The sequence below is a fragment of the Pelecanus crispus genome, chromosome 7 (genome assembly GCF_030463565.1).
Source record: "Pelecanus crispus isolate bPelCri1 chromosome 7, bPelCri1.pri, whole genome shotgun sequence".
NCBI classification, from domain to species: Eukaryota; Metazoa; Chordata; class Aves; order Pelecaniformes; family Pelecanidae; genus Pelecanus; species Pelecanus crispus.
In genome coordinates, this window is record NC_134649.1 from 10499038 (window position 1) to 10643216 (window position 144179).

Below are 144179 nucleotides of genomic sequence, written 5' to 3' on the forward strand. Positions count from 1 at the left end.
TGTCCTCTCTATTCAAATACAGTGAGGAATTGTTTCCCAAAAGACAAAATCAGTTCCTTATTTTTCCTCCTTTCCAGGAAAGCTACTTGATAACTATTGTTCACTACTCAGTGTTAAATCATTGTTCTTCTACAGGATTAGAATTTAAAGGAGTTGGGTTATGTTGCATGTTTCTTGTCATCCTGTGATCCAGGTTAAAACCATTTCCTTAACAACAGGTTTCCTTCAGGGAACTAACATATTGAAAACTTAATTGTTGGGAAAATAATGTCAAATTATTTTCTTTTTGTGAACACTTAAAATATAAATTAGCCACAATTGTATTACCAGGGACAGAGTGTTTCGGGGCTCCTGCAGACACTGCACAGAGCAGAGATTTCATCTTCACCTTTTCTCCCAGTACGTACATCATTCTCATGGGGCAGATGCTTGTCTTCATAGTCTATGTTTTATCTAGAAGTCACAGGACCACTAAACATGAGACCATATCAGTGCAATATTTTAAACCTATTTTATAATTTTCACCTTTCTTTTGCAAGTTTAGTGACAGACCAATAAAATCAGGACCTTCAAGCCACAGAACACAGAGAGCGGCAGGTGTCTAAGCACTCTCTTGTTGACCATTTCCATGACCAGACAGGGCCAGGTGTAAAATTCAGGTTTCTGTTTACATTTTCCTGAAAAGTATGGGATTTTTAGTTTGTAAGAACATTCCAAAGAGGCCTCACGATTTCAGTAAACTAACATTAACTGTTTCAGAAACCATTTTTCTGTTATGGAACATTTCTTTTTTAATTACAAACTCCCTATGTATCTTATCACACAAATTCATCAAGAGAAAGTAGGTTTCTGCAGCAAGATTGTTATTTGTCAGTGTAAGCAGAACTGAGGACTGACAGGTGGGGACTGACAGATTGATCTGTGTGATTGATGAAAAACAGCGAAGTGTGCCTAGGGACATGGCACAAAGGTGGCTGTCTGCTTGCACAATTGATGGTAGATGCAACTCAAGCAGTGTTTTGCAGGGGGGAGTCACCACAATAGTAGAATCGACTGTGAACCATTTACTTTGCAGCAAATGAAAGGTGTAGTTGAGGCAATTTGGAATCCATGGCATAGTTCTCATTTCCCGGATGCTCTATGGAAAAAGCAACAATTTTCTGGGTCCTTGATCAGATTGGATCACAAAGTTGCAGTCTAGCCCATAAAGGGGAGAGTATTTAAGAACTGGTAGGTTAAAGGGACCATGCCACTTCATGGTGCACAATACAAGGACTTGGCATTCAAAAGCAGCTCCTATTATGTTTTGCTCCCGCAGCAGAAGTGGCCTATGAAATTCATACTAGCTTAATGTTTAAAATATCTGCTAAAATTATGAGAAACATGCTTGCCATCTCAGCCTCCAGCAGGAAATCCTGCACTTGATTAGCACGGATTCTGGCTGGCTCCCCTCACCTCCCCCCAAGTAGGTTTAACATGCCTGAACCCCATCAATCCTAGGGCCAGAGAGCGATGCGTAAAAGCAAATGACACAAACTCCTTAAATGGTCTTGCCTTCTCTGGGTAGCTGGGAGCCTGCTGGAAATAGTTTCGCCAATACTGCATCCCATTGCTTTTGTTTATCTATCCTTGCTGACATTTTCTTCAATTAGGAAACAATAGCTCCGTTCCAATGTACTGAGCAGAATTACTGAAACTGAGTCACGTGACACCATGAGAGTGTGTTTTCAATTATTCACTCTGTCTTTTTTTGCCAGGCCTATGAAGAGGAACAGCCTTCTGCAGGAGTCAGGTTTGTCTGCCTCGCTGTTGTAAGTTCCTCCTTTTGAATTTTTATTTTACAGTTAGGGATTTTTACATTTTTTAACAGTAAATTCAACTCTCCAGGAGTTTCTTACTCCTTATTAGAAAACTTCCAAATCTCTAGCTCTTCCTACTGCCTGGAAATCCTAGACATCTGCAGTAGTTCAGTGTTAATAGTACTGCTCAGTAATGAATCTGACAAAGATGACAAGATCTAGATTAAAATGGGATGCAAGATATCATGCTGTTAGCACTTGGTAATGTAAAACTCATCTTGTTCTTGCTAGTAAAGAAAAGTTCTCTCTTTCCTACTGTCTGGTTAACTGCAGAGCATTTGTATTCAATCTGGGAGCTACACCAAATTATTTGCATCTTGTAAATGCTCGGTTTAATATCCAACCAAAAATTTGAACCAAATGGGCACAGCTCAAATCATGTATTTTGTTTGCAGAAGACAGACTGAGTTAGGGCTTTTTAGACTTAAAGCTGGAAAAATAAAGCTTGGGGGAAAAAAAAAAAAGAAACAGAGCAGGAACATTTGGTTTGCATTACAAACCACAGACAACTTCCATCAGGCGTGCTGGAGGTATAAGAATGGCAAGAGAAAATGACAAGCAGTGAGTGCACTGGAGGAAAAGATGAATGGTTTGGAGAATTGACTTTGAAGTAATTGTCCATGCCACCAATACCTTGAATTAAATTTGGTGGAAGATGGCAATGAATCATAAAGCTTCTCTGGCACTTGAGATATTGTTTTCTGTGTAAAATAACATTTCTGGAAATTTTTATTGGAAAACTTATAGACTATAGACTATATGCTTTTTTGGTACCTCCTATATTTCTGTCACTTATGCAACCCTGAATCAGCAGCTCTGGAAAGGATGTTGCCTTAGTTGAGACTTGGGCTGTGATCTAATACTTAGAGCAAGTATTTAACTGGAAGTCTTCAGGTCTACTGGGTTTATTTTCACCTCAGCCACTGGCTTGCTTTGAGACACTAGGTAAGTCATTCAGGGTTAAACTTGGTCTTTGAGCCGATAGAGCTTTGGTGGGGCTGGGGGAGGAGGAAATAGCTGTTGCAGAGGGACAAAAGAGATGTTCTCTCCGCATAAGGTATAAAAGTCCTCAGGAACATTGCAGGGGGGTGGGATGGCAGAATACACTTAAAACAATGTTTCTGTTGCTGTTTCAACAGGTGCTTCTGTGAGTTCCCTGCATCCCAGATGCTTAGCATGGTCAGAGGCACCTCTTGGAGCATTTAGTACTCATGGCAGTGCTCCCTCTTAAGCTCAGCAGCTTCAGGCAGAAGGAGAAAGGGCTCCTGCATCTCTCCATCCTTCACTGTAGCATGCCAGTCTCCAGAGAGCTGTATTTTGACCATTAAGCTATCAAGTCCTCTGCTTACCCATGTGCTTAATAGCTCTTTTTTAATTCTTTCTCTTTGGGGATTAAGAGTGCAGTTAATGTTTGTACAACATTGAAATCCTTGAATGAAAAGTGCTATTTCTTCTAATTTTCCCCCATAGGCAAGACTGTTTAGGTCTGAATGTGCAACTCGGGCTCATTTCTGACATTCTTATTGCTAGTGTCTAATAGCAATTGCCAGAATCACAGAAGGAGCAACAATCCCTGTTGCAGACTTTCAAATGATGTGCATTCCACACACCTTCAGCAAGTTAGCTCTGTTGCTTCCTACCCAGGTGCTGAGGGGAGGTACTTGCACAAGTTCCCCTCATCCTAGCCATCCTATTGCTTTTTCAGCTCCACATTCTGGTCTAATGGGCCAGACTGCATTGTTACCTACCTTCAGACATGCAGAAAAAGCAACAGCAGGCTTTACAAGATTAATTTCCTAATACACTGGGAATGCTAACAGGGATTTCCCAAATGAAAAATTGCAATTAGGGACATACATATTATGGTAGGCTAAAGCTTTAGGCTTACTGAAACACTAAAAATTGTCTTTTTTAAACCAACCAAACAAAATCTCCAAACCTTGAAAGTCTTTATGTATTAGTAGGGATAAGTGTCAGTCAGCTTTTAACTACTGTAATCAACAAAAAAGCATACAAAGAATTGCAAGCTTGTGATGCTGAATTACACCATCAACAACTACTTATTTCATTTCTCAAAATTATTGTTCTAATATAATTCATAGCAGTTTTCATCTCTGTACTTAAAATAAATTACCACATAGGGGTTCTAAAAAGTAGCTTCTCTCAATAGTGCAGGAAGGGAGATTAATCCTAGAGAAATAAGTCCCCATGTCAACCACAAAGTCTATGTGTTAAAGCTGAGCTCCATCTATGTCATACCTTTCCCCATCCCCTCTGGCCTCTGTGTCCTTACACATAGACTTAGATGTCCTTTTATTCAGCGTGTGTTTAGGGAGCGTGGCTGTGCGCTTGGGCAGTCCTCCATCCACACTGTGGCTGCATTCAGCCATGGTTACAAATCTTGCTATTCAGAAGAAGAGAGGCCACTCTGAAAAAAGAAAGAAGTAGAACATCCTGTGTACTGAAGGGAATGAAGAATATGCTAGTTCAGTTTGACCCTGAAAGCTTCCCTCATGCAAGTGTGGGCGAGGCTGGGAGCCCAATGACTTCAGTTCCAATGTTCCTATCCAGTGGGGTCAGACTCTCCCATAGCATCAGAGAGGATCCCAAAGACACACACGAGAGGGGCAGAAAACACACCAGCACTGTGGACCTTGACATGTTCTCTGGATACTTTCAAACTCAAAATTTGCCCCGGTATAGTGTCCTGCTGGGAAATCTGACAAATTCCAATACTCGCGGCTTGAGTTTCTGAAGTGTTAGGGATTTTGTTTTGGAGAAGAGACACCAGGGAGCAGAGCAATATTAAGACTGGTATGATGGAAAATAAGTTATGATGGAAAGCTGTAGGAGAATTACCTATCAAAAAATGCCAGAAAGGACTGCAAAAATAAACATCCTTCTCCCTGGGAGATGAAGGGACCTCTTTGCTGCTCCTGAAAAACCTATGTGCAATTTTTTTTTTCTTTTACAAATCCAAACAAATTCAGAATCATGCTGGATTGTGTGTTTCTCCAGCAATGCCATATAGCTCCTTTAGACAGGTGCTGAATGGCATAGTGTTCATCATCTGGTTTTGGGTTTTTTTGTTATTTGTATGAAAGGGAGAAAAAAAAAAAGAAAAATAATCCTGCAGATTTATTATAAGGCTGGCTTGGATTTGTTATATGAATCTGGCTTGGTCAGAACTTGCAAGCCTGTGTTTATTGTTGTGGCTGTAAGGAGCCTTTAGCAAATCTGCCTTCTATTTCTGCATCACCAGTGGTAATTCAGGTACAAAGTGCATACATACCTAGCTAATTCTGCATAGAAGCAAGGAAAAAAAAACCCAAACAAACACAACCACCTAGTTTAGAGCACAATGTACAAACTTCTTCTCTCAATAGTATACTTGAGAAGTGCTTTTCAAATTACACTGATTTTCAATTTTGTGTATAACACCTATAGCATCTTTGATTTATGCAAATCCTTTAGTTTCAATAGGTATTTTCTCTAGAATGGCAGCATAGAATATCAGTTAGGTACTGTGAAAAGAATAGAAAAGTTTGTGTAATAAATATGATAATAAAAATTAAGTGAGAAAGTCAAAGTAATTAATGTAGACTTCCTCTTGTTGAATTTTCAGCACTGACACATAGGTACCAAAATATTTCTAGAAAACTTTTTCCGAGAGAAAAAGGAAACAGTTTAACAAAGCTCCCCTTTGTTATTGTAACATGCTCGTTACTTTACTCATTTTACAAAAGCTCCAACTTTTGCCACATTTTGATTGTATAGCATTTCATCCATATTCTCTTAATTTTGTATGCTGAATCACACACTGAAACAAACCATTTCTGTAATGGGACACTTTTTGATCGATGTATTGGAGCTGTATTCCTTTATAGAGTTCAATCCCTAATCAGATATTCACATCTTAAGTGCTTCACTGGATCTCTGTTACTGTTAAATGCATGGTCTTAAGTGAGTTCTGGTCGGCAAAGGTAGGAGTTTTATAGCAGCCTGACATTCCTTACTCTCTCATGGCTAAGATCTACTTTTGCTAAACCACTTACAAATCAGATGTGCCAGGCAGAGAACTTAACCTTGACAATTTGATTAATCTTCTTTGAATTATAGTGGTTTCATGAATCAAACCTGAGAAGGAGCTTCCGCTTTCCAAATAATGTTAGGAGGATAGAATAATGCTTTTAAAGTATCTTCCTTTTCAATTTGGGATTTCAGCGTGCAAATTCAGCAGAAGCCCAAAAGAAGCAGCACAATAGAAGCATCAAAAACATTTATTAAAAGCACTCCATTGTGCTTGGGGAGCATGGGAAGAGAATGAAAAGGTGAAGGAGAATTTAGTAGAGCACTGCACAGAAACAGAATTAGCAAGTCATGAGATATCACGTGGCTGTTAGCAGACTGAAAGGCTCTGTTGATTCGATTTATTCATTAGGGCTTTTCAGTAGTGTAGGTTATTAAGTGGGAGAAAGTGGGGTATATTACAACTTACTTTTTGTATTTCCTTTCCTTGAGGATATTTAGCACCAGAGAAGCGGAGAAAGTTATTGAAAGTATCATGCCACATAAGTGGGAGAATGATAGGAGAAAGAGCAGCACCACCAGTGCTCTGAAGATGGATCGAAAGAGCAATGCTGGGAACAGGAAGTCAAGAAAGTTTCGCTCCATTTCAAGATCACTTATACTTTGCAATGCCAAAAACAGTGATGATGGGTCAAGTCCTGATGAGAAATGCCCTGATCCCTTTGAGATCTCCACCAGTTGGGGTCAAGAGGATTTTGACTGCTGTCCTAGAACACAACTGCCATGCACATCAGAGACAGAAGACAGCCCACCTGATCCTCCTTGTGTGATCACCAGCATGGTCCAGTCCAAAGCTGCAGCAAATGAGAACTGCAACAACATGAGAAGAAAGTTACTCAGCAAGGTAGGCAACTCAGTGCAGTATATTGCAGTAGTTCCTAAATGGATTAATTCATATTTCTCAGGAACACAGGATTCTACTTGGCTTTTTCAGAGCCTTTGAGCCTGCAGTGTTCCTGCCCTGTATAAACAGCATAAAAATGTATTAGCTTCCCTGCTGTGCTGTTGCTCTCTGCTGATTGATGTTCTGCTGAAATCAGTGACTGCTAGGCCACTCTCAGTCTATTCAGACTAGCACAGCTGGTGCTTTCTACCTGCAATACAGTATTCAGCTCAAAATATAAAACTGCCACTATAGTAAAGTGCATTTGTAAAGTGTGATACCATGAGATCTCACAAGCTATGCAAGTATGAATTATATAAATACTACAAAAGACACAGGAGATTCAGCACACAGATGTTCTTTCTCTCTGTTTCAGGAAGGAGGTAGTGATAGCTCTAAAACCACCAGAGATGTACCTTTTTCCTAGAGATGTAAAACTCTTAACAGCCTCATATTACAACATTATTCTTTAATCAAGAAGTAACTATGGTAATGCTAATGATGACAACAATTTTTCAGTCTGAGCAATATATTTTAGATGCCTTTAGAAAGTTCCTTTTCAGTGACATATCCTAATTTTTCCACTTTCTACCTGTTGGTGCGATGTGTAAAAGGGACCTCACTGCAAGTATAACATGTCTTTTAATACAGTTTGTGTCCTCCTGGCACCTCCTTTATTATATGCCTTTTACCTGTGCAAATAGTGGCTTGTGTGAAAGAACCGATTTCTTCACCTAAAATATTTCTTTCTTATATATTCTATTTTATTTTACATACCTTCAATAGAAAATGGCTAAAACTAGATCTCTACATCTAAACACACAGTGGCAGAGTGGTACTGAAAATCAGAATCTCCCCTTACTCCTTGAGTTTCTTGCTAATGATCACAGCATGCAGCCCAATATTGCAAAGACTGCAGCAGGACAGAGTTCTGGATGTGAGGTGTTTCAGCCCCTGGCAAAGTCCCAGCATGAGGACAAAACCAAGCCAACTTTCTATTACATTCTGACAGAAAACATAAATAGGTGACACTGAACCAAGTCCCAAAATATACTCAGTCACCTGCAAAACCATACCACCACCTCCCTTTTGGAAACAGTCCATATGCACTCTGCTGATTTCCTTCTGTGAGTGAAGGAGCTGGCCTCTATGGACTCCCCCTTCTTCTTTTTCAACAAAGCTGAAGCACTTTCTTAGGTGTGTGTCGGCTGCCACAGTCTACTTGCTTTCATACCTCCAAAATGTTTAGGGCTCTGATAATTGTTGTGATCCATACCCATATAAAACTACTCAGTGTCTTATTGCAGACTGTAAGTTCAGATCATTTGCTTTTATAGCTGGCAAGCAGCTCACATAGGGATCTGGGGAACAGAGTAAGTCTCATAATTAATGCTGTTGCACAGATGAAATATAACTGCTAAGGGTATAAATCCACTCTTAGGCTGGAATGTTATTGTCACTGAACAGGATGGGTCATGAGCCTGGATGGATGGTGACATAAATCAGTCAGCAACCCAGTCCCTTACAGCAGCGTTCGGGTTGCTTAGTGCCATTGTAGACAACGGGTAAATTAAATTCCCTCTACAGAGCTCTTATAGCAATATGAACCTCTTCAGATGCTACTTGCTAATCTTCCATACCTTTTGGAGTCATGGATCAGTGAGTGATTCTAAAAGTCTTATCTCGGCATGCTAAATAGGATGAACTTTGGTAACAGCAATACAGACCTTATCCTGTACTACTGTTGCTGAGGCTTTGCTCTGTATTATGAAAGCAGTGTTCTCTATCTGCCATATGACACAAGCTTGTCAGAACAATCTTCCTGTACCATGTGTCCTAGAGAGCTTAAGCTTAAACCCTATCTCTTTAAGAAGGGACTCAACAAGCATTTTCCACATCCCAGCATAACACTCAGTCTCTTCATCTCCATGTGACACTTCAGAAATTCATGACGTGTGACTCAGAGCTGAAGGATCCTTTTCTTTGTTCAAGAAAATTGATTCCATTCTTTCTGTGGTGTTGCTGAGGATATTCCGCTATTATTCTGCTTTCCAGCGCCTGCAGCCCTAAACATGACTCTGAAGGTGCTAATAACTCCCACAGAACTGAACAACTTAATTTTTGCTGTCACACTGGAAGGAGAGAAGAATGTTTAAAAGTCCTGCATGATTTAACGCTCCCTGTGCATTTCTTCTCCAGAGCTAACGGGGAACCTGGAACATCAGTATTCCAAATACTAGTTCCTCTCTTCTGTTCAAAAACTTAAGTATCTCTCTGAGCCATACTCTGCTGATTGCATGGGATTCACTATTGCATAAACCATGAGCAAATCAAAACAGTGTTTCAGGATTTCTGCATATGTATTTGAGGCACATTTTCCTGATTCCAAAATCTTTAGGATCCCAAAAAGACCTACGTCCCATTACTAACAGTCGGAGAAACTAGGTGCTACTTACAACAAGAAAATGAGAGGTTAAGAGGAAGATTTTTGAAGAGAGGGCATCTATGCATCAGGACATCAATTCCTGTCACTTCAGTCTTCAATAGGAAATGTTGCTGTAGCCATTGAGGGAAGCACTACAGCATGAGCACAACTTACATTGGACTCCAGAGAATCCCCACAGAAACATTTTGTTCTTATCACACTACCTGTAGAAAAGACTCTGAGCTGGAACTCAGATCTTACTATACACCAGAGAATTTCAGAAGGCTGAAATTCTGATGATACCAGGTTTTGTTCATTCTTCTTTTCAATAAAATATGCACAGGTTTTCGTGCCAATAGTGCTACACTGATTGGGGTGGGACTGCAAATTGATGTCACTGTACAAGGGACCACAACCTTGTATCTTGGGTAAATTTGGCTCTTGTATTGCAAAGGTTGGCCCACAGATGCAACAAACTGTCTTGTACCTGTGCAGATATTTTCATTTTTAATCGAAGCATCCATAGTCTGCATTTACACCACTAGTGCACCAAAAGGGAAGAGGATGGACATTATTTAACTGTGATGCTGCCTATCACTTTTACTGTCATGATATGCGGACAGTACCAGATGATAGGGGTTTCAGTTCATAGCTGCATCTTCTAGGCAACTTCTTTCCAACAGTATGGCACACTCACCATGTAAAGCTGCAGGGACTGACCTTTCATCTGTACAGAAGTTATAACAGGTGGAAGGAAATAAGGCTGAGACAAGACTTAAATAGGAGCCCATCAACAACTACTCAGTAGTTCATTACATTCAGGGCAAAAACCTGTCAGTGCTATGTCCATGTGAACTCTGCAGTTACCTCAGACATTTTGATGACCAGATGATCATTCACATCTGCCAAGACATGGCCACTATATATCACATAGGGCCCTGTGTAACAATCCTTAGCGCTTACATCCTTCTTTGACCTCAGCCTACCCTACTGCCACAGATATCTCACTTCCCTGATGAAGTCCTATTTCCAGTCATTTTTTGCCACAGAAAAGCTGCTGCCATGACACACAGAGAATGGAAGAAAACAGGAGGTAATCTGCAAAAAGGGAAATGGAGAGGAAAGAGAGAGTGTGGAATTACAATGAGAGGAAAAGAGGAACAGTTAACCATGGAATAATTCAAAGCAAGTGAAGTGAGGGGACGAGAAAGCAACAGTCAGGAGCAGTGAAGGAATGATTATCACAGCAAAGCACGTCACCTAACTACTCCCCACTTCCTATCAAATGGCACATTCTTCCTTCTTCTCTGTGTCCTCAGCTCATTTTGTGCATTGCAACAAGAGCTTCATCTACATGTTGCTCAGCAGAAAGGCAAGTAGAGATGTTCCCACTGAGGAGTATCACTTCATAAACTTCCCGTCCATCTCTCTCCTTCTGCCTGGCTGATTGTACAGGAAAGCAGTAGAAGCAAATAATACATCACCATGCATACCCAGGCAAAGAAAAGCTGTACCAAAATCTAACAGCACATAACAGCTTATGCTTTGTGAGATAGTACCTGGGAAAGGATGTCTCAGTCTGATCCATTAATCTCTACCTCCTCTTCAAAGTATCTCCTTTCATTATATATTCTAAATAGCAAAGATTATCTTCCCCTTTCTAATGTACTGTCAGCAACGATGAGAGCAGATGAACAGTCTTTTGATTCATTTGGATTCTGTATTCCAACATTCACGCATATTGACCATTGCTCATTGCATCTAGAGCACCCAGGATTACTTGGGTGTCATCTGTTCAGCCAGCTCCTGGACCACTTACCCTCCAAGAGGATCCGCACTTAGTGTGGTATGGACAGAGCTGGAAAGCCACCTTGTCAGTATAAACAAGCAGATCTCCTTTATAGTTTGCTTCTCACAAAATCAGCAATTTTCAGGTGGCCTGAAAGGAAAAGAAAACAAAAAAATTACAAGCAGTGTCTGATACCTTGTGCACTGACACAGCAAACACTGTGGAAGATGGCCTTGCCTGCTCATGTCTTTACTAAGTCTGAAACTATGTCAGTTGTAGGGAGAATGGCAAGACTAGATAATATCAGCTCTTATTCTTCAAAGAACAGCAGTATCTGATGGGTTTGACAGCTGCTTCAAGCAGCATTCCATTACCTCTTCCCTGCACCACCAACACCCTGGGAATCACTGAGAGTTGCCAGCCAGAGGGGCTGGTAGTACGTTTAAAATAGCACCCAGAAAAAAACTGTAAGAGGGAAGGGCTGAGTCTTTATGCAGACATTGGATCCAAGCTGATCTGACCGCATGACTCCACTCAGTTCTAGAAACTTTTCTATACTTGTTTCCTTTGGTTCCTGACCCTCTGCTTGAGGGAGGAAAAAGCAAAAGGTCATTTTTCTCCCTTGGTCATCACCAAAATATATTTTTATTAACTCGCCTTTATGCAAACATCAGTTAGCTGGCCCTTTGGTACCAGGACAAGTGTTACAGCAACAGACTGTAATGTCTCAAACATGAGCCTATGGGCAAGATGGAAAAAAAAGCCAGGATAGGGGACTGCATTTATTTAAACATTTATGTGTTCTCCTTCCTTTTCCTACTTGTTCTCTCTTTCTGTCTTCCTGGCCTTCTTGCTTTTGTGACATCAGGGCTATGTTATCCCCAGAGCAAGTTGGGAAAGAGGCTGTTATATTAAGACAGTGTGTGCTGCAAAATGTGGGCCAGGGCAAAGGCTCCCAGAAAAACATACCAAAGGCCAGATGATGGGTGGAAAGGTCTGTCTGTAACATCTGATGTGCTGAATCGTCTATCTAGGGCAGAACCTGAATCCCATGCCCTGCCTCTTGTATCATCCAAAAGCTTTCTAGCTTCTGCCATTTCATTAATTGCAAAGGGAATATGCTGCTTGGAAAATGAATTACATCTACTATAAATATTTTGAAAAGACCAAGGCATCAGCTAGAGTATGTCAGAATTGGTGGAATCACGTCAGTTTATGCCAGAGAGACTCTGGCCCTTTCTTTGTTAGAACTGATGCAGAAAAAAAAACTTATTGAAGAAAATCCCCAAAGACTGTATTCTCTTAATCTTCCACTTGGAAACTGCAGCCATTTCAGAGTCAGGAAGCCAGAAAAACTAAATATTTAAATTCATTATTGTGCTATTGTTAGATTTTTTTTTTTTAACCTTTTTTAAAACAACAGTCAATCAGCTCATTGTCATATGCTTGGTTAACTGAGTCAAAGACCTTGCTTGAACTAGCCTTGTGTAACACTTCATTTCAGACAATCTAACTACTGTGTCTTATGTTAAGAGTGCACAAAAGTTTTTCAGTTTTCCACAGATGCCATGGTTACCCTTATTTCTAAACAACATCTGGAATTAGATGTTTTGAGACAGGACTCTGGGCTAGAAACGCCTAATGAGAGCATGAAGGAAAAAGAAATCTGTTAAATGGCAGATAGAAAAACATCCTCAGAAGCTTTGCATTTTGCATGACAAAAAAAGGGGAGCAGGAGGTGACAGTTGGTCTGGATGTGCAAATTACTTTTCTGGAACTAAACACATGAAAAATTAACCTAATCTCACCTGTGACAAAAATGCATTCAAGAAGGTTCTTGAACTCCACCTTTGATTTTTATCTTTCAGCCAAGCAGATTCAGTTTAAGACAAATTTTGCTTATAATGCACTCCCATACACTTAATTAATTTTGTTTTCACAGCGATGAGTGGATATTATAATGCAGATACAAGTTTCCCCAGAGTCTTGAAGTGCTTGGTGGCAAAGCCCCTTATAAGCAGAGACATTTTATTCACTGGCAGTAAATATACGTTTAAATATATGTTCTAATAACGAGTAGGCAAGGTTGACCTAGAATCCACCTGCCCACACACCAAACCTGACAACTTTATTTTAGCAGATTTTCAGCATTCACTACATTCAGAGCTATAAATCACCTTTCAAAATGAGCAGGACACTTTAAAAAGGAGTAGGATGCAAAATAAATACTGTCTTTTCTCTTGGAACCATCAGCAGTTCTTCTATGCATAAAATAATAAGTGAGCCAGGAAATAAAAGATATTAAAGAACAAAACCCAAAGTGAATTGACTGCTGACACATGAATTGATCAAATGTTTAAGTTTTCTAAAGTACAGCTTTTATTAATTTTCTGTCATGTTGAAATTCCTTGGATGTCAATATAGTGATCTATATCCAGGACCCAAAAAAGTGCAGATGTTGACAACATACAGATATTTGCCACACGTCCCTATAGCCCAATAAAAACTTTGTTTTTTTTTTTTAAGAAATTCACATAAATGAATTGCAGAAACAATTGACACACAGGCGTTATTTGAAATGTAGCCCAACTTGGTAAGATGACTATGGTAAGATTTAAACAAAAATTGTTCCCAAGATTTTTCTGCAGTGTACAATGGATTTAACCTCTACTTTCCTTCTGACTAAGTGCATTCAACTTACTGCTCTTGGAAAGAATATTCATATCCATTTTTATTTGGTGTCATTTCACATGTATGTCCCAATACAACTCAGAATTTCCAGCCTGGCATGTGTCCCATTGTACAAAACACGTCTCCCCAAAGGACCTACATGGTGCTGCAATAAAAACCCTCAGAGTCAAACCCCTGCACTCTGATGTCCTGTGAAACTGATGAGAGCCAAATGACTTTTGGACAATTAATTATGAAGATTTTTATAAACACCATGAATGCAGCAGCTGTACACTGCAAACAAGTTATAGGAAGGGCATGAAGCATGACTGTACTCTTAACAGAGATGAGTTGGGGACAGTCTGAAAAGGCCCACCATTAAGTTAAAATCAAGAACAAAATGAAGCGTGGAGAACAGCTATGCAAAGTTCTGTGTGTGTGCCTGACCCGTACCTGTGAGAGGATATATAGATATTTCAAGGCAGCAGTACACAAGAGTAAGGATTCCTAAGAAGAGAAGTTGGCAAGTCCAAACTCGAATTCTGACTGCAGAAAAAAAGCAAAACAACTTTTTTTAAACACTGACTCTATAATACAATTATTCTTTCACAACAGGCCCAATCCATGATCAGCTGAGGTCTCAAAATACCTAGCCAACCAGCAGAATAATTTCCTACCTTTAATACCTATCTTACATTTCTCATGTTTTAGAACAAGCATGCTACCCTGTTGGAAACCCTGTGAGCTTCATGTATGCAGAATCTGACCTGTAATTTCTCACAGATACCTAAAACAAAGCACCAATGCAAATAAACAGAAAAGGTAGCTCACATTTTTTGCTACTTAAGATCTGAAATTTTAAGACATCAGAATTCTAATCTTTATTTTGCTACCATGCTGAAGACTTCAGAGCACTGCCATAAGATAAAAAAGCATATAATGTAGTCCTTATTTCAAGTATGTATTTCCCAAGGTATTTACCTTGGGTGAAAAGTAAATATAGAAGCTCCAAAACTAATATTAGAGTTCAAACACACTGGTTTAAAATAAAATTCTGTCCATGCTTATACACTTACCTGTTAGTCACTAGAGGCACTCTTCATGAACAAAAGAGGCTTCGTAAAATTCAGACACTCCTCATTAATGGCAGACAATCTGGAATGCAAGCAAACCCACAGTTAACAAGTCAGTCAATACAAGTATAGCCCTTAGGCATTACCTACTGAATTCAGCCTGCAGTGAGCCTAGGGCTCAAAGTTAAATGCTTAATTCATTCACAGCCTTAGATTCTCTCTGGCAGGTCTCAGAATGGGAGCCAGGCTTCAAGAGTCAGCCTGGAAGATAATGACCTTTATTGACAGTGCTGTAAATTTGAAGTTTGTGTTTGCTCTAAGTCAGGTATGATGTGATCCCTATTGATTTGTGGTGAAAGGGCATAATGATTCTAACCCTCAGGGCTGGATGAACTCTGCTGAGGGCAGAAATGAAGCCCTACTGATGGTGAAGAAGGTGGTTACACAGATTACTGGAAATAGTTCATGCCACTCTGACCAGGGGACACAGGGGCGATACAGACAGTTGACCACTGCTATATTTTGTGGCCTGTCCTAACATATGAAATTTGCCTCCCCTTCAGAAATCTATACCTCAGTCATACAAATCTCTCGGGATCAAGCCTGGATCCAGGATACACTGAGAGCCCTCTTCACTATGTGGAGTATGGAGAGGCTGGCGAGGGCAGAGGAGGTGGGTTCAGCTGGGAGCAGAACAAGTGAATACTTGAATTAGGAGATTTACTAAGCAAATGGAAAAGAAATTGTGTACTAACTTTTTTCCAGCTTTCCCTGTCTGTTCAGAATTTTTAAGTGCTCACGCATTTGTGCTGCAGGAGCATATTTGCTAGACAAATGTGTTGTCCTTCATGTGCTTAGTCAATCCATTCTTTGCTTTACTTACTCATATGACTTAAGACACTCTCTTTCTGTGTGGCCATATGTTAATGATTCATACTGTGTTAAAAATGTGCTTACAATTAGTCCTCCAGATGCAACACACAGACGACGGCAACCTCAACCAGTCTGGAGTGGACAAAGAATCTTCCGCTGTTGCAGTCCTCTCTGCTCCCCCGCCCCCACTTAAGTCAGCAGCAGGGGTGGAGCTTCTAGTGTTTTGTATACGCTGATTTTCCATTCAGACTTCTGTTTTCCAGCGTATTTCCTTTTCTGGCACATGTTTATTTTCCTCCCTGTCTTTTCTTATAACAGTTAGCATAGGCAAAACTTACCCAGTTACTATGAAAAGTCTATTACCTGTTCTCTTCCCCTCTGTGCAAAGGGGCACTCTATTCTAATACTTCCCTCTTGTAGCCAGAAGCCACTGAAGTCCTAAGGAAAACAACCTCTTTTAAACACTGAATCTGTAATACAATTGTTCTTTCACAACTGCACAGTTTTAGAGGCCTGTTCCTGTTCTACTTGGAGGCAATCTGGTTCTAAGAACAAGAACATTTTCTGCTTTTCTTAAAAAGGCTCAAGATAACTGTAAATAACTTTTAACACCCTTGGTACCTTTTCTTTCATGCAAACTTTCATCTTCTGAATCAGGACAGCTGCATCTGCAGGCTGTGTACAACCACAGGGAACAGCAGCTCAGGAATCAAGCTCTCTAGGAGTCCAAACTCTGCATCTCTCTGGAAAGGGTTCACAGGCAACCACGTGCCAGCTGGAGGTGCAGCAAACAGGTACAGTACATGTGAAGTCAGCAAGCTTATTAGAGAGCCATTTGAATCGATTTTGCATGACCAGCTTTCTGTGACAAGCTATGCCTTCAAGCTCAGTTTCAGAGAAAGGCAGTGATGTTTGGGAATCATTTCTTACAGTGCTTCCAGTTGGAGACACAGGTCAAGATTCTAGAAAAATAAAACCATGACCATTCAGGGATCTGATGCTTCTCAATTACACTGAGAAATAAAACCTGGAAGAATGAAAAATTGTACATAACATTAAGTTTTCAAATGGTGTTTTCCGAGTTGCCCTATTAAAGGGCAATGTCAGATGTCACCAGCCTAGCAAGGCCCCTGGAAACCAGTATGAGCCAAAGTTCCTGAAAGGGAGTAAAGCGTATAGCCTCTGCTCAACTTGCAAATGCAAGATGGTGAGAGAGGAGGAATATTTTGCCTGACTTCAGCTATTCTATGCTGTCATCTTAGCCTGGATGTAAGTTCTATGTGGAAAGGCAGCCATTGATCACCAGGACTGAGCAGAAGAGAGCAACAACAGGAAAAAATCCTAGCAGGGGATGGGGTGTATCACACATTAAGATATCTCATGGCAGGTCTGTTCAAGGCAAAGGGAGGACTGCAGCCAACTCCTCAGTTAGTGAGACATGTAGCATAATAGCGCCATACTGTTCTTTGTAAAACAATATACAAGCATGTTCCTTTTTTTCTTTTTTTAAGGGATGGTTGTCTGAACCCAGGGGATGAACTGTTAACACTAAATAGACAATCACTTAAAGATCTGTCCAGCAAGGAGGCTGAATCTCTCATTCACCCAACCACACGGCTGGTGAACATCATGATGGCTAGCAAAGTAAGCATGAAGGTTGTGGTCCCCTCCCACAACCGTGGGGTGATTTGACATTTACTTGAGCAAGAAGGGGAATTTGTGCATCAGACATTTGAAGAACATGGTTTTGCTCTTCCTGACAAAACCCCAAACCTCTTGTGGTCAGACTCTGGTGACTTTCAGCATAGCTTTTGCCCAGATAAACAGAGGCTATGGAGAGGCCAAGGCCCTGGGAAATTCTAGCAAGGGCTGTACAACCCCTCCTTTTAGAAATACATAGCTTGCCAATGTTAATTTTCCATTTGGAAGTTGAGCAAAGGCAGAGGTGGATTTAAGGGAAGATCCATGAGTCCAAAAGTCAGAGCACAGGCCCTGTACTGAAGTAGTTTTGTGGATCTAGGATCTATAGCTAGGAAATTCCCATGGTGAATGTTACTGTAGTCTGCTACACAGAGGGGGGAATTGGAGGCAGCATTAACAGATCAGCAGCCACGGATTGTCACCAAATCTTTCAGCGGAAAACCCTTCTGATCTTTCTTTCACAGAGTCCATTTCATTGGATTAGACACATTTAATTTCAGGCTTCTTGTCCTCTCATCCCCACCCCAAACTAGATGGCACTGAAGGCTTTTCACTTGCAAATTCTGGAGGAAGCTTGAGGATGATGACTGGACAGAGTTAGTCCCCTACCACACATTTACCACTTCAAAGACAATAGAGCTCAGCCAGAGATTTGTTGCAGGCTTCAGATCTTGATATTTATGGAAAAAAGGCACTTTCTGCTTGCTATCTGCAAATGGGTCACACAGAAAGCTCTGATATAATCCTAGACTGAGAAAACACCCCTGACTGAGGCTGCTGTCAGGTCTGAGTGTGCCTCTTTCTAAGACGGCAGTGAACTGTCTCACCCAGATGTCTGCTGGATTCTGCCAAGATTTTTGTTTATTTTCTCTCCTTTAAATGCCTAAGTGTCCAGAGATGAACTATATTCAACTTTTGTAGCATAGTACCACCCAAGAGGCAGCCAGGTGAACTGTGCATTTAAAGACAAGCCTGCACCAAATTAATTAGGGTTAATAGCAAAGACTTTTCAAGCTAGCTAGCTTGGTAAGAGAAACACTGCAAAATAATTTTCAAAATGCCTTTTTAATGATCTCTGCGTTTCTTATTCTGAAGGGTTCCCTAGGGGAATGGGACTGGACAGCCCTAGCAGGATTTTGCTACTTGGCAATGCCTCCACCTGCTGTCGAAGAGGAAAATTACCATTCGTTAGTTCTTGAGGTCTTTCCAAACACCACCACTAGTCGGGCTAGCTTCCAGAAGAAAGTGTTTGCCTTGGTTGGCTCTAGACAGATTAGAACATACAGATTCTGCTCTGATGCTGCTCTTGTGGCCTTAGCCCCTGCAGAATATCGCTGAGCAAACCCCTTTTATATTTGGAGGTTTACTATGTTGCAGTCAGTTTCCATATACTGTCTGTATTTATTAATGTTCTTCCTTTAACTGTGATTCCTTCAGGATCAATGGCATTCCCCATGTCACAATAGAAGCAGGACTTTCAGGAACCGTACACATCCAGAAATTATTCCTTACATCAACTGTTATTGAGATGTGATCATTTATTTATTTTCAAACTGTTCTAAAAACATGCATTTAGAAACCTGAATGTTTTATCTACAAATTTTTATATGCTAGAATTAGTAGCCATAGTTTCAAAAGCAACCAAGAGTTTCCAAGTAGAAGGGGCTGAATTATTGAAAAACACTAAAGCCTCATCCTCAACGGTTTTTAAACACCCAGATCATATTTTGACTAAAAAACATCCCACTGAAATCAGCAGAAGTTAGACACCCATCCACCATTGCAAAGCTGGGCCTAAGAATTTTCCTTTAGAAAATAATGCCTTTCTAAGGTGACGGAGAGCGAGTACCCAAAAGCACCAGTTATCTCTAGAAATTAGGCAAGCATGGATAGAGTTTACCCACACATCAAAATATTAGTATGTCTGAACCAGCTGGGGGTGTCCAATTAATTTTCTGTCCATTTTGATTAAAGACCAGAATCTATTTCTGTCTTATTACTTTGGCAAGTTACAATAATTTCTATAGCAAAGTTTTGAGCTGCATTCTCTTTTATCATCCTATTTATTTTAAATAATTAATTTTGCTTCATATTTTTTTGATTCAGGCTGACATTTGTGCAAGCCAAATTAGGAGAAATTTCATTTTTAAGTTTAGAATTTCTTGCATAGCAATAGTTTTTTTCTTTTTTTTTTTCCTTTTCTTTTTAGGAAACACCAACCTGTAAGGAAAGGCCTTTGGAAATACAAAATGGTTTTCTGCACAGTAAAGCTCCATGTCAACGGACTCGCAGTAACTCAACCAGTAAGTTGTAAAGAAGTAATCTTTTCTCTTGTGATATTCAGGGAGTGCACAGCACAGTGCTTCATCCTGTGATGGTACTGCAGTGTTGAAGGAAACTGCTTCTGTTGTCCAAATTAGTCTGGGATCCTTAGCTAAGAATTGCTGAATGCATAAAAGCATGAGCTTTTATATTCACAATATCCTACAGTCAGAGGCTCTGTGCCTAAGTATTCCATTTAATGTTTTTTAAGTTGTATTCTAAATAGGCCAATGCTCTTTTTGTAGGGAATGTTTGCTTTTTACTATATTTAATGGCTATCCCCACAGCGAGGACTGAAAAGATCACTCCTTTCACAGAGAGATTTACAAGAGGAAAAACATTTCTAAGTAACAGTTACCTGATAAATGAATGTGCAGAAATGTCCAACACTTGAGAAATAACCCAGCCTCTCTCCCGACAACCGACAGGTGTGAACACGTACTGGGCAGGGGAGATGGACTGCGCAGCGCCCAGGAAAGCCGTACCCTTCAGAGACCGGCAGCCCCACACTCTCCACACCAGCCGCAAATCTCTTTCCCAACAGCTGGACTGCTCTGGAGGGAGAATGCCCGTAAGTGCTACAGGAAATCACCTGAAAAACAGACAAAACTCTCTCCAGTAAGACTCTCTCAATGACCTTGGCAGTCATTTTCCCGCCAAAACCTACCTTCCTTGAAGGCCCTGTCAGGGAAGATGGTGCACGCTGCTTCCTCCACTTTTTAACCCCATCCCTCCTCTGCGAGGAGTAGGAGAGCGGGAAAGGCTCTGTGCCAGTAAAACCCCATTTCTTCAGCAGCTTCTCCCTCCCGTTGCCCCAGCAGGTTTTACAGTGTGTGTAAATCCCCGTGTGGTTCCACCACCTTGGTAGCCACCCGGAGCCACCTCAGAGCTCACCGCTGAAGAGGCCCTTCCTGGGCGTCTCCCCGCCGCTGGCCGTGGAGATGCTCTGTGCACGTGGCCGATAAAACCCCGGCCTGAGCTTTGGGCCCCGCCGCCGCGAGCCTCCCGAGTCACCTCCGTTGGCCCAGCCATGGCCACAAGCAGGTATGGACTCGCCTCGTGGCTGGTAGTCACCGCCCCCAGCTGCGCTGGCTGCGTGAGGCATCCCGCTTTCTGCCCCGCAGTGAATCAGACATATTTAAACAACCCTGTTAATGTAGGTTAGAGACCGACAGTCTCTTGCTATCCAGATGGATGCCAAGTGATTCACCACAGGCTGGGAAGTGGAGGTTGGGCAGGGCAGAGAGGGTGTGGGTATTTATGGCCGCAGGTCCCCAGGCTCAAGCCTGGAGTGGGGAGATGGAGGTGGAGCTCCTCACCCGCAGCTGCCACCTCCCGCCCTGCCTGAGGCCTGGCTGGGGCACTGGCCACTGCTCCCCTGCCTTTTCCTGGCCAGTCCCTCGCCCTGGGGGCACCACAGCCTGACCGAGGGCTTTAATGGGGGCAAGGAGGTGGCAAACTGGAGCACAAACACCAACCAAACAACACCCGTGCAGACAGACAGACCCTCAGGGATTTGCTGGGCTTCCTCCTGCCTGAAGGTCCTATGTCGCAGATGCTGCCCATCGGCAGAGGCTCTTCGGTGGCATCCTGGTTTTGGGTATCATTACCCACCACACACAGAAATACAAAATACACCCCCTCACACAGAAGCAAAAGAAATTTGAAAACTTCCAATTTCAGGTTCAGAAGACCCACAGCAATCACCCTGATCTGGCAGAGGTATACTTTCCAGAGAGTACGTTTTTGGTATTGCACAGACATTTCCCTCTTAATCACGTTCCCAATCCCACGTTGAATAAATAATCTTGTTTTCATGTCAAAATTTAGACTTATTTTCTCACACATGCGGAAGCTGAAATTATGGCTGATGTTCCACACGCTTCAACACCTGTTTCACTTTGCTGCGTTAAAAAAAGGTGTTGAATTCTCTTGGACTTGTAATGAGTGCAATTAACTCTGGCCCTGCTGAACTTCATGCATAGGTAGCTTTAGGTAGTGACTTTTGTCAGTGCTTAAATTAGTTTGTAATACCCAATTCCATGTTCAAATAGGAGGTTTTAATTAAATATTTCATTAAAGGTTCATTAAATTGGGTCAAATCTCAGGGACTGGAGTTCAGAAATCCACTATCTGTGGAATGGAGGGAGGAAAAGCACTGAGAAATTTCTTACCTTGATTATCAAGCAAAAAGGGTGTGCTTCACATCTTTCAGCAGTAGAAAGAAGCCTACGTGGTAGCTTAATGGAGACAGCACAGGGTAGTTCACAGTCTGAAGAACTTTTGTGAGCACTAATTCATATTTTGGGGGAAATGCTGAAAACAGGTTCTATATGTGGCAAGATAAAGTTATTTAGTGGCAAGATGAGGGAAGGAGTTAGAATTTCTTGTTTCTTAGTTCAGTTAGAGGTAAATACGATAATACTTGTTTAGGACCCCTAATGGCCACAAATGGGATTTTAGCATGGAGAGTCAAGTGAGAGCAAATACGTCTTCGCACCACTTCAAGGGCCAACATTCTAGTTTCTCTCTAGTTTAGTCACTGTGGGACAATTTCTGTTAGCAGTGATTGTCTGAATAGCAAGTGGCTTCTGAAAATTAGAGAGAATTGATTTTTTCCCCCAATATTTAGTATCATCAGTTATAAGGAGGAAAATTTGAAATAAACAAGTTGTGCTAATGTATGTCCAAGAATTTCTGGTTCTGCATTAAAATGATTTTTTTTTAATGTTCACAGGCAATTTCGAAGCCATCTAGATCACTAAGTACAGCACAGCTAGTGCACACATCCTGTGCCTCACAGGCTTCCGTAATCTCAAACATCGTACTGATGAAAGGACAAGGGAAGGTGAGACTGGCTCTGTTGATTTACCATAGAGTTTGACCTCCTTTCACAAATGCAAGCTGCAAAGTGCAGCGAAGTGACTTCAGGTATTAAGGTTGCTACTTCTGGGCTTCCAATTCATATCCAGGCTTTGCCAGGAGTGATTAGTTATCATCACTTGCTTCTTAACCTTCTGAAGTATCTCTTTGCTGAAGCACAGTCTTCAGGTTCTAATAGCATTACCAACACTGACATTCACTGCTACCCTTTTTGGCATATGGAGGTAGGCTTGAAATCATAGACTCTGTGTCATGCGCAAGTTGCACTAGCACAGCAACCTTAGAGCTTCCGTCAAGTCAGAGTTGAGCCATAAAGACAATTCTATTGAGAAGGAAAACAAGAGCTACCAGGAACACACAGGACCTCAATAGAAAACAATAAACATTTGCAAAAAACACGATAAAGTCTGGAGAAAGAGAGAAGACAGCTGTATCTACAAAAGTAATGTCATTAAAGAAGCTTAAAAAGAGAATGCAGAAGCTATGAACTTAAACACATAGCTTTTGAATGTGTTGAATAAAGTTCTAGATTTGTTCATTAATAACTTTTAAGTTAAAGTATTTAATATTTTATTTATAACTTTAAGCTGTGAGATGACTCTTGGAAATAATTACATGAAGTATCATCATTATCATCATCATTTACAAAATAATCATTTTTTGCCTGTATTTTGGGAGCCTATGAAGATGTCATCAGCACAGTACTTTCACTTTTCATTTCACAGAATCATAGAATCGTTTAGGTTGGAAAAGACCTTTAAGATCATCAAGTTCAACCATTAACCTAACACTACCAAGTCCACCACTAAACAAGGGTAGAGTAATAATTAATTTCATGTTTTCCGGCTTGGGGGCTGGATTATTTTTTAATGAAAGTAAAAGTAAGAATCACTAAGTTTGAAAAGGACCTCGAAGATCATCAGTCTAACCATTAACCCAACATTACCATCCCTACTAAACCATGTCTTTTTATTGAACACCTCCAGGGATGGTGACTCCACCACCTCTCTGGGCAGCCTGTTCCAATGCTTGACCACTCCTTCCGTGAAGAAATTTTTCCTAATATCCAATCTAAACCTTCCCTGATGCAACTTGAGGCCATTTCCTCTCATCCTATCACTAGCATTTGAGGGATGTTAAATGGCTTCAGAGGGGTGAATTAGTCTTGTAACATCCTTCTAAAGGTAGCAGGTAGTGTTTGACTTTTATATAAGGGGCGAAGGGCAAAGAATAAGTAGATGAGAAGTGTCTACCTAGAAAGGTCTGTTGGTGTTGCTTAAACTTACTACGCATTAACTCTGTTTGGTAAAGGGTAAGAGAGAGATTTCTCCATGAGATCTCTGTCTGTGTGTCTGAAATTAGCAGTAATGTCAAGATCTTCTATGGTGTTTTTTATCAATCTCATTTATGGGAGACGAAATTAAGGAGAGGAACAGATAAATTAATCTCTCAAGGTTGCTTATTGGTTCAAGTGCAAAAAAAGGAATTTAGACACCTTCCTGTGTGTTTGTAATAGTGAATTAATTGATTGCAACAAACAAAAAGCAAATCATGAGGGTATTCCACTTAAATTTTCATTTGCTTTTACTACTGGCACGTGGTTGACTATTTTTTCATGTCTTATACTACTTCGTTGACTAGTACTGCCCATGTAGGTAATGCAGAAGAAACTGCAAATTAGCTATTATGAGAACTGAACACATGGTTCTTCTTCTATAAATTAGGGTTTGGGCTTCAGTATTGTTGGAGGGAAAGACAGCATTTATGGACCAATAGGCATCTATGTCAAAACCATCTTTCCTGGTGGAGCTGCTGCTGCTGATGGAAGGCTACAAGAAGGTGGGAAATCCCTCTTCTCTCCCTTTTCCCACTCCAGATTCCCAAAGAATGATACCTAAAGGCAGATTAAAGTGAAGCGGAAATGAGCCATAAGTGACTTTTACACCTGCATCCATTACTGCATTTGCAAGACTCCTTTTGAGTACATGTATGTATCATGTAACTTATTGCACAATACAGTAATAGTAACATAATACAATTCTTCTCTCTAAAAACAGGTGATGAAATCCTGGAACTGAATGGAGAATCCATGCATGGATTAACACATTATGATGCATTACAAAAATTCAAGGTTACGTACTCTCCTTCCAGAACAATTTCTGTCTTTACACACAACGTGCATGTGATCTCAACCCATTCATTCATTATCTTTTCTTTCTAGCAGGCCAAAAAGGGTCTTCTGACACTTACAGTCAGGACAAGCTTCAGCACACCTCATTCTGCTTCCAGCTGTCTGTCACCCCACTTGTGTCAGTCACTGAGCTCTAGTACATGCATAACCAAAGAAAACAGCTCTTTCAGTTCAGAAAGTGCAGCATTCTCATTAAACGCTACAAAGCCCAATGACAGGGTCATAATGGAAGTTACCCTAAACAAAGGTAAGTACTAAAATTAACTGAGCACTGGGAAACAAGGCACTGATTTGCAAAACACTGTTCATTTACTCTCTGAATGTCTTTCCTCACTAACCTGATTCTTTTCCCAAACTAGGTTTAATGCACTAAATTAGATCTTGGTGCCTGCCAGTGCTAACAACTATCTATCAACAGCAGGATTTTGAACACCATCTGTCCTCAAGAGCCAATCATTCATTTTTTTTCACTCAAGCATCAGAGTCACATTCATATACTTCATGTGAAAAAGTAAACCTTTTGGCAACAACTACCAATTATTAAGCAAATTATGCAACTCTTACCCATAATTATGCAAGCAGTTAATTTCATTCTTGAAAAGGCTTAAAAAAAATAGAATACCTATCTATATCTTCTTATAGTTCTTTCACCTCCTCTCCAACTGTCATCATCTTCTATTTATAAACAACCACTGGCAGAATTAAATAAACTTTTAAATATGGGAACATCAAAGCAATGAACAAAGCAAAGTCTCTATGAGTTAACAGTATGACTTACCAAACATACAGTATGGGATCTCACATCAGAGTGATTGTCCAGAGCAAATACGGTAAATTCACAAAATTCTTAAGCTGTATTATATAAAGCAGAAAGGGAATTGAGATGATATAGCAAACAATAGCCACATATCCTTAATTTTTGGGTTGGGTTTTCTTTTCCTCCTTAACTTTTGCTCCTGTCTCCTTGTAAAGTCATTTGAATTCTCCTGTAATGACAGATATATTGCAAAATGAACCTGCATTATATTGTGTCTGTGACACACCAGTAACGAATTGCAAACGAGATCTTGGAACCCCACAAGCAATATTGGTGTGCACTCACTTTAATCATGAGAGGAAAAAGAAGTAGAAAACAAAAAAGAAAGAAGCAGTAGGAGCAGCAGTTAATACTTCAGTTCTGGTTTGTATAGGAAAAAAAAACAATTAAATTGAAGACAGTTTTTAAAAAAAGTCTCTCTAATGGTTTGTTTTGACTGCTGCTTATGTTTGTTTTATTATTATTAATTCTTTCAGAGCCAGGTGTTGGCCTTGGAATTGGGTTATGTAGCATTCCTTACTTCCAGTGTATTTCGGGGATTTTTATTCACACCCTCTCACCAGGCTCAGTGGCACATATGGATGGGAGACTCAGGTAGGATGAAGAAGAGTGTCTGTCTTATGCCACAAGTTTTTCATTGCTCTGCTTTATGGGTTTATTTTTGACCTGTTTGGGCAGGAAGTCTAGTGCTTTCTGGGAGTTTTGGGTTTAAAGCATACGCACTATTCTGAAGGTTTGAGCATGCGTATTTAGGATGTGTGGGATTTCCAGATATATAGCAACCCAGTGAAATTATTGTCTGTTGTCCAGGCTGGGCTAGCTTTGGGGGTCTTAGGCAAGCATATAGCATGCTTCCTGGAGGAGATTTCCAAATGAGAAAATATCTGGGGGGAAAAAAAAAAAACAAACCCAAAACATATGGCATATTCTGGCTTGTTTGAGCACTAGTTTTTCCTGACACAAGCTCCTCAAATTCTATCCCTTCTTGCCCCAAAGAAATACAGATTTGCTGAAATAAGCTTTAGTGGGAGTGTAGAAATCCACTTTGTAAGATTTATGACAAATTAGTAGTGTTGAACATATTTAGAATTGAACAGAACACAGCATTTTTAGTGAAGGCCTTTTGATTTAACTTTAGGTGCTCTGTAACCCTCCTCTCTACATGCCTAAGACTTTAGCTGAAAGAACTGTGGTCTTACACTATTTGAAAGTTTGTATGATATGAGTCAGTGCTTTCAGCCAGCCTCTTAACGTGTGTGGGTATTTGCAGCAGAGCAGAGAAGGGCAGTCTCAGTTTCCATGTGGACCAAATTTTGATTTAATCTAGCAAGATTCACTCTAGCGGTCAGCAGGATTACAATAGTTTCTCACTAGAATTTTTCTGTTAACAACTTATTCATACGCAGCAGAAACACATCTTTTCTGACCTTAAATAACACTAGCAGACCATAAAGATGTGAAAAGTGAAGTGTTAACTTGAAAGGAAGGAAGGAAGATGTAGGTGGAAGCAGCAGCTGAGCTGCATACAGGAGAAAGATCACAAAGTGTGCATAGCTGAACATGAAGAAAGCTCAAAGGTTGCATGCAACAAGGCAGTTAGATCAAAAAAACCTTGATGTCCAACTCATTCCCATTCCATTTTCTGTAACAGGAACAGAGAGACATAATGATTTAATCTGTGATCAGACTAGAGGTCAACCACATGAATTTGCTTTTTGTATACTTTTTGGATGAGACAAGGTTGGGAGAAAAAGAAAATCTGTTTTGTTTACATCCTCTCTCTTTTTTTAATATCTCTGTAGGTGTGGAGATGAAATTATTGAAATTAACGAAGCTTCAGTACAAAATACAACTCTTAATGAAGTTTATGCTGTGCTAAGCCATTGTGATCCTGGTGCAGTGCAGATTATTATTAGCAGACACCCTGAACCACAGGTAGCACACACTGTATTCTTTCTGACTTTCAATAAAGCACATATTGAGAACTAAGACTAAGTGAGGGAGCAGGTGCTAATCTAAAAGAGGTGGGAAAATGTTGATAACAAAGATGCTGATCCCTCTATAAGCGCTGCTGCACACAAACAAACCTGACATATGCACTATCTTAAATATAACCATGTAAGATTTGAAGATCAGTGGAAACAGTCTTGCATGAGTTTCTGTGCTGTGAATAAGGGAATTACAGAAATAACACTTAAGGAATAAACCAAAATATATTTCTTATTTGAGAAAGAATTCCCAATAATAAGAAAATAGTTTGAAAGAGGGAATATACCCCCCCCCAAAAGAAAACATGTTTATACACCCATCTTTCAGTAATTAAAATTTAGTTCTTGTCCAGCCAATATTTATAATTAAATTAATATTAAAGTAAAATATTTTATTCTTGCAAGATTTTTCTACAAAATGCTTCCTAACACTAAATACCATATAAATGATTATCAAGTTTATATTTTTGCATAAACGATCATAAAAATGTAGTATTAAATTATCTTATACTGGTAAATCCAGAACTCCACTTCTAGTGAAATATACAAAAGAACACTTACTTTCGAAAGATCCCATTTTATCTAAAAAACCCAATATAAACAGCACATCCATAGACATACTTCACCTATACTGGAATATATATGAGTATAATGGTGTGCAATTAGTTAGCTTTAAAATTAATTGATGTGTGATATAACTAGGCCTATTATTTCTATTAGAGGACTTGCAGGACTTGGAAATCTTTGTGAACGGAATAAATGTTTAAATGTTACTCACCCCACAACAATCTCATGAGAGGATAATACCATGATATTTCCTAGGTGTCTGAGCAACAGCTAAAAGATGCTGTTGCACAAGCTGTGGAAAACAACAGATTTGGAAAGGAGAGACACCAATGGAGTACTGAAGGTAAGGGAATAAGTGCATTCATTGAGACACAGTAATTTTGACTTAAAAGATATATAGGATGAGTACATGCTGTATTAGACTCCTTGCTAACAGTCAAGTAACCCAGAGCAGAAAGGAAGAGGAGGAAACCTCACAGGACAGTGTTCCTAACATGTCTCCTAAGATATGTTACCAGAGTGATGACAAAAGACCACATCTGGCTGATCGCCAGCAAAAATCTTTTGTACAAACTTCCTCTCGCTCTTGTTCATCCTTTCCAATTCATGATCTCCACTTAAAGCTTTTCAAACAACTGTCAGTAGGTGACAGGACTTATGATAGCAAGGAACTACACAATGCAGCTGATGTCCTGGGGGCAAACAGCTTGTTAATCCCCTTGTGAGGAAAGGCACATGCAGTCATGGTTAGAGCTATTTGCCCAGTTCAGCTATGACATCCTCCCACAGTAACACATTGCAATGGTACTCCTTTTAGTGTCCTCATTTCTTCTAAAGGACCAAAGGTAACAGAATCATCATCAGTAAACTGTACTGCTGATATATATATATGTGAAAAATACTATTTTGCTGTCCAAGAATGTAACTGTTGACTCTTCAGTCTACAAGCCTTTAATGCATAAATCATACCTTTGCATCAACCAATGATGGTATTTCACTGCAAATTTAATCAGCTGAATCTTAGAAGTGAGCACTTTGCATGTATCTGAATAGACATTTTGAACATGTTCCTGATACAGGTGTTAAAAAACTAGAAACGAGCTGGCATGGAAGACACCCATGTGAAAAACATATTGAAAGGAATGCTGCTCATTGCAACCGCAGGACACAGAAGCTAATGACCCGCTCCAGCAGTGACAGCAGCTACAATCCTAGATCCTCATGTAGTAATGGTGCTGCATACCAACTGACTGACTTGAAAGCAAGAGTCCATAGCATTGATGCACCAATTACCAGACAGCCTGGCCTGCTGTACTCATTGTCTGGTAATAATTCAGAGAGAAATCCCCCTCTGACTTGTAGTGAGGGAGGTCGACCGTCGCAAAACACTAAGAAATCATCAGAGATCCTTGTTAGAAAACCTAAATCATCAAAGCCCAAACCTCCACCAAGGAAATATTTTAAGCAGGACTGTACATGTAGTGACCAGTGTACCGCAGACAGAAGAGAAAAGCTTGTATCGGAAGTGGCTGTATCACCTTCTGCAAGTGTTCAGGTAAAGCAAAATTTGCAGAATTTTTATTGTGTTTGCATATTTGTGAAGTAGGGGAAGGAGGAAGGCAAAGTGACTTTGTATGATGGCAGGAAGAAAGGCAGGGAAGAAAGAGAAAGTGTGCATAAATATGTGAAGACTGGGGAAGGGAATGAGGCTCTTCTGTTTTGAAATTAATGTATGTACCTTAGTGAAGCCAGCTTAGGTCAAAACGTGATGTTCAAACTAAGGTCAGAAGGCAGAGAAGTGCCTGAAGGAAATTTTCTTCCATACCAAGGAATCTGACTTAAAATTGCAGGGCAAGCAGCAGCAAGAATGAATTTGAGTCCCTCACCATCATTCCTTGTGAACATGTGCCACTGGGGTATCAGAGACTCTCTGGTTCCAGTGCGACTGGAACAGCGATATGCTCTGGACTGGGACTGGAGGAGTTTGCACAGCCTCGGGTGTTAGCTTGGTATGGTTGACCAATCTTGAGACTCACAGAGTCAAATAATTTATGAAGTAGAGAAGCTGTGAAACTGTTTGTTTGTTTCAGTAGTGGATTTCTATTGGAAGAAAGCACTAACATTAGGTACAGCACGTAGTCTTCGGCTCATATACATTTCTGGAGACCAAGAGATACTAAATAAACTCAGTTAAATTGCGAGGCACACATATTTGTTGATGAGCTACAGTATTTGAAAACTAAGCGTATTTTTATATGGTACTAAATTTCAGTTCTCTCTCTTACCTAAGACAGAACAGAAACACAGCGTTTCACATTTGCATGAGTGTGAGGGAATGCAAGATCTGCATGTTGAAACAAAGTTGTGGTTTGTTTAAAAATGAAACCTCCTTTCCCTGGGTTTAATAATATACCAGCAGAAATGAGCAGATCTCAATGCAATGCAAACAAAAACCCCCACAGTTCCCAAGCTGCAGAGACCAAAATAAAATGATACAGCTCAGATTGAAGTCCATGTATAATGTTAATATCCAAGAAAGTTTCAGTTCAGCACCTAATGTAATGTCACTATTTTACCATCCCCTCAGATGAGAGCAGTAGAAACATATTCATCAACAGCTACTAGAAAGTCCCTTTCAGAAGTAAAATTCAGGGAAATAAGTACTTGTTGAACTTACCACTGCATGCAACTTATTAGTCTTCAGTATTCAGTTATTCTAAATGATAAGGAGAAAAAAAAACCTCTTAAGATCAATGAAGTCTATGAAAAGTCAAGCTCTGTTAATGAAGACAACTTCCTCTAGTAAGACAGGCTGTATATCTTAGGGCAATAGCTCCCAGGAGAGAGGGTTTCTTGTCAGAATGTATTTTGGATCATTAAAAGAAGGTTTTATTACTGCCTTTTTTTTTTTTAATTAACCTTTATTCCCCAAACATTTTGTATTAGTCAGTTTGAGGCCTGCATACCACAGTTTTATGTGGGGGTTCTGCAGACTGTAAGGTTGGTTTTTCATAACCAAGAATGCTTAATTGGTATTTTCAACTGTGCTTTAAACTGCATCAGTAAAGAGTAAGACCAAACTGTCTGTTCGTAGCGCTTCCAAATTGGCAACTTGCTGAACGTCTGATGTCCACATCTAACAGCAACAGAACAAGAGCACAACTTTCAAGAAGGACCCTAGCGAGCAGGGGATGGAGAAAGGTTTTCCTAGAATAAGAAAGTTGCATAACAAACACCACCCTATGACAGAAAAGCTAAGAAATTGTTCAATTACTGATATTTTCAGAACAATCTCTTTAGTTTCTAGACCTTCACTCTCAGTCCTTGTATTGCGTTTGCATGGCAAGGTTTTGGGAGCAGGGCAGGGCTACAGGGGCGGCTTCTGTGAGAAGCTGCTAGAAGCTTCCCCCATGTCTGACAGAGCCAATGCCAGCCGGCTCCAAGATGGACCTGCCACTGGCCAAGGCCAAGCCCATCAGCGACAGTGCCTCTGGGATAATGTATTTAAGAAGGGAGGGGGGGGGGGGGGGGAAGAAAAAAACCCAGCACAACTGCAGCTGGAGACAGGAGTGAGGATATGTGAGAGGAACAACTCTGCAGACACCAAGGTCAGTGAAGAAGGAGGGGGAGGAGGTGCTCCAGGAACCAGAGCAGAGATTCCCCTGCAGCCTGTTGTGAAGACCATGGCGAGGCAGGCTGTGTCCCTGCAGCCCATGGAGGTCCATGGTGGAGCAGGGGGATGTGCCCGAAGGAGGCTGTGACCCCGTGGGAAGCCTGCGCTGGAGCCGGCTCCTGGCAGGACCTGTGGACCCATGGAGAGAGGAGCCCACGCTGGAGCAGGTTTGCTGGCAGGGCTGGGGACCCCGTGGGGGACCCACGCTGGAGCAGGCTGCTCCTGAAGGACTGCAGCCCATGGAAGGGACCCACGCTGGAGCGGTTTGTGAAGAACTGTAGCCCATGGGAAGGACCCACGTTGGAGAATTTTGTGGAGGACTGTCTCCTGTGGGAGGGACCCCACACTGGAGCAGTGAAAGAGTCTGAGGAATCCTCCCCTGAGGAGGAAGGAGCAGCAGAGACAACGCGTGATGCACTGACCCCAACCCCCATTCCCTGTACCCCTGTGCCGCTCAGAGGGAGGAGGTAGAGAAAATTGGGAGTGAAGTTGAGCCCGGGAAGAAGGGAGGGGTGGGGGGAAGGTGTTTTAAGATTTAGTTTTTATTTTTCATTATCCTACTCTGATTTGACCAGTAATAAATTAAACTGATTTTCCCCAAGTCAAGTCTGTTTTGCCCGTGACAGTAATTGCTGAGTGATCTCTCTCTGTACTTATCTTGACCCACGAGCTTTTCATTGTAATTTTCTCTCCCCTGTCTAGTTGAGGATGGAAGTGATAAAGCAGCTTTGGTGGGCACCTGGCATCCAGCCAGGGTCAACCCACCACAGTTCTGCTTGGTTTTGGCTGCTGTTAGTAATCCTGGAGTTTAACTACATGGCAGAGAGCACTTCCAGTGTCACAGCAGAGCAGATGGTAACTTGGTATCATTGGTTACAAAGGAATCAAGTAATTCCAGAGCATGTATTAATGATGTTGAGAGTGCCATTTACTGCAACCTCAAACTAATCCTCTCACCCTGTGTTTCCAGCCAAGAACAAGAAAGGGAGAGCTCTGAAACAACAGTAATGATTTAGCTTGTCTGGCTTGTGCTTTAGGGCAAAAAGCTTCAATAGAAAAGAGTTTAATATGAAGTTAGAGGAAATTTGCTTGACTGGTTTGCAAAAGTCTACTGAATGGTTGATTTTACAAAAATTGAAAATTATAGTAGGCAGTCTTTTAGTTTATTACTAAATTTTTGAGATAACTGCTTTTTTTCACAGTCTGTTTACAAGTGTAACCATAAAATATCATGCCAGCACTCTTGAAATATAGAATAAATTGTTATGAGGATTACATCCCAAGCAGAAGTGAAAGCTTGATTTCTATTCAATATTTATTTTCAGATTAAAACCAAATGAAAATATAGGGTTTTTTCAGATTCATATATAGTGTGGTTTGTATAATTACATTCTGACACATTTCTATTTCCTGTTTGTTCAGCAGGAAGTTGGAGAACCAATGCTAGAGGGACATCAAACTGATGTAACCCACAGTGTCTTTACCACTTCTCCTACGGCATATGATACTGAACACATAACTGCTGCTCCAGCAGGCAGAGATCAAGAAAGAAAAGCAAACTTAGGTATGTTTCATTCCATGAACTTTTTTTTTGCAGCTGAACCTAGCATTTAGTTTGGATTCCTAAATGGGTGTCAAACTGACTTCACCTTTTCTTTAAATATAGACTTCAACCCATATCTGTAAATTTTGGGGTGAACAGATGAAATTTCAAATTATTGATTAATGTTTGAAAAAAAGGGAAACTATATCAAAAGAAGCATAACATGATCTATTGTAAAAAAAGTGTTAATGGACAGGTACACTATTGTTGTATTTCTTCAGATGAAACTGCTTATTTATATTGAAAATTTGATGTTAAAGGTTAGTTTTAGCATTTCTAAAGTACGTTTTTATGCATAGTTTCAAGGCTCAAGTGTTGCAATGGTACAAACCACCGATAATTTAGTATCTTGTTGTGCTAGTTAGAATTAAGGAAACTTAGTGTTAAGGGAACTAGACAATCTCAAGACATCTGTTACAACCTAAACTGCTATGTAATTCTGTAACTTCCGGCCCAGATAATTAAAAAAAATAATGGTGCCTTAAAAAAAAAAAAAACATTTACACTGAAGCAGATAACAGTAATTGTGCACCTGCACAAACAAAAGTTTGCTGCCATTCAGCTCCACCATGTCTAACATTAAAATGCTTAATCAGTCTGTGATGTAAACAATATTCCCACATTAGAATTGAGTTTTTACTTACTAGAAAAACACCACTGGAAATGCCTGCATAAATTTTAGGAAGCATAAACATTAATCAAAAGATCTTCACAGGAGATTCTTTTTAGAGCATGATATACCTACAAAGGTAGGAAAGAAAAATGATTTTTTTAAAGAATTTACTGTAACACCAGCTTTTTCACTAGGCTGCAAACCACATTGCAGTTTTAGCCTTCTATTTTAACTGTTATAGCCTATATCATGACTTTAGCACCCCAGGATTTCAGGTTACCTTTAGAAGTTGCAGGCTCTTTAGAAAAGGGATCTTGTATACAAGCATGGGATAGCCTTGTTTTTCAGTTAATTTCAGTGTCAGGAAAGGGAACTTGTAGAACAAGAGTTTTGAATTTTTAAAACGTTTAAACTTTTTAGAAACTTTAAAAAATACCTGTTGGATGCTTGAATGAAATTCAAATTTAATGATTTAATAGCAATGCATAGATAAGGGATGGAGGAGGAGAAGTAGAAGGAGGCTTGTTTATAATAAATGTTTCTCTAATACAGGGAATCCACTTTCATCAATACAAAGGCCTGTACTTAAAAGACAAGCACGGGTAGATTACAGTCTTGATACAACAACAGAAGACCCTTGGGTTAAAATTTCTGACTGCATAAAAAGCTTATTTAATCCTACCATGAGTGAAGACAATGTCCACTTAGATTTGCAACCTGGCATCAACACAAACAAAGAGAATCAAAACCAAAGCAGCTCAGAGACAGTTCTGAAGAAATCAGAATCAGAAACAGTCGGTTCAAAAGTGCTAAAATCAGATGACAATGACAGCGTGAAAAAGGGTCCTCCTGTTGCACCTAAGCCAGCCTGGTTTCGCCAAAGTCTGAAAGGATTGAGGAAAGCTAATTCAGATCTAAAAACACAGGCAGATCAAAGTCCTCCTGACTTAGAGAGTAATTCCAGCAAAGAACTGCAATCCAGCTTATCCCGTGTGTCTCCTAGGGGATCATCAATAAAACAAAGAATAAGCTCATTTGAATCCTTGAGTGCTCCGCAGTCACCTGAAAAAATACACCGAAGGTTTAGCCTGAAACCATCAGTCCAGAAAGAACACTCTCCCACTGCAACAGGGTCAGAAGTGGCTCCAGCTCATTTAAACCAAGCCTTTCTCCAACATTGTGAAACTAGCCAACAACAGTCAAAGTCACCTGTGGTCATGGGTACAAAGAGCCTAGACAGATCTTCCACTCCCAGGGAGGTCCTTGCGGCTAGCTCAGAGAAAAGCAACAATGCTAGCACTGCAGATTCCTCGCATCTCTTAACTACAGAACCCATTGCAACTTCTCATCTTGTATCAGTAGCAAAAGCACACAGCCTTAGATCACGAAGCTTCCCACTTACTGCTACCCAGTCTTGTGAGATGACGAAGCTGTATGATGAAAAGTGTAGCAAAATCTATTCCATCAGTAGCCAGGTGTCATCTGCTTTAATGAAATCTTTGCTTTGCCTTCCTCAGTCTCCAGTCTCCTCTGGAAACAGTGCATGGGAAACGTTGGACACACTGTCTCAGTCCTCTGTGGAAGAGGATGGGACTTCTCTCTCACCCGCAAGTGAGAATCATCACCTGGATGCTGGGTTTTCACTAAAGTAAGATACCATATTTAAAAATCAGATTTGCAGATCAGCATTGGTGAGCATCTGTGCTGATCCACTGACAGATTAACATTCTAAGGTAGTAGCACACAATAGCAAAGCACAGATTAAGTTAAGAACTTTTTAGAGCACAAAGGTTGAATGACTCATGACTGTTACACACTTGTTTTTAATTTGTACTATATAAGCATATGTATATTTCAAACTTCCTCCTACTTAAGGAGGAATATTTGTAGCATCTGCATGATAAAGGAGATTTAAATCTGTTTTTTGCCTGGGGCCAAGAGATTATTCCTATTCTTTTATGTGATGGATCCTACTGGTTTCGGCTGGGATAGAGTTAATTTTCTTCCTAGCAGCAGGCATAGTGCTGTGTTTTGGATTTAGTAGGAGAAGAATGTTGATAACACGCTGATGTTTTTAGTTGTTGCTGAGTACTGCTTATGCTAGTCAAGGACTTTTTCAGCTTCCCATGCTCTGCCAGGCGCACAAGAAACTGGGAGGGGGCACAGCCAGAATAGTTGATCCAAACTGACCAAAGGGCTATTCCATACCATATGATGTCATGCTCAGTATATAAACTGGGGGGGGTGGCCGGGGAGCAGTGATCGCTGCTCGGGAACTGTCTGGGTATCGGTCGGCGGGTGGTGAGCAATTGCATTGTGCATCACTTGCTTCGTGTATCATTATTATTATTATCATTATTATACTGTTACTATTAGCATTACTATTTTACTTTATTTCAATTATTAAACTGTTCTTATCTCAACCCAGGAGTGTTTCTCACTCTTACTCCTCCAATTCTCTCCCCCATCCCATCGGGGTAGGGGGAGTGAGCGAGCGGCTGCGTGGTGCTTAGTTGCTGGCTGGGGCTAAACCACGACATTCTGTTAGGCTAACATGATTAGTTTACGTTTGTATGTATTTATAATATTTATTTATAGGAGCTACCACCCCAATTACATGCTAATAAGATCAAAAGATGACTGCTCCAAAATTGTCTGTACTATGCTTTTGTGGGTATGTTCTTTAATAACTCAGTGTTTCTTTTTTACTCTGCTCACAATGGGACAGCCTCTCTGAGTTGAGAGAATATACTGTGAGCCTAGCAGACAATGAGAAAGAGGAAGAGAAACAGGAACACGGCTCACCTCAAGCATCCGGTGTGTCAGGGCAGTCTGTCATCTCTCTGCTTTCCCCTGAAGAGTTAGAAAAGCTTATAGAGGAAGTCAAATCGCTAGACGAAGCAACCTTAAAGGTAAATCTGCTTTTTCTTTTTGTGCATGATTTTCAGAAAACTGTGGAGTGGATGTGCCTGGTTAATCTTTGCAACTTCATATTACAACAAATAAAACAATCATCTCAATATGTACCAGTAGTAATGTTTAGCTCTTTTGATCAAAAATCTTGAAGAAGTCTTCAAAGATAACTAAGCAAGAGCAATACCCATTTAACTAATGGGGTAACAGTTACTCAGCAGGTAAGGTCAGTGTATGCAGAAGTAGGCATTGATATTTTGGAGGCCTTTGTTTTTATTTGGGTTGCCAGTCTGAGATAACCAATGTCTCATTTTGGGGATACTAAGAAACCTTTAGTCTTACTGGATTCATCTAGATTTGCAATAAAGCTCAGAATAAGTCAAAGTCAAGGTTAAATGTGTACATCCCAGAACTCTAAAGACTTTTAAAGACTGCTCACACTCAAAGAAAAAGCAGGTAACATCCAGAGCTCTGCATTGAAAACAGTTCAGCTTCTGCTGGTAGCTACATGCTTGCTATGGTGAGACACTCCAAGCTGTGCAAAAGCTGCGTAACTGCATTAACGCACCAATGAGCCTAAGCTAATACAGTTTTCGCCTCTTGGCTAACTGCAGTGGCATGTATTCCAGGTTAGTCCTGGTTTGTGTCTGTCCTGCACAGAGCATGGGTAGAGAATTCATGTCTGCCTATCAGAATACTAGGTAGACATATTCTCATGTCACAGACAAATTCTTACTGACTACATCAAACTTTGCCAGTATGTTGCAATCAAAAAGCAGTTTGACAAGCAGAATTTATGAAACCCAAGTTTTGTATCAATTTGTGTTTCTTGTCAACATCCCACGTTGATATTTTTGGCCTGATTAGCAGTAAAAGCTATGTGGCAATTTTGCCCTCAACGGGACATTAGCCTCTCTCATATCAAGTCATCTGTTTTCAAGGAATTTTCAGGACAGTCTCTGAGCAGCACGTACCCTCTGCCTTGTTGCAGCTGGCCAGTGGATTCAATTGTGGAAGGAAACAAGACACAATAGAAAAAAATGCAACTACAATTGCTCACATACTGAACATGATTGTGAAACTGTGGTCATAAAAGCCATGTTTCCTTAGGAAACTAGGTTGTTACCCTATACAAACTCATCTTTGGGATAGCCCAGTCAGAGATAGCTTACTCTACCTGTTACTAGAACATTGTTAAAAAATAAAAATAAGACTGAGAAGCAATTTTTTGAGCTGTGACACTTATATCCACGTGAGTTGTATGCCAAATTATTTTTCCACTTTTTCAATGAAAAGGTCCTCTAACGTGATTCAGCAACATTTTCTGCTTCTACAGTACATATCTATACTCTTTAATATAATTCAATTCATGGTCCAGATCCAACTGATAACCTGTTTACCAAATCAGAACAATCTTAGACACAGAATAGCTTTTTTTATAAAATCAGTAGTTGATCGGTAACTTGACCAAAACCAAATACTAAACATGTCTCAGTATTATGCTTATGCCACTAAGTCTCACTATAAAATGCACAATGGACAAAAAGAAAACACGCCGGTTTTCCAATCATCTTGACATATCTATTGGGAAGTTCTTGACATTATTTCTTTCTCTGCCTAGGAATTTGATGATATTCATGTTACAATTTTGCATAAAGAAGAAGATACCGGGCTTGGATTCAGCCTGGCAGGGGGCATTGATCTAGAAAACAAAGTGGTAACAGTAAGTAGCATCTTTCTTAAAAAATACTCCAAAACCAACTACTCTATCTAAAAATATATAACTTACTGGTTTTCTACTACAGAGGTTGGCTTTTGGCATAATCAAAGTAGGCAGCTGTACTGATAGGGTCAGAAGAATCATGGTTGTAATGGGTGAAAACAGCATCCTTCTGCACAGAGCTGCCCTCTCCAGGTGATTGGCAGTGGTGTCGTTTCCTTGGGCACCATACTCCCCAACAGCTCTGAAAGCCAAGGCAGAACAACACACACCTCTCAGCAGGAAGTAACCAACACTTTATTCACATGCTTATAGAATACCATGCAGGGTGGTCAGGAGGAATGAGGTGAGTCCATCGACATGTAAGGGCTCTGGAAGCTAGAGACTACCTTCACGCCTTCTTCCTCCCACTAGCAGAGCAGCGAGAGGGTGAGGAAGTAGCATAGGCAAGGTACATACCATGGGCTGCAAGGCTTTGGCCATTTCATACCAGGGCTAAACAGATTGCCTAGCTGCTTGAGGAGGGCTGTGCCCAGGAGAACTTCTCTGTACAAATTTATTCAGCCCTCGGTCCTGAAATGTGCTAGAAGCAACTCATTCCTGGCAAAGAATGGAACATGCACATGGTAAAAAGTATTAACTGAGTAATCTAGTGATTTGTCCTTTTTTCCCCTTCTTTCCTTGTGTGCGTGTGTGCTGACTGGGCTCTTCAATAGGTTCACAAAGTGTTTCCCAATGGACTAGCATCTCAGGAAGGAACTATTCAGAAAGGAGATGAAGTACTATCCATTAATGGAAAGTCCCTTAAAGGTGCAACTCACAACGATGCCTCAGCAATCATGCGACAGGCTCGACAACCCAGACAAGCTGTTGTTGTCACTAGAAAAGCTAAAGATGGAGAAAAAAATCTCAATGTTTCAATTGACTCTAGTGCATCTTCAGTAGCAAGTGATGCCTCACAAGAGCCTGGTGAGTAAGTTCAGTGGCATTGCCTTGCAGCCCCCACCTCCCAAGTGTTTACTCATCACCTGAAATCCTGGGTGTTCATAAAGCAGCTCAGCATTGGCTGTGTAAATCTGAGAACCGTGATTAAAGACAGCATGGTTAATAAAACATTCCTGAAACAGGCATTTGGAATAACTTTGTTGGAAAGGGGGAGAATTCATGGATTTCTAAAATAAAGGAACCCTTTGAAAAAAAAAAAACCTGTGATCCTCTGTATGAATTTCTGTAGACATACAAAGATTATTATTGTAGTAACGCATTTGATTGAAGGTATGACAACACAGTGAACAGTGATTCTTTATTCTAATATTATTAGATTCTAGTTCACAAGACTTTACGTCTGTGAAAGAGAATTTTGGTTCGAACAAACAATGTGCTATTGCTTAGTATAGTGGGTGGCTGCATCTGAGACACAGCAAGGTCAGATTTTTGCAGAACCTTTCACATTCTTAAGATATTTTTGTGGGGTTTTTTTCTAAAGCATAATCTGGAAATCTGTAGCTTTATTTACATACTGAAAATAAACATTAGTAGCTTTTTAGTTGATAACAATTTCATAACTAACATCAAGTCAAATATGTTTACCTGAAAATTTATTCGTTGAACAGATTTTTCTAATTCTAGAAAATGTCACCAGCTTTCATTTTTATATTTCCATTCTGCCATGAATTCAAACACAACCTTCTCTCCCCAGCTTCCCAGAGGGCCTCACAATGACAAAAAGAGGAATTCAAAGTTATAGTTTTCTCCTTCATTTGGCAGTTTATGGTGCCTTTGCAAACAAAACAGAGGTTCATTTTTTGTAACAGATGTTTTAGCTTTTCAGACTATGTGGTGCCCATCTGCTAACTTTCCATTTGTTTGCAGCAACTGAAGATACAATCTGCACTGTAACTCTAGAAAAAACACCTGCTGGTTTAGGATTCAGTCTGGAAGGAGGGAAAGGCTCTATTCATGGAGATAAACCCATCATCATCAACAGGATATTTAAAGGTAAACACACTTTAATGCGTACATGGCAGGTTCTTGGCTGATGCAAACTTGTGCAGTTCATAACTGACTGCTGATTTATACCCATGAAAATGGTATTTTTTGTAAATGCAGCATTATCCTGTGCAGTGCCAGTAATTTGTTGTATGCTGAGACCAGGTGGTTTATACCAAACACGCTGGTGATCCTTAATAAGTGAAAGATACATTAAAGACTCCTCCACACAAAGAATTAAAGGAAATTCATTTTCTCTCTCCAGGGACTGCATTAGAACAAAGCAGCCCTGTTCAGCCGGGTGATGAGCTATTACAAGTGCACACAACTGCCATGCAAGGACTCACTCGTTTTGAAGCGTGGAATACAATCAAGGCATTACCTGATGGGCCCATCACAGCTATCATCAAGAGGAAGAATCCAAGCTCTGTTACCACCAAGTCATCTGAAACTTTGTAACAGAAGGAATTAGACTACTGCCAATATTACAAACAAAAAAGGATTTTATTACTTGCAGCCATTTGGCTATCACAGCAAGATACTCAGAAAGTGCATTTGAAAAGTACACGTGATCTTACTGCCAGTTACAGAGCAAGCTGTCTGTGATAAGATGTGCACAAAATGTGCACGATTCTTATTTCAACATTCAGAAACAGATGTTACAAAGTGTAGAATTATAAAATAATGACTTTATTAATAATATACTGGTTGTAATAAAATATGTGACAGCTACAGTAGTCTCCTATTTTAAGCCATTAACTTAACAAACATCAGAAGCACATTCTGTGTTAAGTTTTCAGTCCTACTCCACAAGTCTTGCTCCCTGCATTACCTTCCCAGGAGGGAGAAATGCGTCTACAAGCCTACAACTAAATGCTGCAGGAAAGGAAAAGCCTTAAAGAATGTGTAAAGGGCGGAGAAAGTGGGATGCAACTTTGTGTGTCAAAATGACAACATGCCCTGGTATACTCCAGCTTTTCTATTCAAACTACAGAACAGCCAGACCAGTCAAAACCTGTCCAGGGTAACTTTCTACTAGCAGTTGACAGAGCCATCTCAACTCCAGCAGGCAAACACGGGGGCGGGGAAAAAAAAAGAGGAGCGTCTCTCAGTATTGCAAGGGCGAGGCAGGAAGCTGAGGTAACACAGCAGAGGTTTTTCCAACCTTCCTCAGGCCAACAGCAAGAGAGTAACAAGACCATTTAGAGCCAACTCCTACCTTCTAACCGCACTTTTTTTTTAAATGTCTTTGTGGTAATTTTGTAAGGGAAAGTACCAGAGAGAGTATTTGGAAATTAAACCTTCTGAATCCAAATGTTTATGCTGGAAACACTAAATAACTTGGAGATAATTCTATGCTTCACATGCTGCTATTGGCATTTCGGCACTGCTGTCTATGCTCTGTATGGAATTCTACCAGCAGCAGCAGCACATGTATCTATGGCAAGACGGTCTTGTGCGCCCATTTGGTCTTCTCTGACCTACCTCATTAAAGGGGGAGATGCAACATCAGGATGGAAGTAGTGACTCACCAGCTGGAAAGCCAGATGGCTACACTGATTATTGTCCTTGGCTGTTCACCTTCCCATAGTTGGGGATTTGCTGCACCCTTCTTCAGTTACTTAATTTCACCAAACCATAAACTGCAGGAGTTCAGAAGCTATTTTCTGTTCACTTAACACAAGGTCACAGAAACAGCAATTGAGAGAAAGGGAAGCAGGATAGACAGCAGAAGGTATTCATTGAGTCCAGGCATATAATTCGCTTTGGCCTTTCTTCACAAGTCAACTCTATGTTAATCCTTGAAAGAACGTTCTGGAAAAGTCCCCTGCCCCTACACTTCCAAACCCCTTCCCAATTGAGCTGTCTTTTCCAAAAAACAACCCAGCAATCCTCAAAACAAAATTTCTATGAATTGGGTAGCAACCAGGAGAAAAATGTGAGTGGGAATCTCTTAGTACTTTTTTTTTTTTTTTACTGGTACCTGCCTGAAACTCTCTGGATATTTCTCCTTTTTTTGCAGAATTTCTTGTATTTAACTTAATCTGCATTCTTAGTTTAGGCTTAACAAAGTCTACATAAACACCTGGTGCATATAAAAGATTCTAAGAATTTTTTTTCAACCACTTGCCCATACCACCAATAATAAGAAAAATATGAATGATTTCTGTACAGAAAAGCAGACCTGAACTCTTTAGCACTGTTAAAGCTATTTCCTTAAAGACAGATCACACCTTTTGGTCAGCTTCGTAACTTTAACAAGAGAGACGGGATTAGCTACAGCCATGGCACAGAATACCTTAATTTCTTCAATGCCATCTGCTGAAGGTGTCCTCACCTCAAACAGCTATTTATTTTCATCAGTGTAAGCACTGACACAGAACCACCAAGACAGGTCTGACCTAGGTTTTCTTCCAGAGGTGCTCGTCTCACTTCACTTCCAAAGTTTTTCAGTTTTTCTATTCCTCTGCATTTCCTGGCACCTGCTAAGATCAAAAGAAGTTGAAACATGCTGTGTGACAAGCAGTGTGTCTCACTGGGGAGTCCTCCAAGATCTTAAGATCCAAAGATGATCTTTGCCAAGACATTTCCATCTCCAATTTGGCAGGGCAGAAGGCTGAATATTAAGAGCTCTTAATTCCTTCTGGGTAGAACATGCCGAGTGCTCAGAAAAGGGATCCTTAAGTTTTTCCAAGGAAGAGCCTCACCTACCACCTTTATTGCTCAGAGTGATTAAAAAAAATTATTAAATATATAATAAATAGCTAATAAAAACCCCATTGTCTGCAAAAGGTTTACTTTCAGGAATAATGAGTGGTGACCTCAGCTCTGCTCCTTGAAATTTTTGCTAATTAAATTAATCCTAGTCTTGCAAAGACTCGTTAAGATATTGAACTTCATGCCTAACAACTTTAGTACATTTAGATAAGTATGTATGAGCCTCTGTAATATCAGGGCTCAAAGGCCTCCTCAGTGAATTTGTTACTCTTCTTAAGTACAGAAAGCAGCAATCTAAATTGGAAATAAGGACCAACCAAGGGCAAAGAAGCTGGGAGGGTGAATGCTCTCACCAAGACACCTTTATCCCCACTTAGTAAGAATTGGAAATGGGAGTGAAGGCTTTTCCCTGCCTTGTTGCCTTGAATTCAGAGAGACGCTGGAGGTCCAAGTGTCTCTTATGTTTCCTTGATGGCAAAGCAGGTTCATGAGGAACCATTTTAAAGGATGATCCAGGAAAAACAGGAAGATGTTCTATGTAGCAGAAAAATATTTATTTCATCACAATCATACAAGTTTTTACATCTTTGTACATAAAGGAGACTAGATTAAAAACTGATTCCTTGAAAAAAACCTGTTCTATAGGGTGAGATTTACAGTGGGAAACTTTGTGTGCAAGTCCATGCACTATACTAAATATAAAACAAATACAGGGACAGAAAGCAGAGCATATTAACCTTGTTAAATAACTGAGTTACAGCATTAAAATCACAACCTGTATTTAAATTCCTAATTCAGCAATTAGTTTTCCTTTTGTAAGTATATGTAATCCATAGTAATGTCTGACATTCTGCAGTAACCAGCACCATAAGTATTTTCTAAAGCTGGACACATCGCTGCACACAAGATCAGAAGCTGATTTCCCAAGATAGTGCTGAGGCAAACCAGTCTTACAAGAAAAAGCAACATCCTTACGGCCTGTCAAGTCAAGACTAAGCTACAGAAAAGATTATTTACCCATTAAAACCTCTCACCACAAGAGACTGAAAAACATTCAAGTACAGTTAAAAATGGTCATTTCAAGTGTGGTTTAAAAAATTGCAAGTAAAGTGCTTAATCCTATTTATTTATTGCCACTATGTCAGTGCAGTCTGTTTCACAACATTGTGGAAATCGCTGGTTTTGGTACAGAGGGGAGAAAGGAAGAGTGTCTATTTGCCAACCCACGGACCTATGAATTGATTTGCACTGCTAGACCTTGATTTAGAAAAAAAGCACTTAAGGCACATTTACCATTAGTACTGAAGTCTGCTGGAGCAAACAAGTGGGATCCTCCACACAATCCAATTTGTTTTGGCTTTTACCATTTGCTGGCTTGGACCCCCTGAAGCATCTTAGCAGCTCTATGAGTGCTGGTAGCAAGAGCTACCTCTTCTTTTGGGGAAGGAACATTGTTCCACAGGAGTGTACAGGGAGCTTCAGAGACAAAACAGGGCTGGCCTGCACCTGGCTAATGCTCTAGTGCTAAGCAGAGGAACAATGCTCCTCCTCACAGACACTGACAAAGTGTGGCCAAGAACAGATCTAGTATGTGCATCTTCTCTCCACAGACAGCCACCATTGCTATCTCCAGGATTATTCCAGCCTCTGGTGGATGATTTGCCTAATTATGAAAATCAAGGATATTGTAATAGAAAAGAATGCATTGCTTTGAACAGAGACAGGTAGAAAATGCTGTTTTAAAAATTTACTTTACTCAATCCATTGTTCCCCTTTCCTAAGTATCTTTGCTGGTAGAAAAGTCCTGTAGGCCAACTTCCTATTTCTACCCTCAGGTTGCCAGGTTATTTCCCACCCTTGGCTGGTGATGTCAGCAATTGGTCTTGTCACACTTTTAATGCCTTAACAGCTTTGGTCAGGTTGCTGTAAAATCCAGCTATGCTAGCTGGAAAGAAGGAATCCACCACCGTCTGGGGAAGATAGCCACCAAGATCAGTCTGAAAGAAACTGAGGAGTTGAGTCCTGTCTGGCTCCCTGCAAAGACAATGTAAGTGATTTTATAGCCAGTGGTTTAAAAGCCTTATGAACTTTACAATGACTCTTATATGTATTATCTGATGATAGATATTTCCAAGTACTTTATTTTTTAAACAAACAACAGACATTAATTCCAAATTTCAATGAACGTGGCTATCCCCACAAGTCAAATTATATTTCAACTAGGCCCTAATTAGGTACATGACTCTGTTTATGAATTATGGCAATATAATAAATAACCAGATACTCATTTACCAAAAAGTAAGATCATATTTGTATGTTCTGCTGAATCTCTGCTTAAGAGGTCAGCGAGAATCCTACCATGATGATGGCTCCTGTAACATTAAAGACTTCCCTCTAGGAAACAAAGAGACTAATTCATTGCACAAAAAAGAGAACAAAAAGGGTACCCAGTCATAATGATTACCAGTCAAAGGAAGACAGAAACATGATATTGCCAAGAGGGTACAGATCGCATGTGGCCATATACACATAAACACACCACACAATGGATAACAAGGGCTTTAGAATACACTAACGTTTGAATAGATCGCTTCTTACCCTGGAAGAGGTATACAGAAACAGCCACAGGGATAATTAAAACCTCTCACAAAATTTGGTTGAGGAGGACACAGTGGGTGTTCCACATTGGTGGCTATAAGAAAAAAGCATTCAAGAAAAATGTCATTTTCACAGGAGATGGGAAAGAGTCCTTGGTACTCAAAGCACCAGCTGAGAAGCAAACTCACTAAAAGAAAATGTATTTAAGAATGGCAGTTTCAATGTGGGTCTGTGCCATACAAGCCGTCAGAAAAGACCATTAAAAGGAACCACTCTCGCCATGGAATGGGGAAATCAAAGTAGTGTTGAATTTAGAAGCAATTGTTACTGAGCTCTGACTTAAGCATCAAGACACTTTGTGCGAGTTTCATTGAACCCACGCTGTGTGAGGGCATTGCTTTTCTTGAGAGGTCATTCAAATTACTTCCAACAAATACTGCAGAGGTATATGCCACCTCACTCCTGAGAAGCTGCACTCTAGCAAATATTTATTCAATCTCAAAAGCAGAGCAAGGAAAGAAACCACAGGCCAACAATATCATCATTATCTGAACATTAACGTGACTTTCATACTCTGAGCACAATGATGTAAAGAGACCACTAATATTTTATCTTCTGATCAAGATCAGATCAACAGCTACTAAACAGCATGCTACTTATTTTTTTATTTTATATTTATTTCCGGTAGCTGCTGGTTATCTCCTAACATAATGCGAACATGCTGAGAACACAAGAATCTTACCAGCAGATAGCATTGTCCCATCTTCATATTGCTTCATTAGTACCACATCCACAAATTCTCTTGGTGAAATAATCCTCATGAAAGCTGAAGGGGTTGTGGTTCTGCATACAGAGACAGTCTGGAAATCACAAAACAGAGTTATGTGAGTTGATGCTTTCAAATGTACAGCAGAACAATCCCTGTACTTTCTGGTACTCTTTCAGTTACACTTTCTAAACCGTATCAAGGAGTTCTATTACACCCTGTGTTGAACAAAATTAAAATCAGCACCATCAAAAGGCACTACGGTGTGTTGATGAAGAACAGTTTAATGGAGAGAAACAGAGTGATAACACATTGCTTCAGGTTGTTTAAGGACAGATACCACAAGGGATGCTGTAAAGCAAATCTGGCACAGCTATGCTCACAGGACAGTTAAAATGCTTCTTTCCAGGAAGCTAACAAAGATAAGTTCTTTGTATCACATCACATGGGATACAACTTGATAACCAGATTTGTTACACTGCAGAAACCGTAACACTACCATCCCCTTCTGTGGGGGCTCTGTGGTGATAAGACTCCCCAAAACAGAGGTTTCTACCACACTGGTAAGTGCTGGCAAGTCTGATACAGTCTATGAATTTCAAGTGGCAGGCTGCAGCATTTCTAAAGTTTAAGTTTATAATTAACACTAAATGCCTTTAAGGTTCCCCAAGAAAAACAATCTTCCCAGGACTTCCACGAACATTTCCGGGACTGGTTGTGTTTGCACCCTGGCTGCCTCTGAGCACCTACATCCACTTTAGATTTGGGGACCTAAATCCAATGCCCTTTTAAGGTTCTGACACACTTAAACATTTAAAAAAAATTGGAAGTTAGACCAAATAACTGCAGCAGCAGAAACTACTGCTCATACATAGCCCTTTTCATCTGTAATGCTCCAAGTGCAGCGTCTCTATTTTAATGATAGAGACGCTGAGGCAAAGCACTGCGTCCCAAGGTCAGTCAGCCAGTTGAAGGCAGAGCGCGACGCGCGCAGTGCAGAGCATCGCATGCTGCCATGGTGAAAGACGGGGCCTGAATTAATGGCTGATGACATGAACGCTTCACTGCTCAATTAAGTCTATGGATCCTCTAAACCTCCTCTTCCCTCACAAATAGCTTGTTAAAAATAATCACGCTTAGCTTGATTTGCAGCATTAACAACAATGTAGTGCGGGAATCTTCAGCGTTACACATTTACATATTTTAAGCATGCAATATTAGCCAAGAATGTATTAGTAGTTCCTTTCAGAAAGATAAGCCATTAGTAAGAGAATATATGCAATTTATGGAAAAGAAAAAAGAAAGAAAGAAAAAACCCCTTAATCCCAGTATTGTCAGACTGATCCAGACAGAGAGGCTGTACAACTTCTTGAGACTTTTTTTACCTCCGTGCACATCACACAGGCAGTCTCATGAGGCACTACGACAAGCAGGCCTGTGCAGAGCCCAACGCTTCCGAATGCAACGCTGCATTAATCACACCAAAGCAGTTTTTAAGGAACTTACATCGCTGACGGCTTCGACGACCTCAAAGTCTTTCACGTTTTGGTCCCACCTGGTCCTGGGCCCGCCGGCCACCGGCTTTATGCATTCCCAGACATCCTGGGGGCTGGCAGGCACGATCCCCTCTCCCCTGTACCTGCGGCGGGACGAAACGAAACCAAACACCGCTGCTCTACCCCGCCCGGCCCCAAACACCCGCGGCAGCACCGCGGGGGCGATCCCGCACCCCCGGCATCTCGGGAAATGAACGCGGCGCGCCGGGCGTACTCACACGTTCCCAGCAAACTCCACGGACGGTCTCCAAGAAACCGAAACCTCGCTCTGCGGGGAGGGGAAGCTTTCAGCCGCCGGGCCGGGCCGGGTCGGGCCGTGCCGGGCCGGCCACCCGCCCCTCCTCAGCCGCCCTCCCCCGCCGCAGCCCCTGCGCCGCCCCCGCCCCGCCCGCTCACCGTACGCCGGCAGCCCCGCCAGCCGCCGGGGTCCCGCCGGTACAGCCCCATCTTCTCGGCCGCCGCCTCGGCCAGCCCCACGTAGTCCATGGCCGGGCAGGGCGCAGCTGCCTCTCGGCCGCGCCTCTGAGGGCGCCGCGCCGCGCCGCACCGCCCCCGGGGCCGAAGGCGGCACCGCCCCCTCACCTGAGGGGCCGCGGCCTCCCCCCGGCCCGCCCCGGCCGCCAGCCCGGCCGGAGCAGGCGGCTTCCCTCGGCGCGCCCGGTCGCGGGGCTGGGGTCGGCCGTCCTCGCCTCGCCTCCGGCAGCCTCCGGGCAGCAGCCTGAGGGGGAAAGAGCCGCCGGGCGACAGGCAGCTGTGAGGAGGCCTTACTCGGGTCACCTCGGGCCTTCAGAACCGGCGGGGAGCCCGGGCTTTGCTGTTCTCGTACCTAAAGATGGGGTGACCCCGCTCGCCCACTCGCAGCCCGGCTGCGGTGCAGCCGTGCCGTCTGACGGCCGGCCACACAACCCCTGCAAGGCCTGGGGCTGCGCGGCGGCGAGAGCGGCGGGAGATGGCCGTCCTGCGGCCGGCCCTTGGCCACACGCACGGCTCGGCTCGGCTCGGCTCGGCTCGGCGGAACTGGCTGGAAGGAGACAGCGCGGTTCTGGCGAAGGGCCGGTTCTTTTATGCCGGTGTCATACAAGTGACATGAAAAAAAGAGCCATCTTCAGCATCTAAAGGAGGTGTAAAATTGCAATGGTGTGTGAAAAACAGGAGAGAATTAAATTAGGCATAATGAAGCAAGTTTTTAAAAGGCTGTAGACGGAAAGTTTTCCACAGAGACTTGCAGTGAAGCTTATCGCAGGCTGGGCTGAGGAGTATCACCAGAAAATTAATAGATGACCTAGGATTTCATCTTGAAGAGTATTGCTACAATCAAATAACCCAGTTGCCCATGCAGTACACTCTAAAGAATCTCACTATTCTCCGTAATTAATGCCATATTCAAACTAGGCACATCAAGATGTCATAAATTATACTATAGATAGCAACTCTATTTGTAGGAAGCTGATTTCCTGCTCAATTTATTCAGTGGAACCATCTTTAGCTGTGACTGTGTCAAAGAGACAAAGAGAGCCTTATCTGACATATTTGTGTACTGGTTTAATTAAAATGCCCCAAATACATAGCTTTTGATTTTCCAGTAGGTGGGGGTTTTGGTTTTTTAACAGCATAACAATAAGTAATAAATTGGAATAATTTTCTCTTCCAAGTTTTGCAATGTATCAGTTGTGATATTAAAGCGAGGTACAGGTAACAGTAAAACACAAGGCTGACTATGCTTTTCCCACCTCGAATAGCTGCATATACTGTTATTGCAAAGACTATGTCGTAGTTATTCCGATAGACCTCAAAGAGCGAGTAAAACAAATGCACGTACACCTGTTCAAAACACAAAAAGGTTGGGGCACTTTCTCAGACATTTGAGCATACCAGTTCATTAGTCTCAGACATATTTAGATCAACACTGTTTTTTGATTTCTTTTTGGTGAGTTTTGTCCCAGGTTTCGGATACTTTTCCTTGCTATGAATGACCTGGATATACTGGTCGTTGCTGCTGTTCTGCGGATCACTGCTGGATTCAATGGAAATGGAATCAGATTCTGTTAGAGATTGCTCCAGCTTTTGCTTTGATTTTGGTTTCACACGGGGCTCAGGATAGTTAAGGTGCACTTTCTTGTAAGCATATGGAGGCCTGTCCAGGTCTAGCTCAAAACCGTCATCCCAGGATTTGTAATGCACTCTGGCTAGATCCTTGCTTGTAAGAATGTGGCCATCAGCACATTCTCCAATGTAAAATCGTGGTGCTGGGCGAAGATCAGACAGTGAGCGAGGGCGATGGGATCTGTTAATGAATTCTCTCCCAAGTTCTTCTTCATCCTCATCTTCACTGGGATGAGGGGAATACATCTGGTGTGGTGTTCGAACCACATATCTTCTGACACTGCGTGGATACAACTCAATAATGTCTCCTGATTCATCCTTTCTGAAGTGCCTTTGGAGCCGGGCGGCAGAACGGAGTGATTTTTTGCGGGACTCGTTTTCATTAACAAGAAAATACCTGGTAGCGTATGGTCTACGTCCCACAAAAACAGGAGCCCCTGCCCCAAGAGCATCCGGATTTACCTGCCGAATGCCTTTTCTGAAGAGAGGCTCAGAATGAACATCATCAGTGTGCTTTTTGAAAGTCACTGGTGTGTAGGGCTTTGTTTTACAGAGCTCACTTGCACTCCCATGCACAACGCTTGGGTACCTTTAAGAAGGAAAAAAAAAGAAAGGAAATATTGAGATACACACTTACCTATTAATGTAATTAAAACATATAAAAAATTGATTGCTCTGGAAGTCAAACAGTAGATTGCAAAGGTGGAGATTACAGAATCTCCATTGTTCCAAGCTTTCAGGACCAGTTTGAGAAACATACCCTAGAAATTAGGAGATCTATTTGTTCTTCCCTGTCCCCAAGCAATTGACCTCTCAAGTTACATTCCCATTCTGTTTTCTTATTATTATGATAACTGTTTAAAAACACTCTTTGTCTGATCACTTGGAAAAAAACCAACAGGTAGCTTAAAGCATCAGTCTGCTGATGTCCAAAACTGTTTGTCCTACAATTAGACCTGCACAGGCATTCTGCAGAGTTCTTTCACTCTTACTGGGTTTGTCTTTTAACAGTATCCTGCACAAATTGTTTCGGTTATATGCTTGAGGGGAAGCTTAGTATTCACCTTTGCTTGAGGTGTGTATGAACTCCATCAACTACATCATTTCAAAAGTTTTATAATCCCATCTCAATTAAAGGAGAGTTAAGGAGATGGTGTCACAAGTAATCTGAATAGTACCCATGAATGAATCTGCTTTTAAAAAATTCCTCAGCTGTTTTACTGCTCTGGACAGTTTGAATACACAGCTATTTTGTAAATAAACACAGGTATGTCATAAAGCTGCTGGAAGAAATGCCATTTCAAAACCAAAGCAGTCTTGCCTGTTTGTGATATGATCGTTTCTTGATCTCTGTACACTTGCTACTGAGGGAGCTGGCGTTAAAGAGGTTGAAGTTGTGGGAGTTGCATCAACAGGTCTTACAACATCAGTTGAGGGCACAGTTTGGGGCACAGATTGGGAAATGGTTTGTATTCTGGTGCCTTTGCTCACAGGAGATTCAAAGTTCAAGACACTGCCATTCTTTCGGGGAGTTGAGGACCGAACAGAAGACTCCTGGCTGATAATATCACCTTCTTGCTCTGGTCTCTTGTCATTCCCATCCAGATTTTGGATTCTGGCTAGAAAACAGAAATTATTACAGGAACTGTCCAGGGCTCTGAATTTAGAAGCTGCTGTGTAAATGCAGTGGCTGAAATTCACCCTTCGGTCAGGGGATCCAATGCTAACAGAACCCCATTGGTTCAGAAAAGAGAAACTGGTGCCCCACTGGGAGACACGGTGATAAAGGGGTGGATCGGCATACTATGGTACATGGCAGATGCAGTATTGGGGAACATAGAAAAAACACTTGACATTGCACTGTCGGATTCCAAAATGGGCAACAAGCCAATGTTTCTTTTCAAGAGCCCCAATTTAGTTCACCATGTACACCACTTCCAATATGAAGGCGGCCTAATTCAGCAAACTGGCTCCAGTGGCTGTGCTGGTCGCAGCCAAAAGCTGAATTTGATTTCTGTAACAAAGGAAATCCAACTAGGACACATACCTCATTGCCCTTAATAGTCACTGCTCAACACTATATTGCTATACATCAGGTATTTTACCATGTATGTGTCTGCTGGAGAGCTATAAGGGGGTCACAGTATCATTAAGATATAGCCATAAGGCTACTGAATCATGTCTTCTCTTTGGCTTGGCAAATATTTACTTGTTCCTTTCACTGGGAGGTATTAGAAAGACGGCATCCATTCTGTGGTTTCTCATTGCTAAAATCTGAGAAGTGGAAGGTGCAGGTTCAAATTCCCTCAGGCACAGCAGACAGTTAAGTCTGAAATCTTTTAATTGCTGACGAAATATTCAACTATCTCAGGTCAAAGAATAGGGGCCGTTCCCTTCCTCCTCTTCTGCCTACCAGCCTCTGAATTTTATGCAAGGTCTGACATGATCTGAATCATCAGAGATGCCTCTGAGGTTCTGCCCTGTTGGTGGTAAAAGCAGGAAAATACCCAGTCCAAAGATCCCAGCAGAATTTAGGTATAAACTACACACCTTGTCTTTCAGTGCTGCCAAGATTAAGTCAAGCTGAGCTCAAAAACCATCTAAAAGGAGGACTCTGCAGGAAATACAGTTTTTTAAATGTAACTGAACTTCCCTATGTGTATGAGAAATCAAAATGGTTTTGCATACAAATGCTTTATTAATAATGGCATTTCTAAAGCTCACAAACTTACCTACTGCCATCTGAACCACCTTTTTCTTATCTTCAGTTCTTTCCTAAAATACATTCAGAAGAATGAGAAGGGATAAATTATTATGGATTAGAGAGTAAATGCACTGCTGTGTAAGAATGAAAAATATAGGATTGGTTTTACACTGTGAAACACTGAAAGTGACTTTAAAGATTTAATTAGGCTAGTACTTTACTGAAGACCCATGAAATTGCATGTAAAAGTGCTTTGCACTGGACTTACTGTTTGGATCTTCATTCTCAGTTGATTGTTGGTGAATTTTAATGATCTTGCAATACTTTGTAGGTAATAGATCAGCATGCTAGAAGAGAAAGAGGTGATTATGAGTCACTTCAAACATTCTTGATAGTTTTCTCTTTGAGGGTTTGTTGGTGATCAAAATGCTGTACAGGTTCAGTTGCAACTTTGTAGCATTTTCTTTATACTGTGATAATGGATCACAGCCTTCTTTCAAGCAAACATACATGAAAGAAAGAAATGACACTGAAAACAGATTTAACAGCAGTTCTAATTGTGCCTGTGGTTTTTTGCAGGTCTTTTCATTGTGCATGTAACCCTGAGTGCATTTCTAGCTTTTTTGTTTGTTTGTTTAAATTCTGGACACACTCAAAATGAAAATTTTGATAAATATTTTCTCATCTTTTTTTCCCCAGTCTAAGGTTACAGAATGGAGACAGAATTACGGCTGAGTTTGCACACTCATACCAATGTAATTTTGTTGACTGACTGGAATAACACCTTGTTTACACTGGCACAGCTGAGATCAGATCTGGCCTAACATAATGGACTACACTGGCTTTCAGGTGAAGTAAAGTCTGAGAGCTAGACTTCATACCACAAACATTTATATATGTACTTAGCCATCAGTTTGAAGCAGTCAATAGATCTACTTCAATTTGTAAATATGTTCATATTTACATGGCTGGGACCTTAGAGAAAAAAGTTACAAACAGGAAGTATTGCTTCAGTCTTTTTGATTTGCCTGAAAAGCCCACCGGTGGGACAAACACTGCATTTGTCCGTAGTTTACAGGGGGGGGGAAAAATGATATAAAGGTACACGCAAAACAAATGATACTTCATATAAGCAAAGTGGATTTCAAACAGCTCAAAGTAAATATTAATTCCCAGCTGTGAACAATTATTTAGAAACTGGAGTAAGAAAGAACTTCAGAACTTCCACTGGAAAGTCTACAGCAAGGTATATTACCTTAACACTTAAGAGCAGGTCTTCACAATTGATTTATCCTGTCAGAAATCAGAATGACTGAGTAGCTTCTTTAAATGATAGACTGAACCCTGTTCACAGTCACAAACTGAACTAAAGACCATGAGGAAATGGAAAATTAATTTCTGAGGAGCTCTGGAGAAGAATCTTAAAACTTCCTGGAACCAGCAGCACTGCAAAGTCTTGACACAATACAATGAACTTGCTTTAATACAGCATCCCAGAATGAGAAATTCCTTTTGAAAATGTGATGACAGTCTTTTTAACATACTCCCATTCCTGTCTGATCCATATGCCATATATTCAATAAGGTGTTTTGCGTTTTTTTTTTTTTTTCCAGATATGCTTAATAAAATTACAACAATGCAGTGTTTGTTCCTCAGTATCCAACAGTTCCTCAGCTGATACCTTTGACTCTCCAGAGATAAGGCCAGTATTAATACAATCAGTTTAACCTGCCTGTGAAAACCAAAGTACTTACAATAAAAGTAGTAGTGCAGGGAGGACAACCACAGGACTGCTGATGTAAGTAATCACTGTGTTGAACCATGAGGGAAAATCATTTTGAATTGTTTCAGAAACAATATCATATATTTTTTCTTGTCCACTACAAGAGGAGAAAAATAAAAAAAGGTAAAATTAAGTTGTAAGAAATCCTAGGTACATCAATTTGTTAAGCAGTGTTGCACTGAATAAACAAGGAGTTTCATCCAAAACTACTTTGGAACAGTATGGTGAAAGGTGAGGGGAGTGGGGTGGTGGAAGGAGGTAAAAGAAACTTGTTCATTATTTGCTTTTTAACAATTTTTCCAAAGCACAAAAGCATTGGCCAGGCTCGCAGGGTGCTTGAATTGAGACACAAGATGGTGATGTGTGCTAGATTGCTCAATGGCACGTTACATTATGTAAACATCAAATAACTGAACCATGTATATAAAGCAAAATGTCGAGCCTCACTTAGAACGTTGGCATATTCACCTAATTAATGTTAAACTGGAAAACGCTGGCAGCAGAAAAACTTTTTTTTTTTTTTTAAATCAGTAATTTGGGTGTTATTGAACCTGATGAATTTATTGTGAGAGGGTGAAATAAAATCTTTTCAATTTTCATTAGTCCATTATAACTTACCTGAAGGGACCACAGCTTAAAGATGGCTTATATCGGGCAATAGCAAAAATTGTTGGTAACATGCATAAGAACAACATGAACAGCAACATGGCCAAGTAGAAATTATTGGATCTGCAAGAAGGCGTAACATGTTTCAGATTATACTAATCAGAGAGAAAAAACAGAGGCAACATAAAAGGTGCAAGTCTGTATCTACCTAACAAGTTCAAGATCTACATTTCTGCAAGATCAAAATCATTCTGCTATGATTAGAAAGTCTGAACAGAGCCAGTTTAAACAGACTCTTAATGATCAAAATCCTATTTGCACTGCTTTCCAGATACCACTGCTGCAGCCAGAGAACGGTTTATAGCACCCTTCTGTAAAAAACAACCTTACTGCCCGGTTGTGTTGGGGGAGAAAAAGAAGAGCAGCAGAAGTTGATACATCTTAAAAACATGTTAGAAATAACTGATTCTTAAGCATTAAAGATGTCCTAAATTATTTCCATTTTGAGTAAACAATTAAGATATTCATCATGATAGAAGAAAAATGGGGAAATCTGTTGTGTGATGCAACAGGCAAAAGCAGATACTTCATAGCTTTCAAAGAAACATCACGAAATAGGACTTGCAACAGTTAACGCATGTAGGTTATTGTGGTCAATCAGATTTGTATGGAAATAAAGCATTTATGTTAGGCCACATAGATTGGCCTAGGAATATTCCCTGACATATTTTTCAGTTCCTGCATATCTTTAACTACCCTGTTTTACAAACCCTCCAGTTTCTCAGTAACTATGTTTTTTCACAGACCTTTGTTATCGGTATTACTGTCAAATTTGATTGTCAACTTTCAGAGCTAAAATCTCCTGTCATTTTGTTCCTATGCACAGAATACATTTCCATTGTCTGCATTTGATTTATTCTTTATCTTTTGTTCTTATTTTCACTAACCGAGATGCTCTGAAAACCTGCTGATGAGGTACATTACACGTTAACACAGCCCAGCTCCTCAGGTACATGAGTCCAATCAACTTGAGAACATTGAATGCTGGTAAGCAAGGTGAGAAGAAAGCTCCCATCCTGGAAAAATAATTTCATGTCAGTGCTCAGTGTTGCCAGAAGCAATTTTAATAGCAAAAGAACATATGAAAAAAACAGGTAAACAGCCGCTCACTATCAACAGACAATCTCTTATCATAACGGAGTATAAAAGACTGCATTACCAATATGCTACTTGAATACATTTAATTGGAAATCATCAGATTGACTTAGCAATCAGCCAACAAAGGACAAGAAAAATTGCTGATGGACTACATACCAGATCATTCCTTGGTTGTAGACCAAATGCAATACATTCTCTGCAATTTTGAATTCTCCATATTCTGGCTGCAAGAAACACAGTGTAGGATGAATACCTTGTCTTAATCTTTTTTTCAGATCATTTATTAGAAGCATTTGACTGAATCAGTTTGCAGACAATACCAAGCTGAGTGGTGCAAGTGACACACTAGAAGGATGAGATGTCATCCAAAGGGACCAGGACAAGCTGGAGAGGTGGGCCTATGTGAACCTCATGAGGTTCAACAAGGCCAAGTGCAGGGTCCTGCACCTGGGACGGGGCAACCCCGGATATCAATACAGGCTGGGGGATGAAGGGATTGAGAGCAGCCCTGCGGAGAAGAACTTGGGGGTACTGGTAGATGAAAAGCTGGACATGAGCCGGCAATGTGCGCTTGCAGCCCAGAAAGCCAACCGTATCCTGGGCTGCATCAAAAGAAGCATGGCCAGCAGGTCGAGGGAGGGGATTCTGCCCCTCTATTCTGCTCTGGTGAGACTTCACCTGGAGCACTGCATCCAGCTCTGGAGCCCTCAGCACAAGAAGGACATGGACCTGTTGGAGCGGGTCCAGAGGAGGGCCACAAAAATGATCCAAGGGCTGCAGCACCTCTCCAGTGAGGACAGGCTGAGAGAGTTGGGGTTGTTCAGCCTGGAGAAGAGAAGGCTGCGAGGAGACCTCGTTGCGGCCTTTCAGTACTTAAAGGGGGCCTATAGGAAGGATGGTGGCAATCTTTTTAACAAGGCTTGTTGTGACAGGACAAGGAATAATGGTTTTAAACTAAAGAAGAATAGATTTAGACTAGACGTAAGGAAGAAATTCTTTACAATGAGGGTGGTGAAGCACTGGAACAGGTTGCCCAGAGAGGTGGTGGAGGCCCCATCCCGAGAAACATTCCAGGTCAGGTTGGATGGGGCTCTGAGCACCCTGATCTGCTTAAAGCTGTCCCTGCTCACTGCAGGGGGGTTGGGCTGGATGACCTCTAAAGGTCCCTTCCAACCCAAAGCATTCTATGATTCTATGATTCAGACAGCACATAGCCTGAAACATCCAGATTAAATACCAACTTTTGGCAGGCAGTGGGAACACAGTAAAACCTACTCTGCAGCAGGGGATTAAATAAACTAGTTCCTCTCTAGTTCACTTCATTAGTTAAGGACAAAAACCAGTCCTCAGCCCTTCATGCCAACAGCTTCTTGCTAACCAAATGTTACTCACTGTAATTTTCTTAAAGGTCTATATGCTTTTGGTTATTTTTTCTTGGAACACTATCTACATTATGGATTGATATTACAGCTACAGAAAAGAAGATGTGGGGAGCAACTCCATGCTCATGTCTTATCTTTGACTCTTGGACTGCCCCATGATCTCATTTTAGGAAAGACAAAGATTTCTGCACCATGGCCATGGAAGTAGGCTTGAGAAAAACATCCAATCTCAGCATTTACCTTGTGCCCTCCAATTTAAACTCAGTGTGACCTGTGCCTTTGTAGACGTGTGCTACCAAGAAATTATTTATCTGTTGAAAGGTTTTAAGGACATTCAGTACTAAGGGAAGGAGCCTACCCATCTTCAGCATCTTAGTTTGATAAAATAAATACTGTACTTACAAACTTGCTTTCTAGATCCCAGCACCAGCAATCACTTAAATATCGGACACACAGTCCACGGAAAAAATCAATTAGCAGGATGCTTGCGACTGTGAAAATCATGTCGATAATTGAAAGCTTTAGCATCTCCTGAAATACATATTGTTCACACATACTGAGTCATTCTGGAAGCAAATGGACTGCATATGGCTCTTTTGCATTTGTACTTGTATTTTGGCTCAAGCTTAGTATCCTGATAAAGTATTATTTGAATATATAAATTATTTCCTTTTAAGCTTTTCCTGTTTGACTTTTCCCTTACTTCTTGTTGTTCTAGCAAAGAGAACAAATATAATCAAGCTCCCAGTGTGCCTTCTGTTGCTTGCAGCAATAAAACTCTGGTCATGAGGGCTTCAACCTTTCTTTTTAATGACTGTTCTGAAAATTTGTCTAGATAAACTGAAACAGGTTGTTTTTTCTATTGTACCCAATTGTTTATTATACTGCCTGTTGTAATACATACTTGCTGAGTGCTTCACAATGAGACATGCTTATTATTTGTACAAAACCAAAACGCAATAGCAGTAGGATCATCAAGCCATAAGAGAGACCTGTTTAGTGCTTACAAATAAATGGGGTTATCCTATATTTAATTGAGCTTTAAAAACATACAATTAAATAGAAAAGATTAAATTCCAAACATCTCTAGCCCATTCTGGGGAAAAAAAAAATAAAAAAAAACTGTGAACACTGATTCTAAAATTTCCGTGATGCAATAGGGAGAGGGGCATACAAGACTAAAAGTCAGCCCAATAAACCTAGGAGGGGTCTTTTGCTCCAGATGATCAAACAAGACCTTTAATATTGCTCACTGCGGAACAAGGAGCTCAGCAAGTCAGAAGTATGCTAGCGTCATGTCTAGGCCACTAGATAAGTGCAACAGTGATAGAGACCAAAGTACATTGGGATCAAAAGACATCTTTTGAATTCTGTGTGGTTAAAATTTCTCTCTGTATGTGTTAGTGCCACAGCTAGTCACTCAAAGGAAAGGCCACAAATGATGTACGCTTCACATGTAGGGGAGCAAAAAGTGTCATATTAAGTCTGCAGATTTTCTGCAGCCTAACTGTGGGAACATGCATACATGGCACTGCACCCAGCTGGCTCTATTCTTACGAACTGATAGTATTTTGAAACCTCTTGTTCTTGTCCTCTTTCTCTCTGAAGAAGAGAAGAACACTTGATTCTCTAGTGATTTACCGAGGCAGAATGAATGGAGACTTCAGCGATATTGTACAAATGACCAAGAGCACAATCTCATGCTTGGCTCAGGTCTGCATCCCCATCTATCCAGGCAGCAATCTGAATCTGCACAGGGTGCATGTTACTGCTTGTACATTTTTATAGTCACGTTTCTCTGTATGAGTTTAATAGGATGTATCCTATTAAAATAGGATCTGTGTCACGCATCTATAGAGATCTGCCTGTGCAGAGCTGAAGACAGAGACCAAAGCCTGGCAAAAGAACATTTGTACAACACTAAACACATTGTAGATACTGAACAAAAACTAAAGCTTGTATCTGCGGCCATATCACTTTGCGTAGTCTTTATTCTTTCTACACAATCCTTAGCTAAATTCTGGAATTTATACAAAGAAAAGCTCTAAAACTGAACACCGCACAACATGATTTTAGTTTTTTTGTCAAATGTGGATTGCGAATAAGTTGATGACATAATAAAACAATTACGTACTTGACCAACATATGTCTCCCAGCACTGATCCTGTGCGTTCTGGGTGTTAGAGTTACTGGAAACTGTTTTGTTAACCAGTGAGTCAGAGACCATCAAGCCTTGAGTGTGACTGTCTTCCAATGTGACATTACTGTTTCTCTTTATTTGTACATCGTGAATAGTTGTAGATAAATTTTCTTCTTTAGGAAGAATTTTGGTTGCTAAGAAGGTGGTAGAATTACTTGCATTGTTGTTAACATCAGAGTCCTGAAATAATAAATGTCCCAAAAGCTAATTTTTCAACTGTATATGCATGCAGATGTCTGTACCTTCTACAATGTACACACATAGAGGCATTTCTTCATGTATTTTCAAGCATCAGTTAGGTGACTGTTAAGTAGCTGTCAATGTGTGGAGTCAGATGGAACTTGTAAGGACAGTACTGAAAGCTGATTTTAGGTAGCTGGGAATAGTTGGCCTAAAGTGCTGGTGTTTTTTTTTTTTTTTGAAACAGTTAAGCAATGCACAGAAATCTATTTATGGTGTTACATCAGCAGTCAAATGGATCCAGTTATCCTAAAAAGCTACAAGTTGTTGTAAATGAACATTACAAACTAAACTTAACTTTACAGTCCTATCAAGCGCTAATATGTTTTAATCAATTTCAAATAAATTTTCATCTGACTTCATATGAAAAGGAATTCTATCTATAAAGACTACTAGCTTTACACATCAGAAAACATCAGGTTGAACTTACAGTGACACTCATGCTGTCCACTTTATCCAGGAGAGCAATGATTAAACTGTAGAGGTTTCCCAGGTACAGAACGAGAACCCTGAAAACAAGATGATGATACACGTTATCAGCATTGTTATCCCATTGACTTCTCATACATTCTCTGGTTCGGCTGGACTAAAACATGCGACCAGAACACAGCTCTCCTCTTCCTTCCTCTTTGGGGGTTGGACTAGATGATCTCCAGAGGTCCCTTCCAACCCCAACCATTCTGTGATTCTGTGATTCCTCCCTTTCTCCCCACATATTTTCTACACTGCATAATGCCCATACCTGGCAAGCTGGAAGCGAAGAGTTGTCCTTGGATGATACATCTCCAGAGCTGCCACAAGTTCAAAAGCAGAGGGTGCAATCATTGTAATCAGTGACACAACTACGCTTACCTACAGAACAGAAAGACACAACATTTTTGTAGCTTTTCATGTAGATCTGCTGTAGTACCTTGAGTGCTGATTGAAATACTGCTGATGCACATGCTTTGGTGATTGCTTTTCTTGGAGGAGATGTTTTTTTTACAAGTTATTATTGGCATTAGTAATAACGGTAGTTATGATCCAGAATTATAGATCTGGAATACCACTCAGGAATCTTTACTCCATCGTAGCTTTAAAGTTACTACTTGATTAATTAAAATAAAAACTCAACATATGGGAAATATGAAGCCAGCATCTTCCTCTGAATTGGATGAGTAGACTCTCCATACCTTTTCACTTCCTACTCTCGTATCCAGTCATTCCTCTGAGTAGAAATATTCACAGAACATTCAGCTGAAATCAATAGCTATTGCCAAAGCCGATTCCTTTCTAGTCCATTGGCCCAGTGTTCCCTCAGATCAATCATGGGCGCAAAAGTAGATTTGTAAGTGACAGGAGAGTTTGTGCTTTGTCCTCACAAAATAGGGGCCAGCTAGAACTGCAGTCTCTGCAAAATGAGGACCTGCAGCAATCGCCGTGCCCACTTCAGCTCTGCTAACACCTTGCTGCAGAGCAGAGGGAGCAAGTGTGTGAAGACAGATCCAGGTAACCGTCACTTTGCCCCCTCGTTCCTCATTTCTCCTGGCTAATCTCTTGTGATTTACACCTTAGTGCACATTATTGCTACAGAGAGCCCTGAGACAATAATCCTGCTTCCAACACAGAGGTGGCATAAAGGGAGTGTACCTCATTTTTTTCCCAAAGAGTCAATTCCTTTTTGGTGCGCTCTAACCTTTGGGATCGATCCACAACAAAGTATATGATGTAAATACTTCCAGCAAGCGAGAGAAGCACAAGGATGTTTGCAATAATTCTTAAGCTTATAGTCACTGCCCTAGGGGAAAAAAAAAGACACAGCCAATACAGTAGGTTGTCTTATGACACCAGGGGTCTTTTCTAACATGGTTTTTAGAAGTACGAGACAAGCAGATTAGCACTGCTATCTGCATTGAAACAGTGCTTTGAAAAGTATCTCTGATCTTATATACATACAAGTTCTTGCTTTTCTTCTTTTCCTGCTCTTCCAATATAGCTTCCTTGAAAGAAACACAGCATTATCATTTTAATAGTGTTCAGCAAAAACAATGCACATATCTTTCACAGAAGTTATCATGTATACTAATAAAAAACTTCACATCCTGGAAGCGCAAGTAGATAAATCTCTCTCTGTCCTGCACAGCTTTTTAGGAGTGATAAGTGAGCTTAAATAGCAAAGGAGATTTCTGAGAAACAAATACACAGTAATCAAATACTTGTGCACTTTCAGTCATGCATGTTCAATGGGGTACAACCAGAGGTTTATACTACCAGATCTTTTTGCAGGATGTGCTTATAGAATCCATGTGTCAGTAATATAATACAGAACTGTCAAAAGTTATCCGCAGTCATTGAAATAACTAAATACCATGGCTTATGAATTTGTCCTTCACACAATTTGAAGTAATTTTGTTCAATGACTTAATGAGAATACACCAAATTTGGGAAATAAATTACTTTGATGAAAACCACATCTGTTCTTAAATTCTAAATGGAAAATGTCTGTATTTAAAGCAATTTTCTGATATTGAGAGAGCTGTAAGGTGTCTCTGGTCCATTTGTTATGGAGAGATGAAATAAATGAGTGTTTTCACATTGTTAACATGAATTTGATTCTATTACTCAATGAAATTGCATCACAAGCAAATTTGTTTCTAGCTATCTAACTTCTTGTCACACATACAGTGGCATTAAATAAAACTCTGCCGAAGAAGAACACAATGGCCTTGCTGGGACAGAATGACAGTGTCAGCAAGTATGATGTGACTCCAATACCACACGGAGACACGATACCAGCCCTCCCCTAGGCAAACAGATCTGTAAATGGATACCAAAACAATAGGAAATGGAAGGGAATGAGAAGAAAGACTTACATAGCTTACAGATTAACAAACAAATCAACTCCAAATAATTTGAAGGTCAGTTGCTCACCCTAATGCTATTAACTATGGCAGCAGCTTTGCTCTCTGCAGCCTCGGGGTTTCCTATTAAATAGTCCCAAGCACAGAACAGTCTCCAACAGAAAGTGTAATTTTCATCAGAGGCACTTGCTAAACTCATTCTTGAGTTCTTTGCCATTCTGTAAAAAAAAACAAAAACAAAAACAAAACCAATCCAAATATTCAAGTGCTGTTAATGTGTGAAGATGAATATGAAGGAAATCACTAGTTTGGCTCATAGTTTTCAGATGTCTATGCCTTTAGAACTACCAAAAGTTTGCAGTAATTAGTGTCATTGTTGGCAGCTTTCTGAAGAAAATAAAACAGGGTGAGGTTCAGAGCATGAACTTCACTTTTGTTCCAGTGTAGAATTGACTCACTATGGAAGGGTATTTTTATATTTACATTCTTTATAGCTGACAAATAAAGCAAATAAATCTCACTAGAGCTGTGGACTTAAACATATTTCAGTTCTACGCTCTCCAGGTAGGATCCAGCTGGAAGATACTATCACTAAGATCACTATTACTGTGATTACAAGCTACTTTAGCAAAACTAGTGATCATGCACAAGATCTGTTTGTTTTCTGTATTGTTTTCACCCTCAAAATATATGTTATTGTGAAATAGAAACCCAGTGCCATTTTACAGACCTTGGGAAAAAGAAAGAAAACCCTACTTACTCATCTCAGATAGGCAAGATGGCAGAATATTGCAAAGTGTAAGAAATGAAATGAAGATTAACAGCTTATGAAAGAAAGGGCATCCAAAAGGACAACGTTAAAAGGGGAACTGTAAGCAGCTAAGCAAAGAGTCACTGAGCTAAGTCAGATGGAGAAGGGCTAATCATATCCAGAAACTGCAGATGCGTAGATCAGTGTCAAACATATCAGTGACCCTTGGCACAAACCAGCAGGTAGAATAAAAATAAATGAAAAGGGAAGGTTTGTCTTCAAAACTGAGAGTTATTACAGGCAGTGCTAAAAATGTCCCTGGACTACACTGTGCCTGATAAATAGGTATCCAGAAGGGACGGGAAAGCAAATCAGGAGAGGATAGAGTGACCTTGCCCCTCTCCAAGCATTGCGCATTCCTGGATTTATGGTCAGTGCTAGCAGTCTTGCTCTTTCTGCTAAGTAACTCCTACTCCTGGCCCTTCAACAGCAAAGAAATTAACCTTACATTTGAATGGGATGCCACATACCAGCTGAAACAATGCAAATGATATTACATCTAGGATGGTTTTTTTTATATTTGTATTTCAATAGATGGGAATAATAATGCTGCAAGCATGACTCTTAAAATATAAATTTCTGTCATAGCAATATTTATACCAGGAAAGAGGAAGACAAAAAGAGCTTCCATGAGTGTCCTTACACTATACAAACACAAAGCACACATCATCTTCTGGGCTGCCCTCCTTTTATAGACTGGGAAACTGAAGAGAGAGCGAAGACAAATGATAGCAAGATAAAGAGCAAGCTAGAATTAAACTCAGTCTGCCTCCCTGATACTAGCAGACTTGAACATATTAATAGAACTATGCAGAATAAATACAGAGGAAATGGGATAAATACACCATTAACGATTGCCTGAACACACAAGCTTATGTACAGCAATAAATGGGAAGTCTTACTTTTTTAAGAGAATGATGAAACTGTAAGCAAACACTGCCATTCCAACAAGGAAGTAGGCAAGAGGCAGCCGATACCCAGCTTTTCCAATCTTCCTGTCACGACCGTAGTAGCCATAAAACAAAACAGAGTACTGGAGGTAGCCCTGCAAAGACCAGAGCCCGTAAGTAAGAGCAGTAACTACTGATTACAACAGAACACTGGTAGCGAAACAATAAAGAGTGGTTTAGTCTTGCCCCTAGTGACCAGATGGTGTCCAGGTCTTGAGCAGATGCAATATGATCCTTGGGAATGGTCTTGCTGACTGTGCTGCCGAACGGTGCTCCGGCCAGTAGCTGGAAAAGAGACAGGAGTTCTCAGCAGCTGTGCGAGCCCATCTGACCTGGGGCTGCACAGCAGAATCCACCAAGAGCTGCCCACACGGATGATACTACCAGGATAGCGAGTATTGGGTCATTCCTCGTCCTAAACTAGAAACTCCATGAGAAATCCTGCATTCATTTTCCACTAAACCAGATGGGGATTTTTGCAATCTGTGGTCTACCTGTGAGGAAATTTAGTGCTCTGTAGACATGATCAAAACGGCTGAGAAACGAAAAGAGAGTTCAACGGAAACCATTAACAAAATAGCTTTAAAAGTTATTTTTGTTTTAATTTAAGCATTTTTAAATTAAATATGACAGTGTTTGATCTAAAAATTAAATCTACTTGTCCTTAAAAAAGTAAAAAATGAAAGTGAATAGCTTTTTTGTTTCAGTTTACTTTTTTGTTTGTTTTCGGGGTCCTTTTTCTTTTTAGTTTATCCAATTAGAAGAAAAATCAGATATCCCCATGTCTTCTGATAATGCTATTAAAGCACAGGTTAGATGAGGCAAAGTAATATTTATGAATAATTTAATAAAGTTAACAAATAGCCTTACTTGTATGCAAGAACTAAACAATGTTGTGGCTGTTCAGAACTTCTAGAAAATGATTTCTAATGGACAATAATCCAGAGTCTGGAGAGGGAAGTTATGTTTTTCTGCCTGTAAGTGACACTAACAGTACTTGAGTGTGCTCAACACTAACTACAGCTTTTGGGATTTGGTTCTCCATTTTAGTAATGGGATACAAACATATTCTGTAAAAGCATTAGTACCATGTTGACAAAATATCATCTCTAACACTAATAGCAAAAATCTCTTATCCTTTGGCAGAAAAAAAAACTCTTAATAGTGAAATTTATTTTAAATAATTCATTTTCAATTGTACATTTCAAATTGATGTATGCCTTTAAGACTAGCATTTGTTTAATTCAGAAGGGAAAGTGCAACAGTAAGCATTTTCTGTAAATATTAACATCATCTTCTTACCTCTGGTAAGACTACAAATGCTCCTGTCATTATCGTAAGTACAATATTGATTCCAAATAGCCATCTCAAGAATATGAAGTAAGAGGCAACTCCAGACCCAAAATGACCTTAAACCACAGAAAATAGTTATCTGAGCTACACAGTCTGTAAGAGCTCATATCATTTATTCATGAAGTGTTATTTGAATAATAAACCAAAAGAAAAACCTTTCTTATTCATGCAGGGCGAACAGCAAAGTGGAGAAAATGTTAACAAGTTTATGAGGAAAATACAATTCCAACACAAACTCTGCTGGGGAAGTCTCACGATTACCAGCAGTATTTATGCAAGCAGCTGCTATGTTGGGTGACATCATGCACCCATTTGCCTTTGCCTCTGAAGCAGAGAGCTATGACCTGACTGCTGATGGAATGTCAAGGGCTGCTTTAATTCAACTGAAAGACTCAAGAGCTGGTGACGCAGGTTACAACCACATTTACCCATGGGCAGATCTGTGGATGTTGGCCCAAAGATGCTGCCCCATGGACTGTGATAAACTATAACCGAATCTTGCTGCATTTTTAGAACCCCAATGGGACAAATTTGACTTTTGAAAAGTTACCCCCCACTAAGACCATAAATAAGAACTGTGCAGTGTCTAAGGCACCAGGAAACAAAGAAAAAGCAAAGTTTTAAATGAAAATGTCACTGCTGAAAGTTTGCATTTATCTCTTTCTCCCAAATATTATTTATTTAAATTGGTAAATTAAAAAATAAACCCTAAGACCAGCATTTTAGCAAGTGCTTTACTGTTCAATACCATTAAATCTTTATACTTACTCTCGATTTTCTTTATTCTCATTTCCCAAGGAATAAAGGTTACCACGAAATTATATGCAAGTCGAATAAACTTCCTCCAAAGCTGAGAAAAAAAGCAGAGAAATGAGAAATATGATACTTCTGCATGTAAAAAAATAAAAATAGAAATGAAGAGTATTTTGGTCATATCTGTTTCATCTTGTATCACAAGAAATATTACAAACATTAACTACTAAAATCTTAGAGCACGTCTGTGGGTGAGGTGGGTAAAGCAAACCACGGTGGGGTTTAGAAACACACAAAACGTGGGGGGCACAGGAGTCCTTGAATCTGCATACCAGCCAAATGCCAACAAAGATGAGACAGAGTGCCCTTTATACACCTCTGAGGGTACAGTCGGGAGCCACCAATCTTTTACACACATCTTTTACACACAAGGAGTGTGAGGAACCAACAGAAAGAAGCCAACAGGTGCCATTCCCTGTCACCTTCTCCATGGCTGGGGGCTGCGGCGGGGAGGAACTGCAGAGAAGGGCCAGGCAGCGGCTCCAGGCAGCAGGAGTCATCCAAGTTAGGTACTGCCAGGACGCCTAGCCTCTGTGTAATTTATGAGGGAATCCCGCTGCACTACACATAATAAATTTGATTTCTAGGACAAACAAATGAACAGATGACTAACTTGAAATTTAAGAGAAGCATAGTGCCAGTTTTTCTTAGAGGGAAAATAAGCTTTCATATTCAACAGCAGCAAATTCAACTACTATATTCTCAGCTCTGTGTATTACAGCTGACACCTGCAGAAAACCTGTAGTTATATTTTGCAGAGTCTTTATTTAATCTCCATTTTTCACTTGGTCAGAGGAAAGCATTTTCGTGCACACAGTGGGGTGTGCATACACACGTGGGAAAAGAAACAAAACGTGCACGTGCAAAGTTGAGTGCAGTTTTTGATTTGTTGAAGCAAAGCTATAACTTTACAGGATCAACAGAAAAATAATATTTGTATATCATGCATTATAAAGCATTTTTAGTACAACTAGATATTAAAAAAAACCCTATATTTTAGTCAGCAGCAGTGTCAATATTATATCATGTAATCTAATCTATTAAAACCAAAGAGAAGTAAATAACATTTTAATTACTGAATATATCATCAATGTCTTTGGCCAAAGTTAATTAATTTTTATGGTGGCACGGGTATTTTATTGCATGAACGGGAAATATTTCAATTGCACAAAGAGACTGTAGATGCTGTGAATTGCATGGGAATTGCTGGGATTGCTAATTTCATTTGAAAATGGGGTTCACAAAGCTGAGAAAGGAATCTAGCAGCTTGTGTGAGGTGTACTGCAGATTTATAAAATATAAAAAGCTGTCCATGTGGGAGTAGTATTAAAATTATGATTAGATAGCTATCACCCCTCTTCCTGCTTACTGTGTACCTGAACAGATAATTTATACTCTTAGAATCCAGAGTAGAGGCATCTGGTATTAATTGCAAATGTAAAAAAAGCCACAATGCAAATATAAAATTGAACTGCAAAGCAAAAATTCTTTCAGTGTCAAAACAGTAAAAGGTATTTTAACTTCGGTTTTCATAAATAACAGCATGAATGGACTGTCCAATTATGAACAGTGTGTATTTTGCCAATTTAAAAAACTTATTTAAAAACTTATACACTTGCAGCTACATTTTGTTCTCAGCACATGTTCAACCACTGAGTTCTTAATTTTGATGATGTAGAGCTTGTTTTGGTGTGCTACGTTTTTCGTCTCCTTGGTCACCATGCTATTTTCTGAGAAAATAGGTGAAAATAAAGCCTTTCCAGTTAGAGAAAAAAAAATGCAGCTCATTCTGTTGCATTTGCTGAATTTAGCCCTGAGGTAAAGGCTATATTCCCTAATTTGTGCTAGGAAAAAATACAGATAACAAGTGATGCTAATTTACTGCTGAATTATATCCCTGTCCTGAATATTTTCAAGTAAATACACACAAGAGACAATTAGATTAGCTACAAACTTTTAATCATTGTGAACTCTAAGATGAAAGCCTCAATTGTGTTATAGGAAGGGGAATATGAACAAGTAATGAGCTTAATCTCTGATTTACTGACATGTATTGCAGACCCTTAGCACCTACTTCTCTTTCTAGGTAACATCCTAGTTCCGCTCCAGTCAAAGGCAAAAAACAGTATTTATTTTAACATCTTCCTACTTCCACTGCATTTGCCACACACACAAAGGCAGAACAAGGCAAACTTACTCTTTCCTACCTTAGAAGCATAGAATCATAGAATTGTTTAGGTTGGAAAAGACCTTTAAGATCATCCAGTCCAACCATTAACCTAACATTACCAAGTCCACCACTAAACCAATTAAGGGTAGAGTAGCAATTTCATGTTTCCTGGCTTGGTGGCTGGATTATTTATAATGAAAGTAAAAACTAGGAATCATTAACATTGGAAAGGACCTCTAAGATCATCAGTCCAATCATCAACCCAACACCACCATGCCCACTAAACCATGTCCCCAAGTGCCACGTCTACCCGTTTTTTGAACACTTCGAGGGATGGTGACTCCACCACCTCTCTGGGCAGCCTGTTCCAATGCTTGACTACCCTTTCCATGAAGAAATTTTTCCTAATATCCAGTCTAAACCTCCCCTGGCGAAGCTTGAGCCTATTTCCTCTTGTCCTATCACTAACTACTTGGGAGGAGAGACCAACACCCACCTCACTACAACCTCCTTTCAGGTAGTTGTAGGGAGCGATAAGGTCTCCCCTCAGCCTCCTCTTCCCCAGGCTGAACAACCCCAGTTCCCTCAGCCGCTCCTCATAAGGCCTGTGCTCCAGACCCTTCACCAGCTTCGTTGCCCTTCTCTGGACATGCTCCAGCACCTCAATGTCCTTCTTGTATTGAGGGGCCCAAAACTGGACACAGTATTCCAGGTGTGGCCTCACCAGCACGAGGTACAGGGGCACAATCACCTCCCTGCTCCTGCTGGCCACACTAGTCCTGACACAAGCCAGGATGCTGTTGGCCTTCTTGGCCACTTGGGCACACTGCTGACTCATGTTCAGCCGGCTCTCAACCAGCATCCCCAGGTCCTTTTTGGCCAGGCAGCTTTCCAGCCACTCTTCCCCAAGCCTGTAGCATTGCATGGGGTTGTTGTGACTGAAGTGCAGGACCTGGCACTTGGCCTTGTTGAACCTCATACAGTTGGCCTCGGCCCATCGGTCCAGCCTGTCCAGGTCCCTCTGCAGGGCCTTCCTACCCTCCAGCAGATCCACACTCCCACCCAGTTTGGTGTCATCTGCAAACTTACTGAGGACGCACTTAATCCCCTCATCCAGATCATTGATAAAGATATTAAACAAGGCTGGCCCCAAAACTGAGCCCTGGGGAGCACCGCTCATGACTGGCCACCAACTGGACTTAACTCCATTCACCACTACTCTCTGGGCTCGGCCACCCAACCGTTTTTTTACCCAGCGAAGACTACGCCCATCCAAGCCATGAGCTGCCAGCTTCCCAAAGAGAATGCTATGGGAGACTGTGTCAAAGGCCTTGCTGAAGTCCAGGTAAATGACATCCACAGCCTTTCCTTCATCCACCAGGCGGGTCACCAGGTCATAGAAGGAGATCAGGTTGGTCAAGCAGGACCTGCCTTTCATGAACCCATGTTGGCTGGGCCCGATCCCCCGGCTGACCTGCACATGCCTGTTGAGCGCACTCAATCTATGTACCACTCCATAACCTTTCCTGGCACCGAGGTCAGGCTGACAGGCCTGTAGTTCCCTGGGTCCTTCTTCCGGCCCTTCTTGTAGATGGGCATCACATTGGCAAGCCTCCAGTCATCAGGGACCTCCCCTGTTAACCAGGACTCCTGATAGATGATGGAAAGTGGCTTGGCAAGCTCCTCTGCCAGCTCCCTCAATACTCTCAGGTGGGTTCCATCCCGTCCCCATAGACTTGTGAGTATCCAGGTGGCATAGCAGGTCGTTAACTGCTTCCTCCTGGACTATGAGGGCTCCATTCTGCTCCCCATCCCTGTCTTCCAGCTCAGGGGGCTGAGTCCCCTGGGGATGACTGCTCTGGCTATTAAAGACTAAGGGAAAGAAGGCATTAAGTACCTCAGCCTTTTCTTCGTGCTTAGTGACAATGTTCCCCCCTACATCCAGCAAAGGATGGAGATTCTCCTTGGCTCTCCTTTTATAGTTGATGTATTTATAAAACCATTTTTTATTATCTTTTACAACAGTGGCCAGATTGAGTTCTAGCTGGGCTTTTGCTTTTCTAATTTCCTCCCTGCATGACCTAGCAAGATCCCTGTACTCTTCCTGAGCTGCCTGCCCCTTCTTCCAAAGGCGGTAGACTCTCCTTTTTTCCCTGAGTCCCAGCAAAAGCTCCCTGTTCAGCCAGGCCAGTCATCTTCCCTGCCAGTTGAGCTTACTGCACATGGGGACAGCCCGCTCCTGCGGCCTTAAGACTTCCTTCTTGAAGAAGGTCCAGCCTTCCTGGACACCTTTGCCCTTCAGGACTGCCTCCCAAGGGACTTTCCCAACCAGCGTCCTGAATAGGCCAAAGTCTGCCCTCTGGAAGTCCATGGTAACAGTTTTGCTGCCCCTCCTCTTTACATCACCAAGAATCGAGAACTCTATCATATCGTGGTCACTAAGCCCAAGATGGCCTCTGACCACGACATCTCCCACCAGTCCTTCTCTCTTTGTAAACAGCAGGTCAAGTGAGGCATCTCCCCTGGTAGGCTCACTTACCAGCTGCATGAGGAAGTTATCCTCCACACACTCTAGGAACTTCCTAGACTGTTGCCTCTCTGCTGTGTTGTATTTCCAGCAGATGTCCGGCAAGTTGAAGTCCCCCATGAGAACAAGGGCTAGCGATTGCAAGACTTCTGCCAGCTGCTTGTAGAACGCTTCATCTATCTCTATATCCTGGTTGGGTGGTCTATAGCAGACTCCCAACAGGACATCTGCCCTCATCCTTACCCATAAGCACTCGACTTTATCACCACTGTCGAGCTCTATACAGTCAAAACACTCCCTAACATACAGAGCCACCCCACTGCCTCTCCTTCCTTGCCTATCCCTTCTGAAGAGCTTATGGCCATCTAGTGCAGCACTCCAGTCGTGAGAGTCGTCCCACCATGTTTCTGTGATGGTGACTATGTCATAGCCATCCTGCCGCACAAGGGCTTCCAGCTCCTCCTGTTTGTTGCCCATGCTACGTGCATCGCTGTAGATGCACTTGAGAAGGGCTATCGATTTTGCCCCCAGCGTTGCCATGCCGCTCCTGAGCTCCTCGCTAGCGAGCCTGTTTATATCTCCTTCTCCCTTCAAACCTAGTTTAAAGCCCTCTCAATGAGTCCTGCCAACTCATGGGCAAGAATCCTTTTCCCCTTTGGAGACAGCTGATCTCCATCAGCCACCAGCAGGCCCGGTGCCATGTAAACCTCCCCATGATCAAAAAAACCAAAATCCTACTGGTGGCACCAGCCTCTGAGTCACCTGTTAATCAGGTGAGTTTTCGTGTTCCTTTCAGCCTTCTTCCCTGCCATTGATGGGATAGAGGAAAACACTACCTGTGCTCCTGATCCTGCAACCAGTTGCCCCAGTGCCCTGAAGTCCCTTTTGATTGTTTTAGGACTTCTCTCTGTAATCTCATCACTGCCAACCTATACAACCAGCAACGGGTAATAATCGGAGGGCCTTACGAAATCAGGGAGTTTCATAGTAATGTCCCTAACCCGGGCCCCAGGGAGGCAGCAGACTTCCCTGTGGGATGGGTCCGGATGGCAGATTGGGCCCTCAGTTCCCTGCAGGAGGGAATCGCCTACCACACCCTCCTTTTTTTCTTAACAGGGGCAGTCTTAATCCGTGGGGCTGACTGACCGGCCCTTGGCAACCCCCTGGCTGGACCTTCACCTTCACCTACCTCCCCGCTTGCCTGGCCCTCAGCTCCCGGAGCCCCGTATCTGTTGTGTGAGGGCAGCTGGGAAGGTGACAGAGGCCGGGAGGGGATTCGCCTGCCTCCCCAGGCAGGGACCTGTTTCCATTCCTCCCCGTCTCTTAGGTCCCCTCCTTCTGCTTGCTGGCAAGAAGGTAGGGGATCCTCTGCTCCTTGTGGGGCCTCCGCCTGCTGCCTTGGCCCCAGGGACGGCAGGGTGCGGCTCCACCAGTCTATCTCCATCTCACACTCCCTGATGCTCCTCAGCATTTCCACCTCCTCCTTCAGCTCTGCCACCAGGCTGAGCAAATCATCTACGTGGTCACACCGAAGATATTTGCCGTCTCCACTGCCTTCCGCTACAAGCGACAGGCTCAGACACTCCCTGCAGCCAGAGACCTGGATGGCTGCATGTTTGTGCTGGAGCTCCGCCTGGGTTGCCGCATTCCTTCTGGCGGCGGCTTTCAGGCGAGTGGTAACCATAGCTGCCAGGTCCTCTCCTGGGAGGATGATGACCACTGCCCGAGTTTCCCTTTGGAGCTAGGAGCGGGGGTCCTTGGCCTTCCCCGCACGCCCTGACCCTGCAAACTGCCGCGCAAACTGAAGCTCCACGCCCTCCTGAGGCGCCTCGCCCTGTTTGCCCGTCCTGGTCGCCTGCGCTCCCTGGGGGCTGCTTTTACAGGTGGCGGGGTTTGGCCGCCATCACTCCTGTCCCCACCCACGCTGCGTCAGAGCTGCCGCACGTCAGCAGCTCGCCCTTTCCCACTCTTTCCCGCTCTAGGCGGGGGGCTGGGGTGCCTGCTCTCTCCCTGTGCTTTTTGCCGCCTTAGCAAGGGTGCCCCAGCACGACTGTCCGCTCCGGAGCCCTTCGCCTTGGTGACTGGAAAGCAGTACTTTTAACCTTTGCTGTAGGCCAACATAACAGAACAGCAGATACATATGCAGCCTTTCGCTTGTTCATGTGAATAAAATGCATGGTGTTCCATTTTATTATTACAACCCTGCCTTTTTGAATTAAGATAAGTTACTCCTTATGATGAGAAAAATATTCTTGACTGCTTAGATGAGTAAAGATCTCGTCTCTGTTAGTTGCATATCAGGGTCAATTTCCTACATGTTACTAATTTCCAGCAACTAAGGCCAGGGTCTATTTTCAGCGTTGTGAAAAGAATTTGAACCTAATCTTAGCAAATCTATAAGTATTAGGCAAGCAAAACTTTAACAGTGTATTTACCATAATCTATTGTAGGATTGTCTTCCAAACTTAAAGCTAGACACATTTTCCATACTAAACTATTGAACTATGGCCCCAGAGTCTGGTGAAACAGCTCTTCAGAGAACACTGACATCTTGTTGTTGGTATCCCATTCCCATCACCCCCTCTAGCAGGCATCAATATTTGTAGATTATTTGAGAAGGAAGCTTATACTGCATTAATAGGAGGACATCCATCCCTCAACACATCAAATTAGTCTGCAAAAATGTAATTACTAAATTCACAATAGAAGAAAAAAGAAGGAGCTTTTAACTGCTCTTTCCTCCCTCTACAGAGTTCCTGAGGTGGAGATCAGGACTGCATAGCAAACATACGCTTCTGTGAATGAAAACTGCAGATGACTATTGGTATAGAAAAGAGCCGTAATTTAAGAAAAAGCAGCTGTACCTCTGCACCAGCAGCTTGGTAACCTCTTGTTCTCGTGAGCCTCCCTTCATACTTCAGTACGATCTCCTTCGCCTGCCTGCACAAGAAGGTGGAAGTTTATTTTACATTGATCCTGTTACTCGGAGCACCTTATTCCACACAAGTAGCAACTAGCAAAGTTGTCAAATGCTCTGAAATACTATCATGGACTGTCTCCATAAAATCCTTAACCAGGCAAAGGTTTTTTCTTTTCCTATTGAGGTTTTTACTGACACTTTAAAACCACTGAGAATTTTGGCTGAGAAAACTCAGCATTCAAAAGTTTGACTGCAGGGAGAGTTTTCTATTCCTCTAATATTTTTCTCTATCCTTTTGACTCAAAGTCTTTCTTTTAGAATGGCACAACCTAAATGAGTAAAGTAAAAAGATCCCCATTACAGTCTGGTTAATCTTATGTGGCTACTAACACCTCTTCTGCAAATATGGTGTAGCGCTCTTGTAAGATGCAAAGAGGGCATGTTCATCTGGTCATACGCAGTCTTTGACCTCAGCAGAAGGTGGATGGGGACCACCAAAAGCTCATCAACAGGAGCAGGAAGGCAGCAAGTCACAGACTGTGCCTGAGAGAAAAATCTCTCTTTGCTTCCAAGATTACACAACAGCCCTACTGCTGGTAGGGATTCCTCATTACTAAAATGCCATCCTAGCATCATACAGGGTCTTAAGAGAAAGCTGCCTGATTAAAAAGAAAAGTAAAGCAAGCCCCAAACAGATTACACTGTGAAAGACCTGACACAATTTAGACAGGTGGCCCAAAGAGTTAGGCACCCACTCTTTCATTGTAAATTTGGAATTATTAACATAATTGTTGCAATCTTAAATTGTGAAGCATAGAATCATAGAATGCTTTGGGTTGCAAGGGACCTTTAGAGATCATCTAGCCCAACCCCCGAACATGTTATTACCTGTCCTGGTTTCAGCTGGGACAGAGTTCATTTTCTTCCTAGTAGCTGGCATAGTGCTGTGTTTTGGATTTAGGATGAGAATAATGCTGATAACACACTGATGTTTGAGTTGTTGCTAAGTAGTGCTTATGCTAGTCAAGGACTTTTCAGCTTCCCATGCTCTGCCAGGTGCACAAGAAACTGGGAAGGAGCACAGCCAGGACAGCTGATCTAAATTGCCCAAAGGGGGATTCCATACCATATGGCATCATGCTCAGTAGATAAACCGGGGAAAGTTGGCCGGGGGCCACTGCTTGGGGACTGGCTGGGCATCCATCAGCAGGTGGTGAGCAATCGCATCATGCATCACTTGCTTTGTATATTCTTTTATCACTATTATTATTATTGTTATTATTTTCCCTTCCTTTTCTGTCCAATTAAACTGGCTTTATCTCAACCCACGAATCTTACTTTTTTTTCCCCTGATTCTCTCCCCCACCCCACTGGCGGCTGGGGAGTGAGCAAATGGCTGTGTGGTGCTTAGCTGCCTGCTGGGTTAAACCATGACATTACTACACTGAACGTACCTTTTAAACCTCCTAGTGTTCAGTATTTCCTGCCATTTACAATATATTACCAGAAGATTATGACCAGCTTCTGTTCTCATACTATGCAATTGTCACATGTAATTACCTTGAAAATGGCAGACTGTTTTTCCTTTTTGGGACAGAGTGAAACAATTCAGCTTAAAAGTGTATTACTGCGCATTACCAACAGCCTTTCCTTGGACCATTGAATAGCTGACACACTGTTTTAATAGTTAATAGCCAAAGCGTGATTTCTTGCTCTCTGTTCTGTACAGTGACTGTCTAAAGGGAGCCACAGGCATGCAACAGGAGACAACTTCACCTGCAGACTTTCCACCCCAAGGCTGCTGCCTTCAGCCAGCTCTCAGATCTTGTCAGAGCATCCTCATGGTATGCTTTCCTAGTAGCTCTTAATCATTTCTGTGTGCAATCCCTTCCAGCTTACACTGAAAAACTTCTGAGGCTGGAAGCACCGTCACAGTCAGTGAGCCTGAAAGCTTTTGTGCAAACACCTTTACCTGAGCGCCCTCAGCTTCTGCCTCATCGGCCATGGCCGGCACCGGATGTTGGACATGATCTCTTTCTGGTACTGGATGTTCTGAAAAATCTGCTCTGGGTCATGGCTCTCAGCCTTTTCTTCACCAATATCATCGTCTGAGTTGCTGGCAGCCCAGCACACACCCCACAAGAGGAAAAACAAGACAAATTATTCCCAGTCAGATCCCCAGCAAACTTGATTTGCGCAGGATCCAACCTATTAGAGCAATATAACAGCAGTGAGCTAGGGAACTCGCATGACCTTATTGTTTTAAAGTAGATGAATAATTCGGGTGATTTCCCCATCTCCAGGATGTGCCTCTTTTCCTCCCCACTGCTTGCTGCTCAGTCATAAATTATCCCCGCTCCCCACCACAAATCCCAGTCTTTCTTCTCTGAGCATTTCTAACCTTACAGCTTGTACATCATGCTAGCAAGACACTCTGTAGGTTTTTCTGGAACAAAGTGCTGTCTGAACATTTCCAGCAAGAGCACTTAACATTCATTTATTCAGCACGTGGTGTTGGCTTTTTATTTTGATTGTCATAATGATAAAATATTTTCTTGTTGGAGCGGGGGGAACAGATGCTTAGAATGCAGTCGCCCTTTGTTCCTGTTCCCTGCAGAGGGGGACGGGAACGTGGGACCCCGCAGCCCAGGATTTACTTGTCCCTGTAGAAAGACTGATGTGCTTTGGTGCAGATTTCTGTGACTTATTATTAAATCATCTTTTCTGATGCTGTCACCACATTTGCTAAGCTACAGCTCTCTCAGTTCTCTGAAACAGGGTACTGGATGTGAAACAGCAGCAATGCTCATTCTTGCAGAGGCTTAGGTCTAAAAACCTGTGGTGACTTTCCCACTGAATGAAATGGCAAGATCTGAACTACTGCAACAACCACCGGCTAGGAAGTTTTCTAATTGTATTGCTATGTACTTGTTGGGAAAGTTCCCTGCAATTTTGCTGAAAAAGCAACACCTTTTAAACACTTAGAAATAAATCATAACCTAAACCATGCCTTATAGGAACGTTCAAAGGACATACTTTGTCAGACCACTGATCTGTCGGTCCATAGTCCCTCTCCCCTTGGTCACAGGGGACATTCAAGGGAAATGTATAATTATGCAGGAAAAGTATACAGAGATTTCTTACCCTGCTATACCCTGAATCCTTTGGAGTTACAGTGTTTTAGGTACAATGTTTATATTGCAGTATGAAACATGACTTTTGTGAAAATAAAAATACAAAGAGGTTTGAAATACATCGAAATATGGAGAGAGGAGTGATTTTTCTCACACTCTTTTCCATGTTACCACACTCTGTCCAAATGAAAGTGAAAAGACAAGATCCCACTTTTGTGCTAGGCAAGGCAGATGTGCACTTCAGGAGAGAGGAGGGTCCCTTACCTGTGGGGTGGCTCCTGGTAGGTGTAGATGCCAGCGTGTCGCTTCACTGTTCGATACTTTTTGCAGGACTTGGCAGTTTTTGCTGCAGCAGAGCTGGTTGCTGCTGCCATGGTGGCAGCTGCCGCCGGCACCAGGTGAAACTCTGCCGCGCTGGAAGGAAGCCTTTAGCTCACCCGTCAGATGTCTCATAAGCAGCCAAATGTTATTAAGTAGAGAGCAGCAAGCGTCTGTGAGCCCTGCTGAGCAGAGGATTGCTGCCTGCGCCTGGTGCTCCAGCCGTGGAGAGGACCTGCTGCTTGGCAGTGCCTGCATGCCTTAAAGCGGCAGTGCACAGCAGCCCCTGCCAGGGTGCTTTTAAGCGAGATGCCCAGAAGCAAGGTAGGGAGCAGAGTCCAAGGGTGGGCCAGCTGCAGTCCTTAATTCAGAGCTACATTTCCCTTGCAATGAATGAGGTATTCCTTCAAAGCGCCATCCCACTGCACCATGCTGGCCTGCTCTGGGTGTTGTTTCCAATGAATGCACTGGACATACTGTTGACATCTTTGCTTCACGTGCTTGAGAGAACGTTATTGCTCAAGTAAAGCAAGACAGTTTGCATTTTGGCCTTGACTAACAGGGAAAATGCAACGTCATTCTCCCACAGGATTTCCGGATCCTCTCCCAGAGGACAGCCGTGACAGAATGTGTGGATGCTGCTTTCCTGGGTCCTGGCCCCAACCTCTCGGCATGACCTCCATTCATTATACCTAAATTTATGGTTTTTCTCTTGTAGGCAATCCAAATACCTGCTATTCAGACAAGTAGAGTTTACCAAGCAATTCACTTTTTCTTGATAGTTGTAATATCTTAATTATGCTCAATTCCACTAATTACTGTATCATCTTTAAAATTTACAATAAGCATTGATTAGATTATTGATAATAATAATGGTTATTCCTAGAGCTGGACCACTGGAAAACGTTACCATCTGATGCTCATTTCCCATTTCTTCAGCTCTATTACTTAACTAATTTTATTACAAAATTAATTTATTAGATACTTAAAGTATATTTAACACAAAGAATCACTTTAAAAGACAACAAATGGACTGGTGCTGTGAGCTTGAGGACCCTGTATTAAATAACTATTCTCTCTCTCACTTTCTGTGTGTTCTGGGGCAAATTCTTGCAGTTTTATGCCTCATTTTCCATCCTTAAATAAGGATAGCATTTCTGCATTTCACAGGAATGATGCACTCAGTGCCTATCGTATGATGCCTACATATTATTACATCATTAACTAGCACCATATGGGCATGAACTTCCTAATTCACTCAAAGTATTCATGTGCATGGTAAAACTGATAGCAAAATACCAGTTTTCCGTTTCGAATGTCTCAACCAAAATACAGTAGCAATAGTTTTGACTCAGTTTACATCTACTCAACGACTAATCCATCCATTTAATCCAAGATTAACTACTGGGCAACTGACATACTGTACTTGCCAGCAGTCGTATTTTCATGGTGGAGAGTCCCCTGACACTGTTCCTATAGTCAGCTCCAACACCACCTCTCCGTCAGCATCTCTGTGATACTGGTGTTGGGTGGTCGGGACAGCATAGACTGCTCCAAGCTTTGCTGGGACCAGGGCAGCTGAAGAACCTGACACATGGTCAAGTGAATTTCCAGTGCCTTTCTCCATTGTAGAAGTTGTGGGTATTCTGGGTCACATTATTAAACCAGAGCAAAACAGACCAAGAAAACTTGATATGAATAGTTTCTATGCCCATAATTTGACTATCAGAACGTGGGAGAGAAAGGAAGAGTTTACACAGAGCTTTCACTTGTTCCTAACTTGGTATTTTCTCTCCTTAATAGTTCTGTGCACAATGCGGCAGGGGTTTCAGTTACATAAATCAATGGTCTGTTGTAGTTAACTTTTATTTGCAGCCTCTGACAAGAAAGAACATTAAGTTCCCTGTGCTAAATTTCCTGTAGAGAATAGCACAGACTGCTTTTTCCCCTCTGGCTTGAGTTGATCTAAAATATTGCCACTTGCTGAGAAATTTCACTTTTCCATGATCATGGTTCTGTCTGTTGTGCTATAATTATTTAGTTAAATAACTAAAGGGCTAAGTGGCCGCAAGTCTCAATATTTATACTCTGAGAGTTACTTGCATGGTTTTACAGTTTTGAAAGAGTAAGTCCGTCTGGTGTAACTCACTCCACACTTTTTAGGTGACAAGGAAGGACCAGTGTAGATAAAGACAACTTTGCATTTCCAAAATGTAGTCAACAGTAAAGCCCGAAGCCCCAGGTGTACCTTGCCTGAAGCTTCCCCTTAAATCTGGGAGTTCCATTAGCACAAGGCAGAACACCACCGAAATGGTAAAGAAATGCCCCTGATGCCCCTATTCAGAGTTCAGTAAAAACAGGCAGCTGTATTCTGCACCACCCCCTTCACTCCCCCTTTTGTCACATATGCATGACTCTTAAACCTAGTAAAAACCATTGGTGGAAACACCACTTAACCACGTTCTACTTTACTACGTGGGTTTTCCTGTGAACTGAACTTGCTAGCCCAGCTCCATTCTGAGCGGCTCTTGTATGCACCTCCTTTAGCCACAATAGAGACTGAAGGGTGTGGGCTCCAACTTCCAACTTCCCAAGAAGGATGGACCATAATAATTTTACTTTTTCTGTGCTGAATTTTATTATTTTTCATAGTGAATTCCATAAAATAGAGGCTGTTAGATCTTTGACATATCAAACTATCTGCACCATACTTAAATGCACCAGCCTTGGAATGGCTTTCCTGTTTGGGTTCTAGATCACAGGACAGAAGCAGCATCCTACTATCCTGTCTGTGTGTCAGACTGTTCAAGCGAAAGCAAACAGCCAAAAGCAATGTGTATCAGCCCAGAAATATGTCTCCACTAAAAGGCTTATCACCTCTTTCCAGCTGGAAAAACAGAGGAACTATTCTGAATGCCAGAAACGCCCCTTAAAGCTCTGATGTTCAGAAAGTACTGCAAACACATCACTGCTTTTTTTGACCTGCTGCAACATATGCTTTCCATTTTATAATTTAAAAGCAATAATATGTCAGTTCAAATATATTTCCTTGGTTGCAGTTACTCATTTGCATCTTGGCCAGTGGCACAGCATTGGGGGCCAGGTTCTGCTGCCTTAGCTCATGAGAATAAGTGCCTCTATAGTTGGGCCGATCTACTAAAGTCCATTAGCTGCCTGCTTATTCCAGTTTATGTGCAGAAACATTAAAATCGTGTTGCAGATAGACATCTCACTAAGGAAAATTCCCGTACACCCAGAAAGTAGGTTTTGAGACAGTAACATCCCAAATCCCTCAGAGAACATAATCTAGATCTCCAAAAATTACAGGAGAGACACTCAGCTGTTTCTTCCTCTGTATTACTGTGCCTACTTCGCACTTTTCCCTGGGCTTTCAGATGCCCTAGTTTTCATTTGAAGGAACCGCACTGGAGAGATTAAGACCTAACATCATTGGTATTTCCCAGAGGTTACTACATTTCACAGACAAAGCAGTATCCTCTAATATGATGGTGGTATAGTACTACCAAAACTATTAAAATGATAACATTAATGCTTTATATAGATTTAATTAGCTAGTATATCTTAACATGTCAACAAGGAACATTAATTTTGTTTCCATTTGTTATAAGAAAGCATAAAGTATAAAAAACAAAGGGACAATTTAAGCCTGACATTTATATAGCTCTAATACTGCCAGTGCTGGAATCACGTATGTGATCTGAAGTTACTACCAAACACTAAAAGCACAATGAGCAGCAAGAGACTCATGAATTCAGAGCCCATCTGACAGGAGGATGCAGAGTGCTTTTTAAGAGGAAACAGAAAGCAGGCTTCAAGAGCTTATCCCTGAAGTTGGTGGCATCCTCCATCACCCATGACCCCTGCAATGGCCTCTTTAAAGAACTTGAGCGTTAACTCGGATCACAAAGAGGGTTTTGGTTTTGCTTTTCAACTCAGCATGCAGTTTAGCAGCCAGAACACCCAGCTGCACATTTCAATATGCTCTGTTGAATCCAGAAATGTGCTGGGGTTTGTCTGGCTCTGAATGAATACTACAAGGGTTATAGATTTGATTTCAATTACTATTAACTGGATGTAAACCAGGACATTAACCTTTTACTGCAAAACTTAAGGTGGCAGCTCTCTGTGCGTAATAGGAAGCCTCACGTTTGATCCATAGGATCATTTTGCATTTTCAAACACTTATCCAGAAAAAAGCCAGGTAGGTGAACTCTGCTTACTGAAAATTCAGGCAAACAGTAGACTATATTCTCCATGCTTGTCCATTCCCATGAACTTTCAGTTTAAGTTTTACCCATCTTCCCAGCACTGCAGTTACATTCTGTGGCCTTTTCAAAATCTCCCTGCTTGGGAGGTTCACAACACTGCTGATCCCAGTTCCAAGGTGAAAATTCAGAAAGGACTGAGTTTTCCAGTCATCTCTGTAAAAAGAGAATATTATCCCTCCATATCCTTAAGCACATAAAACAAGCGGGAAAAAAGTATTTGGAAACACTGAAAAAGGAGACTGGTGCATCTTTAAGTGAATCAGTAGTGCTAAAAACATTCAACCCCGTAGAAAGCAGTGACAGGTACTGATACTGTACAGCATCCAGGTTTGTGACAAAACACTGAAATTCCTCTTAGTTTGAGGACCTTTACTTTTAGAGCTGCAAAAACTCAGATGAAAAGACAACCCAGTTGGGCTTCAAAGACAGACATTCCATTCTCAAATTAAAATCTCAGTTCACCTGTTCGGTCCCCAGAGATATTATAGGTGCACAGCTGGACATAAGAGCAGTTATGGGATTTCCAGGATAACAAAGGCAAAGCCATCGTCTTCACTTACTGAGAGTAAAATTGATATGCTGAACTCTGTTAAATCACTGTCTCCCCATAAGATTGTTTGGACAGTTTAATTTCATACAGCAGGTTTCGTTCTTCAATTTCAGCATGTTCATAACTCTTGCTGACATTTATCAGACTTGGATCGGGGGAATACTCCCATCATGGTGCAATTTTCTTTGTGAATTCACATCCCACATAAAAAATATTCCATTTAAAAAGCTCCTCCTGTGCAGTTAACTGATCTTACATCATCATAAGATGTCTATTTTTCATTCATTAGATGAGTATCACAACTATTAAAATATACACTTCTGTGACAGTACAATCCACAACAGAATACATCAAATTCAGAAAATTGTCAAGAGTGTTTTAGAGCCTAATGCTAAGGCAGTGGCTAAGGACAAACAGAAGGGGAGCAGAGAGGGGCTAAGGACAAACAGAAGCAGCCACACGCAGAGTCAATCATCCACGGTGGGGCAGAGCAGGACCCACCAGCTTTTGCAGCTAATTCAACTGATGCACATGGCTTGCAAGCACTGCCCTGGTTTGCATAAGAAACTGCACCGCGACTCACAGCTGTCTACTTTTGGGTGGCAAGAAAGTAATTAGGCACCATAAGAAAACTTACTTTTCAAGTGTCATAGGCTGTAGCTCCTTCTGCTATGAGGGAATCTGTATTTTGTGCAGCTTTGTCTGTCCAGCAGTACAACATGCATCCTACAGACAAATTCATTTCACCAGAGACCTTTTTGAAAGCACTGTAACCAAATTATTTTCCAGACTTACGTGAGTCGTTACAAGCCAGACCTAGGAGTCAATGAAAATGAAGAAGATAATTATAGAACATTTAAAAATAAATAAATCAATAAAAGGAGAAATTCCACATTTTAGAAGAAAAGAGGAAAAGTTCAAGGAATTGACAATGGTAAAAAGTAACTGAGTAGTCAGGGCTTGGGGTTGGTTTAGCATTTTTGACTGAGATCAAAACCTTGAGTTTCACAACTGCTTTTAAGAGTCTTTGGGCAACACATTCTTCCATAAGATTGTCTCATTTTGGCCCAGGATGAGGAAGAAAAGAACTGTCAACATTTGAAATGCAGAAAGATTAGGTGTGGTTCAAGTCAAGCTGGTTTTCATTGTGTTCCAAACATCAGAATGTTGTTTTGTACTATTTCAAATATTCACCAAAACCACACCTACAGTCAGAGCTTTGCGTCACTTTGAAATGTATGGGATGAAGTTCTTCAGCTAAGGAGAACTGAAACAGAGCAATCAGCAATTTTTTCAGCCAAGGCAAGGGCTTCTGAGTACCAATAGTTAGGACTCTCAACTTCCTCCTGATCTCTCAGAGCTTGATTTTGCATAGGTCAAGTTCTTTAGATCTTCTACCATCTGCAAGGGTTGAGGTGCTATGTGTTTATGCCACGTCTAAGTCCCCGCAAAGTTTTATCTCACATGCCTAGCATGGAACAACTTGATTAAACTCCACACACAGAGTTACTACCACCGCCTTCATTTAAAGGAATATGAAAAAGATGATGGTAATTTTGCCCAGTATCCCAAAGTTGAAATCGCACACTGAGGAAATACAAGACCTAAATTCTGTCTCTCAGACTGAAGGGATTCAGAAAATCATACTGTTCCCTTGCTAGAAGAATGCTTAGGCTTTATCAGCTAGTTAGAGGTAAAGAGTAAGAAGAAAGAATGATGGGTACACATCACTTTTCTTGTCAAGTCAATGTCACTTTGCAAAACTTATTGTAATTTATTGGCCAAATGAGTCATTTAAGAGAAGGGAAACATGATTTCTAGTACCTGGTCACATTTTGTACACAGAATTCAGTGCAGTTTATCACTGATGGAATTATCCTATTTGAGTCTGCAGTGATCTAGACAGAAACATTAATTCCTTGATACCATATTTCTGAAAAGCCAAAACCCACTATGTCCAACAGAAGAGAGGAGAAAAATACTAGTGAATATTGAAACTGCACTGAAAAGTGCAATGAAACGTATAGTTTGAAATGTACCTAGTAACATAACTTCAGCTGCATCAAACACACAACAAAATGATAAGTAGCAGCAGGACATCGAGAGGTCCATGAGTTATATTTCTTTGAGAGCAACAAATCTGAAATCCTGTGTTGGGGGAAGACAACACTAGAGCTTTCTACAGTAACATATGTAGAAGCAAATTCAGTACGGAAACTGAGAGGCTAACGTTTGCATTCTGATTATTACAAGATGGCTAGTTAAATTCCCAATGTCATAAAGCTGTGATAAGAAAAAGTAAATACCAAGCATTAAGATTTCACTTTACAGTCTCCAGTGAATCTTTTGAAAATGTTGTTTTAGGGAAGAACACCCAATCCACATGTTGTTGGTTAATCATATGAAAAACTAACTCCACTTCTAGCTTTCCCAAGGGAAATACTGGGCGACTTAAAAGGGGAGACAGGGAAATTAGCTGCAACAAAAGAATAATGAAATACATTTAGCTGGGTTTCTCTTCAAATAACTCTTTAAATAATTAAAATAAAGATTTTTTCAAGTCACAATTGTACCCTTTGATTACGCAGCTCAGAGTCCTGGAAAAGCTAGATTTGGAGTTCTCAGGTGGCTCAGCAGAAATATGGTGTGTAAAGCTAAGCAAAGTGAACTCTACGGAGATGAACCTTCCCAACTACTGTTGCTGGTTCTGAAAATGACAGGTTAAAGGGCTGCAGAGATAAGGCAAGTAGGAAGTAGTGGCTCAATAGAGATGGGGAGGGAGGCAGGTACTAATGTACCTTACTATAACTCTGACAGCAGGCATATTCAGATTTGGGGAATTCAGATCATGGTTTTACCCATATCTTTCCATGCTTATTGTACTGTACACTGCTATAATAAACCATTTCAGAATTATTTGCTCCTGAAGTGACACTGCTGCTTAATGTAAAGTGTATTAACTACAAGAAACAGTTCTGATTGACTAAGAATTTCTGGAAGTGAAGATACTTGGGAAAGTCTTACAAATCAAAAGCCTGGGAGAGAGATGTGATGTGGCTGGAACAGACATCCATAAAAATCTGTGTTCTAGTTTCCTTGCTTTTTGTAACATCCACCCAACTTTACAACCTAAAATTACACCCCAATTGTAGAGGACTTTTCGATTTGAAATAGTAAGATTATTTCACCCATGTTCAATGTCTAACCTCTTCACAAACCAGATGCTCACAAAAAATAAGAGAGGAAGTCCAGATCAGATTAATTTATTGCATAAGGAACGATATTAATTCTATTACTGCATCATCTAGGAAGCTGTTTAGATACGCATCACTTAACTCATTAGCAAACAATAATCATCTTTTGTCCAAGGAAAAAACCCCAAACACACCTCTTCAAAGTATTGTCTGCAAGGAGATTCACTTGCTCCACTTTCTTTCCAGGATATCACATCAATGCAGTACTTGCAAAAGCCCAGATGCACTGGGCTGTGGTTACATGATCACTTGAATTCAGCACCTCTCCATAATACTTCTGACAATCTGCTGCCTCTCCCCACCTCCCAGATTAGTTTTCAGCAGATCAGTTCTTTGATTCAGCTACCATTCAGAAGCATAATCCTCATGAGCACAAAAGAGGTGGTGGGAATGAACCAGGAGGATGCAGGGAGTCACATGGGCTCATTGCTTTCAATGATAGCACGGACTTGTGTCAGAGGTACCATATAACAACAACCTGAGAGTTTTTAAGGGCCACAGGATTCCCCTGCAGTAGTTCATTCACAGCCTGTACCTCTTACAGGGTGTCTCCTTCAAGCTCTGGCTGGTCCCCTCCTCCCTTCCTCAGAAATATACCTGCTTCCTCTTTTAAACTTGTCTCCTCATTTCCTTATTCAGTCCAAAACACTTTTAGTCTTCCCATGACCAGCCTTTAAAGGCTTCACCTAACTCCCTCTCTCTGCTCTCTGGGGGAAGCTGTTCCCTGTAGTTTTCCCACAAGGAATTTGGAACAGACTTTGTCTTTAGACCTAGGAGGCAAAATAAATCAAATGTCACTTTCAGCGGCCAACATGCTCATTGGCAGTTGCCTTGTGGCCCATTTCTGTTTCTCAGAACATGAAGCATATGGTAAGAGTGCAATTGAAAGACAGCCAAGCCTATATAGGGTTTGCAGTATCAACACAGGATTCAGAAATTCTACCTAGACAAAGTCCACAAACCCTCAGAGTCAACAGTGCATAATGAAGATATACAATATCCTTAGCCTGGAAAACAAATCCAGCTGATTATCTCTAGACATAATGCAAACCAGGCTGGTGATGAGAGGAACTGGTAGCATAATGATTTATCTACAAGTGTTTTCTAAATGGAAAAAAAATTTGACATTAGGAAACACATTAGTTAAAAAAAATACATCTAGTACCATCAAGAAACTGCCAAGGGAAAAAATTTGAAAGCATAATAAAACAAAATAGCAAAGCTTTGGAGACCTTGAAACATATGCCCTGGCACAAAACTATTCTTAATATTCTTCACATAAAGGCAGCATGCTAGTCGCTAAAAGTCACACAGTAACTCAACACAATAAGATTTGGCATTTCTTCTTATTCTACCCATAAGACACACCTCAATTTCTAGGAATCATGATGTTAAGGTTGATGTTTATTAAAAGTGGCAGAATGTTTTTATTTTATACAGTCTCAAAAGTGCTGTGCTGCCTGATCTCACTATGTATTGGATGACCTTGAAAGTGCCTGAGTCATGGGCAGTTCGAGCTGTAATCTAAACAACCATCTTAAATCTTATACATTGTCATGTTCTCATTATCTGGACTTTGTAGTTTCCTACCATGGAAGGATTTTCACATAAATTATACAGGAAATGAAGCAAAATGTAATTACAGTGTCCAAGGCAGATAGATAGCACAAGGCATGCAACACAGTTCAAGAGTCAGCTTTCAATAAATGTCACCTATTAGGAAGAATCTAAATGAAACATATATCACTAAGCCACCCATTTCTAAATTACATCATTATCTCATCACTGGAATAAGGAGTTATAAGGTTACAGCAATTTCAAATAATCAGCTTTCAAGCAGATTTCTCAAAGGGACTTTAATTCTTTGCTTTTACACATCACTATTTGGACTTAAAATATACCAGAAAATTCTACTATACTGTATTAAATTGAGTTATCTCAATGAAACCGTCTCTAGCAAGGTTAACCCAGATATTTAATAATCCATTAGCACCCTCACTTTTTCAACATAACAAATTTTCTCATAATAGCTTTGTAGCCTCAAAAGGAAAAGACACAGCTATAGAGTTTTGAGTGTTTTGAATTGATATGATGCCGTTGAACAGAAGGAACACTGCAATGATCAATAAAATCACATTTTTGCCCCTGACTTCAGTAGATGGTGAGACCCATAGCCTTTGCCTTAAGCATTCATAGCCTAGTTTTTAGAAGAGGGCTCAGAACACTCACATGTTCAAGGGAATATCCTTTCTTAACCCATTTTTGCAGAGTAAGGATCTTGGGGTTTTTGCTTGTTTGGATTTGGGGGGCTTTTGTGTGTGCAAAAGGATTATAAAAACAATGAAAAAATGCAAAATATAGTTTACAAATACTAAGGAAATACTAACAAAATTGTAATATATATTTCAAATAGTCCTTTCCTCCAAGGACCTCATGATGCAAACACGTAAGCCTTACTCTGATGCTGAATTAAATATTATCATCGAGGTTATGGAGGTAGAGTGCTTGAGCCCTAAAAGTTAGAAGAAAAGCCTCAAATTGTATAAGCAGTGTAGAGACTCTGTCAGATACTGTAGTAATGATCATCTTCCTGCCAGCACACATTAAACACATGATGGTTTTCATAAGTCTGTCTATTGTGTTCACTGGTCTCATGGTATTTTTTATATGCTTAGTAGGTGGAATGCTTTGAGAAAGCCCTAGAATAGACAGTATGGACTTAGCTAAATTAACTCATCAAAGATCTGATATGTGCTACGAAGATGCATATGGACAGTCTCTAAGGCTCAGCTCATGCAAAGTAGCTTAAGCCTTGATAATAACATTGTGGGTCACAAACTATCATTAATATTTAGCTTTTCATTAACATCACACAACAAAATTAGACTGATCAGCTTCATGTTTTGCTCCCCTTTCTTGTCTTTCCCTACTTACAGTGTGGTCATTACTTTCTCTTCTAGTCATAAATTTTAATTTTCACACATTTTTAAAAGGCATGTGTTTTTCTCAAAGTTTTAAGATATGTGGTTCTTTTCAGAATTTAAAAATGTTTCCAAGGTGAAACCTAAATGCAGAAATTATATCAATGGCATAAATCAATTTTTTTTAATTAAATGAGTGCAATCTCTTTGTATACTCGTAAATCATCTCAGCTGTAACTAATACTGATTTGTTTAATTGGGTAACTAGTTTAAATGCCTAAAGAATTAAACTGAACCATCTCCAAGTTAGGAAGATATTTATTTCAGCCTGTGCAATTTGTACATATAGACAGACCTTTACATTTGTATTCTAATTCAAAGCACACAAACGTGAGTGAGAGAACAGAACCACTGAAAGTATTGACATATGATTTAATGAGTTCTTTCAAGATGAGCACTTATTTCTAAAGAGATGCCATATCTACCAATAGATAAGAACAGATGACGAGAATAGACAAACTGGGGGGGAGAGGGGAAAGAACATTAGTGAAAGTTCTTATAAAGTGTCTTACTTTTATTAGCGAAAGGATTTTCCTTTGAGGCTTCATTTCTATTATCACACAATAAATCTTCTGCCATCACAAACACAGATGTTTCCTTAAGCCTGCACAAATGCCAAAAGCCCTTTGTCTTAATATCCACTCTGGAAGGACTTCTTTGTTAATGAGGATGGATTAGCAATTTATTAAGTAATGTTCCTGCATCTGCTGCTGGTCCTTAGCCTTTCCCTTCAATGTGATCCAAGTCAAGTACTATACAAGATGAGCCTGGATGAAGGCAAAGCATTTAATGAGCTTCTTGTTAGCCAGAAGTCCAGTGAGGAAATGGTGAGGATAGTATACTGCTTTTATTTGTAAAAATGAATGTATATGTATGATGAATTTAGTGCATCTAGGGATCATGAATAGGCAGAGGACCCCTTCATCTGCATGTGCCTGTAGGCTAAGAATGTAACCATAATGCTGGAAGTAAACCAGAATTTGGTGGTCTGAATGAAATGCCCTGGTACTTAATGTCACCATTAGATGCAGTTTCTAGATCGGGGGGAGGGGGAAAGCCATTCACACCTCTCATTACGCATATAAGCATAAATCACCATAAAGAACAGTATTTCTAGGAGAACTTAGTATCTCCCTCTTTGCTGGAGGATTCTGGCAGAGTCAGACAGCTCTTTTGACCGGTTTTTTTCCTTCCGAGAGAGCAGAAAGCTCCACCATGTGGCCAAGTTGCTTCCTTGTATATTGCTTGCGATCAGAATTAACGGGTTCCTTTGGTAAATGTGTTTTATCCTTAATAAAATTTAGATTAGCTCTTGGGAAAGCAAACAAAACATTGAAAAGAAGATGTTTTCAGCTAAACAATAAAAAAGGTGGATAGTTTACTAAGATATATTCTGACCTGAATATTTCTTTTCAACTATCACAATTTCATTTGGAAGATTTGAAATGTTTTCCTTGGCCATTTGACTAGCAACTCTGCCACAATTACAGTTCTTGAACTAGTAGTCGGTACAATTTGGGACTTCAGATGTATGGTCCATTCAAATAGCAATAACCTTGACTCATACCATTTTTTTTTTTTTTTATTATTCCCCCTTCTTGTTCTTTTCTGCTAACTTCCTTGCAGTACACTTGTGACAAGACACCGCTAGCTAAAAAACAACTCCAGATACAGTTGCGTGTATCTAGTTTAGTTGCAAGGCATAAGATGGCACTGGGAAGCTGAGAGAAGCCTAAGAATACTAAAGTCACAGGAAATGGATGTGAAAGTCTCGAAACAATTAAATCCCTGTTTGAAATGCAGATCAGCATTTAAAACTTAAAGACTGTTCTTCAGATTCATTAATAAGAAATAGCAAGCAATTAATTAGGAACAAAAAAGAGAGCCTAGGTAACATGCAAGATACTTATTACCCTTCTTCCTTCCTCCCTGAGATATATGGACTACATAACTTTTTTGTCTAGGGTTTTTTTTTTTCCCCCTTTACTTTTAATATCAGAAACATTAAGAATAGAATGTTTTATACTTTATCCTTTTTGTTTAAGTCTGTAGTGACCTTTTTAAGCACTTCTTCAGTATAGCATAAATATTCAATGCCACATTAAATGCTTAATAACTGCAGATGTCTAGAGAAATTAGTATTATTTTTATTAACATTTATCAACAGGAAACCTAAATGAAGGGATATTTAGGCTCCACTTCAAAGCCTACTGAAGGTTTTCAGTAGTTTTTCCAGTGCTTTCTAAGGGTTTTGAAAATGCTCTAGTGGGATGGAGGATTCTAAACATTAAGACCTTGAAAATTTTGTTTCTATAGGATGAGGACTCCACCTTCAATTAATTGTCCATCATGGAGCAGCTGTAAAGGTGGGAATGTAATACAGCTTTCTTCAAAGTCTGGTCATCCCCCACCCTCTGACCTGGAGCAATTTCATACATTTACAGAGACAACATCATCTGCTGAAAGGTGAAGCTCTCATAAGAAATTAGATGTTTTTAATAAAAAAAAAAAAGAGGCATCTGATTCAGATAAGTAATGTGTTTCCTAGAAATGTGACTCCATTGTTTAACTGTCATAGAACAAATTTCTTTCTTCTCATAATGATGAATAATAAAATCAATATAGTGTAAGTGCCAGATCATAAAACAAGCTTGGAGTGCAGACCACACAGCATGTCATGTTCATAGGAGTTTTTGAAGAAGGTAGATGAAACTTACAGTGGGAACAACAGCAACATTTCAACTACCAGAGCATTCTTCTGAAAACTACTTTCTCAGGCTATTAGTTTAATCCACTGTTTACTTTCGAGTCTCCTTGAAATAAAATTAAGGGGGTGATGCATCCAATACTGAGTGCTCTGCTCCTCCTGCACACCCAAAGTAGACAAATTCTGTAAAATATAATTTTTTAAGTACCAGGTCCAGACATTAAAGCTGTTCTGTTTAAGAACAAGTAACTAATCTGATTTTGTTATAATCTGATTTGGAATTTGTAACATGACCTAATATGAAGAAACCAGATCAATGAGATTAGGAACCTGCACTTCTCTGAGGAAAAAAAGCCAATAGAATAAAATCCACAGACATACACAGAGACAAAACAACTGGAATCTGAGATGAATGTAGCTCAACAAGATTCTATCATTTGAGATGACATGCAATAATTTCCTGGAACATTTAACATTAATGTGATTTGCTATATATCAATTAGGAAACAAGAATACCTGAAGGGGAAAGGTTCAGGTCACTGGATCACAAATCCCCATTTTAGAAGATGAAAATTCTCGCGCACCCATTCCTGATGGTAATACTCTCACACTGGCCAGCAGTGTGACCTAGCAGGAAATTCTGGAATGGAAAGACAAGGCATAAAAGCAATGGCCTAAAGCGTTTGTCTCCTGATTAGGGGAAGTGTCCACAAGATACAATTTTATAGAAGTGGGAAATGTAGCAATGCATCAGCTACCAGACAACAACAGGAAGAATTGGGGGGGAAACAAGTTGCATCAGACCTGCTGGTGGAGCTCAGTTATTCAGGGTGCTATGACTCATACAATATCCAAACCAATCTGAAAGGAATTCCTTTGTGAGACTGGTATGATAAACAGCATGCTGTCATCTCTAAATGTGCCACAAAGTCCAGATCTAAGAATATCTAAAAGATCAATTCATCATGAGTTTCACTGACAGTTCATGAGCCATTCATATTTCAGCATATAATATGAGCAACGTATGAGATTCTCATGGCAGCCTTTTGCCATGGCTTCCCAAAATGGTGCACATTCTTGGTTTCCAGTTCAGAAATTTACCCATGATAAACCAGGTATATATTTAGAACAAAGGCATGAGCCATCACCAAGAAACCATTTCCACACTGCCCAACATCTTAAGGAAACAAGGTTACTAGGAGACAAACCTGAGGACTGGAATCCTCCTATCAGCAAGTGGGTGGTTAAACATGGCCAACTCACATGGGGAGGGAGGGGATGGTGGTGGTAGGCCAGCTTGCTAGAGATCTTCAGGAAGTTCCCCTAAAGAATTAAAAGAAAAATGATATTCAGTGTTATGAACGTATTTCTACCTGCCTGGGTTAACAGCCTCTGACTACCTTTCTGACCCGCACTGCCAGTGAACTAGTGGTTCACACTAGAAGCAGAAAGGGAAGCTTTGACTGGACTACGTAACAGCATGCGCTGTGGCAAAATGCTGACTGCTGGCAGCAGTGTGCCAGCAGGACACAGGGATAAGCATCGTCAAAAGGCATTAAGAATCCTTAGAGAAGAATTTGTGAACTGAATGGCCTGTACCTCCATCACTTGATCCTGTCAGAACAAATCTGTTTCTGAAGGAAGCTTGCTTGGTCTCTGCCTTCCTATAAGCTGAATCCACAAAACCCTCAGGAAAACAATTACTATTTCTAGTGAAGTGAGCATCCTTTGTTTCGCTGGTTCACAGAGCAAAGAACTGCCAAGAAAACATAGAGGGGAGGACAGTAAAGCAGTTATAAAAAGAAAGGAAATATTGTCCCCAAGTCATATTTGGCTGGCTGAGTTGGCAGGATGGGAACAGTAAGGGTATAATCAGACAGAATGGGAAAACAGCATCTAGTTGATGGAAGGAGGAAACAGAAATGGACTGTTCAGCCTTTCAGCCTATCAGTATTGCTGGCAAACACAGCTAACCCTTCCAAGGCTCCTTAGGGAAGTCAACAGCAACTGACAATTGCTGTGCCATAACATGATAGATTTAGCTTCAGCATGGCAGGGACCATCAGCTGCTCTGCAGGCAATGCCCCAGACTCTACCTACTTACTCTCATAGTAAGTCTGTGGTGATTGCGGGGTGGGGGGGGGGAGAGGATTTAAATGTAAATGTTTGCCACTATCTACAGTCACTACTCACTGACATATGCCATAGGACTCTGCTCACTCTGACCCAGTGACAAGGAAGTAAAGCTTAGAGTTTAGACTTTACCAGCAAGTCTATGTGCTGCTTACTATGTGAGCGTCCCTCTCTGGCTCTGCCTCAGTGAACATGCACAGACTCCCCGCGAGATGGCTGCAGAGACTGCGGCATTATAGCTGAAGGTATGGAGTCTCAGTCAAAGGGCTCAAAATATTTCAAATGCACTTGGACACTCCAGAAGGTTGCTTCTTTCAAAAATGTAAATCCTTGTGAGATTTTTCGAAACCTCATTAAAAAGGATGAAACATTTAGATTAAACAATTCTTCTTTTTTTGAGTTCTTTTTTCCGTCCTATTTTTCATTTTGTTGTTCTCATTCATTTTTTTGTTATTATATGCTGCATAAGTACATGTTTCAAATCGCCAGGATCAGATTATTTTTCTTTCTTTCTGTTTTTTTGAAGTAAATGGAACATCATTTTTGTCCTCTGCGATTGGGCTTTCTGTGTTGATTACTCTGATTGTCAAATCTGTTGTCTTTCCTGTGTTTGGCTGTCATTCAGCTGTTCTTATTACTGTTCACCATGCCTGGTCACTATACTGTCTATCGCTTGTCATTTTGTATTTTTTGATAATTGGCCGTTCCATGCCCTAGCTTGACACTGGCTGTGGGTCTTAAGCTTTAATTCATCCAAGAAACATAAGCTTAAGTATGACAAGCTTGGCCAGTCACCTAGCCCTGGAAACCTTGCCCTGACAAGGAAGATCAACAACACCTAAACAGAAATCTAAGCCAAGGACTCCTACTCACTCTCTTTTACTGTGAACAGTTGCAATCCAAATTCTACCTCATCCTACCTGAAACAGTTTTAGCTTGGGTAATGCAAAAACTTTAGTCCAGAGAGACCTACATGCTCTTACCCAGCCCTAACTGTAATGTTCTGAGGTCTGAAGGACATAACATTGATTTTAGCCTGGGAGCCTCTTCTGTAACAGATATTAAATGTCAGCACAGCCCAGGATCCCTTTTTTAGCCTGTATCTAACTGCAGCCTTCGTTTGGAAAGTGCCACAGAGAAAACCTACAGAATACTTCTCCAGAATGCATACTGGTCACCCTCTTGGTTGAAATCTAGTTCTTATCAGGTTTTTCTGCCATTCAGAATTCTTACACTTATTCAAATCTGTTTGATATCCCCATATCAGAGAAAACTTTTGGATAAACATTAAACCAAAGCCTATCTATTTCTACCCAGTCAGGCTTTAGGCATGATTACTTACAGATTTACATCCTCTTCTTACCATGCACCCATTTTTCAGACCGGTTCTTCTAAAGTTTAGTCAAAGTACTGATGCCAACCTCCGCCACAACCTAAGCATGGAAGCCAGCTACTGTTGCTGAATTTGATTTTCAACTAGGTCTAACCAGAAACCCTAACATTATCCTTTAAAAATGCCCAATCATCAGCCAAAAAATTCTACCCTCACACACATACTTAGTACCTTTGTTGTTTTTTTACATCCCTCTTCCTGCCCCAGCAGTGAACAAAATGATTCAGTGTCAGACCTCCACGGACCTAGCTCATCAGAAAAAAAAAAAGACTCTGATAAAACTTTCCAACATGAATCAAACTTCATGGCCTCATCTAAACCCAGTCCCTTAATTTTTGTGATTACAGTGTATACAAAGTAATGTGAGTCACATAGATATCCATTTGGATAAGGCCATAAAGACTTTGTTCTCTAAGCCCTGAATGTGCACATTTAACCTTCTGAAATCAATTTATATAGCCATTACTAGAGGTTGTTTCATGCTTGTGGATTTGAGGCTTGGCTCTTATTGAAGAGTTGATTGATTAATTTCAACATTGCAGAAACCTCATTTAGCTAGGGGGATATTTCTGGAGTTTAATTTTCTAACTGAAAAACAACCATAAGAGTACATTAAAATTATCTAATTTTGAAACTCTGAGGCTTTTCATGAGAATTTGCATTTGGACATATTTCTCATTTGTTTTTTAGAAATACTTTCAGTCATTGTGTCACTGAAATTAGACACATGTATAACTTTTTCGCCATTTCTTATTATAGAATCTGAAGGAGATTCTCTTGTATCCTGCTTGAAATTTACAACCTCTAAAAAGTGTGAGAATTAAGAGAGAGATAGTTAAGACACCCCAAAACAAGGTCCAGAACATACCATGTATAGGTTGAGGTCCCAGACCTGTGCATAAATACATAAGAGACAAATGTTAAACCAGGCAAAGCTATTTATTTTACAAATATCTCATTACTAAACCAGAAAGGACAGTTAATCACTTTGTTTCTGTTTCCCTGGGAAACTGTTCCATTAATGGAATTTCCCACCAAGAAAAATTAATAGTTTATTAATATTTTATTAGAAATTAAATCAAATTATGATCATTTGAAGAAAGACATATAATTGCAGTTTAATTTCTTTTTCATTTTCCCTTCTAATTTAATTCCATATGTAACAACGCATGTGAAAATGGGAAGGAACATCTTTTTTATATCTACACTTCATAGTTTTGAGAAAAGAGTGGGAAGTAGTAAATATTTGGGGAAACTTTAAGCCTTCAAAAAACAACATGAAAACATGGAACACTTTCATGTACAATTCACAAATCAGCCTTTGAGGTGAAACAAAACACACTGCAATGTTCTAAGATTTTTAAAAGATGTGATAATTTTTATCCAGGCTTGGGAACAAAGGACGTTGCAAAAGAAAGATTCTGCAATGAACACACAAAGATGAAGAAATTGTATCATCAGATGAAGTATAAGAAGAGAGTTACTTTCCCTGCTCAACAAATGACTGTTTTCCCCCTTTCATAGAAGTCCTGTAATGGCTCACTGGAGATGTTAAAAAATCCTGGTAAGACACACTTTTATAAAATATATCAATTAATACATAACAAGCATTGTCAATCAGAGATTAACTCTAATTTTTTTAATGTTTTACATTCTGAAGTCAGATTAAAATTCAATCATCATCATTTGAAAAAAAAAAGTTAAATGCTATTATTAAACTATATTCTGAATATAAACAATACCTTTATATCCATTTGTTTTAAATTACAACCCATCCTGCATGTATTTCATTTTTCTGTAAGTAATACATACAGAAGAATATATATGTATATCTTATGAAATTATGGAAACAAATGGAATATTAAAAATTACTGTGAAATTATATGTGTCCAGACCACTTATGTCCGCTGCCTAAAAAGACCATATCAGATATATTTGGTAGACTAATCAAGTGCTGTAGGCTTTGTAATTATGCAACAAAACAAGTGACACAAAGAACAAGTACACTTTAAATGGTTTTATGTTATCCAATATTGATGGTTTTGTTGATCTCACCTACTCCTCTCCAGAACCTGTTTGCTTTTACACTCTGCTGATTCTACAGTTGATTGATACCATACAGTTTTTCTTGGTTGAGAGGTTCACCTTTTCTTTACTTCAAATGCCCTTCTGTATGGTCTTATGATTCTGCACGTTTAACTGCACATTTAAACAACCTCAATTCATGTTTGACTTATTCTTACCTTTCAGGAGGTACAAAAATGCTGATGAACACTTACAGATGCCCATGAAAAACATCCGTTACAGAAAGGTCACTTCATGTCCAAGAGAGATAGACTTATTTGTCCATCCATACCCCTGAGGTTATAGACAAAATACTGAGATCTCTTGGGAAAAGCCTAGCTGCTTAAGAGAAAACTAAGTGGTGAACAAAACACACAACACTTTGACTGGAAATAAGTCTTGTCTAGTTGGGAAAATGTACCCATTGAGAGTAATTTCTTCCCAGGACAGAAACCTAAACTAACTTCCATAAAATGAGCTGTCTTAGGAATTCCAATCTTGGAGCAATTCTGGTGGGGTAGCTGTGTTGTGGGTGAGGAGTATGGGATGTGCTCTACAGCAATGATCTCCTATTAATGTTCTTTAAGAAAACAGTATCTAGCTTTTCCTTTTATACGGACAGCAGCGCCCCAGAGGTGGCTAACTCATATGATCCAAGAAATAACTGTACATGAAAGAGAAGAACAGTCCACCCCTTGCTTGGCTAATTAAGCAGAAAACCAGTATTAGCAGCTTTGAGAAAATCTAAGGCAAGTTTAAGCAGCTGATATTTTCCACTCATCTCTTAACTTAGGCTTTCTTGGCATATGAGCTGTCTTTTGGCTGATTTCCACTACAAGCAGAGAGCTTGCATTATAGGAGAAGTCAAGAAGAGTCCTCACTTTCCCACCATCCAGCCACTCTCTTTTCCAAAAAACAGTGATAAGGCCAGAGTAATCTCTTTGGACATCCCAGACATAGCAGGACATGTGACTCTCTTCTAAAAAAATTATGGTATATAGAGTTGCAATATTTTTTACATATTTTCCCTACACATCAAATTACTTGGGGATTCTCAATGGCCCTTTTGGCAAGTTCTTTTCTTGCCGCCTCCTCTGCTACAAAAGGCTGTTTTCCTTGTCAATCCTAGTTGCATTTGTGGAAAAGATAGCCAAGACAAGATTGCCAATAAATCAGCCGAAGAAGAAAAAACTTCTAATCTCTTCCTCCTCAAATATTTTCATGTATCTACATTCTGTAAAAACTATATATTCCCACATTTACTAGGGGTTGCAAACATTACTGAAAAGGAAAAAATTCATGTTACTGATCTTCAAAATGCTGGTGCTTGAAAAACATTCAGTCTCTTAACTGAGCTTATTTGACTTCACATCATCAGGAACACAAGTTTACAATAGCTGATGCCCAAAATAATTAAAACCTGTTTCTTGCACATGATGAATATGGGTCTTGCACATATTCCCTCTAAACAGTTCCAGCTTCGGTTCAAGCAAGACTACAGTGAAGTGTAGTTTGGGGTCTCCTGTATAACACCAGAAAAAGAAATCACAGCCATATAAATTACAATTTGATCTCCAACATAGACAGTTTAATAGGCCATGATTTAGCAAAGCATTTAAGCAAATGTTTAAATCCCATTGATTTAAATGGGATTTAAGTACATATTAAGTACTTAGTTGAATTGGGGCCATACTGTGAAGGGACTCTTAGAATAAGGAAAGCACAGTAGGCTTTGAGGATCTTTATTTACAGCTCAGATGTTTAACTAGGCAAATTTGGCTTAGGAACCTGTATAATGCAAAAGGAGCCAAGGACAGACTGCAAGAACATTTGGCTGCCCAGGGTCACTTCAGGATAATGCAACATACCAATATGGGATGTTTCTAAAATACTTTTATCTTGTAATTTACCACATGTAATTTATAATTAAGGTAGCTTGCCTTAATGAGTCATTCAGCACTTCATTGTACATACAGATTTCTGATGCTGCCAAATTTCTTGTGCTCTCATTTATTCCTCTCCTGTTCTTGCCTCCCACTTTTAACCCCAACCTTCTGGTTACAGGGTGAGGAGGAGGCATATGACATTTGCTGTTTGTCAGTCAACTCGCACTGCATAACTAGAAACAAAAAAAAAGCTAAGAGCAACAAGTACATCATCATGGAACATGAAGACGTGGTTCTCCAAGAGGGAACCAAACCAGACATTTCACCACAGTTAAAGGAGTTCTGTTAAAATTATATAATTTCTCTCGTAGGTGTCCTGGAGTGATATCAAAACTATGTTTAGTCTATATGTACTTTCCTAAATACTGTAGCTGTCACAAAGTATAATATTGCCTATAGGATGACTTTTAATTATTACCTTATTTTTTCTTCTTGACTCCAGATATTACATAAGTTATCTAACTCTACTGACACTTGCAGATGGTTGTACTATTTCTATTTATCTTGCAGAGTAGGAGTTAGGTTTTGGGGACATTAATAATTCTTGTTGTCAGGTTTTCTTTTTGGGAATAAGCCTATTTCCGGGGAGGTTTGGGAAGCTTGGTTTTCTCGGTCTAAGAATAGCCCAACAGGAAACAGAACATTATATCATGTCCTAGCACTGCCATTTGTGGTGAAATCAAGACTTAAGGTTTTATGAAATTGCCTAATCATATTTTAAAACAGGTTACTTTTGAGACTAGCTCTTATTTAGCAGTATGCTCTGAGACTTATTAGAAACTTCCTGGTTCTATCTTTATGGCAGGTTCAAATTAAAACATGACCAAACTTTAGACATCTAAAAAAAACCTCTTGATTTCATAGCTCAGGCTTATTTCTAATAAACATTTAGTCATATACATAATGCTGTAGAAATCAATAATATCCATAATTCCCATAAATAAATAATAAGAATTACTTGCTCATCATGTTTTATCTAACAGAAATGTTTTCAGGCAATTAATTTGGTAGAGGGAAAGGGATCCTAACAAAACTAATCCTTGATTTATAGATAAAATTTGCAGATTTGTGCTGAACAAATTTGTGATAGTGCTAGAAGCTAATCTCACCGTTCCTGACTCCTGCCAGGTGGTACATTTTCAGAAAGCCATGTTTCATTCCAGGGAAGATACATGAATCCATTTATAGTACAACCATTACAATGAAAGTACATATAATTATTCATCCAGCTCAAGAACATCTCTCTAAAACAGTGCAAGACGAATTTAATTACATGATAAACTGACTTTTCTGTCATAGCATGCACTTTTTATTTCTGGTAATTAAACCCTGCTGAGGAAGTTGCATTAACCAGTGAAAATCCTGACATTTATGGGTGCAGGCATAGATGAGTACACCCAACCCTGAGCATACAAACAATCAGCCCTACTTGTTCTCACCCGAGTGTGTGCAAAATGCTCTAATTCCATTACATAGACTTATTTTGGATTTCTTAGCACTGTGTTAATCCCATTTTGAAACTTAGGACACAGCAGTCTCTGAACTGAGGCCAAATGTGTTCCTAATGATTAGCAGATAAATTACGAAAATACTCAGCCTATTAAAATGAGCATGCTTAGAAATGTAATTGGATGGAGAATTAAATCATTCCTTTCACACTGATTAAAACAATAAAGTGGCATGATGGTTTGTGCTCTGAAAGCATATTACCTGACATTTCATATAGTCTGTCAGAAAACAAAGAAGAAAGAGTAACTAAGTTTTAGCAACAACGTTCAGAACATTATAACTACTTATGGAACAAACAGTGTTTCCATTGTAAACACTTATCCCAAAGCAAATTTTTGCACTACCCGACAGGTAAGTATTTACAATAGAAAGAGGCTTAACTTTTCTTCATTCTCAATTACAACAAAATATATTGGTCTCATTTACCTTCTCAGTTGAATCAAATCTTTTTGATAGTAATATAACATGGCTACAAAAATCTGCTGTGACAAAAGTTTTAAGTGAACAACTAAGTAAGAGTGACATTTTTTCAAGAAATACAGTAGAAGTTTCCAATACTTTTTGTTTTCATTTGCAGACTTTCCAAACAGTCTAAACTCCCAAGCAGTAGAAAGCAAATAGCTTACGTAGCACAGTAGTACAGTGTTTTTGTGCTGGAGGGGGAAAAAATAAAGATTTTTCAGTAAACTTTCTGTTCAATATATTACTACATTGAGATGATGTCAGGTTTATTCAGAATTTATGTTGCATGTTGTCTATCTTAAAAAAATAAATGCTGAAGAGGGGCTGTTCTCATTCAGAAAATACAAATCCATATCCCATTTCAATTAATTGTGAAGTAGGAAACTCAGGAATAGCAGTCAGTCTGCAAATTTCATGCCTGTGGAGTTAAAATGTTCTCAAAAAAACCCAAAAAACCCAGTGTTTAATTTTTATCATTTCAATATGATAAAAATCAGCCTAACAAGCAAATGATATAGTATACCAATGATAGTAATTAAGTAGCTAAACCATCTGATTGACATCAGTGTCCCCACAAAATAAAATATGCGAACAACAAAACCCTCTACAACTGAAATTATAAAAAGTCAAAGCTGGGGATAAATTCTGCAGTGAATTATGACCCCACTGTTACTACTTTATATCCAAACCACCACTAATCCAGGATGACCTTTACGTACGCAGTTAGTCACACCAATAAGACAATTCTCAAGGGGGGGGGGGGGGGGAGCAAGCCTAGTTTTTTCAAAGGGAAAAAAATTGTTAATATTTGTAGGCCAGGGCTTGTCCTTTATGGGAAAGTGAAAGCAAAGCACAGCAGTTGTATCCCAGGTGGTTTTGGGGGGGGTATTTTTTGGTCACTTTTTGTTGTTCGTTCTTTTGGTTTCGTTTTTTTAAATCATCATGAAAGTGCTTAATGATTTAGGACAATGGTCAGTGTCTCTGCTCTAGAGAGGGTAAAGTCTGGGACTGGTGGGCTATAACCAGGGCAACTGCACTTGGTTTGAATCCTTCTGAAAGTCTTGGAAAATGCAACTGCCGAGGTCTGACACTGCGTTCTGTCCTCTGCCTCGTTAGAGAGCTGCCAACACCATGAATGAAGAACTAAAGCAGCATTTATAGGATATGCGTTTTTTCAGACCACAGGAATCCTGAAGAGCTAATGCTACACAGGCCTGCTTGAGTCTTGGAAGCCATCCAGCAGTCGCAATGGAGAGATCAGGAAAGATTAATTTCACCTACTGCTTGGGTAAAATATCCTGCTTTAGGGTGAAATAGCACTTTTTGACCTCATCCTGGTAATATTAGGCTGTTTCTGGTACCAGAGTAATTTTAACACAGTGAAGGACTTCATTGCAGGTTTCAGAGAAGGCATACTGCTCTTTTCATTTCCTTGGTTTTATGACTATCAGTTTAAAACTGTATTCATATCTTCTGCAGTAACATATATGGGGAATGCACAAAGTAGGAGCATCACCAAAGGCTCCCAGCAAGCCACTGTCAACAGCATGGCACAAGCAAAGACACAGCACTTTGCCTGGCAGGCAAGGATGCACAGTTTCATCACCCCAATACTTTGCTAGACTAATACATCTATTGGGACTCATCCAGTGACGAGACTTTAAAAGAATGTGGTGAAAACCCAGCTTGGCTTGGGGAATTTATTGAGGAATCATCCCGGATGAGGAGGGATAATACCGAAGGAATTATCCAAATGAAGCTGGAAGGCTCTAAACAATGCAATAGGTCTTGTTTATTGCTAGCATCTAGGGGATAAATTATCCCTCAGATGCAAACTAAACCCATAAGAGGGGAAAGTTATTTGGTAAATTCACAACAATAAACTGGAAAGAGTCATCATATCTTCAAAACCAAAGCTATTTTCAGACCAACAAAGAGATAAGGATTTGAATTCTCCACTATACGTATTCAAAATCTTCCAAGAAGCACTTTGAGAACCCCTTAGACATGGCCAAAAGCACAGACCTTCCAGCTATTCCTGTTTCTGTGATGTTGGCATCGGGTGATTTTCTATGCTCTTCCACTGAAATCTTTGTCTTGTCCTCCACAGCTCATGACCCCTGGAGGGCTCTGAGGAACAATGCCAGAGACAACAGTTTTCCCTGTAGCTTTCCTCCATTTTTATAGGTTATCCTTTATGGTTTGAATGTACTGAGGTAGACTTAAAAGGCAATTATTTATTCCATGTCCTACAAATTTTATAGCAGAGCTATGATTCTATTATACAGACATTTCTACTGCACCTCAATGCAAGCTGTAACTTACTTGCAGATAACAGGGTGTCCATATGAATTCCTGCTAATAGTTACTTAGGAATGTAAAGCAACTAAATTAAACAACCATCCCTATAATCAAAACCACAATAATCTCTATAATTAGTTCTTTTTTTCTTTTTCCTTTTTTTTTCCCCATAATAAAGCAGCAAAAGGTCAGGGCTTCTAGCATGCAAACAGGAATCAAGAACAGAGAATAAGACCAAATATCTTTGTTTTACCAACAATTTTTAGGCTCAGAGACTAGCAAGTCTGTGGAAAAGTCAATACACAGAACTTGTGGGTACCATTATATAATTTCCTGTTGTTTTTCCAAGAATCCCGTGATCGTTTAATGTGGCACTTGCAGAAAATACATTAAAAGGAGCATTGAAGGCAGCACTACAGCAGTGTGGTGACATCAAATGCAAATACACACCATCCAAAGATTATTCCCAAAAATGTTATTAAAAATAATCACCTCTGTGAATTCTGAGAGCCTAAGATGGGTGTGTCTAACATACCCAAGTACCTCTCTGGAAGACCATTGCCAGCAGTCAGATTACATAAGGCAGAATACAATAAATTAGGGCATTTTTTGAAGAAATCCTAAGGTTGATACATAAGCAGTATCTGAAGAACCATCCAAATCCTAGGAAGGCAACATGAGTACTGAAATGAGTACACAACCGCAAAAAAAGTAGTGAATTTAGGTTTCCAGAGGATTGGGAGACTCCCATTTGTTCAGCTGTGGCAGGCACAAAACATATATTTTTCCTTTGTGCCAGTTATGCTACAGAGTAATGGTCTTGAGGCCTAACACCTTCAAAGTTTTACTTGCATTTGGGCATTAATGAATGACACCTCTGTATCTTACCACAGCGTATTCCCTGCACCAGTCAGGAGGGTCTAGGAGCTGGTTGTACTGGCTTGGCACACACTACAGAAACTCCCAGGTCAACAAGCTAAGAGGGAGGACCAATATTTACTGCAGTAGAGCAGCAGCAGAAAGCGGGGTGGAAAATCCAGCTCAAGCTGTTTTCATCAGGGTAATTTAACTCTATGCTAGCACAGTTTAAACCATGTTAGAGTCAGCTATTACTATAAGATTTATTAGAAAGGAGTGTAAATGGCACCTTAAAACAGTATCCTCTGTTTGGAAGAAGAAAGTACTTGGAATTGCTAATATTATGCCCAAATACGCTCAGACTCTGAAACGGGCTACAGACAGCAGACTTTCTTAGAATCAAATTTTAGCAACTTATTTTTAGAATATGTCAAGCAATCAGTGGGATGAAGAGATCCCCCACCAAGTATTCAATTAGTAACAATAATCTCACAGTCATTTTCCTGCTGCCTGGGTTACTGGTTACTCATAAAATACTGAGTTCTGAATCCTGACTGAAAATACTGTCACCAAATGTGAAACAAGACAATGGGACAGAATAGGCAATAATAAGAAAAAAAAAAAGATTTCTAAAAGTTATAAACATATAAAGAAGTCTGAACACTACCAAGTAGAAAGCAGGAGGTGTTGGAGAAACGCCCAATTGGAAGGCCTCAGGCCTCTAATTTTTATGCCATCTATCCCCAGGGACCTTGAAGTCTATAGATTTTCCTTAGTACAGTTAGGATCATAGGAACCACAATACCTGATCTGTCCCATCTTATTGATTTTCAGAGGAAGGTGAAAAATTTGTGAAGGGCAGTTACAGGACAAAGAGAACGGTATCAAAACATCTGCATAACAGGTATGATAGTGCTTTCAGTATTTCTCTACCCCCCTACAAATATACTCTAAACTCTCATTAGCTCCTCTGACAGCCACTGCCAGTGGTGTCTGCATGATGCATGTATCCAAGAATTCCATATTGGGCCTGAGCTCAGCTGCTTTCCAATAACCTTATTCTGCCACCCCTTACAATAAATTTCCACTAACATCACACCGCTCCAGCATTCCTTTTCAAATCTTGCTATAGTTTGTCACGATGTATATAGTGTGTCACCATATCTATTCTATTCTCAATTAAACTAAATAATGTTGTTTCTCTTTTACTAGATGACTTACACCTGATGACTGGAGAGGGCTCTAGCCATCAGGACTGGAAATCTATTCTCCCTTTGTCTCCGTATGTGTTACGCCCTAACTTGGATTTTCTGTTGAAGAAGGCAAGAGACTCAAGATGGCAATAGAGAGCTGGAAAAAGCATATTCCAGGAAAGTACTATAAATATCCCTTTTGTTGCTTAATGTGTTGATAAACCTCTTGCTAGAGAGGCCTCTAGTGTTAATCTGCCCATCAGTCTCTCAACAATTCCCATCTAAAATTATCAACAAATAGTTTTGTCAGTAAAGAGCGTTTATTTGCAGTTGCACAACTCTCAGTTTGCAGAATATTAAAACATAAGCAAACAGCCACAGTCTAGAAAAGCCAGTACTATGAAAACTAATTCATAACCTTATTTTGCAGTAAATTTAGTGTTACAAGATATAGCAACATTTAGTATACTTTGGATATACCAAATGCCTTAAAGGCAAACATTTTATTAGAATTTTTTTAAATGGTGCTCAGTAAAAAATATGTTCTTAAGATGATTTTAGAAAACAAACATACATTTTTATAAAGAAGAGGTTTTTACTTCCCCTTGCATGGAATCACCCCACAATGCAAACTGGATGCAGTTTCTGAATATGCCTTGAGACTGCCATGCAGCACTGCTGTGTGCTCTTTGACAGCTGCTGCCTTCCATCCCAGAGGTGGCAGCCTATAAATGATGAATGAACTTATTCATAGAGTCTGTAGCTATCTGAGTGTAAGAGATATACCTAATATGCATTACATACATCTGTATGGGTTTAGTAGCATTGAATAGCCTCCCAAAAGTAAGGAATTTTTGTAGAATTATCACTTACCAGTATTTCCCATGTTAAATATGTCCAAACAAGTAACATTTTCTACAAGGTTATCCTTAATTAGTATTTTTCCCTTGAAGATCTTGCAACAGTACATCTCTTTCAGCCTAAGTGACTCTACTGGCCAAAGAACTTGCTGTGTTAAGGGCTAGGCCAGAGCTGATAAGGGTTTATCCCTTTAGTTCACTGGACTTCAGATCAAGCCTATGGCTCCTGCCAGGGGAGAAAAACAGGGGTTTGTAAATAGGAAAGACTAATTTCTGCCTAAGCTCCTGTTTCTGATCAGAGCAAATGTTGAAGGCTTTAAAGCTGATTACAAATTAAAATATCTGTGCCCCCAAATGCTTGCCTAACTTCAAACAATTGGCTGCCACTGTCTGCTGAGCTGGAGCTGCAGGGACAGGTGTGCCGAGAGCTGACACCTATTTCAAGATCAGAAGAGGGCACTAGGGTTTAAGCTATGTTCGGAATAATCCAAGACAAAGAGCAGGAAAAAAAGCAGCGAAGTGTGTTAGAAATAGTCTTTTGTTATTCTGCTGGTTCTCTCATATAAAATGAGAAAACACAGGCAGGGCTGGAGGCCCATGGGGCAAGGTGCCACAGCAGCTCCAGCACAGCTCCAGGGGCATGTTCCGTCATCAGCATTTATACCAGTGCCTCCAACCTGCAGTAGCCGCACCCCACTTACCACAGTCCTCCCCTGTCCCACCCTGCATGGGCAAATCTTTGCACATTATTTCTCTGTCAGGCTCTCTGCTTGCGACTGTGCTGGCAGCAAACGGGTACGCCACCAGAATGACAGCTATTCACAGACACGCTGAGCTGCCCAATCCACCATGCTGAGAAGCAGTCAGAAGGTCAAGAGATGTCCCTTAGGGGCTTGAGAGATACAGTGAATTTTACACTACAGCTTAATAGTGATAAAAAGCCACACGCACCCAACAAAAAGCCCCATTGTGTCTTGTTCTCCTTGCAGCTATGAAATAGAATAATTGCATCATGACTGTTATTCTCTGTTAAATCTAATGTGGTATTTTGATATAGTACAACACAAATGTTCGTTACACAGGACTTGCCACAGATTGTGCATGTTCTGTGTAACAGGGGTACATTCAGTGGTGATGGACAGGCTGGGGTCAGGAGAAACCACTCAATACTATGTGGCTTGTATCAGCCAGCTCAGCTGTTTTATCTCCCTCCGCTATCAGTGGATAGAGAATCACCTGGAGAAAGAGAATCCAAGCTAGGCTTTTTCTCCAAAACACCTTCTGCACAAATATTTTGCTCCCCATTGGCTCTACAGGGAATTTAGGAAGAACTATACCACATATGGTAAAATGGACATGTAAATATCCACTATGTATCAATAAATCCATATAAATCTGAGTGCAAGACATAAGAACAGCTGTACTAGCTTAAGCCAAATTATCCTGTGTGATAGAAGATGAATGCAGAAGACCATAATAGGAGGGTAAGCAATATACTTTCCCAGGTGTCCTCTCCCAGCTTCCAGCAATTTCTGGCTCAGGGACTTCAAGTCAGATGTTGTCTTTTTGTTAAATATCCCTTGGTGGATTTTTCCTGCGTGGATTTCCTCCATCTTCCTCCAGAGATGAAACAAAGGCCCAGAAGACTATACAGTAAATTAATTTTCCTGACATTTGTTTACATTGTCACTGAAGACCAGCCCCAAGAGTCATCCTTACCCCACATAGAACTCAGTCCTACGCAAGGCTGCTAAAGAAGTACCTATTGGCTACAACTGGCTTAGAGGCATAAGCTAAGCATTTTGTCTGTAACACCTCTCTACTCATTATGTCCATTCCTTATCACTGCATATGAAACACAGAATATCCCTCCTGAAAGTCCACTTTCACTTAAACCAACCTGACAGAAGCATTTAGCTTTAAGTTTCTAGGACTTGGAGAAACTGAGTCCAGAAAGCCCTTCAAGAGAAGAGAAAACCCTTTAAAGAAGCACCTCAAATGTAATTGCTGTTTAAAAACACATTTACCTCTTATTAAAATGGAAAAGTCAGGTACAACGCCAATGTTGGAAAACACTATTTGTAAAACCAGGAGGACAGATACGTATCTGTCACAGCCTTCACAGACATCAGGTATCCTACAATCAATGTGGGATCACTGTATTGTACGCCACCTAGACACTCACAAGTCTATGGGGCCGGATGGGATCCACCCAAGAGTACAGAGGGAGCTGGCGGAGGAGCTTGCCAAGCCACTTTTCATCATCTATCAGCAGTCCTGGTTAACAGGGGAGGTGCCAGACGACTGGAGGCTTGCCAATGTGATGCCCGTCTACAAGAAGGGCCAGAAAGAGGATCCGGGGAACTGCAGGCCTGTCAGCCTGACCTCGGTACCTGGGAAGATTATGGAGCAGTTCATCTTGAGTATGCTCAACAGGCATGTGCAAGTCATGGGCTCATGAAAGGCAGTTCCTGCTTGACCAACCTGATATCCTTCTATGACCTGATGACCCACCTAGCAGATGAGGGAAAGGCTGTGGATGTCATCTACCTGTACTTTAGTAAAGCCTTTAACACCATCTCCCACAGCATTCTCCTAAGGAATCTGGCAGCTTATAACTTGGACAGGCATATTCTTCGCTGGGTAAAAAACTGGATGGATGGCCGAGCCTGGAGGGTTGTGGTGAATGAAGTAAAATCCAGTTGGCGACCAGTCACAAGCGGTGTTCCCCAGGGCTCAGTTTTGGGGCCAGCCTTGTTTAATATCTTTATCAATGATCTGGATGAGGGGATTGAGTGCGTCCTCAGTAAGCTTGCAGATGACACCAAACTGGGTGGGAGTGTCGATCTGCTGGAGGGTAGGAAGGCCCTGCAGAGGGACCTGGACAGGCTGGACCGATGGGCCAAGGCCAACTGTATGAGGTTTAACAAGGCCAAGTGCCAGGTCCTGCACTTTGGTCACAACAACCCCATGCAACGCTACAGGCTTGGGGAAGAGTGGCTGGAAAGCTGCCTGGCCAAAAAGGACCTGGGGATGCTGGTTGAGATCCGGCTGAACATGAGCCAGCAGTATGCCCAAGAAGGCCAACAGCATCCTGGCTTGTGTCAGGAATAGTGTGGCCAGCAGGAGCAGGGAAGTGATTGCCCCCCTGTACTCGGCACTGGTGAGGCCACACCTGGAATACTGTGTCCAGTTTTGGGCCCCTCAATACAAGAAGGACATTGAGGTGCTGGAGCGTGTCCAGAGAAGGGTAATGAAGCTGGTGAAGGGTCTGGAGCACAGGCCTTATGAGGAGCAGCTGAGGGAACTGGGGTTGTTTAGCCTGGAGAAGAGGAGGCTGAGGGGAGACCTTATCGCTCTCTACAACTACCTGAAAGGAGGTTGTAGTGAGGTGGGTGTTGGTCTCTTCTCCCAAGTAGTTAGCGATAGGACAAGAGGAAATGGGCTCAAGCTGCGCCAGGGGAGGTTTAGATTGGATATTAGGAAAAATTTCTTCATGGAAAGGGTAGTCAAGCATTGGAACAGGCTGCCCAGAGAGGTGGTGGAGTCACCATCCCTGGAGGCGTTCAAAAAACAGGTAGATGTGGCACTTTGTGACATGTTTTAGTGGGCATGGTGGTGTTGGGTTGATGATTGGACTGATGATCTCAGAGGTCCTTTCCAACTTTAGTGATTCCTAGTTTTACTTTCATTATAAATAATCCAGCCACCAAGCCAGGAAACATGACATTCATTATTACTCTACCCTTAATTGGTTTAGTGATGGTCTTGGTAGTGTTAGGTTAAAGGTTGGACTGGATGATCTTAAAGGTCTTTTCCAACCTAAATGATTGTATTATTCTACCCTTTCTAATGGCATTAACTGTAGCATATATTGAAATATTGGAGGATGCATTTGCTAGGAAAGTTGCATCCTAAGAACTTTGTCAATATTTAATTGTAAAACAGTTATTTGATTCTATACACTAAAATACCTGAAAAATCTACATGACTGTCTAGTATAGATTGTATTAGGATTTCTTACTGTTAACTTGCAATATGTGTATATGTATACAGTGTGTATATTTAAGAGGCATCTCACAGTGAGAAAAAAAATATGCATCAAGTATTATATTATCTAGTGTATATTTCTCTGTAAGCTAGAGGGGAAAAAAATTGGCTTATGCCTAGAAAAAAAAGATGTTCCAAACCAACTGAGAGTAATTCAAATTGCATTATAATAACAAGGAATTTAGAGTACAAGAGGCCATCAGTGTTTGGTTTTTTAATGTTGCCTGTCAAAAAGCAAGATCCCTAGCATGATTTTGTTTTGTACTTAAAAAATAATTATTATTGTGTTCTACTGAAAAATAAGTGAGGAAAAACTGAATTTCTCATGCTGCTTCTAAGATAGACAGGAACAGAAGGAGACTGACACATTTATGTGTAAATTAGGGAGTAAGTTTAGCAAAGGAATTAATACATTGGGTAGAATGTAAAAAAAAAAAAAATTAAAAACATTAAAAAAGGGAACAAAACATGTGGGTGTCTGAGGCAGTCTATGTTCAGAGAGACTCCACCAGTCTATACAGTACAGCACCTGCCCAGAGACTGACCCTATAAAAGCTTATTAATATGCAGTTTTCCAATGTATTTGACTCTAGTATGGTTTTTTTGCAGCAGAAGTTGAACCTTCTAGGATGACTTCATACTGCTCTAGCCTCTCCCTTGGACCAAGACTCTTAAATCTTATTCTGCAGCTTTTAGATCATCTTCCCAACCTGTTGTTGCATATATGTGTTACATATACAGATATATCTCCTCTGTTCCCGTGAGAAGGTGCTAATACTAGTCCTAAAACCTTAGAAAAAGATACATGTCATTAGCACAAATATCAGCACGCAAGGAATCCATGTGAACTTGAGAGGAAAAGAATGAAAAGGCTAACTTACAGTGAGGTAACACTGTTGTACAAGCCCTACAAATGGGCTTTGCCAGGAGACCTAAACAGCCTATATTGTTCACCTGGTGAAAATATGTGTGTGCGTAACATCAACTACAAATCAACAACAGAATACACAGAATTCCTAAAACAGAAACTTTGTTAACAAGGAAGACCTTGTCAGAATTGTTTTTAACTCCTTACAATTGACTCATGCCACCACTGAAGTTTTCTTGACTAGTATCAGATTGGCTATCACGTCTCTCCAAAACAATCTCCTCGTGGTTTTGTCTTTGCTTTTCAAACTCGAACAGTTGATTGAATAAGCTGAAAATGTAGATTATCAGACACACACAAACAATATTGTCTTTCATATAGTCCATCACGTGCTTACCGAAGGCATGCCATTTTTAGGGAAGGACCAAAATAAGAACCTGTATCTTGCTAGATTCTTCTTGTAGTCAGTAATCACACCTCAAAATTAGCAAAGTCACAAGTACACATCACTGAAATGTATTATGTTACTAGGCAGCTATGCTTTTCATGCACAGTCACAGACATGACAACAGAGGAGAGTCTGATTGCTTGGATTAAAGATACAATCTGCCACAAGGAACTAAAAAGGCAATAACACGCACAAAAATTTACTACAGTTATGATTCAGGACCATGCCACCATTGTCTTGGAATGTCTGGATATTTTAGCACAGACAGTGCAAGGGGCATACTCTATCAGAAATATCCAAAAGATTTCCATTAGCCAAGAAGGAGTAAGAAAATACTTGAGGAGGAGATATTCTTGACTATAAACAAATTATACTGAGGTGCACCTCTTAAAATGTTGAAATTGGTGTCCCAGCTCCTCTGGTGTAAGGCTGGCTAGGAGACAAGGATTCTTGACAGTACTTTAGGAGAACTGGGAGCTGAATTTCAGTTGAAGTGGTTAATTTATGGCTTATGCCAGCTAATGATAGCAGCAAAAGTGCATGTTTATCATAAACATTAAAAAGGTGAGAGTCAATAATGCCTTCATAAAGCTGGAAAGTAAAGGGACATAAATGAGTATTAAAAAGGGAGAAAACCAAACTTATATTAATGCAGATGTGGAGTAAGAAACACAGCAAATGGAAAAATAATTAGGATAAAAAGTGTGGCAGCTTAGTGGGATTGATTTGCTCTTTTAAAGTTAATAATGAAAGACACTGCATTGGAAAGGAAGAACAGGTCTACTTAAAGGCAAACATTCATTACTTTTATTTACAAAAAACCCTGCAAAATAATGAGAAGTTGAAAGCTAGGTGTGTATTTTGGGGAAATATAGCATGCCATAGAAGTTAAATGGGAATAAAGACCAAACAGCAGCAAAGAGTGATTTCAGACTAAGACTTTTAGAGAGATGAGATATATATTATAGGAATTGCCCCTTTCTCTTGGAAAGGGGACAATAATTTTCCAGATCTTCCTTTAAATTTAGACCTTTGGTATTTTAAAGTATTGAATATACCATCAGGAAGGGTTAGGAGCAATATGCCAGCTTCACTGATATCATCCATTTCTATCTGATCAAGCCAGTAACAGATTGGACACAGATTGATCAGGATAAATTTGTATGGAGATCAGCTCTCCCAGGAAGAAAGTGCTATGTGAAGTTAAACACAGTTTCATAGTATTATGAAAAAATGATGAAAACAGCAAGAAAAGCAGAGGAATACTTTGAGACACTCAGAATTTATAAATGAAGGGACTTTTCAAGGAAGTGATAAAAATTATGCAGGAATTGCCCTAACACCTAACATTGAGCCTCATGTGGAGACACGAGGACGTCATGTTCCTCTTGTATTGTCCTCCTCTCAGAGCACAGTGGGGATTTGCACTGAGTGTTTAGTTTAGTTCCAGCTTGTGCACAGCTCTCCCTAATAACCACCAAAGTGACCAGAGCGTCCCAGGACTGTGCCCTTTTGATTATAAAAAACGCTTTTCTGAAGACAAAAAAAGCCACCACCACCCACCCACTCCCAAATCCAAACCAGACTAAAACCTTGGAGAATTTACAAATTTACAATAAAATAAAACCATAGCTAATTTCTGACAGATCAATGCTCTATCTTTTCAAGATTTGAAGACACATCATTCACTTTAATTTTGCTATTACATTATATTTTGCTCCTTTGTAATTATCTCTCTGAGCAGAGATCCCAAAAGGATTCAGAAAGGTGTCCATTATTATGGCCATTTACATAATGTGTTGACTGTGCTTATTTACGCGATTAGAGTGGTAGACTAAATTGCATGCCAGCTATTAAGATATTCTAGAGCTAATTTATACTTTTATATTTTCATGGCATTTGTAATTACCATCTTCATGAAAGAAGGCTGACTTATTTCATTGCATGGATTTTTAGTTTGGGGGATGACAACATTACTTTTTAAAATCTCAGATGAAGACATCTGAAGACCTCCAAAAAGATTCTTCACCATACAGCTGCATCATCTATGTTCCAACATTTAATGGAGCTGTACATAAAAACCCAAAATATGAAAATGCTTATGGAAACAAAGTGCTTTCCCTGGGTGTATATCACATTAAGCATCTACTGTGACTGCATGCACAAGGCCTCCATGCAAAGCTGAACATGCAGAGTGCAAAAACGCTGATACCCAATGACCCCATGGGAGTTGCTCAAATGTAACCAATGACAGCATCTGTTCTTATCTCTTCTGCATTTCTATTTTGGAGGACACCCCCTCCCCTCCCCTCCCCCAACTTCTGCTTCGCTGTGGTGGATGTTGAGAAATATGACATTTACACTGCAGTCACAAGTGTGCAGACCTGTTCCTCATGCACAGTATATGCAAAATAGCATTTTATGTGATTGAACTGAAGAGTGCACAGTCTTGCTCAATGTGCTTCTTCCTTTAACCACAGAATTTACTGCATGTTACAACAGCTAACAAAATTTTGAATTGTGGTTTTACTGAAACATACAGCTAACCAACAATTCTCCCTTAAGAAAAACTGATTACAAGAAGCCATAAAGCATTGCAGCATAACAACACACACATTTAAGATCTAAAAATTTTCAGAAAAACGAGCAATTATGAAATTTCATCAAGAGCTTGGTGGAATTAAGACAATTTTTACAAACAGAGGAGCCAGCCCTGAGACTAGAACAGAGTTTCTCCAGAGGGAAGGCAGTAGGTAGGATTGGCTTTGTAAGGCAATGATCATCCATAGCTCAGGAAATGTTTTTGGTGAGCCTCATAGGGCAGAGAAAGGTCCTTCCACCCTGCAGACTAAAATTCTTGAGTTTCATACACTGCTCCCAATAACCATAGAGGACACTGTTTTCCCACCCCATCGATTCCTGCAGTAACCTACATAGTTCTGAATGCATGGAAGAGGTAGTTTCCTACAGGAGGAAAGCAGCTAGAGTAACATTATGGGCTAAATTAATGTAACATGAATAATGACAACTTACTCCTTAACTAAATGCTAAAGTTACCCTGCAGCCCCATGAGATGAGATGTTGGCAACACCTGTGCAAGTTAAACATCAAAACTTAGATAAAGTCACCATATGCTTGTTCCCTAGAAGGAAGAGTCACCTTTAAAAAAATGTAACTGCTCTTTCTTTACTGTGGTATTTTTCTTTGATGCTGGTAAACAGAACATGAAAAATACTCCAGCAATGTAAATCTCCTGAAGGTGAAACCATTCCTACACTAAACCTCATATTGTCTGCATGGCACTTTGTTTTATGTTTGTAATGAGGTACTGTGAAAATGCAAGCGAACTTGACCTTACCCTCATCTTTGGACTTGCAGAATGATCTCTGCTTGAAACTTCCTCACATTTCCTTTCATGTGCCAGATCAAGACTGAGACCAATCAGATAAAGCAGCATGTCTTGGAGGCTTGACTCACAGCTGTCCAGACAGTTAACCTTAGTTATGGAAGAAAAAAAAAGAAAAAAATTAAACAATCTGTTTTCTTTGCAGACTTACAAGCGCTGTATCACATGATGTGACACTAATTTCCCAACAGTGTATACTTTGAAGCTGACAAGTGTTAAACCATGATTAAAAAATTCCAAATGAATGTAAGTACCTGTCACTTAGATGGGTCCCTCAATTGCGTTGGTGACCACAGGAAAACAACCAAGAATCCATCTGCCCATTTATGTAGGAGGAAGGTGCTGCAGAGACCTAATTATAGGGTGAATCAGTTAACTTTCTCAGCAGCTGTAGATCAGATATAGAGTTGACTCACACCCAGCCTAAATTAAATGCAGTTAGCTTTTATTTTACCATTAGGAACAAGAATAATACAGTAGACCAAAACCCACCAAACCATCAAACCCCAAAAAACACTATGGGAAATTTTGCATACTTGCTTCCAAAAACTCACAGGTCTATTGTGATTAGTTTTACTAAGTGGTTGAAAAAAATAGCTGTTTTATCAATTAATTAAAACATGTATCTGTGAAACAGCTGTACCAAGAATGCACTAATTATAATATATAAATAGGAAGTGTAATTGGATAACTTCAATACCTTCAGGGGAAATTGTGACTTTTGAAGTAACCTCATGTCAGACAAAAATGACAGCTTTTTACAGGCACTATTTCTTTGATAAGTGTGCTACAGCTTATTGTATACGCTTTGAATATGCATTTACTATTAAACAAATGTGCAGTGCCTTGTTAGCAGGACACCAGATTGAGCTATTTTTGCTTTTTTGATAAATCACTCATTCCAGAACATTTTTAGAGTAATAAATTCACTTTAAGTAAAATGCAGCTAACTGTAGAGGTTGTTAAATTGTAATAAACAGAGATTATAAACATTAAATACCAAGTGAACACAGTCAGTAGGAACACTACAGATGATTTAAATCAAGAACTAAAAGCTAAGAAATGAATAGAAAAACTCAAAACATTTTCAATAATTAATAGTTACAGCAAATATTCAAAACAGTTGTTTAGTCTAGATTAATTCCTTATTTGAGACATATTAGACTAAAAATGCCTTCCGCTGTTCATATGCTGGCTTTCTTTCATGGAGGAACAGGAGGAATGTGGGAGAGAAACACTGACATTTTGCTCTCAAACACTTACTTGTATGAGTAATTTTACCACATGAAGAGTCCTGTTGAGTTTACCAGGACTATTCATGTAAGAAGTTCCTCATGGGCATGGTTATTCACAGAATCTAAGCCATTAAAGGCTATTAACTCTCCTCCCTGGTAATAACGTTATTTACATATTTCTCCTCAATGAACAGGGCCAGACTTTAAAAGGAAATAAGGAAAAGATTTCACTGGACAATACATTTCTCAAAAGTAAAATTATTTAAATTCTAGATGGTCAAAGATGCTATCAAGCAAGGAGTTGACTAAGCAAATCAGAAGTTTGGAAATCAGTTTAGACTTAGGAAGCTTTTTTTTTTTTAAAAAAAAAAACACTTATTTTTTAAAAAAAATCACCCCAAAAGAGAGAGGAAAAAAAAAATCCCTGACACAGTAAACATCTGTAACTTGTCAATGCCCTCCTTTGACTACAGTGCAGAAGCTTCAAGTGCAAAACAGTTCCTTCTCCCTTACCCACACAGAGAAGACTGGCACTCAAAAATGTTACAAAACAGACTCCTCTCCCTTGTTTTGGCTTACAAAAGTCCACATTAATTTTGATGAAAACAGGAGCTAAACAGTATAGCAGTTCACCCTTAAATTTGCAGAAAATAGCAGCCCCTTTCACTATCATAACAAGTTTCTGAAGTCACTCTAAATGTCCCTGGTAGTGTGGGTGTATGTTTCCCTCCAGAGAACCTCTGTGTTGCATGTGTGCAGTGCCCTGGAAAATTCCAGGACTCTCATACAGCAGTGGAGAAAACAGTGATTTAAAACCCTTGTAAATCACAGTGCCCCCAGGCTCTCTATGTATTATACACATCAGATCTCTTCTGAAAATTTTTCCTTCCCCCCACCCTTTTTCATTTAGTTTGGGAGAAGTCAGTGTTAGTATTGGATGCCTCCTTGGGTTCTGGTTTCCTTGTGCAATCACCACAACTGTTTTCAAAAAAGGGATAGCGATGGCATGGCACACCAGCAGTTAGGTCAATATGGACTCACAGTTATCCAATGTGCACATCCACCTACAGCAATTTCTTTTGCCTCTACAAATCTTTTTTTTTGTCACTGAAAGTGGTATTTGTCTCCACCAAGAGCAATGGGCTTCAAGATACACAGTTATATCAATTCCAAAACTACTCGCAACAAGAAATTTGTGTCTTGTTAGAAACATGACACTGAAGTGATGGCATTATAATCACTGAAAGATTTAAGCGGGCATGATTACAGTAATTTATATCTTGATGTGATTACAGTAATTTGTATCTATTAATTAACACACATTTTCAATCTCTTGCCATGTTAACTTTTTTAAGGAAATTATATACTTCAACTTAATGACATGAAATTGACCCCAAATATGTTACTTATTTCTTTTCATTTCTGTTGCACAACTATAACACAATCACAAAACAAGAAGTACTGGCTACAGAAGTATTAAGTTACCTAAATGTGATCAGAATGAAGTTGTGGGCATTTCTAGCAGTGTTGGTGAAGACTTTTTTTGAAGGGTCTTCAGCGTAAGTGATATAACTGTTCTCTTCTCTTGACTTCACCTACCATATAAATATAGCATTAAAAGAACATATCAATATATCTTCTATCTGTATCAGTATATCTCAAGTCAGATTTTGCTTCTATGTCATTCAGATCCATCCACATTTCCAAACTACAGGGCAGAGAGGATTTCTGAAGAATAAATATATTGAGCAATTAAAATGAATGCCTAGAGTAAAATCTTGCTAGGATAATAATAGATAAATAATAACACATAAGTAATAATACCTTGTACTTTATGTGTTGAATGGAATTTGAAAATATGAATCACTCACTTGAGCAGCAGCTAGGCATACATGCTATTGCTATTTTACAGCTGAAAAAGGTGAGTTAAAGATTAACCAAAAGCTTTAAAGTAATCCAAGACTAGAAGATCATTAATTTTTTTTTAAGAATAAGGAAATAACCAAATCTGGGAATCTTAAGGAGGTAGCAACAGAAACATTTGGAAGAAGGATGAAATCTGTAGAGGGAAAGAATAACAGTAAACACAGTTTTTCAGACAGCAAAGTGAAAATCTCAACAGACTGCTCTTCCTCCTTCTCTCATGTCTCCCTGTGACATGAGGGCTCTTCAAACTGCCACTTAACCATGTTAAAAAACTGGAAAAAAGCTGGTGTTGACCAACTTTTAACCCACTAGCTGATGTTTAGCTCTTAATGCTGGCTGAGCTTTTTCTCCCGGATTTGGATGATGATCCTTACCTTTGGAGAGGGATGTGTAAGCAGTGGCAAGAACTCAGGTTGGATAATGAGGGTGACAAAGGAAAATAACTAACAAACCCCGGAAGCAAGTTAGATAAAAAGGTCACAGACCAAACAGTGCCAAAGTAAAGTGAATTTGGCAGATGGGAAAAGAGAGGGGAGGAAAATCAGCGCCAAAACCAAATTACAACTCGTTAGCACCACCTAGCAATCCCTTCCTTCCTAGGGCACGCAAGCAAATGCTATTGATCTTCCCTAACTTCTAGCAGATTCCAGGCAGAGAAGAATCAAGTTTCAAGAAAACAAATCAGGCCCCAGAGCCATGATACATATTTCTGCCTCCTTTGCCTGTTAGGTCTCTGAATTTCCTGGTCAGGATTGAATTCCATCCCTTTCTCATTAATCATCATTTTAATGTTTTATATTTACAGTAGCAAGTCAGAGCCAGCAGCACTTTTGCTTGTATTTTAAACTGACATAATTTCAAAATGTTGTGCCATAATTTCACAAAACAGGCTGGGGATGCATTTAATTTGTATTTACTGTTGGCAGCAGTTTATACCAATGAGACACTGTGTCAGGACACTAAAATAGATTTTAAAAATCCAGGAGAGTGCTCTATACAGCATACTTTCTTGTAGTTAATTTCAAGCAACCCATGTATAATGTTGTTATACTGCTGTCTCATAAGAACTGAACAGCAAAGCTGAGCTTTTTCATAGGCTGACTTAAATATGAGTCATGAGCACGTGTATTTTTAACTTAAAAGCTAAATCAGAAGGACTATTTGACTCCAGATACAGCATTTAAATAAATCTACATAGCTGCTAAAAGCAATTCCAGAAATTATGTGAGGACATGCAAGGAGGAAAGTGCAAAAGTTAGTTTATATTTAAATTTATGACAAATTGGCTGTTGTTTTAATTTAGAAAATACAAAGCTCTCCATTGGTCAATTTGATAAAATACATGTTTAAAAAAGCCCTCTCCTAGCAGATATTGTTTTTATATGGCTTACTTTGTACAGTTCACATAAAAAACATGTATGGTTTATATAATTATTTTTGGAAGCTTTCAAGGATTTCAGAAAATCCTTTAACAAATTGTCAAAAAAAATTGTTAGCCCCTTTAGAAGAAAGAGCACATAACATACTTATTCATGAATTACTAGATGTTGGTTCAATACACAACACCTCCCGTCTTTCTTTGCAAAAATGACCGTGTTATTTAGCTGTGTTGCCAGCTGCCCAACTTCCCCTAATTCATCCTAGAATTTATTGCTACCTCTGCCTACATTATTTATGAAGGTAATACCTTCCCTGAAGCAGAGACTTTGATTTCTTATAAATGTATATAATAACTAGAACAAAGGGGACCTAAACTCATAACAGAAGATTTAATCACTGTAAATCAAATAAATATTATAGAACACATTTTACAACTAGGTAAATGGAGCTGAATTGACCAAAGTGAGGGAACAAAGTAACAGCAGACTTGGAAATCAAAGCAAGAAATCTTATCTCGCTGTTTATTTTAACTAAGCCCACCGGATATAAGCAGCACACATACGACACACTCTTCACTAGATGCCTTCCCTGTGCAGCAGATATTTCTTACAGAGACAGGCTCATTGCTGTCCAGAGCGCTACTTGTTGCTTAACGTCATCTGCCAACACAGAAGTCGCCTCCCTTGCTGGAAATGATGAATGTGCAACAGAAGAGGGGCCATATATATACCATAGACTTTTTTCCCCCCATTTTTTAAAGAAGAAATTGTTGTATTACCTTTGAAATCTAGATGGAAGTACATGACTGTATGGTGAGAGAAAACCCCACCAAAGATGCTGATTTGACTGTTTTTCTATTTTGTTGTCTGTTCAGCTATTAAATGGCCACACTCTAGCATGTCTCAGAGTTTTAGTCATGAAAACAAAAAAGCACAAGAAGGCTGTAGTGCTGGGATAAGTATTTTCTTTCTTTTTTTTTTTCTTCCTTAAAATAACTGGTGACTGCTAACTCTTGAAATAGCAGTATACAATGTAAGACAAGAAATTACCTCTACCTTCATATATCAAGATGTCTCCCTCTCCCAGCTCTCTCAACTCATCTGTGCTGCATCAATTACAAAGTCCTTATAAAGGTGATACTGAGACCCTTTTCTTCTCCCACTTACTCGTACCATGAGATGAATCAATGCAAATAGACTTATGGTAATCTGTCCCTAGAAGAATAATTGAATAAACAGCAACAAAGAGAGAAAAAACATTCTATGACGTTACCCTCACTTTCCCCAAAAGAGCCACATCAGAAGAAAGGAAGGAAGACTGCTTCACTTGATAAACTAAAGAATGCTTTTAAATTAAAACTTGATTATTGTCATAATGCATTTGTACTTAGGAAACCCAGTGATTAACTGAAGAGAAAGTCAAAAGAAATGAAGTGTGGCCTATAATGCAGTTGTGGAGGCAGCATTCTTCAGTTGACTAAAAATGTGGATATCTCTATGTAAAACTGCCAGCAGCTTTTGTTTGATTGCTTTTTGTTGTTGTTGTGTTTGTTCTATGTTTTTGATTTTTCAAAAGACTTAACTTCATGAATTGTATGTGAAATCTAATTTCAGTGCCGATTAGTTTCTGTAGCTTAATGAAAAAATGTATTCACAGTAATGCAGATTTTGTGTGTTTAAGTTTCATTTGAATATCTAATGAGGAAAACTAGATTAGAAAATTAGCAGACAAAAAAAATTATTGTGCTTCTCCAGGTTGAATGGAAATCAGCTAATGTTACTGTAAGAGAATTTCTTGCTGGGCAGATTTCATAGACATTTCTAATCTATCTACAACTTCCTGAGCAGGTGGAATATGTTTGAAATAGGAACAGTCCTAGCTTTACAGTGCTAAATTCTATAAATGTGAAATGTAGGCATTTTCCCTGGTAATTTGCAGGTGTCTGGATCACCACCAGTGATGCCACTAACATTTTTACTAAAATGATAACATACTTGTCAGTATTGTGTTAATACTATCTTCTATTAAAATAGAATCATTTATTCATTTATTCATTTTTCATTTGGGATTTTTTTTTTAATTTTCTGTATTTTTATTTTTAAAAAACAACGTATGCTTAGATATTTCTATAATAAATCCCTCTTCCAGGTGAGGCCAACTAATATTTCTTACTGTCACTGCAAGTGAGAAATAACAACTCAAACCAGAACTGAGTTTAGAAAGATGAATGACCAAGACAGAAGTACTGAAAGTCTGAATGTGAAAAATAAGTGGTAGTACAGCTTCTTGGCTGTATATAAAATGTACTGAAAGAATTAAACCATGTAGGAAATTCTAGTCACTGTGATAACACACAACCATCATGACACATATTTTCCACTCCAAAAAGGGTTTTCTTTGATGGAATCATGAACAGTCATGGTTTTCTTACTTCCTACCTAACGGACATATTACAATACACTAATGGACATATTACAATACACTAACATATCCACATTTTATTATACAATATACAAAAAAAATTTTGTTGGAAGAGGCTGAGAAAAGATGTGATACAAGAAAGAACAAAGAGGACTGGAAACAGATCCCACTCTTGTTCCAACAAAAGTGTTTTGTGAGCCATGGACATCATTCACGTGGAGACAAACTATGCTTCTCTCACCTAAAAATTTGCAATGTTGGTGGTGATTTAATACTTCTAGCCTTGACAGAGCTAGCCTTGCTCAGCAATGTGCTACTTGAAAAGAAAGCCACAGCCCAGATTGAAGAGATTTCATGGAAGTTTCATGAAACCCACACAGCAGCCAAGATTCCAAGAAGACTTCCTTCACTACTGTCCTCACAGGACTACTCACATGGATTTGGAGGCTTGGGTAGATAGGGACACTACATCTTAACCATTACAATCGGGAAAGGAGGGGAAAAAAGAAATATATTCTAAACATCAAGATTCATAAGGTGAAAAACAAATAGGTAGTACCGCTCAGTGTTCCTTAAACATTAGCACAAAAGGCTTGACTTCAGGTGTGATGGTAGTTGCATTGAAATCAGACAGAAGCAGCATGAAGCTAGAGCTGCAGTTGAAGATGAAGATAGTCAAATACCACCCCTGTCATTTCTTATGATGTAAGCTGTCAGCCAGACACATTTTTCTCTGAAATCATATGGTACCACATATCTTTGCTGTATTTGTTATTATGTATCCTTCCCAATATATAAGGCTCAGGGCTTAGCATATTTTTGTATCAAACATTCTAGTGTTTTAAACTTGCAGTCAACAATCAACAGATGTACTAGAAGAATTATCTTCTTGAAACATAGCATGATGAATACTAGCATTTTAACATAAATGAAGAGACCTTGATTTCTTAGTATTTTACCATTAAATAAAAAGGGGTTCCAGGGGCTTTCTTAAAAAATAAAAATAAAGCAGTGGCAAAGAAAAATTAAACATCAAAATACTTCTGAATTGGAAAAGTCTAAAAAAGTTAATAAATGCCCTTATTCCTGTACTTTCTGCTAAGGGTTGCTCCAGATATTTGCCCTTTGCAGAGAAAAGACCCTCTTTCAGCAGGTCAGTACTCACTGACTTCCACATGCTCTTCCAGATTCTCTCTCTCTCTTTCCATATTTTCATATTTTCTTTCACTGACTTGAAAAGCACAGCCTTAATCTACCCTGAAGGATGAAGAGAACAAAGGGACCCTGTTCACACATCATGTTTCAGCAGCTCCCATGGCTACTGTGGTTTGGACTTCCACAGTGAAACCAGCAACATTGTGTGTGCAGAGTTTGATTTCCTTGTTTGTATATTGAAAAAAATTGCTTTTTTCTGCAACAAAAACCAGGACATATTTAATGTGAACAAGGAACCCTAGGAACCCCAGACACCTGGGAAGCCTAGTAGCACCTCGGTGAAATCAATCCTATGACGACAAAAATTAAATCCAGCAGCCTCTAAGGTGAAGATATGGGGAGGGAAATTAAGGAATAAAGCCTTAACGTTTTCCTTTATTGTCAACATCTTTTAGGGCATTTTGTCTGCCTACTTGAAAAAAATCACCAATATCAATGAATGTGTTACAGTTCAAGAACAGTTATTATTAAGTTAAACTCTCATTAATGTTGCCCATAATTACAATACGATCCTCTGATTTTCATTGCCCCTACAAAAAGGACAGTAATAAAGGTGATAAAACCAAACTTATCTTACCAAAAAAGGTAGAGATTCACATGTTTAATACTATTATTTCCTCCTTGGAAATGATTATCCTCTGCCTTTTTAATAAAGAGCAGAAGTGTTATAAAATATATATGAAAAAAATCATCACTGCCAGATGAAAAGGATTCCGGGTAAGTAGCACTCACCATTTTGCAAGTTATAAAGGCATAATGTTGTTTGAAGTTGGAGACCCATGCAGGTGATGAGTTGCTTTCAAGTACCAGTATTAGCCGGTCTCCTCCCTCCGTGGCTGCCCTTTTTGGGACTGTTTCTATAAATGTGACAAGATGTTAGATTGTCAAGATCACCAACTAGAATGCTTCAGGTCTTGTCATCTACTAGGACCACAAACTTTCATCATTTCAGATATTTTGGCCATTAACTCATGGGTAACATCACCCTGGGAGTCCTATTTATAGCTCCTATGCTTCATTGTAAGGTCTCAAATTAAAGGTAAAAGATGTCTTCAGTTCTTTTACACACAGAAGAAAACCTGTTGAAATAAAGTCAGTTCAGCTGAATTTTCAGAGCAAAAGGAAATCAACATTCACGGTGCTGCCTTTGAACAGTGAAAGGAGTTTTTATTCTTTTTATAAATATCATATTTTATACGAGGTTTATAAATATACTTGGCAAAGAAGTTTCATCCAAATGTTAGCAATTTCATATCTTTCATTTACAGGATATTGACCCAGTTGATTTGTAATTAATTGCAGACCTTTTTCTCATTAGCTTATCGACTGAGGAGTCTGCAATGCATTCTTGACTGTATTATAAATTACAGCCTTGGTTCCAGGGTACATTTGGTTGCAGTTAATTCCGGTTGTCTACATTTTTCACATTGTAGGAGTTACCTGCTGTACATCTTGCCAAACTATATCCTTTACAGTAGAGAACTGCAGGTCCTTTGTTAATGTAGATCCACTTCTATGAGTAATAAATCCAATTTTCTACTTATTCAGATTTAAGAATACAACAGTGAAAACCAAAAAAGCCTTCATTTTCATGCTCTCAAAAAAGGCCTTAGCCGAAGCTCATGAAACCTGCTGGAGGTTTTCCATTGATTTCAGAGAGCTTTGGATCAGTCTCCCAAGTGAGTAAGTTGTTGCAAAAGAACACTTGAAGATTATACTTTTTAAAAAATAAATAAAACTGTAACATGAAGGAATGCCCCCACCACCTTCAAATCATTATTTGAAAAAAGTCCTTTACTGGAAGTCCAGTAGTCCTGGCAAAATCATATACCTTAAAACCTTAGGTAAAATAAAAGCCAAAGAAGTTGAGGTCAGATTAGAAAAGGAGTAAATTCCAGATTCATTCAAATAGATGCAGGTGTTAGGCAATAACATTGGTAGATGATTGTTTTTCAGCAAGGGTAAGTTCTCTTATTAAAAATCCCAAACAAATAAAACTGTGCTTAAAGAGCACTTACCTGATTTCACAGTAGTGGAGTTCAGTAATATGCATTAAGGTTAGCATGGAACCAGCATTCTGGACCATCTTTAGCACCTATACAAGAAAAAACAAACACAGTAAGAAATCAATTTAAAGGAAAACTAATTTAGTCTAGATTGCGGCAGAAGAGAACAATGTTGTGTCCTAAATTTCATTTAAGATAAGCAAGCCTAAAGCGGCGCTCATTGCAAAAATTAGAGCCATTTCTTTTTCTGTTCCAGAAGGAGCAGTTCTGAATCACAGTTCTAGCCACAGATGCGCATCCTGACCAGTACCACCATCAAATATGGTCTCAGCAGCTCATAATTACATTTCAGTATTTTAGGGTTTAATCTGGAGGCTGCTCATCCCAAAATGCATCTCCTTGGCACTACAAACATAACATCCTGAAAATGAAAGGAATCCTCCTTTTCTTAAGCGCCTAAATTACTGATGTGCTCAAGTCATTACCAAGAGGAAAATGTTCATTAGAACAATGGAATTATGATCCATTCTGCCAAACACTGCGGCGCTGCATTTCCACCAAAAACGGAAAGGCCTCTGAGGCCAGTCACATTTTAGAGGTCCATCTCCTTTCTCTATCTTCACAGCAGGATTTCTACTGACTAAAAACCCAACTATGGAAGAGAAACTAATGTCTTGCTGTTATATAAAGGTTTTCCAGCAAATGAGATGGAATTAAACTGTAGAGGATAAACCCATTCCAGCTGAAAAAAAAGCCTGCATCAGCAAGAGTTTCTGTGCCAGTATAGGCTAAACCAGTTGTGAAAACAGAAAGTAGTTCAACCCCAGCAAGTTATTTTACCACATTTTTTTAGGGTCTTTGCTAATAGAGCTACATCAGTTTTGGGCTCAGTTGCTTTGCTTCCTGTGCAGCACAGCTACGTTGGGCTGAGGTCACGCTAGCAGTGCACTGCCGGCCAGTCAATGCCACTGCAGTAGGAGGGTCAAGGTCTCCTATGTGTCAATGCCTTTTAAACTGGCAAAACTGCGCTTGCATCACTGAACATATTCAGGTCCATGTATTGCTTACTTCTGCCAAGCAAGTGCTCATAGCATAGCCAGAAATTTTGCAACTGCTCTGAGGGCTTCTGCTTACACAAATCTGCCTGACAGGGATCAAACTCCTTATCAAACCTGGCTTGACATAGCCCTGCCAGCAAACATCTGTAACATAGACGTGGCCCAACAGCCATTGCTTTAAAGGGAAAGGCCACCAGCTGAGTCTCACTTTCTCTTTGATCTTTTTGAAACACTTTTATCAAAGCAATCCAAAGGGCCTCTACCGAAGTGATTGTTACTGGACTGAAAAGGCAAAAACGGAGACACAAGAGGAAGACAGGGAAGCTGTGCAGACAAACCCTGCCCCCCAAAAAACAAAAATGAAAAAAACCCCGACCTTCAAAATGCGGTCTTGGCAATATTAACTTTATTGTGGAGGCCTGTAACTGGATCTCTAAAGACCTACCATGCTACTTAGATAAAAAAAGTCTGAATGCATCTGGCAGGGGATTACACGTCCATATGTACAACCAAATAATTAATTAACTTATTTCTCTTCTGCCACTCATCAAATTTCTTTCAGAATGGTATCAGTTATAATGTTTGCACAGATGGAGGCTTCCACCAGCAAAGACTAAATATCATATACTCAAGACATGCAATGTAAAATTACTATGGCAGTACATTATTTTAATCTATGCACCTAATTGTTTCAAGCTCTTGAGAAAGGTTACTGTTTAAACCATAATTTATGAACAGTCTCAGAGTAATCAGTGACTGCAGCCAGCACAAAGTCATTGATCAGCCTGAATCCATTCACCTGGTTTTGACAGAGGCTAACGTGCTGTGTGATGGGCTGGTGTGCAGCTTCTTCCTCCCCAGGTGGAAATTCCAGACCTGCTCAAGTGTCTGCTCATTTTCTAGTGTACTAGCTGAGATTAGACAAAGATATATTGAGACATGTTCTCACACAGCCTAAAGCAATTTGAAATAAGGATTCTGAATATGTGCGAATGTCAGCTCACTATCACACAGGAATTTTTGTTTACCTAGAGAACCTCACCCCTTTCTCCAAGGCAAGCCAGCCAGCTAGCCCAAGTGATGGTGACCTTAACCCACATTAATTTGACAGAGCTACCATCCCTTCATTTATTCCCTGGAGGAAACAGATAGTACTGACCACAGTTCCTCGGATGATGGTGGGTGTCTCAGTAGTGCCCTTGGAAAGCAAAAAACTGCACCTGCCAGAATAGTGGCGAAAAAGGTCTTGCAGAAAACCAAAGAGCAGAACAATTGGGTAATTTCTCTTCCCTTCCAAAACACGCTGGAGGATGAGGCAAACTCCATCTCACTGGGGGAGGGTAGAAACTCATAATCCTTTAAAGCAAATAGTTAAAAACCCAGAAAGCCCCAAAGGAGTTCTGTTGTATACATTTATTAGTAAGACTAATCCAGGCCTCTTAGCTCCCTGATTATGCTTTTGAAGACTAAGGAAGAGCATTTTAGCTTTTCTGGCAGTCCCAGTGAAAACTGCCAAGATGAGGAACAACTGAGAAAGGTCATTTTAATACCTAAAATGGATGACAGGGGCAGACTTCCGAAAAGTAAGACAGAGATGATGTAAAATGAAATGTGCTAGAGAGAGTCAATTCCCCCAGTAAAATACAAAAGAAGGCTGGTCCAGATCCAACCCTGAGTCATTTTGCTTCTGATCAGTCCCATGTTTCCTTCCATCTCTGTTCCTCACCAATCTAGTCTTTGTCCCTGTGCTTGACCATTCCCATTTAGCCACATCTGCTTCTGAAACATAGATACACACATTCATACGTACACACACACATGCCTCTCGGAAAACAGAGCTGAAGGTCTCCTCTGCACTGCCAATGATCCACCTTGCTCTGATCTATTGACTCTTTGTGCTGGTTTTGGCTGGGATAGAGTTAATTTTCTTCATAGTAGCTAGTATGGGGCTATGTTTTGGATTCCTGCTGGAAACAGTGTTGCTAACACAGGGATGTTTTAGTTACTGCTGAGCAGTGCTTACACAGAGTCAAGGCCTTGTCTGCTCCTCACCCCACCCCACCAGCGAGCAGGCTGGGGGTGCACAAGAACTTGGGAGGGGACACAGGTTGGACAGCTGACCCCAAGTGACCCAAGGGATATTCCATACCGTATGACAACACGCTCAGCATGTAAAGCTGGGGGAAGAAGGAAGCAGGGGGACGTTCAGAGTTATGGCATTCGTCTTCCCAAGTAACCATTACGGGTGATGGAGCCCTGCTTCCCTGGAGATGGCTGAACACCTGCCTGTCGATGGGAAGTAGGGAATGAATTCCTTATTTTGCTTTGCTTATGTGTGAGGCTTTTGCTTTGCCTATTAAACTGTCTTTATCTCAACCCACAAGTTTTCTCACTTTTACTTCTCCACATCTCTCCTGCACCCCACCGGGGTAGGGGAGTAAGTGAGCAGCTGCGTGGTGCTTAGTTGCTAGCTGGGGTTAAACCACAACACTCTTGCTTGCCCCAAAACCACTTCCTTCAAATTGACTTTGTGATGTGGACTTATGCACATCATTGAAACAAAATCAGACTTACACAGTCCTAGTCATCCTAGCTTTGGTGAATTACTAGAGGCCAACTTAACTTATGCTTGAAGACGAAATGTCCTTAGATACCTCATAAATGGTTATTTTTGTAATGAGCTTTTTATTTACAGTATCCCTACAGAAATCCTCAATATTGCACTCCTGTGCACAGTGAATTATTTTTCTTCACTTATTGTTTGTATGCAGACAAGCTGGCTACCGATTAGCAACCTTAAGCCGGGCTTCTAAGTGGTGTAACATGTATTAAGATGAAATCACATTTGCATGGGTTTTGCTTTACAATTACCCTGCATTGGGTGAAGGGAAGGAGGAGTTAGACTTAGTTTGAACTGACATTATTTGAAAGGATTGCAAACATAGTGCACTAAGTCAAATATACCCTTACTAACTAGAAAGTAAGTGCTTATACCTTTTGCGTGCTCACAAAAATCAGTCTGATGGACTGCTTCAGCAGAAACAGTCTTATTTATGTCCAGAGTGCACCACACTGTTACATTGCCTGGTTTTGATGGAAGAGAGCCTCAAAAAAGGCTGGAGGTGCAGACTGTGTTTACAGCCAGCTTACAGGCATATAGCTTGTACTGGTCAATCACAAAAGCATAAACTATAGTAAAACTTCCTTTAGCAATTTACCTTAATCTAGTAACTGCATGATTTGTCCTAAAATATTTATCAGCTGGGTTTACTGCATCTACAGGAACAAACATTTAAACAGGTTGCATTGGTTTAACTTAATGGATTTTATGCAAAAATTTACTGAAATTCATGCTTCTGGACAAGATGCTTCTGTCTGCAACCATGACCCAAGGACAAGATGATTCAGCATTCCCTAGTAAAGTGATTTAACTGGCTTCCGTTCTAATTTGTCATTTTATCGGAGGCAGAGAAATCAAACAACAGGGTGGAAAGACAGACAAAGGGAAGGAGGGGAAAAAAAGGAAACTGCTTTTAGAGAATGGAGCACAGTTTATGTTTTGGTTTTATTAACCTAGACATATGATTAAGCTACATCCACAGTAGAGCTGGAAAGTCAACACACAGCATTCGTATCACCAGTGATATGTGCCTCACTTCTACAGTAGATGATTAAATGGGTGTAAATATCCATTGGGCAATTTTTCAGTGTGACATTTCTGCCATGACCTTATCCAAAACACAGGGTATCAGGAAACATGCCGCTTTCTAACACAAAGGCTTCAAAAAGACTCTATGGCATTCCAGATAGAGCAGGAATTTCAGCGATAGTTTGAACATGTAGCTTGCTCCATAGGGTTTTCATTCCCTAGAACCATATCATCAGAGAACAGTGTCAAAGTTGAATATGCTATGAAAGACAGAGCCAGACTGCAAACACAGACTGATTTGTGCTTTTCCTTGCGCATGCCCTGCGTGGCTACCATCTGTGTATTCAATGAGAGGAAAATAGAAGTGACTGAATGTAGTCAGCTCCTTCTCACTGCAGAAGGGGGAAAAAAATACTACAGAGGCAGCTGAAGCTGAGGAATTTCAATTCATTAGATTTGTATTATTATGTTCTTAAATGATTCCCAGAGAAGTGGAAAACCGGGCAAAAATATGGCAGACAAAGCCTGACTGCCATGCACAGAAATCTAAGAGCTGGTTTAAACCCATCTAACCCATCTGGCATGGTTTTTGTGGCAACAGGTATCAATAAGTCACCTTAATGCCAGGAGTAGGTGTTTTTACAGATGAGTGGACTAATTGCTTGAATCTGATGATGCTTCTGTTAAGAAGACCTGTAGCTTATAAAATTATTAATGTGACTAATGTCAAGAAGCTTGAGAGCCTATATGTCAAAGGCAAACTGACATACCTTCCTTTGCCCCATAATGTATTTATGGTCTTGTGTAGAGGAGAAAAACATTTGGTGAAGGAGAAAACTATAAATACTAATGGGCAAGCAACCACAATTTCTTTTTTACCATGGTAAAATAAGAGTTTTAGCAGTTAAGAGTTGAATTGGCCCATATGCTTTAAATAAAAGAAAAAAAAGAGAAAAAAAAAAAACAACCCACACTTAGAATCATAGAATCATAGAATCATTTAGGTTGGAAAAGACCTTTAAGATCATCCAGTCCAACCATTAACCTAACACTACCAAGACCATCACTAAACCAATTAAGGGTAGACTAGACTAAACCATGTCCAAAAGTGCCATGTCTACCCATTTTTTGAACACTTCCAGGGATGGTGACTCCACCAACTCTCTGGGCAGCCTGTTCCAATGCTTGACAACCTTTTTCCGTAAAGAAATTTTTCCTAATATCCAATCCAAACCTCCCCTGGTGCAGCTTGAGCCCATTTCCTCTTGTCCTATCGCTAGCTACATGGGAGAAGAGACCAACACCCACCTCACTACAATCTCCTTTCAGGTAGTTGTAGAGAGCAATAAGGTCTCCCCTCAGCCTCCTCTTCTCCAGGCTAAACAACCCCAGTTCCCTCAGCTGCTCCTCATAAGGCCTGTGCTCCAGACCCTTCACCAGCTTTGTTGCCCTTCTCTGAACACACTCCAGCACCTCAATGTCCTTCTTGTATTGAGGGGCCCAAAACTGGACACAGTATTCCAGGTGTGGCCTCACCAGTGCCGAGTACAGGGGGACAATCACCTCCCTGCTCCTGCTGGCCACACTAGTCCTGACACAAGCCAGGATGCTGTTGGCCTTCTTGGCCACTTGGGCACACTGCTGACTCATGTTCAGCCGGATCTCAACCAGCATCCCCAGGTCCTTTTCAGCCAGGCAGCTTTCCAGCCACTCTTCCCCAAGCCTGTAGTGCTTCATGGAGTTATTGTGACCCAAGTGCAGGACCTGGCACTTGGCCTTGTCAAACCCCATATAGCTGGCCTCGGCCCATCGGTCCAGCCTGTCCAGATCCCTCTGTAAAACCTTCCTAACCTCAAGCAGATCGACACTCCCACCCAGTTTGGTGTCATCTGCAAACTTACTGAGGACGCACTCAATCCCCTCATCCAGATCATTGATAAAGATATTAAACAAGGCTGGCCCCAAAACTGAGCCCTGGGGAACACCGCTCATGACTGGCCTCCAACTGGACTTAACTCCATTCATCACAACTCTCTGGGCTCGACCACCCAACCAGTTTTTTACCCAGCGAAGAGTACGCCTGACCAAGCCATGAGCTGCCAGCTTCCCAAGGAGAATGCTATGGGAGACTGTGTCAAAGGCTTTGCTAAAGTCCAGGTAGATGATGTCCACAGCTTTTCCTTCATCCACCAGGCGGGTCACCAGGTCATAGAAGGACCTGCCTTTCATGAACCCATGCTGGCTGGGCCTGATCCCCTGGTTGACCTGCACACGCCTGTTGAGCGCACTCAATATAAAATGATCCATAATCTTTCCCAGCACCGAGGTCAGGCTGACAGGCCTGTAGTTCCCTGGATCCTCTTTCTGGCCCTTCTTGTAGATGGGCGTCACATTGGCAAGCCTCCAGTCATGAGGGACCTCCCCTTTTAACCAGGACTGCTGATAGATGATGGAAAGTGGCTTGGAAAGCTCCTCTGCCCGCTCCCTCAATACTCTTGGGTGGATCCCATCCAACTTCTCAACCTCCTCTTTATCATGAGCAAAGCTGGCATTTGGGGAGAAAATGCTGGTCCTCTTAGAAGGGAACCAACCTGGAATTTTATCAAACTATTGGCAATGGTGTTTTTTATGGTAAACCATTGGGATTTTAAAAACAAAATCCTGCTGTTCCATCACAACAGCCCTTCTCAGCCAGATTTTTTTTTATATTACTTTCCACGTTAGAAGGCTTTGTGGATGAATGGTGTAAAAATGATATTGATTTGCTGTGCTACCAAATCCAGTCTTACCGGGATCAGACCACGGTGCACTTTGCAAACATATTTCTGCAGCAAAATAATCTAACAGAGTAAAATTGATACCCCAAGCATATTGTTTGACCCTCTGTTGTGGTTTAGCCCCAGCCAGCAACTAAGCACCACACAGCCACTCACTCGCTGCCCCTACCCCCATGGGATGGGGGAGAGAATCGGAGGAGTAAGAGTGAGAAACACTCCTGGGTTGAGATAAGAAGTTTAACAATTGAAGTAAAGTAAAATAGTAATTATAATAATAACAATACAATAATGATAATGATAATGATAATGATAATAATAATAATAATATACAAAGCAAGTGATGCACAATGCAATTGCTCACCACGCGCCGACCGATACCCAGACAGCTCCGGAGCAGCGATCGCTGCTCCCTGGCCAACCCCCCCCCCAGTTTATATACTGAGCATGACGTCATATGGTATGGAATAGCCCTTTGGTCAGTTTGGATCAACTATTCTGGCTGTGCCCCCTCCCAGTTTCTTGTGTGCCTGGCAGAGCATGGGAAGCTGAAAAGTCCTTGACGGGCATAAGCAGTACTCAGCAGCAACTAAAAACATCAGCGTGTTATCAACATTCTTCTCCTACTAAATCCAAAACACAGCACTATGCCTGCTACTAGGAAGAAAATTAACTCTATCCCAGCCGAAAAAAGGACACCCTCCTTGCAAATCAAAATGATGTTCTCATATCTTAATGGCAGGCCTTTGCCAAACTGCTGTAAGAACACAGGACATGGCAAGAACTTCAACTCAGCAGTGCTTAGATTTTTAAAGGATTAGAACTCTTAATGTTGGTTGTGTAGCAGCAACCAGTTAGTCGTGCAATGCTCTTTTTGCAATCCCTGCCTTGTCACACTATATACATTCCTGAAAAAAAGAAAACAGCACAAGAATGTGGAAGCCTAGAATACAAAACACTACAAACATTCACACACACTGTTTAATCAGGAACAGTGCAGGAAATTTAAATAAGAAGCATTTTGGTAGGATGGTGACTGCAGCTGAAAACCTTATCTAAAACTCAGCAAAGAAGGGTTTTGTGCACTGCCCAGGGCTAAAAATTCATAACGGTATCTACCTCTAGAGCAGAATTTTTCCACAAAGAGATCTGAAAACACTATCCAAAAGAGGCTCTTAGAAATCTCAGAAATCTCACCATTACTTGAGGACAATTTGTAGTTGGAAGGACCATGCCTTTACAAGAAGATATTAAAATAGACAGTACTGTACTGGGTTTTGCTGAAAAGCAAGTAAATTTGATAACCAATTTAAAAGTATATCCACAATTGCTATTTGATATTTACATAGAACCTTTCACCAATTCAAAAAAATTAATCCCACACAGAACAAAGAGGTTTTATATCAGCTTCACAGAAGCATATGACATGTTCTCATCATGCACACGAACAAACAGGAAAGAACGGATTTATTGTGAACTGGGATTTTTGCTATAAATTAAAAGGCCATTCCCTTTTATATGTCATGTGTATTTAATTTCACTCCATAGGGTAATCCACTGAGAATTCAGAGAGTGCCAAGATCTACTTTCCCCATTCCTTTTATTTCCTTAGGCAAATATCTAGAATTAGAGACAGAGAAAAGATGAAAAAAGGGAAGGCCAAGGGAAATACAGAGGTCCAAGAAAGAAAGAAAGACCAGTCTAAACAAGGATTTTTCCTGGCCTGTGCAAGCAGCACTGATTATTTATAACAGGCAAAGGCATCTGTCTTTGATTATGATTTCATGTATACTGTGGATGGTGGTGAGCTTACTGTGTGTCAGAGAAGACTGTCATCCCGCAGTATGAAATTCCAGTGAGAAAAACTAATCTCTCAGGGAGATACTTCTACCTTTGACTAACTGAAAGGCAGATGGAAAGAGCTTTTATGCCAGGAAAAATTAAACTGCAAGCTATTACAGAATGTAAGGAAATCAGATGTAATTTACAAACAAGAGAGAGAGTCAAAGTGCATACATTTGAAACAAGTATACTTGAAAGTGTACGTGTTCAAAGGCATTTCAACCAGTTTAAATTTTGCAAAACTGAAGAATCCATATGATGGAAAAGATCAACTTTCTTTTCTACAAACCTTTACTTGGTAGGCTACAAACAACCTTTAGTTTTGTGTTATTTGAGAAGCATATGCCCAGTGGCCTCAGGGAATAAAAGCAGCTTATGGGCCCAAAAAGGCACTGGGTAAGTACAGCACCAGGATGCAGGCAAGACACGCTTAAATCTGCAGAGTTAGCTGAAAAGGCACTCTACCATTTCTCAACTCATGACAAGATGCTTCAGCTTAACAATCTATTAAGCTGGCATGTAAAACATTAAATCTGCTGAATCTGTGTATTATAGTCCCTTTCAGTGAAAACTAGAAACAGCTGAACCTCTCCAGCCAAGCCAATTCACAAGAAGTGGAGATAATAGCAACCAGAAGTACCTCAGCAAGCAGAGGATTTTCTCAGACTGGAAAATGGGTGCTATTTCAGTGCTGTCCCTCTTGAAGTGGTAGAAAATTACATACTAGAATGACAACAGTGAGAATCATCAAGATATGTGACACGTCACAGTCTGAACAAGCACTCTAAGCATTTGTTTCCTTTTCTAGGGCTGAGGGAAGCAGCTTCCAATTAGCCATTCTTGTCATTCAGGACACCCCATCCATATCTGAAATCAAATGAGCAAAGCATGAAAATCTTCAGGGCTTCCTTCTTCTCATTGCCACATACATCAGAAAGAAGCTTCGCTTGCTCATCTCTACTCCATCAAGACCAGATCTGAGGCCTCAGTTACACTCAGAATCTCCTTCCTGCCTTTAAAAAAAGCCACCAACCAACCTAACTGCACTACCAATAGTGCCAAAAAGGACATCTGCTGATTTGATGGACAAGCTACGGTTCAGAGTAGTCTGAAATCTGTACAGCTTGTCAAGAGGCAAGGAGCTGACAACATTTTGTTGACACATTTCCTCAAAGTAATGTGCAGACTTACAGATTTGATTTTGAAATATTCTGCTTTTGAACATTGCCAAGTGATAACAACATGTCACAGGCATTGAAACTCCATTTTATCAGTTACTCATCAGCTTGAACAAACTAGAAGGAGTGAGTCTATATATTTTTTAATTGTGGTGGCAGGGTAATTATGGAATTCATCCACTGGAGCAGAATGCTGTCCAAGAAAAACTATTTTACTGATTGAGTGGCTACATCTGGTAAAAAATTACATCAAAACTCTAAAATCACATTAAACTATTTTTCTCATGGTAGCTACTATTTTACAGCTCTTCATTTAACACGCTCCATTAAAAACCAGAACATAAATCCCTGGTACAATAACAGAACTATGGTCACTAATCACCACTGGATTTCTTTAAATAATAGAGCTTCAGGCCTGAGCCTATACTGTTGATGTGACTGGGATTTTTGCCATTTCAATGCCACTGGAGTGGGATCAGACTTGGAGTTGGTTAGCTATAATAACAATAATGAATGATAATTTCTAGCAGGCAGCCTGGGTTAAGCAGGGAAGGCTGTCACATTTCTTTGTGTACCTGACATTGTGCTGAGAAATTACTATCGCTGCATGAACTGACTGAGGGAAAGTATTATAAAAGAAAATGTCAAACTAAATCCAAACTATTTTCTTATTCTCCTGCTTCACCTCCCTCTTTAAAAGCTTACTTAACCCATCTGATTTTATTTTCAGACTGCAGAATTTCCTAGACCAAACACCCCTGCCATTTTCAAAATCACTCCTGACATTTCTGTCTTTTAATCCTGAAAATGAAGGAGGAAACTGCTTAGAAGATTCATAAGGGACAGGACATAAATACTGAAGCCAATATTTATTTATTTATTATTATCAGTGATTTCTGTGAAGGATGTGACACACCCAGAAATCCCAGTTGTCAAGAAAGGTTGTTCAGCATTTTAAGACTGCTGGGCCCCTCAAAGTGCTCCTAATGGGGCACTTTAAGACTGAGGCCACAAAATTCCTAATGGCATTTAAGTATTTTAAAGAATGCCCAGTGTAAGTGCATCGAGTTTGCTTTGCACATTTTCAAAGTCGACTTCATATTACCTTCCTCATTAATTTCTGTGTGAGAGAAAAAACCAATGAAGCATCTGTTTCCTTCTTCAACACAAAGTCCCATCAGGAGGAATACAGCATTTGTTTTTTGGAAGGCCTTAGCTGAAAGGTTTTTATCCTTCTGGGTATATAAAAAGGTCCTTTCTCAGAGGACACAGATAAAATTTCAAAAGCAGCAGCATTGGCTTCTCAGGCAATAATGAGCATCCCCAGCTACCCCAGGAATTCATAGTCTGCTACAGACTTGCTGTGTGTGGCAAAGCCAAGTACAAACACAGCTTCCAGATCTAAAACCTGTGGCTAAACAACTTAGAGGTTAAATGTCGGTCTCTAGAGAAAGCAAAAGGATTAGCAGTGGTGGAGTACCTTACTTGCTGCCAAAGTACAATGATAAAGCTGATGAAAAAAGGAGAAATACTAAGCAACATTATCAAGTGCACCCCCATTTAACAAAGAGCAGGCAGGGAATGTTTCTCACATTTGTACTTTTACCTTGCTAATTGCTTTATTTATTTGTTCCTTTGTAATCTCTGATACTCAAAAATGTTTAAGAATCAATAATGTGGTGAGGCAAACACGACAAAAACTAGGAAGTTAAAAGCTGACAATTTGGGAGGATGGGTGAAATGTCCTAACCTTTCAGCCAAGTGCAAGAATCAGTCCCAGCCTAGGTCTCTAGAGAAAACCTGTTTGCAGTCTCTGTGGACACAAACACGTTTCAGAGTACCACCCACATGGCAATAGCAGTAGTCTTGGGGGAACAAGAACTCAAGGAATGGAATACCAAGAGCACCATGGGTCAAGATGGTGGCAAGAGCAAAGAAAACATGTTGAGAGTTGTAGAGGGCATCCCCAGACACCGGCTCAGCTAGCCACTGCTGCCCAGATGCCACAAACAGAGGCTTTTCTGGTGGAGTCAAACTCCACTGCTCTGCTCTCAGCTTGCCCACAACTGCATCTCCTTCAGTGATGTACCAAGTGATTTGTTACCTGTTGTCGCTATAAAAGCCAACACCTGGGCCCTGGAGAAGCTGAATTTCACTCCTTGCTCACCCTGCCTGTTTGGTTACCTGGGGAGGTAACAGGAACTGCAGTCTCTGCTCCCCTTCTGCCACTGCCTCCAGGCTGCACCTGTGAACACTGGTACTCATCACCAGTGACCACAAGGCAAACTTTGTGACCTGGAATAAAAAACCAGAGCAGAACCCAACCTCAGAGACCATGCTAGGAGATAACAGTATTTCCAGTCACCATCAGTCTAATCTAGATCAGAAGCTGTGACCCCACATTTGCTTTCTAAGCTATCCTGTTCCTGCAGGTTTCTCTGTGCTACACTGCATTAAGGAAGAGTCCGGTGCCTCTCCACTTCTTATGACTGATCCCACTCATGAAAATTTGCACCTGGCAAGAGATATATGGTTGTCTCTCAATAAATTAGATGCCTCCCCCCAGTTTTTTCTCTCTCTTAAGTAGAGTTGCTTAAACGAAATCCCTCACTAAAATATTACATATTTTCTTAAATGCAAAAGTTTGGAAATACTCCATGGGCAAATACAAAATAAATGTGAACTTGGATTCAAAACTAATATTCACTGTTACCCGTAAGAACTTTAAAAAATCCCACATCTTTATATGATCATCTATTTTTATACATTTACATGAGCAGCAATGTCACCAGACTCAACTAGAGTTAACTAGTTGATCTGAAGCGATGCTTTTGATCACTGTAGCTTTAAGGAGTGTTTGCATTTCTGCTCAGCTGAACACTTAAGAAAAACTATTTAAAAAAAAATATTGTTTGCTATACCAGTCTCACTAGAATGGGAGCTACAGTGATAAAATTTCCATTATGCTTAGAGGCATCAGCAATCAGTCAACAGGACAGAAGAACCAGGAACTGCATTTTTAAGCAACATATCTTAGTTATTTCTCATTTTCTTTAAGGCAGACTTTGTGCAAGGGAAGTAAGAAATGACATGTGGTTTCAGCATCACAGATATACCTGGCTTAGAGTTGCAGAAATACAAAATAAACTTCTAGTCATTCAATCAATTTTAAACTAAACAACCCTCTGTCTTTTAAAAATTACTAACTGCATTTAGTAAAATATCATTCAAGTTTCACTACACCATAACATTCAAAATTGGGTGAATTTTTATGCATGACTCATAAAACCCCTGCAAATCAAAGCTAGCTATGGAAACAGTGACATAGCTACACCAGCATTTCAGTTTTGCCACTACCATAATGAGCTTTAATTATGTAATTATTTCACACTTCAACTGATTTGCACATGTTGTTCATGATCCCAGCAGCCGTAAAAAATAACATATGAGGAATGATAAGGCTCTGTCCTCAAAGCTAGACGTCTGCAAGTAGGAGGAACAACAGAAAATCCTTAGGAATCTTGTCAAAGTTGAAACATCATTTTCCTGCAAGATCATAACAATTCTTACCAGGTTCAATCTTGCACTTCCTGGATCTTCTCTTTAACCAGGATGCACCCCTGCTGAGACCTGAGCTTGATTAGTTCTCCACACTCAGATTTACTGAACTGTTAGGATTAAAATTGGTGTTACTGAAAGCTGGAAGCGCATAAACAGCGGAACCCAATTTGAGGTTTAACAATGAATAGAAAACAAGGAGAAGATGCTTTTCATTGCATTAGGCATATTGAAGACTGAAGATTTACTGTGTACACATACTTTCTGGAAATGATCAGTTATTCTATTTAGGTTTAAAAAATTGCAATTGTCTTTGCAAAACAAATCATTAGATTTGCATACAATCATACTGTGTAGCCACATGAAAATAAATTATATTTTCTGCTTGCATTTCTGTTGCAGATTTAATTGATGTAACAGTGCAGAAAACTGAGACAAAATTTTATTTCTTCTGCCTTTTAATTACCATCTGCTAACATAAGATTACATTTCTTAAAGTGACTGGGTCTACCTGCCAGCTGAATTTTTCGCCTGATTTCCTCAAGCTCTGGCAGCTGCCTTCATTATTGGTGAAAATGGCATGGCAAAGCTAGCATGAAAAATGAGGCTAAGCACCTGTCACTTCATTTTTCTGCAAAGAAACAAAGAAAACACATGAAACTCTATGCTCTGAACCATCTATACTCAGCAACAATTTGCTGCAAAAAGAATAAAGCATCAGTTTGTTCTTGCGTAGAGTAAGAAGCATGACATATAAAAGCACTTCTAGCAACCTACATATTTATGATAATCCAAAAAGATAAATCTCCAAATAAACAATACAAGGAAATAAAACAAAGGAAATGTGCATAAAATTTTCCCCCATAATCACTGAATTTCATGTATAGATAGAATCATCCCCTATATACAGGCTGTTCGGGGCCAAGAGCATTATTAGCGAACTCACCTAACAAGCGGTAGAGTCAAGCCTCTTATTAATTTCCTCTACAGCACAAAGAACCTCCTATTAAAGCATGAATCAGCCAGGTACTAAGCACATTAAGCCCATGAGTAATCTCACTGCAGTCGCAAGTGTTTGGATGCCTTAATGTTTTCTAGAATTGAGTCCTTGATCCCTCTGGAAGATAGCTAAGATTTGGTGCATTTCAAGCCAATGCCTGCTGGAAAAGGTATCCGTCTCATCAGAACCAGCTATTTGAGCATCCTTTGAAACCTGTCAGCTTTCATGAGTGGGAGAACTCACCTGAAGAGAACCCAAGAATGGAAACTATAGAGGAGGGCAAAGAAAAAGGCATAAAAAGCACATTATAAAGCTTGTTTCTACAGAATTTTTTGTTTCATCACAAAATAAAAATGGTTATGCCAGCTGCTCTTTTCCCAAAGCAAAATAACCAATTCAGGATGCCTGAAGCAGTGCTGATGTGGTTAAGCTAAAACCAGGGCTAGATTAGAACCTAAATCCCTATTTACCCAGGACTCCCAAGCTCAGGGTAAGCATTTTCGCTAATTTGCACCATGGTCTCCTCTGCACCCTCCTCAAAGTACACAGTGGCTCTGATTGCCCGGGAGGAATAAGAGTGGATCCATGAGATAATTCTTTTAAATGAGTGCAAAAATAAGGTGAAGCAATATGGGTAGATTCTGTTATAGCTGTCATAACCTGCTTTGTCCAGCATGTAGAATATTGAGAACCACCTGCCACTTGGAACAACTTTTAGCTCTACTTCAAATAGACCACTTGCAAATTGTGGTGGCTCTTAAAACATGCACTGCATAATACATATAACTACTGAAGTAGTAAGAATTTTCTGGGCAAGAGTTCCCAGTATTGCTAGACCACAAAGGTAACTAAATTGTGCCACAAGATCTTGCTGATTTTGGTTGGAGATAATTTAATTTTCTGTCAGGCTGGACATATAGAGCAGCACTGCCTACTTTGCACAGTGACGGTTAAATCCTGCCAACATTAAAAAAAAAAAAAAAAAGAGAGAGAGAGAATGTAGATTTGCTGTTTCTGCAATTGTTTTTTCTACATGTTCTTTCTCCACCCCCTTTCATGCCCATTATCTTATTTTCTGCCAATTTTTGAGGGTGTGTCTGCAGAAGATTTTGATGAAGTGTGACAGGAACTATGAACGATCTTAATTTTACAAATGGTCCAGCAGCTGCGTAAAGGAAAGACCTCAAGTTGTCAGATGCAGAAGTTTGTTTACACAAAGTCACAAAAGGATTGTGATGCAAATCTAAGCAAATATTTTTAAAGAATTCTCAAAGTATTTTTTTTGCATCAGAAAGACCCTTACTGCCCTATTTTAATCCTTACTTTAGTATCTATTTTTTCTAGCAGAGGCATGTAAAACATAAAGCCTTATATTCTGGAGATAGTTGGGTTAGTTCCATGAAGTTACAATAGTCATCCTCTAATCCAAACGATCCATGAGAAGCCAAATTACCGACTTTGAAAATCTATCTGAAAGGCATCCAAAATCCTCATTCTGTGAGATTCAGGTTTTGTACAAAACTGAAGTTGTCCTGTTTTCCTTTGGAAGTGAACATGCATGTATCCAAAGATGGAATTTTTCCCCTCTGCTTTGCCAAAAGAAAGATTTTAGAAGGAAAAACCATAGACAGATCCGCAATTTTAGTCATGCTGGAATGAATAGAAGAGTTTATGGGATAAATATATACTTTATTTCATCCATATTTATGGAAGGATAATTGACATTTTTTGCATGAGAGACTGATTAAATGCACTTGAGCATCTAGCGGGAAGCATGAAGAGTTTTACTGGTTTAATTCTTTTTAAAGACATTTCTAATTTTTATGAGACTGAGACTGAAATATTGCATCAATTATTAGCGTATTTCCAAAGAAATCATTAGCAGTATATTTTAGCACTTATAGCACTGAAGAGTTCAAATCAGGGTCAGCTAATAGTAATGCTATGTGGGCTGTTATTAACTTCACTTTTATTGCAGTCTCTTATAATCAGCATGTTAAAATACAAGTTCCAATGCCCACACTGAAAAAAAAAATTAAAATAAATCTGTTAGCAAGTGCCATGCTGCAATAATCTCATCCAGATTTGCAACGTTATATATGGCCATGTCATGTAAAGGCCTCGATCCTTGCACATTTCTTACAATAAGCAAGACAGGATTTGGTCACTATTTTGGGTGAGAAACTGGCAAATACAGATGTTGCATGAAACAGAAATGGTAGTTCAGTAGGTGGCACTCTTCCCTTGGAGTTGGTACTGCACCAAAGCACCAGCCTGTTATTAAGCACCAGGGATGTTGTATGATGAAGTAGATACTAAAGAGAGACCTTTAATCTCACAGGGTCAAAGATCCCAAAGTATGTTTTCCAGAATATTAGTGGTAATCATAGCCTCCTGTTCAAGTTTCCCTTTTGGTAGTCACAGCCCATCAGATTTCCTCTTGACACTTCAGCAGGGCAAGGAATTGTGTGGTTTGTGCATCCCAATGCTGCAAATAAAAAAAGGGTTGAGTTTCCTGAGCAGGAGACACCTGCAGTCCAGGTTGTTCAAACCAAGATAATACTAGCACATGCCTCCTGGAGTACATAACCACTTCCAAAGCTTCAGGGTTTACTAGATGAAACCCTTAATGAAAGGAAAGCTTTGTCACAACCATTCCTTATAAGTGAATACATCCCTGAGTGGATTCTTTAATTTATCCTTTATAGCATGACTTATATTAATTGTTACTTATGAAAAGAAAACAAGATCAATATATTTCTCCAAAAAACTGACCCCAATCTCTGAAAAGACAGACCAGATTATTTTAAAGAAGTAGTAAGTAAATAATTCACTTTTCAGAAAGAAATATGAAAATGTTTGAACTTCAGTCACCACATATAAGATAGAAGCATGCAGTTGGAAATGCACATAGTTGTTTATCCTAACGTACAAGGTGGTCTTATGCAGTCAAAAAATTATACACCATGAACCAAATCACCACCTATACGCTTCTGCCAATCTTTAAACCAATTTCAATATGGCAGCTTTTTATCGTAGACTTACCATATTCAGAAAACCTCAATCTTCATGCAACAAACTTAATGAATAGTCATTTAAGCCTTGAGTCTTTAAGGAAAAGTTCATAAAAATATATATAGTATGTGTACTTAATTCAATTTGGAGGAAAAATAATCAAGTTTTCTTTGTGCTAGCTAACTTGAAGGTAAGCAAATGCCTCCTGCTTCTTGTAGGTAAGTTCAGCAAAGCTCTGATACATACAAATATTATCTGGAGGCTCTACCACATCTGAGTTTGGTAAAGGAAAACCCAGATTACTTTGTGCGTTGCAGATCTATGATAAATATACAGTCAATACAACTACAGTGAAAAAA

At 40.2% G+C, this 144179-nt stretch overlaps 3 protein-coding genes across 6 annotated transcripts; 1 reads left to right on the forward strand and 2 right to left on the reverse strand.

Annotated features, from left to right (window-relative positions):
* Positions 1-1761: 1761 nt before the first annotated feature.
* IL16 (interleukin 16) lies at positions 1762-41318 on the forward strand. 4 transcript variants are annotated; one of them, XM_075713805.1, is made up of 21 exons: positions 1762-1811; positions 6381-6792; positions 16319-16455; positions 17173-17305; positions 19572-19665; positions 20113-20255; positions 22422-22532; positions 24292-24406; positions 24625-24698; positions 24789-25005; positions 26052-26169; positions 27378-27510; positions 28386-28473; positions 29210-29685; positions 33226-33367; positions 34572-35667; positions 36748-36931; positions 38554-38655; positions 39369-39621; positions 40525-40650; positions 40907-41318. In XM_075713805.1, exons 1-21 carry the CDS (start codon positions 1762-1764, stop codon positions 41098-41100), a joined length of 4398 nt encoding a protein of 1465 aa, XP_075569920.1. In that variant the 3' UTR covers positions 41101-41318. The 4 variants fall into 4 exon arrangements, with proteins under 4 accessions (XP_075569920.1, XP_075569921.1, XP_075569923.1 ...); XM_075713806.1 differs by having other exon boundaries at positions 24792-25005; XM_075713808.1 differs by having other exon boundaries at positions 17173-17281; positions 24792-25005; positions 33229-33367.
* A 3903-nt stretch (positions 41319-45221) lies between these two features.
* STARD5 (StAR related lipid transfer domain containing 5) lies at positions 45222-48765 on the reverse strand. Its single transcript, XM_075714376.1, has 6 exons — positions 48676-48765; positions 48498-48547; positions 48230-48362; positions 46700-46817; positions 45958-46051; positions 45222-45393 (listed from the first exon to the last, which is right to left on the reverse strand). Exons 1-6 carry the CDS (start codon positions 48763-48765, stop codon positions 45246-45248), a joined length of 633 nt encoding a protein of 210 aa, XP_075570491.1. The 3' UTR covers positions 45222-45245.
* A 1368-nt stretch (positions 48766-50133) lies between these two features.
* On the reverse strand, positions 50134-78347 carry TMC3 (transmembrane channel like 3). The gene is made up of 22 exons (XM_075714377.1): positions 78238-78347; positions 76812-76955; positions 74784-74859; positions 67178-67259; positions 66359-66465; positions 65243-65341; positions 65009-65151; positions 63366-63513; positions 62391-62434; positions 62085-62232; positions 61198-61307; positions 60886-60964; positions 60150-60395; positions 58418-58546; positions 56790-56857; positions 56423-56551; positions 55488-55598; positions 54841-54966; positions 53355-53433; positions 53115-53157; positions 51704-52001; positions 50134-50971 (listed from the first exon to the last, which is right to left on the reverse strand). Exons 1-22 carry the CDS (start codon positions 78345-78347, stop codon positions 50134-50136), a joined length of 3357 nt encoding a protein of 1118 aa, XP_075570492.1.
* Between the last annotated feature and the right edge of the window lie 65832 nt (positions 78348-144179).

Coding starts and splice junctions, on each gene's coding strand:
- IL16 (XM_075713805.1), top strand. CDS start 1,762: ATGAAGAGGAACAGCCTTCTGCAGGAGTCAGGTTTGTCTGCCTCGCTG. Junction 1,812..6,380: donor GGTTTGTCTGCCTCGCTGTT/GTAAGTTCCTCC, acceptor CCTTTCCTTGAG/GATATTTAGCACCAGAGAAG. Junction 35,668..36,747: donor GATGCTGGGTTTTCACTAAA/GTAAGATACCAT, acceptor ACAATGGGACAG/CCTCTCTGAGTTGAGAGAAT.
- STARD5 (XM_075714376.1), bottom strand. CDS start 48,765: ATGGACTACGTGGGGCTGGCCGAGGCGGCGGCCGAGAAGATGGGGCTG. Junction 48,363..48,497: donor GTGGAGTTTGCTGGGAACGT/GTGAGTACGCCC, acceptor GTCCCGCCGCAG/GTACAGGGGAGAGGGGATCG. Junction 46,818..48,229: donor TCGTCGAAGCCGTCAGCGAT/GTAAGTTCCTTA, acceptor TGTGATTTCCAG/ACTGTCTCTGTATGCAGAAC.
- TMC3 (XM_075714377.1), bottom strand. CDS start 78,347: ATGGCAGCAGCAACCAGCTCTGCTGCAGCAAAAACTGCCAAGTCCTGC. Junction 56,858..58,417: donor GGGATCTAGAAAGCAAGTTT/GTAAGTACAGTA, acceptor TGTTTCTTGCAG/CCAGAATATGGAGAATTCAA. Junction 52,002..53,114: donor GGTGGTTCAGATGGCAGTAG/GTAAGTTTGTGA, acceptor TCTGTTTTCTAG/CCAGAATCCAAAATCTGGAT.